The sequence below is a fragment of the Lepidochelys kempii genome, chromosome 11 (assembly GCF_965140265.1).
Source record: "Lepidochelys kempii isolate rLepKem1 chromosome 11, rLepKem1.hap2, whole genome shotgun sequence".
Classification (NCBI taxonomy): Eukaryota; Metazoa; Chordata; order Testudines; family Cheloniidae; genus Lepidochelys; species Lepidochelys kempii.
In genome coordinates this window covers 46,300,605-46,444,783 of record NC_133266.1, presented here as the reverse complement: position 1 = coordinate 46,444,783, position 144,179 = coordinate 46,300,605, and the positions used below count along the sequence as shown (strand labels likewise).

Below are 144,179 nucleotides of genomic sequence, written 5' to 3'. Positions count from 1 at the left end.
ATAAAAACTTCATTTTGTTTTTGCAAAGTTATAATGATACCAGATATCATATTAATTCAGAATAATTATTAAAATTCTTAGTGTGCAATAAAACCAACTGACAGTGCTTACCTTAATAGGGAGGATTTTAAAGTGACCAAGCCCTCATGGCAGGAAATGAGGAGCTTTTATGTTAATTAAACCTCAAACATCTGCATTAATCTAACATTAACGGTCTGTTTTATAGATCAAAAAGCAAGGAAATTCAGAGTTACAGCTAAAACTACTAGCTGTCACTCTGGCTGTATTTTAATCTGTTGAGCCGGTGTACTAGGAATGTGGTGGCTGCTGTACTAAAATAGACCAGACATAGGCCTGAGCCACAAAGTTTAGATACATATCTAAACTTTCCTGAAGTCTGGGGAATTTCAGAGTTTCACATCTGGTATTTTGGGTCAAGCCCATCTCTGGAAGCAACCAGTTGCCCCTCTAGCTACATGCTGCTCATGGTGGATTGCAAAATGCCTATCTAGCCCTCAGACCTGTAGGAAAAGGCTAAACTCACCCAAGGTTTCTTTGGTAGAATTTCACACTAAATATATAATCCAAATTATGGATTAAGTGCTGGCAAATTTTCACAAAAATCTTCCATTCATTTTTAATTATAATGACATTAAATGTACTTGAGAAATATGTTACTTCCAAAGAGCTGGCTCAACTGGATTATGATGAACATTCCTAAAATAAAACTAAAGAATATCAAAATTCTTTGCTGAGTATATTGAGGCCCAGAGCTATTTTTGCAGCCAGTCATTAAAAAAAAAAATCAATGAAATATAGATTTTATTATAGAATTATTGACAGGACACATAGCTATTAACATCTTCATAACTAAATGATATACTTCATGAAGCAGGCTCACTAATTGATGGTATGGTATGTGCTTTCAAAATATCACACGTCTAGTAGTTGCTAGGCCCTCTGAAGCGTTAACAACCAAGTCAAACACTGTTACGATAAAGAATGATGGATAATCACTGTCTAGCATAAATCTATTCATTGAAAAACATCTACATTTTGAATACCTTATTCCTCTCTTGAAAATATCCTTAAATGAAAACTTACCCGAGAGTCAGGCTTGATCCAAAATCTTGTTAATGATCAAAATCAGAGTTTACAAAAAAAAAAAAAAAATCAAAAACGACATCTAATTAGTCAGTGAGTCAGAAGGCAAATTAAACTAATTTTTCTCCATGAACAGAATATTAGTGTGTATGTGTACACACACACACACTGACATAAATCATATGTGGTGGTGGTATTCATGCCATAAATTGTGTGCCTGTGTGATAAACTATGGAATCACAGGGTACATTTTTTTTCATGCAACTTCAACCTTCTGACCTGCACTCTGCCCACAAAACTAGCTCCCCAGGATTATTTCTAGCATACCAAACCAGAGAGGAGCTTCAAATGGTTCCTGGTTTTTTTTAATGACCTTCCAGAGATCTGTTTTCCTTCTAATTGTGGAATTTCCCCCTAAAATGATCACCTGATCAAAGCCCAGGACAAGGAATATTCAGTGACACTGGAACAGGGATAGATTTAAGATCTGACATCTCACAGTCATGCAGGGCTAGCAATGTATAGCTTTATATCATTGGAAGAGAGATACTCCCAGCTTCCCAGTCAGATATCCCAGTCAAAGAAAATCCAGAGATACAGATCTTAAAATTATCACACTTTTATTAATGAAAAGCTTTTTTAGGTGTTTGATTTCTGTGCAGTTGGATTGATAGTAACTAAGGTTAGCCCTAAGGTGTTTTACAGGTGCACAAAAAATGTCCCAGTTAAAAATACATACAGCTCTTTAAATTATGTAAAACAATTTTCCTAAAACTTACGTGTCTATGCAGAATGCATAATTCTGTGGTCTGGCACAAAAGTTGTTACCTTTTATATCAGGGCTTATCAAACACTGGGGTGGTGGCTACAGAAGTATTATGTTGTGCTATTACTGGCATTCATTTGAAATAACCGACATAACTCATGCACTGTTTTGACACTCTGTGCCCATCTCAAGCTTATACTGCCAAAACTGTTACACTACATCACTTCATTTTATTTTAAAGACATAACTGATGCTATCACTATGTGCTCCAGCTATAACATATATATTTAATATAAAATTAGTACCGGGATAAGATTGATGCACATTTACATCTGCATCCTGTCTAATAGCAGTTGAAACATTTACTGTACCAAGCAAGATTTGATAAAGAGTATGTTTTCACTTTTACAATAGAATATTTGTAATGTTCTATATAAATCATGTAGTTATGTTAAATGAGACTTTGCAGTACACTGTACCTTAGCAATACTTTCCAAAATGATATGTCTTTATGATTCATACTACTTATCAGTGACTGCTTTTGGAGCAGAGTGTATGCCTCTTAAGGGCTAGGTGAGCCTCAAAATATTCAGAGGAATGGTTAGGAAAAGCATCTAAAAGTCTGGACACTTATCCAAACTAGCTGAACCTACTGGTACTGCAGTATCCTGCTAGAAGTCATTCTAAAGCAGATTCTAAGATGATATTTGTCAGGTAGTGCCAGGCCCAGGAAGCAGTGTTTGTTAGTTACACTGAAATAAAAAATAATGGAGGATGGGGAAAGAAATAAGCTGATTCAGATTCCAAAACCTGCTTGATTTAAAATTTTGGGGAAGGATCTGGGTTATACTTATTTTATCTAAATCAGTTTGCCCACCCCCACAGGACTCAGTCCCGAAGTGAAACTCTGACTTACATTCTCTGTCCGCCCATTTTTGCATGTTTCAGTTTCCATTGTTGCAGAACATACAGCACTTCATCTTTCAAACTGGAACACACAGGATATGAGAGAGAATTTTTCATAAAATACATAACAAAACTGTAATGAGTTGAGAAATTCTCATAGCCTAATGCTGTACATATCTCTCCACATTTTAGTGGTGTATGTCAGAGAATGAAAGGCACAGAGCTGTGTGACCTGGAGCAAATGGAAAAATGTGTATAAAGGTAGCCAAGACACAGAATATACTGACCTCCATTCATTGGAATCTGCTTTCCAGTTTCTGAAAGAGACTTGGCAACTAGTATTGAAAATGCTGTGGACTCAAAGGCCAGGAATGGCTGGAAATAACATCTGTGCATGTGCTTCAGGTACAAATCCAAATGCACTTTTAAACTATAGAGACACAATGTTGACATAGACCAGAGACAATGTAGAATGACTTGCAGCAGACTACAGAAAAGGTGTAACACAAAAGTATACAATGCTGTGAATGAGTACACAATTCATACTCTAAAGAAAAGGAATTGTAGTTGGGTTTCCACATAAATCGACTACCACGTTGGAGGAAAAACACACGTGCTTTGTATACCTAGCAATAAATGCTGTTAGAGTCATTCTGTGTCTGGATAGGAATAAACAAAACATTACAAATACAGAAGCAATAAAGCATAACAAGATGTGTATTAATTGCTGGGGGGAGAAGGGAGAGATTATGTAGATATGTACCTTGAGTGCATTTATGAGTTATGCAGTCTAAAAGCTGAGAGATTTCAGCCACCAAGGACCATAATAAATTTAGCTCCAGAAATGCACAATCTGGTATGTGTTAAAAAGCAGAAATGATATTTAACACAGGGAAAAAATGACCAACATGGTGCATTGAAAGGAGATAGTAGACATCAGAGGAGTAGAAATAATTTGACATCCTTGACAGCCAGTCAGGAGGATCTACCTGTGTCCAGGGTTCTAAAGATATCTTGTAATTTAAATTGCATACTGTTAGGAAGCAATACAAATAGGTAATATAACTTCTTATAAGGAAACTATTATTTGCTATTTATATTGCACCAACTGTATGCTAGATGCAGAGCAACATGACGTATGAAGACAAGGGCATAGATCCCTAGATTTCAATGGGAATTAGGGGCCTAAATATCTTTGAGGATCTGGGCCAAGGTTCTTGTCCCAAAGAACTTGCAGACCCCAAATGCAGGAAAGTACATAAGAATGTTCCTAAACTTTAGCGAGTATATAAGTGTTTACTTAAGAGGGATGCTTAACTTTACATGTGAGTAGTCCCATTGAATTGAGTACCTTTTTTTTTTAAGTACCACCTTTGAACTTATTGTAGCAGTTCAGGAAAACTAGTATATACTTTTTGACTGTTTGCACACACACTATTTGCACTTGTACTTCACACTACTTCTGGCTCTGTCAATCCGTTTGTCTCTGTCTGAGGGGTTGGAGCAAATGCGGTTGTATCTTAGAGCTTGGCTGTAGACAATGGATTGTGTGGAGTGGTCTGGATGAAAGCAGTAAGTACCTACCTACATGCCACCTACAAGATCTCTATCAAGCGTTCTTACAACTACAATACCCACCTGCTGAAGTGAAGAAACAGATTGACAGAGGCAGAAGAGTACCCAGAAGTCACCTATTACAGGACAGGCCCAACAAAGAAAGTGACAGAACGCCACTAGCCGTCACCTTCAGCCCCCAACTAGAACCTCTCCAGCGCATCATCAAGGATCTAGAACCTATCCTGAAGGATGATCCCTCACTCTCACAGATCTTGGGAGACAGGCCAGTCCTTGCTTAAAGACAGCCCCCCAACCTGAAGCAAATACTCACCAGCAACCACACACCACGCAACAAAAACACTAACCCAGGAACCTATCCTTGCAACAAAGCCCGTTGCCAACTCTGTCCACATATCTATTCAGGGGACACCATCATAGGACCTAATCACATCAGCCACACAATCAGAGGCTCGTTCACCTGCACATCTACCAATGTGATATATGCCATCATGTGCAATGCTCCTCTACCATGTACATTGGCCAAACCGGACAGTCTCTACATAAAAGAATAAATGAACACAAATCAGACATCAAGAATTATAACATTCAAAAACCAGTCGGAGAACACTTCAATCTCCCTGGTCACTCGATTACAGACCTAAAAGTCGCAATATTACAACAAAAAAACTTCAAAAACAGACTATAATGAGAGATTGCTGAATTGGAATTAATTTGCAAACTGGACACCATTAAATTAGGCTTGAATAAAGACTGTGAGTGGATGGGTCATTACACAAGGTAAAACTATTTCCCCATGTTTATTCCGCCCCCCTCCCCCGCTGTTCCTCACACGTTCTTGTCAACTGTTGGAAATGGGCCATTCTGATTATCACTACAAAAAGTTTTTTTCTCCTGCTGATAATAACTCACCTTAATTGATCACTCTCGTTATAGTATGTATGGCAACACCCATTTTTTCATGTTCTCTGTGTATATATATCTTCCTACTGTATTTTCAACTCCATGCATCCAATGAAGTGGGTTTTAGCTCACGAAAGCTTATGCTCAAATAAATGTGTTAGTCTCTAAGGTGCCACAAGTACTCCTCGTTCTTTTTGCTGATACTGACTAACACGGCTACCACTCTGAAACCTGTGTGGGAAAGGAAGCTTACACTCCGGCTTGTGCTGTGCTTGTTCTGAAGTGAGCAAGAGGAATTCAGTCTCTGGGGTGGTCAATCAGACAGCTGTCAGCAACACTAAGTTCAATTACATATTTTAAAGTGCTATGCATCAGTCTTTTTTAATGAGTGAATTTAGTGCTCGCTGAAAGAGCTATCAGACAGGCTAGACAATTGGAATCCTTGCTTTGTCCATAAAAATACCTACAGCATGAATGCTACAATGCAAGGTGTCCCACATTACCCCTGCCAAACACACTTCCACAGCTAGCCGTAGTTCACTCTCCATGTCCATTCGGCCCTCTACATCTCTACTCAAACTGCCTACTCAACAAGGCTCCTAGTTACTACAACTGTGATTATAATGATAATACTTTGCACTGTTATAAATATAGTAGTGAGTCAAAGTCTTCACATTCTGGCTGTTTGGTAACTGAAGCAAAATTAATTGGTGATATCAGTTCAGTTCTTAGGGGATGAGTTTCCATCCTTACTTCAAGACTGTTGTCTGTGCTTAGCAGTGCAGATGAGCAGGGCTGAGCATGGGGGAAATCCCTACCATTCAGTCTGGATTTTTAAAATCATGTGGCTGTGTACATCTGTCTTTTCTGTTTGGACATTGATTTTATGTTACATGTTTTAAATGAAATACATTATAGAAATGGGGGGCCCCAATTCTCCACTCTTTTACCCCAGCCTAGCACCACTGATTTCAATGGAGCTCTGCTGGTGTGACAGAGACAAAGTAGGCCCATAAAGCATAATAGAACTCCCTGGCAGAGAATAGCCTGGTAATTTGTTATGGACGTGGAGGGTGGAATCCTTTGTTTTCTTTTTCACTTGCTTCTTTTTTTTTGCAGAAAAGACAACATTTACCCAAAACATCACATGCATGTCTTTTCAAAGGAAGCATTTAGAAAATGTGTGGCAAGCAAAGCAATTGCCTACAAACGTTTTATTAACTCAGATTTGTCAATAGCAGATCTCTGCCCTTATCTCTGAAAGGTAAAGGGCCAAATTCTGTGGTGATCATGACTTAATCAGAACTCCCACTGAAGCTGATGGAAGTTTTGCTTGAGTGAAGGCTGGGGAATTTTACAAGCTAATAAAATCATGACATTATGAACAGAACAGCTACCTTTGCTAATTTATTAATGTTCTAAAATGTATTATTTTTCTATCTAAGTCTTGTACAATTAGATTCATAGTACTGAGGCTGCCTGGCTCTAAAGAATATGAAAGTGACAAATTTAAAAACACACTAACATTTTTCAAAAATAGTTTGTTCGTTTAAAAAAATACCCTGATGCTGTGGTTGTAAAGGGTTTATTTGCACTATTTAGGAACGAACAAAGTCACCAGAACTCAGGTGCCTTTATAGCGTACCACATTGCACCATACCACCATTTATTTATATTGAATATATCCATATGTCATCTCATTCTTTAAAACAGGTTTCTTCACTTTTCAAAAGCTATTGATCCATCTTAAATATTTTCAGGGCACCTATCCGCATATTAGCAATTAGTGCCCTCTATAGTAATAAGATTTGCTATGAAGATCTCCACTGTGCATTCATCAGTGGGATCTACTCTTTGCCTGTTTCAGACCTGTTTGACTAACTGTTGGTTTTGACTGTTATGATTCCCTGTCTTCTGTCATTGCAGGGAATCTTGCAATGTGCTCTGAAAATGATCAGACATCCACTTTAGTTTTATCCCTTCTGGTAAGTCATTGCACAGTCAAGTGCCCTTTCCTGGGCTTCACGCTGGGCATTGTCGGCAGCATTGCCCAGAGGAGCAGAGCTGTCACAGTGGGTCATGAATGAATAGCTGATCTCTGAAGTAATGTGGTCCCAAACCATGTAGGGCCTGAAAGATTAATACCAGAGCCATAACTTAGCACCCGGAATGAAATGGGAGCTAGTGAAGGGTAGCGAACCTGCATGATGTGTGTCGCTTTCTTTCCTGCTAATGAGGAAGGCTGCTGCATGCAGAACAAGCTGCAGTTTCCATTGTGTCCCACACCTTTATCTGAAGTTACATTAAGGCCTTATCTACACTATGAAATTAGGTCGAATTTATAGAAGTCGGTTTTGTAGAAAGCATTTTTATACAGTCGATTGTGTGTGTCCCCACACAAATACTCTAAGTGCATGTAGTCGGCGGAGTGTGTCCACAGTACCGAGGCAACAGTCGACTTCCGGAGCGTTGCACTGTGGGCAGCTATCCCACAGTTCCCACAGTCTCCGCCGACCATTTGAATTCTGGGTAGAAATCCCAATGCCTTATGGGGCTAAAACACTGTCGCGGGTGGTTCTGGGTACATATCATCAGGCTCCCCTTCCCTCCCTCCCTCCATGAAAGCAAGGGCAGACAATCGTTTCACGCCTTTTTTCTTGAGTTACCTGTGCAGACGCCATACCACGGCAAGCATGGAGCCCGCTCAGCTCACCATCACCATATGTCTCCTGGGTGCTGGCAGATGCGGTACTGCATTGCTACATAGCAGCAGTTTATTGCCTTTTGGCAGCAGACAGTGCAGTAGCTGTCGTCGATGTACTCCAGGGTGCTCTTTTAACCCACCTCAGTGAGGTCAGGGGTGCCTGGGCAAACATGGGAGTCACTCAGCCAGGTCATTTCCCTTTTAAGTTTTGTCTCATGGCAATTCAGTCCTACAGGCAGTGCACTGTCTTTTAATCAGCAGCCAGGAAAAGACGATGGCCAGCAGTCATACTGCACCATCTTCTGCCGAGCACCCAGGAGATGACGATGGCTAGTGGTCGTACTGCACAGTCTGCTGCCAGCAAGATAGATGAAGATAGATAGTATAAAGATAGATGAAGTGGATCAAAACAAGAAATAGACCAGATTTGTTTTGTATTCATTCTCTCCTCCCTCCCTCCGTGAAATCAATGGCCTGCTAAACCCAGTTTTGAGTTCTATCCCTGAGGTTTTGAGCTCTGTCCTTGAGGGAGCAATTCTGTTTCTCGCAAAGCCACCCCCTTTGTTGATTTGCCAACCCTGTAAGCCAACCCTGTAAGCTATATTGTCAGTCACCCCTCCCTCCATCAGAGCAACGGCAAACAATTGTTTCACATCCTTTTCCCTGGATTGCCCAAGCAGGCGCAGATGCCATAGCACAGCAAGCATGGAGCCTGTTCAGCTCACCGCAGCAGTTATTACCATTGTAAACACCTCGCGCATCATCGTGCAGTGTGTGCAGAACCAGCACCTGAAAAACCAGGTGCGAAGGCAATGGCAGCGCGGTGATGAGGACATGAACATACTTTTCTCTAAAACGCGTTCCCCTGCAATTTGGATATCATGATGTTAATGGGGCAGGTGTTGTACCAATAAAATAAAAACCAGCAGGATCTTATTAAAGGGAAAAAGGCAAAATACCACATTTATTGTGAATACAGAAAGAATCATAGTAAGCAGTTAGTTATAGTTATAACATTCCATTCAATCTCATATTTAGTCACACATTCATTCATACAAACACACACACAGGTTCTGCAAGGTTGTTATCATAGTTACCAGCCTTAGAGTTGCTCATGCCAAGCCACTGGCCAGGTGGCCTGGACATGAGGAGGGAGCAGGGCCTTGTCAGATGCTCATCTGATGCTCCTGGAAGTTGGTTTGCAGAATCAGACCCCAAAGTTCTCACTTTTTAGAGTCTATTTTTATAGGAATTTCTTCCTATGCCAGTCTATGGGAATTGCTTCATCATGCTGTTGCTGAATCAATCAGCAGATAGCACATTCCTGACGGCTCCAAGATGTTATCTTGTTCTTTGGTTCTCCCATTCTTGAGGCTGTTGGGTGGATTCCAGTCTGCCCTCCGGGTGGGGTCCTCTGGTTATTTCCACTTGACACCTTCTTCAGCCGATGGACACTGGATTCTTAGGCTGGCACCTCCCTGATCATTCAGTTATTATCCACACCAAGCATCCATCCACATACATCCTCTATCTCTATTTTAATCACAATGGTTAATACAACAAAAGGGTGGGGAGTCTCTGGGTGCTGTTTCTGTTGTTAGAGTATTGCTTTGAGTCTCTCTCTCTGTGAATTGCTTTGAGAACAGACTCTGTCTTAGAATGTACTAACACAGTTAGCAGCTTGCAAGTTTCACACATAGAGGGAGAGAAACAGTACCAAAAACCAAGAGACCTCTTAATTAGTAATACCCTGGAATTTAAACTCTGGGGAATCAAACTCATTTGTGATTTTAATACAGAACTTCTTTAATATGATCCAACACAGGCTCATGCCATGGAACACTGATTCTGGGCCCGGGAAACAAGCACAGAGTGGTGGGACAGCATAGTGTTGCAGGTCTGGGATGATTCCCAGTGGCTGCGAAACTTTCGCATGCATAAGGGCACTTTCATGGAACTTTGTGACTTGCTTTCCCCTGCCCTGAAGCACAAGAATACCAAGATGAGAGCAGCCCTCACAGTTCACAAGCAAGTGGCAATAGCCCTGTGGAAGCTTGCAACGCCAGACAGCTATCAGTCAGTCGGTAACCAATTTGGAGTGGGCAAATCTACTGTGGGGGTTGCTGTGATGCAAGTAGCCAACGCAATCATTGAGCTGCTGCTATCAAAGGTAGTGACTCTGGGAAACGTGCAGGTCATACTAGATGGTTTTGCTGCAATGGGATTCCCTAACTGTGGTGGGGCTTAGACGGAACGCATATCCCTATCTTGGGACCAGACCACCAGGACAGCCAGTACATAAACCGCAAGGGGTACTTTTCAGTGGTGCTGCAAGCACTGGTGGATCACAAGGGACGTTTCACCAACATCAATGTGGGATGGCCGGAAAAGGTTCATGATGCTCGCGTCTTCAGGAACTCTGGTCTGTTTAAACGGCTGCAGGAAGGGATTTACTTCCCAGACCAGAAAATAACTGTTGGGGATGTTGAAATTCCTATAGTTATCCTAGGGGACCCAGCCTACCCCTTAATGCCCTGGCTAATGAAGCCGTACACAGGCATCCTGGACAGTAGTCGGGAGCTGTTCAACTATAGGCTGAGCAAGTGCAGAATGGTGGCAGAGCATGCATTTGAACGTTTAAAGGGTCGCTGGCGCAGTTTACGGACTCGCTCAGACCTCAGCGAAACCAATATTCCCATTGTTATTGCTGCTTGGTGTGCGCTCCACAATCTATGTGAGAGTAAGGGGGAGACGTTTATGGCAGGGTGGGAGGTTTAGGCAAATTGCCTGGCCGCTGAATACGTGCAGCCAGACACCAGGGCGGTTAGAAGAGCACAGCAGGAAGCGGTGCGCATCAGAGAAGCTTTGAAAACCAGTTTCATGACTGGCCAGGGTACTGTGTGACACTTCTGTTTGTTTCTCCTTGATGCAAACCCGCACCCTTGGTTGCCTCTAAATTCCCTGTAAGTTGCCTGCCCTCCCCCCTTCGAGCACAGCTTGCTTGCAAAGGAAATAAAGTCACTATCATTTAAAAAACATGTATTCTTTATTAATTGATTATAAAAATAAGGAGATAACTCACAAGGTAGCCTGGGTGGAGTGTGGGAGGAGGGTAGGAGGGAAGGAAAAGGCCACTTCAAAACTTGTTGAATGACACCCTTTTGTTCCTTGGGCTGTCCACTGGGGTGGAGTGGTTGGGTGCCCGGAGCCTCCCCCCGCCACGTTCTTGGGTGTCTGGGTGAGGAGGCGATGGAACTTGGGGAGGAGGGAGGGCGGTTAAACAGGGGCTGCAATGGCAGTCTGTGATCCTGCTGCCATTCATGAACCTCCACCAGACGCTGGAGCATGTCCGTTTGATCCCACAGTAGCCCCAGCGTTTCCTCATGCCTCCTCTGATCTTCCTGCCGCCACCTCTCCTCACGTTCATCGGCCACCATCCTGTACTCTGCTATTGTGTCCCTCCACACAGCTCTGTCAGTGCCGGATGACTGCATGAGCTCAGAGAACAAGTCATCGCACGCGTGTTTTTTTCGCCGCCTTATCTGAGATGGCCTTTGGGACGGAGGAGGGAGGCTTGAAACATTTGCAGCTGCTGGAGGAAAAAAAGGGAGTGAAGTATTTAAAAATATACATTTACAGAACAATGGCTATACTCTTTCACGATGAACAACGCTATTCACATTACATAGCACATGTGATTTTGGTACAGGGTTGCATTTTGCATCTTATATTGAGTGCCTGCGGCTTTGATGCTAGAGATCAAACACGCAGTGCCGGGTAACAGAATTCAGCTTGCAGGCGGCCATGGTAAGCCATAGTCTTTCAGCTTCTGCAACCTTCATAACAGCAGCCCCCTCCTTTCCCATACCAAGCAAAGCCAGTTGAGTTGGCCATTTAGTGCTGCAGTTTTCCTGTTAACGTGCAGCAGCAGAAATCAAACTAACTCCCTTCCCCCCATCCAATTCTCTGGGATGATCGCTTTTCCCCTCCTCCCACTGCCTAGCTGGTATCAGGGAAGATCCCTGCTAGCCAAATGCGAACAGCTCAGCGCCAATGGCCCCCCCTCCCACCGTGTGGCAAACTGCGGGGAGGATTTCTTTTCAGCCACAGGCAAACAGCCCAGTAGGAATGGGCACCTCTGAAAGTCCCCTTAATCAAATTCCCCTATTTCAACCAGGTTACCATGAATGATATCACTCTCATGAGGATAACACAGAGAGATAAAGAACGGATGTTGCTTGAATGCCAGCAAACACCGGGACCATACGCTGCCAGGCTTTGTCATGCAATGATACCAGATTACTTGCTACTAGCATGGCATGGTGAAGTGTCCTACCATGGAGGATGGAATAAGGCTGCTCTACCCAGAAACCTTCTGCAAAGGCTTTTAGAGTACCTCCAGGAGAGCTTCATGGAGATGTCCCTGGAGGATTTCCGCTCCATCCCCAGACACGTTAACAGACTTTTCCAGTAGCAGTACTGGCCACGAATGCATCCCAAGTCCTCAGGGCTACTTAATCATTAAAAAACGCTTGCTTTTATAACATGTATTATCTTTAAAAAGGTACAATCACCAGAGGTCCCTTCTCTGGCTTCGTTGGGTTGGGAGGGTATCTCAGTCAGGGTTATAAAAAGATCCTGGCTGTCGGGGAGAACGGTGTGCTGTGTGCGCTCCCCACGCTCGTCCTCCTCCTCCTCATCTTCCCCATCCTCAAAATCCTCAGCCATGGCAGAGAGTACCCCATCATCGGAGTCCACGGACAGGGGTGAGGTAGTGGTGGCGGCCCCCCCTAGAATTGCATGCAGCTCAGCGTAGAAGAGGCATGTCTGGTGCTCTGTCCCGGAGCATCCATTTGATTCTTTGGTTTTCTGGTACGCTTGTCTGAGCTCCTTAAGTTTCACGCGGCACTGTGTTGTGTCCCTGCTGTAGCCTCTGTCCCTCATGGCCTCGGAGATTTTTTGAAATGGTTTGGCATTTCGTCTTTTGGAATGTAGTTCTGATAGCACGGATTCCTCTCCCCATACAGAGATCAGATCCAGTACCTCCTGTTCGGTCCATGCTGGAGCTCTTTTTCGATTCTGGGACTGCATGGTCATCTGTGCTGATGAGCTCGCCTGGCCAAACAGGAAATGAGATTCAAAAGTTCCCGGGGCTTTTCCTGTACACCTGGTCAGTGCATCTGAGTTCAGAGTGCTGTCCAGAGCAGTCACAATGGTGCACTGTGGGATAGCTCCCGGAGGCCAATACCTTCGAATTGTGTCCACACTAACCCTAATTCGAAACAGCGATGTCGATTTCAGCGCTAATCCCCTCATTGGGGAGGAGTACAGAAATCAGTTTTAAGAGCCCTTTATGTTGAAAAAATGGCTTTGTTGTGTGGATGGGTGCAGGGTTAATTTGGATTTAACGCTGCTAAATCCGACATAAACGCGTAGTGTAGACCAGGCCTGAGCTACAATAGTCCACCCAGGAGGGGATGAGTGAAGGGATTGGCGTGGCTCGGTTCTCAGCCAAGGGAAAGGAGCAGAGGTTCCTCGGAGGATGGAGGTGAAAGAAGGTATTTCCATTGTTGTTCAAAATTGGGTTCTGAGTCTAGTGAGTCCAAAAAGTGCAGTGGTAGAGAAAGATCAGCGTTTGCTAACTTATGTTATACACCTTCCCACCAGCAACGCTTTTGAGCCAGCTCTTAAGTCATCATGGTGTTAATCCCATTCAGGCACTGTGACATTTTTCTGACACTGCTGAGCACAACTGCAGGGCAGGAGATAGACAGCTGCGTGTCATCAGAGCTGTGTTGACAATAGAGCCTGATGTGTCTCAAACCTTTCACACTGAATTATAAGCAGAAGATGAGAATAAACACCTGAATAAAACATGCACTGAGGTTCATATAACACCATTGATCCACATACAGAATGCTCAATAGAATCAATATGAAAATATTTTGGCCAAAATTTCCAGACTTAGGTGCCAAAAGTTAAGCGTGTAAATATGCGGTCTCTTTTTCGAAAGGTTCTGAGCACCCACAGCGCCCATTACTGTTACCGTGCGGACTAAGGGCCACATTTTGCTCTCAGATACATTGACTGACAGCATGAGCTGAGGCACAGATGACCCGCGCTTGCCAATAGTGAGGGGCAGAGTGAGGGCGGCAGGCTTCAGCAGTGTTACTGGGCATGCTTAGTCCATGTAAGCATGCTCAGTAAAATCCAAGCTGTAAATTGGGGGCGGGGGGGCAGGGCACAACACTATGACCCTGCATGTCCCCCTCCCACATGTTGCCTCTGGCATGAAGATGGTGGAGGGAGAAGGGGGCCAGCAGGGGTGCACTGGGCTCCAGCTGATGCTTGCCAGTGTGATGCCCCCAACATAGGTGCTGACTCCATGAGTGCTCCAGGACTGGAGTAGGTGCTCAGCAACCAACGGCAGCCAGCTCCTCCCTCTCCCCCCCCAGCACCTCCTGCCTGCTGTGGATCAGTTGTTCAGTGGCATGCAGGAGGCGCTGGCAGGGAGGAGAGGAGTGGGGACAGGAAGAGGTGAGAGGAAGGGGCGTAGTGGGGGCAGGAAAGGGCGGGGGTGGAAGCTTGGGGAAGTGGTGGAGTGGGAGCGGGGCCTGGGACAGAGTGGGGGTTGAGAACCCCCCCGGGATCTGAGTAAGTCAGCGCCTATAACATAATGGTCCTTACCAACATTATGGCTCCATTCTAACTGCAGCGTAAGTTAGAGCCATCTTTGCTTCCCCCACCACTCAGGTGCCCTGAGCATTGGCACTAAGCTCACATCAGCTGAATATTGAGCTCAAACTTTCACATTAGTCAGTTTCTCATAAAAACAGGTGGGGAAATAGCTTCCTCTTTCAATCTCCTAGAAAAAGGAAGAGGTAGAAAAGCAAAGGCACTACAAGATGAGTAACTTTTATTTGTTGCTGTCTTCTGAGTCTGATCCATGCCAGCATTTAATACTTGTGCTAAAGACAGTTAAGTGTGCAGTACATGAAGTATCAAGGGTAGGTACTCTCATCTGATGTTTGCAGAGTGCTTGGCAGCTGTAGTAGTAACTTGAGCACTCTTTTGAGGCAGCAGCAGTTCCAATAGCTTGTGCCTCAACATGATCATAATAGTGTTGGAGAAGTATGGAAACTTCTGCTAGATTTAAGACACACAAACAAACAAAAAAGAGGCAAGGCCTTAACCTGTCTAGTGACATTTGACTCCTACCCACCTCCCCAATAATAAATAATAATAATAATAATTTATTAATAAAAAACCTCAAGAAATCCCAAGCGACAAATAAGGTCCTTACAGCCAAAGTTAGTGCCAGGGACAATAAGCGAGCTGCTAACAGAGCATTTGCTATGATGGGCCCTGAACTTCTGAATTCCCTCTTCTTCAAGGTCCAGAATACCCCCAGCCTTGTAAAACTCTGAAAAGGTCATCTCCTTCCCAGGGTAAAGAGGAACTTTTGTGCCAAGAACTGGGTCTTGGGGACTGCAGTGGTTTTGGTTTCCTTTTCTGGTTTTGAGGAAGTTTCTCAGTTTATTTTTCTTTGCATTATCATGTGGCAAAGGTTCCAAGGGCTGAGAGTAGGCATGTATTGAGTTGGTTAGATTATCCATTAATGTAATGGAGTTGTGTAAATCCAAATAAACAAATAGTGCTAACAAACCTAGCATGACCTCTGCACAATTTTGGTTTAACCCAGACTGTTATCATGATGTGCATCATTTAAAGGACAAAGAAAAAGTATCAGCAGTTCCTTCTCAGACTGTTATGCCAAACCTGACTACACAGAGGTAGGGGAGGGAGGAGAGGATGGGTATGCATGTTCTCAAGGCAATGGAATACCTTTTAAAGTCTTCCAGGATTGCCAAAAAAGTAAAGTATAATCCCATTTAACCATCACCCTGCAATGTTTGAAGGAGAGTGTTACTTTACTAGGATCCATACATTCAACAGTCACATCAAAAGGAGTTAAGATCAAGGAAGAAATTGAAGCCGAAAGAAACTAGCAACATAATCTCATAGCTGTACAACTGCATTACCAGGAGATGATCATTTTAAGCCTGCATTTAACATTGTGCTTTTTTTCAAAGTTGTGGAGTGCATATTCCCACTAAGTGTCAGGACACAACCAAGCCTGAGCCACAAGTGCCTGCTATATAATTCTGGCATTCAATAGCGCTAGACGTAGTATGCCCTGAGGCATGCTCTGATTTAAAATAATTCATCTCCAAATAGAAATAAGGAACCATGATCAAGTTGTAGATTACATGGCTCACTGCCCACTGGATTTCTCTTACAAATCCCTTGGTACGCTCTGTCTTGAGCAGGAGACTATATATGCCATAAACTAGAAAGTCCTGGATCCCTGCAGTGCAATTTGTGGGACTTGGCAGTGATTCTGTAGGGATTCCAGCATTTTTGTAGAGCTATGTTGGCTCTAGAGCGTAAATTTGAGCAATTTGCATGAATGTATCACCCTTTGCACTTTGACTCTGTAATTGGCTTCAATAAAGACCCTACCACAGGCAACACCTTAAGATGTCTGCAGTTTAATAGCTTCACTCCAGGTTCCTAATGTAAATTAATAGGGCAAATAAAGCCTATAAGTGTGCAGGTTTCAGAGTAACAGCCGTGTTAGTCTGTATTCGCAAAAAGAAAAGGAGTACTTGTGGCACCTTAGAGACTAACCAATTTATTTGAGCATGAGCTTTCGTGAGCTACAGCTCACTTCATCGGATGCATTCAGTGGAAACTGCAGCAGACATTATATCCACACAGAGATCATGAAATAATACCTCCTCCCACCCCACTGTCCTGCTTATCTAAAGTGATCATCAAGTTGGGCCATTTCCAGCACAAATCCAGGTTCTCTCACCCTCCACACCCCCCCCCCCACACAAACTCACTCTCCTGCTGGTAATAGCCCATCCAAAGTCTCACTTTGGATGGGCTATTACCAGCAGGATTTGTGCTGGAAATGGCCCAACTTGATGATCACTTTAGATAAGCTATTACCAGCAGGACAGTGGGGTGGGAGGAGGTATTGTTTCATGATCTCTGTGTGTATATAATGTCTGCTGCAGTTTCCACGGTATGCATCCGATGAAGTGAGCTGTAGTTCACGAAAGCTCATGCTCAAATAAATTGGTTAGTCTCTAAGGTGCCACAAGTACTCCTTTTCTTATAAGTGTGCAGTGGTGATTACATAAGCCTCACTTTGAAGACTGTCTAAATCTGATGGTGCAAGACTTCCTTTACAAAGTGTGTGATTTACACTGTAGGTTGAGGACTGAAAAATCAATGGCCACTTTAATCACTCAGTTAAAGCCTTTGCAAATCATTAGCAATTTGGTGTGTTTAAAATATTTAACCTTGCATCATAACTCAATTTATTGCACTCTGGAATGGCTACTGGAGAATAAGAGAATCATATTAGTCCCTGATAGCTAAATAAGCAAGTATATCATCAAAGTGGAAAGCCTTAGAAACCTACAAGTCACCTCTGTCAGCTTTACCTGATTTATAATGTTTAGCTGAGGTCACTCTTCTAGTAACAAAATATAAGTCAAGTGCCAAGAAAATTCCTGTTAAATTACACAGTAATAGTTCACCATGACTTTCACCGATTAGAATAAACTCTTCCAAGATTTGAGCATTGGAACAGAACATGGAGAGTAAAGCATAAGAACTCCAACGAAAGACAAATTGTTATTTAAAGCACCTTAACAGGGCTTGGCTAATTTCCAGATGGCAGATATACATGAATGTGTATTTAGAAGAAGAAAAAAAAGGGGGGGGGGTTCAATCCAGGCAGTCTAATAGTTAATCTAGTAAAGAATAAAGGACCGAACACTTTTTCACTTCATGTGGATGATAGCTATTTGTTGGGATTCCCTCCAAGACCTTTTCCACTCAGCTTATCCAGAACACCTTGTCCAGTTCTGGGAGAACAATTCATCCAGTTCTCTGGAATCCAAAACACTCAGTTTGACTCTGGATTTCATTAGGTTCCTTTATTTGCCATACAGCAAAGCTATGCTGAGTTGATCAGATTCACGCATAGGGCGTGGGTATCAAGCGTAGCACACATCCAAAATTACACAGACAACCTCTTCCTTTATATACATTTACACATTACATTGCATTTTCTATACATTAAAGTACACAGTTTTGGATTGGATTGGTTACTTTGCAGGAACCAATCCCTGTACAGCATGCTCTGTCCATGTACTGTTCATGTGGAACCTGATCTTTACATTCCAGGTTTAGCTTGTCCATAGGCCCCTAGCATCAGCATGTTGCTGCTTACTTTAGCTAGCATAGACATCCTGACTCCAGCTTACTGTTTATCAAGCAAGCCCCTATTTACAACTTTACCTTCCATTCACCTTCTCAATTATGCCCACTAAGAAATGAGGTCAGTAACTTATGTCAAGTCAGGCCTACGCTAGCCACCTGCAAAACTTTGAACTGAATAAGATGATCCAAATCCTTCTCTCCTACATTAAGGTTTCCCTTCTCTTCCACGCTTTGCCTTGGCTGTTGTTTCAAGGTGATTGTCTTTCAAACTAGACTATTTTTATTTGATATCATTGCATTTTTATTGGTACTGTAGCCAGTTATCAATATTCCTGTGATGGGGTATACCAGACACTCTGAGGCCCCCTGCTGGAGGCCTCCTGGCCCTGCCACACCCTTCCCCAGAAAAGATCAGTGGAGAGGATCCTCTAAACTGCCTAGAGTGGCTGTGCGGTACACAGCCAATTAGGGCTCAGCAGCCTAGTAAAAGAAGAGCTGCAGGGCCCTAGGGAGTTCAGTTCCTTGCTGGAGCTCTAGGAGCATGGATGGTGTATGGGAGACTGATGGAGATGCAGAACCTCAGACACGGCAGTGCTGCCAGAAGCTGGGGAGAGTGAGAAGGAGCCCTGGTTGCTGGAACTCCATTAGGGCCAGACCCTGAGGTAAGGGTGAAGACAATGCAGGGAAGTGGCCCAGTGAATTGGAGCAGTGGTGCGACATAGATGAAGAGACACAGTAGATGGCTGCTACCTACAGGGTCCCTGGGCTGGGATCCGGAGTAGTGGGCAGGCCTGTGTCCCTCCTCCCCACACCATTAGCCACTGGGGGGAAGTGACCTGGACATTGACGTACCCCAGAGCGGGAACTGAACTGTAGCGGCCCATCTGGAGAGCTGTGACTAGAAAGGCCCCCAACAGGCTGAAGACTTTGTCTGCAGGGAGGGAGCCCTCGGGCACCGCTCTATCCTGGAGCAGGGGCAAACTGAGAGAAAGGGCAGGCATATGCACTTGGCCAAGGGGGTGCGTGTGACAGGTGAGTGCAGCCCATTACAATTCCAAATATACCTTCTTTCTTTTCTGGGATATATATCCAAAGCAGATGGGTACAGTGTTAGGTGGGATGGTCATAGACTAGTACCCAAAATGTTTTATGTTTTTTCCACCCTCTTAGGTTCATAAGAATATGTTTACTATTGTAGATTTCAAACCTGTTTTATGAGAGTGGGTGAGAAATGAGTATTGTGCTGAACACCTCTATTTAACAAGGCTGTAGCAGGGTCCTCCCATTTTGAACAAATTAAAAAATACTTTTTAACTGAATTTAGTGCTTATGGAGGATGACAGAGTTGCAGCCGTGAAGAATAAAGCTTTCTGCTTACTATGAGGCCAGGTAATGCAAAGGCAACAGGAGTGCAAGGTTCATCATACCACCCCATCAATAGACCTCAACCCTGCTTTGGAGAGAATCCTCCAGGAGGCATTCAGTCTCCATGTCCATGCCTCCTTCTGCCTGTCTGCTGGCCCTGACAGGAATTGTGCTTTTATACATGCCCACTAGGAACTCCACGGAGCCTGGCTGTCACAGAGCCAACATATGGAAACAATTTCCAGACAGTGCTTACTAGGTATCATTGAACTGTGACCCAGAGGTGGACCTTGCACCATCCCATTACAAATTACCTGGATCCTCAGCCTTCTACAGGCAGCTTTTCCTTCCAAAGTTATATTTTATATCCTATTTACAAAAAGGCATTTGGAAGGAAAGGCATGTAAGCTCAAGTACCTTGGCTGCTATAAAGCTCATTTCCAGCAGAGCCAGAGTGTTACATAACTTCAGGTGCTGTCAAATATATGACTCTAAACTGTGTTACGCTGACATCTAGTGGAGATTTATTTAATCTAATATGATAAAACTGCCAATTATTCTAAAGGAAAAGCTCTTACAACGTGATTAATCCCAACAATGGGGAACCTCCAGGGAAAGCCTATTCTGAGCAGAGGCAAAACCTTCTAACCCTTTCCCCACCTCTGATAAATAACTAAGTAGCTAGATTTCAGAGTAGCAGCCATGTTAGTCTGTATTAGTCTCTAAGGTGCCACAAGTACTCCTTTTCTTTTTAAGTAGCCAGAGATCTCTATATTTCTTCCTGACTCCAGAAACCAAGAGCAAATGGGAGGATTATCCTCCTCTCCCTCCTCCCACCTCTACCCCATACTGTATGGGGAGTTTCTGGCTCTTCCCTTTCTCCCTTCATGTGCACTGGGGCTGCAGGGCCTTCCTTCTCAGCCCTGCACCGCTAGCATATTTGAGGGGGAGAAGTGGACTTGGCCATTCAAATATTCTCTCAAACTGGTGTAGCGCCCCTTCTCCACCCAGTTACCTTCTTTAACGCCAGTCTGCTTACAGGTTTTGATGGACAGGGCTGGGTTCTTCTGGATCCTGCCACCCACTCAGGGGGGTGTATCTTCTTTATTTTTTCCTATGAATTTATTTGGCAGTGCCTCCACCCCCCTCGCTCCTTCCTGGCCGGGTCACCAGAGCAGCTCGGGAGGAAAATTCTAACCACAGGGTAACCCCCACTTACTTGCCACATAGTAGGGATCCTCTTCATGCAGGAATCAGGCTGCCTAGGTCCCAGGATTTCCCCTCACCACAAAGAGGTGCAGGGCTCAAGGTGCAGATTACACAACTGTACTAAAATCCAAACTGTAGTCTCCTAGCCCAGCATCCAGACACATACACAGCAGGCAGCAGCCCTGAACTAGCAGACAGAGCAGAGCTGACCATGTGGTGACTGGTCTCCCCTAGGGAGCTGGAGGGCTAACTCAGCCTGGCTGGGGAAGTTTCCCAGCAAAACTCTACAAACTGGGAATCATCAGTGGAGAAGGAAAAGCCCAGCTAAGGGATCTTGCTTTCAGGACCCTAGAGGCCAGTTCTCAGGGGGAACCCTGCATGCAGGCCTGGGACTCACCAGCTCCCCACACAGCCAGTCCGGTCCTTGCCCTGGCTGGCTCCAGACAGACTCAAAAATGGCTTTTCCCCTTTCTTGAGCTCCCTGGGAGAGGCATCTCACTCCCTATTGGTTGCCGGGCACAGTCTGAGTTTGCCTTGGCTCCCCATCCCTACCAGGAACAGTGTGCCTCTCCCTGAGCTGCCAGCAGACAGAGCCCCAGGAATCTAGGTCATCTCTTTGGGGGTTATACTGGGAATGTGGTATCCCCCTCTCCCCCTTCCCACCTCTACCCCATATTGTATGGGGAGTGTCTGGCTCTTCCCTTTCTCCCTTCATGTGCAGTGGGGCTGCTGGGCCTTCCTTCTAAGCCCTGCACCCCTAGCATATTTGAGGGGGAGAAGTGGACTTCGCCATTCAAGTATTCCCTCAAACTGGGAATGTACAGACAGGTACTCTACCTGTGACTGAAACACCACTGTCTATGATGCCAGTACATGAAGCTCTCAGTGCCCTCATTAACTCAACCCCCCAGCTTCCAGCCCCCTCACTGATCAGGATGTACCTGACACGCCCCAGGGTGTAATGCTATTGTAACCCTCACCCACATGCTCAAAAACCTCCAACCTGGTCTTTTAAAACAAAATGCTGTGTTTCATTTTGGATGGTAATTTATTTTTTTACAATCCCTAGATCAATTCCTGGGTGGAAGCCAGGAGATGCTTTGAAAGCTGAGATCTACCTGGTAAAGCAGTGGACAAAGAGCTGATGGGACATTGCCAGAGTTCTTCACAATTTGTCCCTCAAGGAACCAGGTGAGGTGGGGGCAACAGAACTTCTCTTTTTCCCTTTCACAACCATGTGGAAATGAGGGGTGTTGGCAGGGGCAGGTGGCCATTTCTTAAGCACTTTACTAAAAGCAACAGGGGAAGAGCCTTCTCCTAAATGTGCCAGGAACAAAATTCTTTCCCAGGCAGTAACAACAATCCAGATCCTCTGAAGATGTTTAGGATACTCCCATCACAGCACCAAGGAAATAGGCCAGTCTACAATTGCTGAAGAAGTGTCCTAAGTCAGTTAGAAATCACTCTTTCAGCTGATTAAACAACTGTTGTTGAGGGGCTCTGATGAGAAGTCTCTTTCGGTCCTCATCACCTAGGCTGAAGCAATGAAATTGGACAAGGTTGGGTTACAAGAGAGGGCTTCTCAGGACTGTAGAGGGTCCTTGCCAGAAAATGAACTAAGCCTAGTGCCATTCAGAAAATCCAGCTTCAGGGCCAAAATGTTGAAATTGGGATGTGTAAAATTCAGAATGGATGGCCTTATTTATGCACATCTCCCAATTAAGTTAATTTTTATATCAAAGTTTCAAACCAATGAGGGAGAAATTTATAAAATATTTCATTTAGTTGTGCAACTTCCATGAAAGTTCAGGGGATTGACAGAACTATGAAGACCAATGTTTGGAACTAAGTGTTTGATTTGTCCTAGCTTTACTCTTTAATGCAAAAGTTCAGTATTTTTTATTATCATCATTTGCACATAATGGCCAGCTTCATATTTTTTTTTTACTCATGTCAGTGAAAATCCATAGCAAAGCTAACAACCTCTGGATTTTGCTAGCCAGTGAATTGGGCTGCCTCTGACACCTTTCACGTTCAGGACTGCAAAGCAAGTAGTCTCCATATCTAGGTCAATAATATAGCTCAAGAAATGTAGAAATCTGCCTAGTTTTGATCTCTCCAGGATTCACTTAATACTATTTCCCTTAAAACAACAACAGTCCATTTTCTGGCTTAATTTTCCTGAGCTATTTTAGAAATGCTTGGATCAAATATTATACTGCAGGCAATAAAAATTGTGGTCATGTTCGGTGAGGGTAAATTAGTTGCTTATGTTATATACCAAACTAGGTAACAAACATCCTTGTAAAAGGTAACAAAGAGCATAATCATCAAGGAAAACCACTATGTAATTTTGATTTGTGCTCTAACATAAGGGAAATAATTCAAGTCATATTCCATTAAAATATCTACTAAAACTATTTGTGCAACTTAAAAGGTAGATTATGTGAATGTGTTTCTTACTGCCATTAAATCCATAATTATAAAACAGTTTAACTGGAAATCACCAATGGTACACTGAACTATAATGAAAAATGTTGTTGCATATTTGTAACAAATAGTTCTGATAATGAACAGTTAGCATATTAGCTCTAGCAAAAAAACTGAAAAAAGAAACATAAAATAGCAAGTTGCATTGATCCACATTTTCATAAATATAAAGGACATCTAAAGTACTGGAATATATAAGCACAAAGACAGGATGCTGCAATCACTTATTGGAAGTAATCCCACCACACACAATTGTACTTCAGCAGTTTCATTTAGCTTTCATTTATTGTCCCTATATATCCTTTCCTACTGCTATTGAGTGGTTCCTCAGATAAATGTTAGATCGCTGATTTGTAACTCAACAGTTTGCTTCAGGGATATGTCCAGTTGGTGCATACCGGAAAATGGTCTCCCACAGGACAGAGGCTCACCCCTATTAGCTACCTATATAAATCCCAAAAATCTCATCTATGACAGCTCATTCAGTGGAGCCTGGAATTTTTGCCACCTGGAGCTCCTCTTGAAACCATGACCTGACATTTATTCTGTAGAGGGAGACAAAGCCCAGATTGATGACATGAGCTGGCTGTGCAGAAGCAGGTTGATAACTTGCCTTCAGGGACTCCTGTGCAATGAGACCTTCCCAGTGTACATTGCTATTACTTTGTAAAGAACATATTACCCCTACAAACAGCCAGTACCAGAGAAATACAAAATCTTCCTTCCGGGTTTACTGGTGTTCCTTGGAAAGCTAATGCCCCTTTGACAGACAATTGCCACTCAGTGGCGGATTAACCACTGTGCCAACGGGGCCCCAGCCAATTGGAATGCCCTGGTGCCCTGACCTGGTCTGTCTGCCCACCAACCCGGGGCTCTTGCACCCGCTCCCTGGCAGGAGTGCTGGGGGGGGGGGTGGCAGGAGGAAGGGGTGGGGAGGAGCCCCCACTTGCTCTGGCCCAGGGTCCCACAAAACTGTAATCCACCTCTGCTGCCATTCAATTTTGTAGCTGGAGTTAGGGATAATGACAAGAGGCACAATTGCAGGATGTGTTAGGGCCAACAGTGGTCCAGCTCCTTGTTTACTAAAATTGCTGCCCCTCAAGCACGAAAGTGCAGTACCACAAACATTCTAGCAATTATCACTCACCTCCCCAGCTGGTTGCGGTATTCTGAGACCTCCAGCAAATTTTTAATATCCCATCAGTGTGCTACCTGCTTTTCTACCAAATCACCTTAGAACCTCCTTAGCTTTCATAATAACTTCAGCAAGGCTAAATGGCCTGCCCAGTAGAACAGGAACATCAGTGCTTCCCCGCAATACGTGGGTTTCAGATCCCGTGTTGTCCTGGGATCCTACTGACCAATTTCCAGTGCAATCCTGGGTCATGTGGTAGATGTGGGGCTGATGAGAAAATGGTTGCTGTGGTTATGTTGCTGAACAGACAATGTGACTAGGAGAGGATTTCATAAGCACAAAGGTTGATAATGGTATTTTATACCTGCAATAGGCAACTCCAAAAGCAACTCCAGAGTTGCAATTTTTTATGATCTGATTGCCTATCTATGACCAAGGTTACATAAGTACTGTAGTATTTTTATGGATGAATAGAATCCCGTCTTTTTCATACTGCAATTACTGTCTTCTGAGCTGTTGTATTCTGTAGGCATGGAATCTACTTTTCCCATATCCATCCCCAGTAGTCAGGCTTTATTGAGGCCACCAGGAGGGTTGGAGATGTGAAATCCATCCTCCACCCACAGCCAAGGTGTGGAGATGGAAGACAATACTCTTAACTAGAGGCAGAAGTAGCTGCTTCTTCCCCACATATGTTGAGCCCAAGGGACTTCAGGGCCACAGGATTAATGTAAAGTGTAACTTCAGTTGCCAGCTCCTTGGCCCTCTCCCTTGCAGCTCTCTGTGGTGGCCCATGCAGGATCAGCAGGAAGCCCTTTGGAGGTGCAGAGATATACAGGTAAATATGTTTAGATAAATCATAAATCCCTTGAAGAACAAGTATGTCATTATGACTGTGAAGAGCAGGATTATGACTTGACCTGTAAGGTGGGTACAGAGCACAACATGGTGGGGAGAACCCCCTGGGGTTGCAGCTCCCCCGCCGGCAAAGGGCAGAGCCTTGACTCTACCCTGCACGATGCTCTCCCAATACAGGTGAGCCAGTGCAGAATGAGAATGAATCTGCACCTGCTAACAGGCTGGCACAGACATGTTCCTAGAGGGAGGAAGGAAGGGAGCAGATTGTGGCTCTGAGCTAATTCAGTCTCAGGCCTGCTTGAGGGGCAGTGCAACTCCGGGCCAATTACATTCTCACAATCTAGTCTCAAGTGATCCCCTCCTCTTCCGGTGATGTATTTCTGATAATCACAGGGCATTATGGCCTACACTGTGTTTGATCACATCCCTTTTAAAGCTAGCTGATGTTTTACAAGAATAGATACCATAGACCAGGAAACAGCTGTCTTATGAATAATTCAGGAGCTTCTGTAAATATACAAATAAGGTTATTTTAGAATATAAACTACCTTCTGTTCCTTTAAATCTATCATTTTTCATGGGAAACTGAATACTACAATATTTCTGAAAATGCCCTTGGCATAATTTAGAGCCGCTCCAAAGCTGCTCCAAGTTACGTTGCCTGCAGGCAGACGCAGTGGCTGTAGTGGACAAGAAGTTGGCAGACTGCAAACCTCCATTTGCCCTGGCATGCACCTTTCTTTTCCTCCCTGCCCTCCAACAAACTCATGCTGAAAGGGACGGCACAAAGCTGCCTGTACTAGTTCCCTGTGTGAGGATTTCCTGTGATGGGGAATCCTTGGCTGCCCTCTTAGGGCAGCTTTCCAAATGGTGCAAACGACCTGCAACCAGAGCGCGAGTTGAGCTCATTGTGTTTGACTTTCAAATCATGTAGATTCTGGAGAGGAAAAACGAAGGTCCAGAAAAGGAAGAGGGGGAATTTTGAAATGTTAAATATGTTTTTTGCCAAAATGTCATTTGTGTTGACATTTTCCAGCCAGCACTAGTAGTTGTGGATAGGAAATCACAGAACTGGATTTTTAATAAAATAAAAGCATGCATCCCTACACTGATTTGCCAGCAGAGATGATTAACACTAGGAGAGCTAAGAAAATGGATTGTTATACACTTCAACTTCTCTTTTGATTTAGCATTTCAAATTGGCTGTAGAAGATCTTGGATGCAGTCAGGACTGGAGGAGATTTCTCCCCAACCCCAGGGAAACAGACACACGTGCTCATTTAACAACTAATTGATTTATTTAACAATACAAATTTTCTTTCTATGCTTGGTTTAGCAGAGAGAAGTTGAGAAACAAAATTAGCTTATTTTTTTAAAGTTTAAATGTTTACACAAAAACAACCTTTACTTCAGTAAATATAAAATTTACACACACAAACTACATTAAAAAGAACAGAATCATGACAAACCAACAAAAGGATGGGAATTCAGAGTAAAGGACCAAATGTCTAGGAAGGATAGAATGGAGCAATGTTAAGAAGGCATCCCACCTGTACATCTAGATATTTGAAGTCTGATGTGTGATATGAAACCAAGTACATTAAAATAAGAATTACATCTCTTTTATAGCATATCTTTTGTGATTATAAATATCTGAATTCTGTAGGTCACATATTTAATATGTGAAATATATATTTTGCCCCTTCTTGGAAATTCATTGGAGTGTTGTGCATGCATTCTTCTGCATACAGTAATCAGCAAGGTCTTTGAAGTCTCTCCCCAGACTTTAGTTATCTTTTGTATGTAGCATAGTTCCTTGGTTCTTAGAAGCATGTTTCTTTGCCAATATGTATTATTTCTCACTATGTACAATTCTGTAGTGAGAAACTGAGGTTGCGTTCAGCAGTGGTTCCCAGTACTTTGTTCACTTGCACTAGTTTATTACCACACTAAGATCTCCACTGTATTGGCCAGTTCCCTAACTTATTCCCCGTTGCCCTTCACAGCCCAAGCTCCAAATCCACCTCACAGTTCCTAAATATATCTAATTAGAGATATATGGGATATATAGTCCTTTGAGCCACCCTGAGGAAACGGTACAAATATTTAGAATAGAGCAAATGACACATGCTAAAGACTACCTCACCCAAGAACAGGGATAATTAACTTTAGATAATCTTTAAATTCCTCCGCTGCTTTGATATTAAAACCTTGAAATTCTGCTTTCTACACATTTAATGTACAGAACATCTTAATAATGGAAGAGCTACATGTCCAAAAACACAAGGTCACATAGGAGAGATTTACTTTTAAAACAGGAGCCAATTATTTGTAAATTAATTAGTTTTAAAGGGATCAATGAACACTTTAGCTGTACTCTGCTATGACTCAAGTGTCATCACTACAGTGATCAACATCCTAAACAGAAAATTAGTGACTGTAGTTTTCAAACTGTATAGAATATACACTTGCATTTTTGTTGCACACAAGATTTCCTGGTGATGAGTCTAAAACTCTCTTCTAATTTTCAGTTTCACTTGCAATAATGCACTTCCCTACAAGTGTTTCCAATCTCTTTTATCATAATCCCTGTCTAAATCTCCTCTATTCCTTTCTTTCCCAGAGAGCTGACAAAGCATCCAATCGGACTTTGGAAGACTCTTTTCAATGGACAATTGCAGTTCTCTGGCTGGGCGAGCCACATTCTTGCCATTCAAATTAAGGAACAAAGCCTCAAGCTATCAAGAGCCTGGCCCTGCTCCAGCTGAACAAATGAATGGAAAACTCAGGTTGACTATTATGGGAGCAGAATTGGGCCCATTTAATTTATCCACAATAACTGCCATAGCAACCTCTTATTAACTGCTCTCATTTTAACTGAAAAAACCTTGTTAGTTAAAACAAAACAAAAACCAGAAGATATTTTCTGTTTAAAAAATAAAAATCCAGTGGAAAATTTTTACTTTTAAACAATCCACAGGTATACATTAAACATTTAATAGCAAGCCTTTGCTTGTGTATATTAATCCATAGAGACCTGCGATACAATAGCTTTGCATCACTGTTATATTTAAATTCACTCAAATACTAATTTAAATTAGGAAAACAAAGAAACTGCTCCTTGGGGAACATGTTTATTGTGTTTGAGATGATACACTGGGTGCTCTCTGAGCTACAAAGGGGAAAAGGAAATCCTTTCATTACAAACTGACAAAGGTAAAAGTTAAAACAGTTTTCACAACAGCATGTACCACATATTGGAAATAGATCTGGGTTTAATACAAATGACATAATTCCTAGTAATCTACAGCTACCTTTAATAACTTCATACAGATAATGTATTAGGCTAAAATGCACTATAATATTTGGTTGACTTCAGGAACAGTATCCTTAGTACATCACAAAATACATTTTGATATCCCAAAGAAGCAAGACTTGCAAGTAGGCTTTTTAAACATAACTAATCTACAGCTACAAAGTTCTACTCCTGATAGCATTTACCTTTTTTAGGGGGCAGAATCCCAGTCTTCAAAAGGATAAAAGCAGAGAGTAGAATCAGTATAACATATACACAGAAGTCCGTATTGTAAAGGCTATAAAGATTTGTTGCACACTGTCAAGTTGCCTCCTGCACCCTCACAGAGCACAAGTAGTTTATGTCATTTATGTTGCATATCTCTTGGTCCACTGTCTGGCTATCCTGTCATGTTCTGCTCTGTTGGTCAGGTACTGAGTGGCTATGCTTCCGACCAGAGGATCAGCTGTAACAGTTTGGGGTAAAAGAAGAGGAAGATAGGGAAGAAAAACAACATCAGAAATCGTTCTATTAAAAAAGGAAATATTTTAAAAATCACTTGCTTCCCAGTACACCCTCTTTGTGAGGCCAAAAAATGCTAGGCTTTGCAGCAGAGGGCTTGACACACAAGACATTTTCAAGAACAAACACTCAAAGCAGAATGAATAGGAAGGATTTTAATCTGTTTTGATTATCTGCAGGCTCCAACACTTAGTTTCTTTAAAAGACAGACAGACATCTGTGTTAAAATGTTATACCTTTTCATTTTAGCTGACTGTCTGAAAGACAGCTACAGGCTAGGAGTTATGTAAAACTAGAAACAGCCCAGGAGCCGTTTGTGTCTGGAACTGCTTGATATTATGCAAAATATATAATATTTTCACACTTTTAAAATGCTAAACTTAAAAAGAACTTCACATGCCACAGCAGGCCAAACGACTCCTGTGCAGATTAACACATCAGAGGTGTGTTAGAGGTGACAAAAGCATGATCTGAAAGATTTCCTCATGACACCCTTAAAAGAACAAATGGTTACTTCCAAGCTTATTAAATACCACATAGAGTCTGGTGCGACTGTATGAAAATTTAGATGACCATCACCTCACCTGGAAGCCCATTCTCTGTAAAGAACCTCCTGACTGGTCTCTCGTAGAGTACGTCTACACTGCAAAAAACCAAACGCATGCAGCGAGGCGCAGAGCCTGGGTCAGCTGACTCAGGCTCACACTATGGACCTAAAAATAGCAGAGTAGATGTTCTTGCTTGGCTTGGAGCCTGGGCTCTGAAACCTGGAACATCTACACTGCTATTTTTAGCCCCAAAGCATGAGCCTGAGTCAGATCACCCAGGTGCTGAGACACACTGCTGCAGGTTGGTTTTTTTTTTTTTTTTGCAGGGTAGACATACCCTTAGTTAACCTATGCTCCCCAGGTCTCCTGTGACCCAGGATCATCAGGATTAATTTTATAAATACAGTGGGGGCCCGCTTAAATCTTTCTGCTGCTGAGAAGTGTTACCAGATCTACTGGAACTCCTGCAAACATGGATAGGGAAACTCTTTTTGAAAACAGCAACATTTTTCAAAAACCTGTGCATCTATTAGCAAGTTTTATTATTTCAACTCTCCTCCCCCTTAAGTTTTCTCACTGTCTCTTTGTACACAGACGCTCCATTTCGATGATCATACTTGTATCTGAAAGCTAAACTTTCCCCACGAGTCCATGTCTTTCTGAAAATAAGGTTACTAATCCTGGACAATTTATTCCACTGTTTTTCAAACTGGGTGGTGTGGCATGCCCTCCCTAGAGGTGGGTGGGGGAACAACGAAGCTATACGGGGGTGGGGGAAGCAGGGAGTGGCGGGCTGTGGACCGTCAAGTATCCAGGCCCCAGCAGGGCAGCACTGGGGAAAGCGCTCTCCCAGTCTCATTCAGTTTGAGCTCTGGCTCCCTGCCCTGGCAACCCCTTCAACAACTTGAAATAAAAGAGTAAGAAAAGCAGGGGAGCTGAAATGTTGTTTGGTTACTGGGATAGGATACACCATCAACATTTCACCTTCTTTGCTTTACCCCTTCCTTTATTTGAAAACATCGGAGTGTAGCTTCAACTGAACAAACATGAAAACTAAGATATTTCATAAACCGTACGTGCTAATTTACAGGATTTTTATGAATTCGAAGCGTTGGATGCATAGTGTAGTGTATATTAACGAATTCAAGGCTCTTTCATGATAAAACCCTTGACCAAATCCTGCTCCCATTTAACCTAGTGTAAATCCAGAATAAATCCATTGATTTAAAAGGATTACCCCGTATTCCTTCCAGTTTCACAGTCTTGGAGCTGTTTGAAACAGTCACCTCTTAAACTGAAAATCTGTACTGTCTCTCCCCCCCCACCCCCCCGCCACAAAATATATTTAAGGAGGCTGAATAGGAAGCTGTTTTTATATAATGGTCAAGTGGTTAAGGCAATGGAGTGGGAGTCAGGAGATCTGGGTTCTGTTTCTGGATTGTCCACTAACCTGCCATGTACGCTTGGGCAAGTCATGTCAACTCTCTGTATCCCTGTTTCCTCCTTCTGTAAAATGGGATAATGCTATTTATCCTCCTTAAAGATGGATGAGTGAAAAGAGCCATATGAGAGCTAAGGACTGAAGTGTGAACTTGGCACTGGCTATGCGAAGGCTAGAAAATATATTGCAGGGAGCAATCTTGCCATGATACAAATTTAGATGGATTTAAATAAAACAAGGGGTTTTAATCTCTAATTTCAAACATCTATTTTAAGAGTGACAGCATTATTCTGTAGAGAATCCTCTATTGAATCATTTTTGCAGCAAATGAGCAAGAGTTCATGCTTGGTAAATTAGAATTTGCTTACCAGGATTGCAGTCTGTCAAGAGAGAACAAATAGACAGCAAAACCTTTGAAATAGTCAAAGCAGGGCTCCAGTTGTCTTTCAGAATATCCAGACAGATGACTCCCTGACTGTTGATGTTGCAGTGATAGATTCTGGTACGGAAAGTAACCTAAAGTTACAGACAAAAACCATTAAGTGCTATCTATGAATAGCCTATCCCTACCTTTTGGGTAGCAGAAGTTCTGAAGGATGCACTCTGCATGGAGCAGAACGTCTGCAGAGACCTTTCTCGTTCCCTGCATTTTAATGCACTTATCAAAAAAGTGCACATTTTGCTTCATTCATTGTAACTCCTCAGGAGCCTTGGCCTCATTTACTGTACATTTGGTAGGTAAATCACTTTTTTGCAGACTCTTTGGCATGCACCCCGAGTCATACAGAGTACTACAAATGCAGCGTGTATTCAGTATAAATATTATATTGTGTTTGAGTAACAGTTTGATCATGAGCAAGACTGTATTACAATTATTGCAATGCATATGTACAAATGGACCGGGTTTGGCTTGCATGTGCAATCTTAGCTTTATCTTTTTCTTACTTTTCAGTACCTAACTGTGCAACCTTAGTATCTATTTAAATATTGCTTTTTAGGGAATGTATTGCTATTGTCATCTTCAAAGCATTTTACATATTAAATCCTCATTGCATCCCCGTTAGGCAGGAATTACTATACTTATAAAGCATTTCTATTGCAGTAAGTGCCATCATACTTCTGTTTTAATTTATTTCAGATTAATATTCATATAGTATGAAAATGGTTTCTATGCATAAACAAAATGAGTAAGAAATATTTCAGTGCATTAGTTGCAGAAGGCACAGTTTATGGCAGAGATGAGTAAAACATCCATTTTCATTTTACTATACTTCGGAAGACAAATCTGAATGGCTGATGAAACTCACGCAATTCAACATAATAGTGTAATCTTGATATGGAATTAGAAACATTCTGCAAAAACTCTTCATCATTCCATGAAAACAAACTTACGTCAAAGAATATTATGGTTTGTGTTTTGTGCTTTTCGGGAAGTCTGAGAATGCATTATTCTTTATGTTGTAGTGCCCCAAGGAACCAAAATACATAAATAAATAAAAAAGACACGTCAATGTGCAGTGGCAGTCAAAAAGGCAGATCTAATCAGTTTCAGTTACACTGACATTTTATAATAATGGATCCAATCACAGGATTCTTAGCCAACTGGAAGGTACAATGTTACATTTTTTAGTTGAATCTATTCAGTTCTAATATCCTTTCTTTTTGTTGCTGATTGCTATGAAACTTATGTGTAAAAGAGAAGCCACCTTTTATTGGAATTAGTTTTTCACCTATTACTCCTGACCAATTACTTTAGAATTATCACTCAATTCACCACTAGGAAAGTTGGAAAAAAAAAACATATGGATTGTGAAGCAGACATATTTCTTGAAATTGTTTGCCAAGATTTTCAAAGGTGGTTTGGGGCATCTTTTAGGACATCTTAAAAGGGCCTAATTTTCAGAAAGTGCTGAGCACTCATCTGAAAAGCAAGGCCTTTCTCCAAAAAATCATGAGTCATTTTTAAAAATCTTGGTCACTATAAATAAAAACCTTACCCTTACCTTTGGTGGCTTGAATGGATAATCGGACGAAAATGTGATATCCAGGAAAAAAACACCTCCTTCATATACAGAACCTGGGGGTCCAAGTATAGTTGATCTCCATTCATAAATGTTATCTCCTTTCGGGCCAGCACTATTTAAAAAGAGAGAGAGAATCAACTTTACCTTTGTGAGTAACATCTGTAGTGATTACCATTTTACCAGTTATGTTTAATACCAATCATTTACATGACTTCAGCAGGTGCCAAGCTTCTCATTGACTTCCGTGCGGGATTATTGCTTAAAACTAGGCATTGTATGTAGGTACCTAGCTGAATCAGGACCTTAGTCCCTTTGAATGTTCTGAATAACCATTCCACGTTCTGGCAATGCAGTGGATTCATTGGACTATCACTGTATTAAACACAATTCCCATCTTTATGTTCTGGAATATTTAGCTGCAGTAAGCTTCTGTGTTCTGTCCTTCCAGTTACATGGGACATACATATGAAAAAGAAATTATATCTCGCACCCACTCACCACCGGCTCTGGGGCATTAGAAAATAAATGGTCACCATTTATATTAAGGGCACATTTATAAATAGTTTATAAAGGGTTAATATTATAAACGATTAATAGGTGTTTTGATAAGAGGTTAATTGATTTAGAGATCGTTAGGCTCCAACAGGTGAACAGACTGTTTGTAACCATGGCTTATAGCCATCTATAAACACCATCTACGGATGTGCTTATACCCAACTATAAGATATACCACTCCAGTCTGTAATATCTATTAACCATGTATACAATTAATTATAAAAGTACCTTAAAGTAAAGTGTGATTAACAAGTGTAATAGTGTTAAGCTGTTACATGTTTACTGTCACTTGTTTAGGATAATATAGAGTAAAATTTTGTACTCCCCACACTGGAAAGTTTAATGACAGAGTAGCAACCGTGTTATTCTGTATCCGCAAAAAGAACAGGAGAACTTGTGGCACCGTAGAGACTAACAAATTTATTAGAGCACAAGCTTTTGTGGTCTATAGCCCACTTCATCGGATGCATAGAATGGAACATATAGTAAGAAGATATATATAGATATAGATATACATACAGAGAAGGTGGAAGTTGCCATACAAACTGTAAGAGGCTAATTAATTAAGATGAGCTATTATCAGCAGGAGAAAAAAAACTTTTGTAGTGATAATCAAGATGGCCCATTTAGACAGTTGACAAGAAGGTGTGAGGATACTTAACTTTAGGGAAATAGATTCAATATGTGTAATGACCCAGCCACTCCCAAGTTTAAGGTTCTCTTATGGGGAAAAAAAATAAGGAATTTAATCTATTGTAACACAGCACCGCCAAATTAATAGGAACCTCCAGAACTATATATTTGTGTTACTACATGATGTATATTTTAAAAATGGTAATATTACAGACATTTTCCTCAGGAAGGAAAGAGCATGTTATACAAATTTTCTAGCAACTGAATTGATGTCAATATTACAAAACTGTTTATGAAATAATGAGCTAGCATTTTCCCAGCTGCTGGGATGTTAGAATTAATGATGTAAAAATATGAGTGTCTGTCTACATCCCTTCTCAAATATTCAAAACAAAACTATTTCTCCATAAAGCAGGCATTGATTTAAAAAATATAAGTAAGCCTCTACAAAAATGTAATTTAAGGTAATGTTTTGATTTTATGTTTGCAGATTCCTCTCTTCACGAGATCCCCGCTGATGGCTGTGCAGAGTAACATAGCTTGAGAAAATGGCAATACGAGCATTCGTGTCTTACTATAAACCAGTTTCTTTCCTGCTTTAATACTCAGAAGAGGAACTTTTTCATCATCATCATTATGCATCCACACATCCTGTGTCATAAACATGGAAGCATTTTTTAGCCTTAAGATGACATTCAAGAGACAGCCAAATGCTGATTTTAATTATGAATTCTCTTCCCGTTATAATTCTTAGCTTATTCATGTTTGTTAATCAGTGACTGTTTTATGCACTAAATAATTAGTCTGTTTGAGGCCTTTTCTTTATATGGCAAAAATAATCAGGAATTCTTGCTAGCATTTTTAAATACATTTTAAAAATAATCTCTGGTGGTATTGTAGCTATTGTCCCTTTACCAAAAATAAAAGTAGACAGCTTCCAGGTTATAATGATCTTAACTTTATTGAAAAGAAATACTACGGATAAAATTTGGGCCTGTAAACCTTGACCCACGTATTTTTGATTTGTATTCCACGGACAAAGGAGTTAACAAAAACTGCAGATCAATTTTAGAAGAAAAAGTGAAAACTATGTAGGAGGATGCCAAGCAATAGTTCTTAATGCAGTAAATTGTTTGAACCTCACATCGCTACTGTAGATTATTCCATTCATGCTTTCTAAAAAGCATTTAGCAATTAGCATAAGATCTAAAAATACTGGAGCAATAATGATAATATTTAAAACCCACATAGGCCACTGAAAAGTTTTAATTAATTCTTGATATTCATCAGGCTTATAGCTAATTAATATTATGCTTGGAAACTAAATTTCTATGAAGCAATTCAATTTCAGCATTAGTTGTCCTAATGGTTATTTTATAGTCTAATGCAGAGGTTAGTGTTCTTGCCTCACATGTCAGCTACCTTTTTCTCATACAATTCTAATGGCCGGATGGCACTCAATCAGATTAATGACATAGCTGAATTACAATAGCGACATATTTCAGCCAAATGAATCAGTCACAATTAAGGACTGTTGTGGTGTCTAGCTTTGAGCCAAAATATCTGGCAATCACTCATCATCTCGGAACAAGTCACCTATCAGTTAATAGCCCAGCATCTAAGTGCAATAACTCTCCATTTATTATTTTGTGTTATCTTCTATGCTACTATTAGTCCTGTATAAAGGGCAAGGTTACATGCGGGGAGGAGAATGCTATTCTGAAGGTTAGAACATTCCACCTTTATAAGAGGGGAAGAAAGTGCTCTATTGGTACAATATTCAACATCCCTCTCACAGCTGAAAAAACAGTGCCACCGCTTCAGAAATAAGATAAAGTTGTAACAGTAAATCCACACAAAGGAGAAAACTGTTACATCAAAAGGTTGGTCACTGTATTGCTTTTAACTGAGGTTTGGGAACTTTGTTACAACAGCTGGAACGGTGCGCCATGCTCCAATAGTGTGAGAGATACTTTAGCTTCACTAATGACTGCAAACTCCAGCAACTGCAAGGTTATTGATGTGTGGAGACCACGCTAAAGAGTGTAACATACAGCGAAGACAACACCTATTTCCAATCAGGTTTTTTCTACAGCGCACTCAACCACTAAGTACAGAACAGCCGCTGGCTAAATGTACCAAGCTACATTTTCTTTTCTTTACCTGTTGAACAAAGCAACATGCACTCCCTCACAGCGCGGATGGAGTATGACTGACACAGGGATCAGCAAACCAGAGAGACTAGAATTACTCACAATAGGATCAGGGCACCAAGGATCCAGTGATTAGGGAGATTGTGGAGAGCACTGGAACCTAAAGGCCTAATTCAGCAAAGTGTTTAATCATGTGTCTACATGAAAAAATGCAAGTAGCCCTGTGTCCCTGATTCTCCACTAGGTCAATATGCAGCTTAGAGAGAGCGGAGCATGGTGGCTGCAGAGAGCCAGATGCAGCTCGCTGACTACTCAGCCCTGGCAAAAGCTAAAGGGCAGCCCGCACCTAGGCCAGCGGAAGATTGGGAGGTAGTGGAGATTTCTCTGGCACACATATACATCTAAGTATTCTGGCTATGTAGCATATCTGTGCAGTTAATTGCTACTGTTTTGCTGTCCTACCACATTAGTTGCTGGCACATCCAAAATTCAGTTAGCACACTTTAATAATGCAGTGTGAACATGAGCAATATGTTGGGGGTTCTCTTTTTTTAATCTTTTTTTTTTTTTTTTTCAAATAGGCTAAAAAAAATCAAAGTAACAAAGCAATCACATTTTTTCAACGTGACAAGAGAAATCTATGCTTTAAAAATTACAGAAAATTTTACTTTATAGGTAAAAAAAATGGATTAGTGCAGTTAGAGATTTATTGCTAAAATAAAGTTAACCAAAACCAGCTGCTGCTTGAATACCTGCTGCTTCACTGATGGGAAGGACTGTGACACAAAGTATGTCTACACAGATGCTGGAAGGTGTAATTCCCAGCATGGGTACGCATACCTGTGCTAGCTCTGCTCAAGCTGCCTAAGGGCAGGTCTACACTACTGCTTAATTTGATCTAACTTACACTGCCCCGAAGTAGCACTGTAGGGTAGGCTTGCCCTGAGTACAATCTTGCCTGACCTCCAGGTACAAACAAAGGGTGGCCAGCCCGAGCCACCACAGCCACTCTGCTATTTTAAGGTGCTATCATGTGCACGTTTACCTGTGCTGGGAATTACACCTCCCTGTAGATGTATCCCAAGACAGGACAAAGGACATATACGTATCTGATCTGAATGACAAGCTGAAGCAATGTATGTAACAGAACCTCAAGATGAGTACACATGCAATCAGGGTACTGTGTAATCCTAGGACTGTAACCGTTGCTCTCCCATGCTCCTTTCCCTGGCCATCCTTTTCTTGCAGGGCATCTAAAATTAAGCCCTGTCTATACCAGTCTTTTTTCCCTAAAACTTCCTGTCATTGCTAAAACCAGTGCAGCTCTAGTGTAGAAAAAGTGTCAGCAGTTTTATTCTCAGGTCTTCTACATCTGCTCTGGATGAGTTAAGCGATGAACAAAACTGCAGGAGCCTGGAGACCTGTCTACACCAGCACTTCCATCAATGCTATGCTTGTGAAGTTGCCACATTGGGTGCAAAGGTGGAAAACTTGGAGAGAAAAATGTTAGATACATCCCTTGGCCTGATCCTGCAATGAGCTTTGTGTGGGTGCAGGGGACTGTCTGCCCAGAGATCAGGGTTTTAGTGCTTGGTCCTGCACCACTGATGTCAATGGAAGCAGGAACAGGCTATTAGCTTGTAAGTTCTTTGGGACAAGGACTTGGTCTTTTTATATGATTCTGTAAAGTGCCTAGGATACTCTGGGGCAATTTGAAAATAAACACAAATATAATTTCTAGTCTGAATTTGGTCTGAGATCTGTAGCACTACAAGACCAGTGAAACAAAAGCATCTCTCATCAGAATGCACCTGTCCTTATAAAGTGTGAGAGTTTGTACAAACACTTGTCCAGAAGGTGGAAGCCTGAGATTTCAACAAGGCTCTTCCCATGATTGTACCTGTTTTGGACAAAAAACTGAAAAACAAACAAGACTTGTAATTTCTTCCACTCTTTTTAGGATTCTTCCAGTACAAAAGACAAAATCCTAGGAAGCTTTCTGCCATCAAAGGCCCAATGTATTTAGACAAAGACTGGCCAAAGATTGTTCATCGGTACTGTGGTGCACTTCATTTTGTAGGAACCTTCAGCAGCATATTTTTACAGACACCACTATTCTGTCTTGGCTAGTCATGAGAATGACATATATTTTTTCATGAAATGCAGTTTGTATGTACTGGTCTTATATTAATTTGGTGCAAGAGCAGTGGGTCAAATCTGTGCAAATCACAGGAAATTATTTTTATTCATGTACTTTTTATTAAATGTTAGAATTACCACATGAATGTTCTAATGGGCTATACTCTTCCTCTCTAGTTTTTATTACCTCTCTGAGCCTAATGATCAGGATTCCTTGTTACAGTTCACTAAATGCATTCAAACCGCCCACGTGGAGCCAGTTGCAGGAGCCTGGCCTAGGACAATAATTTCTAACTTAACTGGTGCAAGTGACAGTAAAATACCATATATTATTAAGTATTCTTCCACTGACAATACTACTCATCTTAAATTAGACCTAAAATTGAAGCACAATTCATAATTTCATAATGGTGGTGTTGGTAAATAAAAAAAGGAGGGGGGGGAAGTAATTTACAACCACTTGCGGAAAGCCAACTCTATGCTGACCTTTATTATGGGAGCTAATAGGGGGCTGTAATATGCAAAGGTAATAATGAGATGTAATAAAGGGAAAAAAGATTGGCTGAATACCAGGAAAACGTCCAAACAATGGGATCTGTCAGACTGTGCAACAGCTTCCTAAGACAAGCTCTTACAACTACAATGGACACAAGGTGACTGAAGCGACCTTTCCAGTCTCTGATTGGAATTCCTTCCCAACCAGAGGACTGAAAACTTAAAAATATACATGTCATAAATATAAAGGGAAGGGTAAACACCTTTAAAATCCCTCCTGGCCAGAGAAAAAAACCCTTTCACCTGTAAAGGGTTAAGAAGCTAGGATAACCTTGTTGGCACCTGACCAAAATGACCAATGAGGAGACAAGAGACTTTCAAAGCTAGAGGGGGGGACGAAACAAAAGTTCTCTCTGTCTGTGTGATGTTTTTGCCAGGAACAGAAAAGGAATGGAGTCTTAGAACTTAGTAAGTAATCTAGCTAGATATGTGCTAGATTCTGTTTTGTGTAAATGGCTGATAAAATAAGCTGTGCTGAATGGAATGTATATTCCTGTTTTTATAACTTAAGGTTTTGCCTAGAGGGATTCTCTATGTTTTGAATCTGATTACCCTGTAAGGTATTTACCATCCTGATTTTACAGTGGTGATTCTTTTCCTTTTTTTCCCAATTAAAATTCTTCTTTTAAGAACCTGATTGCTTTTTCATTGTTCTTAAAATCCAAGGGTTTGGGTCCGTGTTCACCTAAGCAAATTGGTGAGGATCTTTACCAAGCCTTCCCCAGGAAAGGGGGTGTAGGATTTGGGGAGGATTTTGGGGGGAAAGACATTTCCAAGCGGGCTCCTTCCCTTTTATATATTTGTTAGATGCTTGGTGGTGGCAGCAATAAAGTCCAAGGGCAAAAGGTAAAATAGTTTGTACCTTGGGGAAGTTTTAACCTAAGCTGGTAAAAATAAGCTTAGGGGGTTTTCATGCAGGTCCCCGCATCTGTACCCTAGAGTTCAGAGTGGGGAAGGAACCTTGACAATACAATAAAACAAAAGAGAGTACTCCATAGCCCCACTATGGCTGCCAGAGTGGTGCAACAGCCATAATGCTGATGTAAGTGGAGGTTTCCCCCAGCACATGGGAATCACTGAGTGGCATAAAGCTACCATAACAATTCCTATGCTACTCACCTTTTCAGGCCTGATTCCTTTACACTCTGTATAAAGTGGCACGGTTGGAACAGCTCTAATTCGGGGATCCCCACATGTCATAATGGCCCCTTAGGATGCTGGGTAGAGGTTAGAGTGAATTTAAGACATTCTGATTTATGGTGGGGAGTGGCCTTGTCCCCAGTCAGCTTCAGGATTGAGAGGGGCAGGCAGGTGGGTGGATAAAGAACAGACAAGGCACAAGCTCCTGAGCTGCACAAAGCACAACTCAGAAACAGTCCAGAATCAGGGCCGGTGTTTCTAGGCTAATACAGTGTATGCTGCATTCATGTTGCACACTAGCACGAACGATATTAACTCTAGAACACTGCAACACACCTGATATATAGAGAACTAAAAATTAATAATCAAAATAGGAAAATAAGATTCTTATGGGGATTGTGGCTCTTGAGAAAGTGAAGTGGGGAGAACTGCAATTTAAAGTGCTCCCATCTCTCCGTTTAAATACCAGTTGCTTTAATTGGTACCATGTCAAAAGTTCAGGAGTTACAGTTCAAATGTCAACCTTTTCCGAGACTTTCCTTTTAAAGCCCCATCCTTTAGGACTGACACCTGAGCTTTGTTAGGTGCATCTTGAAAAGGAGCAGACAGACAACTGGGTTCTATGCAGTCAGTCACAGACATACAGGACAAAGCCTTCCTTCTGGGAAAATCTACCTTAAGGTAAGATTCTGTCTCTGAGAAACTGTTAAATATTTTCATAGACTGTTCAACCATGATGACTGTCACCACGGTTAATTATAACATATATTATAGCACCGTCAGTGCTTTACAGCAAGAGTAAGCTATGTTCCCTACCTTCCTTACTCCTGCTGAAGCAGAAAGAAAAGGAACAAGTACATGTCTGGGCTGAAGCATGATCTGCAATTATAAATTTAGCATATCCAACACACACACTTGTGAAAGCCAGCATGTAAATCCTTACGGCACTCAGCACACTACCAACTTGAAAAACCTTTATTTTGAGCTGTAATGTCCCGCTGGGTGTAGGATACTGGCTCTCAGGCAGTGTGATCACCCAGCATAAGTTTGTTCGTGCATGCTTGGCATTACACTTTTAAAAAGAATCCTTAGCAATATAACCACAGGGGGCTCTCCCTACCCAGGACCAGGTTCCCGCTTATCACCTCCCTTCTGTTAAGGGGCCCACAAGTAGCCTGCAATACACACAAAGGTAGCAACATTGAACTGCTGCTGGGCTGTGTGTTCATTTGGCAAAATCCCACTGCAGCCTCTGCTGTTGGGGCTCTTAAGAAATCCCTACTAGAATATATTAAAAACCCATGAAAACGCTGCTGCTCTGCCTATCTCTAGCTATAGACAAACTGTTCAATCACCTTAGTGAGTGAGTGTGGGGAATTCACCCTGTAGGGGCTGCGGAAAGAGTATCTTCCCACACCTATAGGTGAAAGTTACCATGTTCAGATACTAAGGCACTAAAGTAGAATCCCTCTGTGGGCAGTAGCCTGTTCTGAAAGAGGGGGGTGTAATTTGCATATGAATCCTTGATTCCAATAAGAAATGTTGTTTGGAAGCCACAAGAAAAGGAGGGATCTCTAGCCACGTAAGGCCTGTGTCCTGTTCTGTGTGGACCTCAGCCCAATTGCAGATTAAGCAAAGCACTATGCTGCAAATCAGGTATTTGTGAAGGAAGATATGCTAGTATCAGTCCTCTAAGGCAGCAAAAGTTGGTCACTCAAAAAGGCATGTAATTTTGGGATGTGTTGTCAGTTAGTAGCCTACTTCCAAATATGTTACAGAACCTGATCTTTAAGTAGAGTAACATAAGGATCCATCAGCCATGAGTTAAAATCCTAGCATGATATGCATCATTGGCCAGTGGTTATAATATTTTTATATGAATTGTGGATTAACTTTCATGCATATGTTTCATCTTAATATTTTGGGGGCCGTGGGATGGAGTGTATGCCTCACATAGGCCTTCAGAGAGTTGCAGTAGGCCAGGTGGACCCAATCAGACAATTAAGCTGAAAATAGGGTATATTTAGGTTGTGTGGAGGGTGCTAATGAGAAGGAAGCTCACCTGTGAGGGAACAGGCATGGCTTCTATAAAGCCAGGAGGCTAGCAACAGTGGCTCAGGGAGGAAGCCTACAGCCTTTCTCCCGGAGGTAAGGGAGAAGGAGGGGGGGAAATATAGGAACCCATGAGGTAGGGTTTAAGCTAGCAGGCTTGAGAGGGATGGAACTGACTAACAAGATTGATGAAGGACAAGCTTAAAGAAGCATGGTAGGGAATAGTTTAGGTAAAAGAGTGGTAGGGTTGATGAAGTCCTAGACCTTAACTGATTACTGTACGGCCCTGGACTGGGACCTGCAGTAGAGGGCAGGCCTAGGTTTTCTTGCTATCCAGTGCAGAGTGGTATTGCTTTGGGCAGTGAATGGGAAGACTGCCTGAGTCACTGTGGAAATGATGTAGTCAGGACAGCAGGCGTGAGGACTGAATGATGCTACTTGTGCAGAGAGACTTTGAAAGAGTCCCCTACAAGTGAGAACCAGGATGTGACCTGACTTGGCTGGAGGCTGAGTCATGAAGCAGCTGTACTGCGATTCCAAGAGTGACAGGAGAGCAGCAATGGTGGAAGGGGCACTGACCGGGGCGGAGCTAATATCCAGAATTGTCAGAAGTGGCCACCACTGAGCCATGAGTAGAGTACCCCTTTTCTGGCCACAAAACCCTTTCTGCAGCCTTTGCTATGTTCCATAAGTGATGACATTGAAATGCGTCAGAGTAAAACTTTTGTGAATTTCAACCCTGAGACACTTAACAGGGACCCAGCAGGAATGGAAGTGAAGTCACAGTGTGAAATGTTTCATTATTTACATTTACAGGGATTTCTAGAGTAGTTAGCACCACAGTATCTGAGTGCTTATGTCTAGAGCCCTGCATGAATATAAAACTTGTATCTGTATCCAATCTGCAAACATGGTCCATGGATATAAAGGGGATATCCGCAGATTTAAGGGGCTCTCCTTACGTCCTCCATACAAAGAATGCTATATGGCTTTTATTGGCAAGGCTCTCAGATACAATTTTAACTCTACAGCAGCCTAGTTTTGAAAGACTGATAGTTTTTTGCTGACAAAGGACACACTTCTAGAGAAGCAATATATGTACACAATAGAACCACAGAGTTACGAACTAACTGGTCAACCACACACCTCATTTGGAACCGAAGTACGCAGTCAGGCAGCAGCAGACAGAGGGCAAAAAGCAAGTACAGTACGTGCTGTGTTAAACGTAAAATACTTTTTTTTTTTAAAAAAAGCAAGATAAGAACAATTTGACAAAGTAAGGGAACGGTTTGTGTGCTTGTTTCATTTAAATTAAGATGGTTAAAAACAGCATTTCTGAGCCGCACAGTAAACTTTCAAAAGTTTACAACTGAACATTGACTTAATACAGCTTTGAAACAACAACCATAACGTTTTTGTTCAGAGGTATGAACACCTTGGGAGTGGAGGTTGTTCATAACTCTCAGGTTCTACGGCATAATGATGGATCTAATCAAAGTGCCTTTTTTTGATTTGAAGTATTATCATCAGTTTCTGGTTTATGTTCCGAAGTTCTAGTCCACTGTGCTCTTTATATAGCTGTAACTGTCATTATTTTATAGCTGCCATTTCAGTGGCAAATGCCTTTTTCCTAAACAAGAAAGACTGTTTACTGCTCTAAAACATCCATAAATTACATCCGTAATTGAAGATACATGGAGTTTAGTTTACTGCACAAACCCTTGCTTCTGTCACTCCTTAAGTATATCACGCCCTTAAGCCTAAAGCCTAGAAATTACGGCTGGAAAAGCCTATTTCTTTGTCTTATGGATGGATCCCCTGCTAATTCAGGCTTGATTGTGAAGTAGCATAGAACTTGTTCCTGAGTATTTTAGCACTGCATACAGAAAAACGACAGTGTGTGGTGTGTTTTGTTTATTTTTTTAAGACAATTAAAACTGCTAACCCTAAACTTTTCTTCAGTTAAAGAACACAGTATTGTAGTAAACACAGCTGGGTAATTTGTTAATCATTGGATACTGCTGTCAAAGCTACACTATGGAGCTACCAAGTAATGTATTTTGGAAGGCTCATAGTTTTTCTCTATGAAGACATGAGACAAAGAACCATTCAATTAATTTCTTGCTACTGTAGCTCAGCCTTATTTTCACATTTGTATTTGAGCTAGTTTTTAATCCCATTACTTGCTAATGTTAATTGTAACCAGGTGCAGTCTTTTTTCCCAAAACACATTGAAGAAATCCCTAAAGTTAGAGTTCTTGCCATTTTTCTGTTGGGCAACACAATCCTGAAAAATTTAATTTGGTACAATACAAAATATTGAGATTAAGCCAATCAACGCATTGCTTCATTGTCACTAACCAGGGATACGAAATTCATTTTCGTCTACCCGCCAACAATAGACTTGTAATTAAACTACTCTACCCAAACAGTATAATTCTGACAGCGCACTTATATTTTGAATGTGACAGAAGAGAAATCCAAATAGCGGGATCTGTGGTCATTAAAAGACCTACACCAAATCTGAACTTTGACTAGTTAAAAAATAACTTGAAATCAGTATAAACCTCCACGAATGCTACAAGCACATGTTTATAGTAAATGTCTTAAAGAATAATTTCCCCTCAAAAATTTAGTTTGAAAAGTAAAGGAAAATATTTCCTGCTATTTCAAAACATTTTTGTAATGGTTCAGAAGCTGACTTTGCTAAGAAGACAATAAAATGCCAGTTCTCGCGTCTCCATACGATCAACACTGAACTACTCTGAAATCTATCTTTGTCTGAGCCTGTGAAAGCCTTACTCTCAACTCAGTGGCATTTCTGCGTGTGCAAGAATTTTTGAATGCAGCATCTGATCAATTCCAAAGCATATTCTAGGCATCAATGGTTAGCACCCTATTGATTTGTGAGGAAACTGGGAAAATGGGGGACAAATATAGTCCCTGTCAGTTCTTTAGCATAGCCACAGCCTACGGATCAAACAGCTTGATGGCACCCATGCCTTCCAGCGTAATACCCCTACTTCACAATAGAGTTGATACCCTGAATGACTCACCTCTCAGAGAGAAAAATAATGGTTGGGGACAGGGGTATGCACAAATCCCCTGGCAAAGAGGGCGGGGAGCACACAAAGTGTGATGGTGGTGGTGGGGAGAGATGGGGGGGGGAACCTTGTATGGGGAAGGGCAGCATACAAAAATGTCCTGGCATAGGGAAGGTGGGAATGGGGGGCACACAGAACCCCTGCCATGGGGGGAAGATGCTGGTATTGGGGGGAGGGGAGAATGGGGGACCTTGGTATGGGAAGAGGGAGAAATGGGGACACAAAAAACCTCTGGCAGAGGGAAGACTTGGGGGAGTCCCTGAAAAAGAGAGATGGGAAGATGGAGATCAGAGAGCTTGTGTGTGGGGTAATGGAGGGATGCAAGGAGCCCCAGGTGTATGAAGTAAACTCAGCCTACACACGGTAGGAAGTGTGGGCTCCCCTATTCTAGTCAAATAGGACAGTCAGTTACTCTAGCAAGAAATAAAAATAAGAAAACAAGATGCTCAGGGTTTTGGGGTTTTTTTGGTGCCACTAAAATACTGACTGCTGCAAAGTAGTTGCATCAGTGTAGCATATTTTTCCTTCTTCAAATATGAACCCCATTTGCCCATAGTCCTGTAATTCACTTAATCACCCAGAGAAATTTTCTCTGGTGGTCAAAAGGAGGAGAATTTTTTTTTTTTTACTCTCCACACACCCCCTCACCATTATTTTCTGGGGTAACTACATCTACCAAACGTACAGAGTTCTATACTTCCCTCACTAAGTGTCTCAAAATCTTTAATGTATTTATCCTTAATACCCCTAGGAAGTAATGAAATATTATCCCCATTTTGCAGATGGGAAAGTGGGGCACTGAAAGACTAAATGACTTTCCCAATGTCCCACAAGAAGGCTGTGGTGCAGCAGGAAACTGAACCCAAGTCTCTGAAGTCCCAAGCTAGCACTGTAGACTGAGAGAACCCTGCTGGGATCTGAATCAACAACTGAACAGCATTCAAGTATTTCAGACACCTCCACTATTCAATGGGAAACATCCACCTTGAAAGTTTGTCAGAAAGCCCATTTGTAATTGCCTACCAGTATGTTATATGCCATCTTCATTATTATTTGTACTACCATAGCTTCCAGGAACCCTAGTCATAGACCAGACCCTCACTATGCTAGGCACTATTCAAACAGAACAAAGAAGCTGTTCCTGCCCCAAAGAGCTTACAGATGAAGTATAAGACAGAAGACAACAAATGGATCCACACAGACTGTTGGAATACGAAAAAACGGAGACAATATTGGTCGCTTGACAGGCAGCGGTCTCAGTATTCCTGCAACCTAACCATTGTCCAATTTCTGCTGGGCATCATGACATCTTTACATCAACAAAGAGAACATTCTCCCCACTTCCCCATACACACACACTCCAAGCCAGTATTCCTAGAGAAATAATCCAAATAATAAACATGTGATGGTTTGGAGCCCTTGGGAAGCCATATGATGTGCTGAGATATCACTGATTCTACCTGTTCTGCCAGCATAGGCCCCCCTGTAACCTGTCACACACGCCCCCCCACACACACTTAGCTGCAGATCCGCTCTGGACTCAGTTTAAGGGACTTGCTCTAGCAGGATGTCCTGAGTATTTCCTTGGAGTGCAGACCCAAAGATATATTATGAAATTTCCCCCCTCCCTCAATGTGGAGAGAGGTGTGCATGCTTCTTACCCCCACAGTTAGAAATTACAGAAACTGGGTTTAATAATAAACATAACAAATGTTATTAACTATAAAAGGCAGATTAAGCAGTAAAAGGGGTAACAAACAGAACAAAGCAGATTACTAAGCAAATAAAATCAAACATGCAAACAAAGCAAGTTTCACAAACAAAATTAGTTACAAATAGTATTTCTCACCCTAGATATTGTTGCAGGCAGTTTGCAAAGCTTCTGTCATTCACAGTTCCAGTTATATTCCTTTTTTCAAACTAGACTCCTGTCTCAGTCTGGACCCCCCCTTGCCTCCCCTTTCTTCTTGGGCAGACAGGCCATGGAGAGGAGGAGTCCTGTTTGCCTTTCTCCTCACCCTTAAATAGGATTTATATAAGGCGGGAATCCTTTGTTTCCCAAACCTGTCTCCCCGCCACACACCCCACCCCCTTCCCTTACAGTGGAAAGTTACCAGAAGTCCCAGCTAATGTTTTAGTGTCAGGTGACAAGACCATCTAACCCTGTAGTATCACAATGTCCATGAGTCAGTGGCAGTATGGAGCATCCACAGGAAGGCCAAGCTTTTCACAGCTCATTGCCCTCCCTGATGGGCCATCTGCCCTGTCTGGCTTTTCCATTGTTGTACCTGAAGCGTTAGCAGTGTGTGTCGCCCAAAGCAGCATAGTTGAAATAGATACATAGGCAATATTCCTCACTTCAGATTCAGAAACGATACAGGCATACAAACTGGATAATCACATTCAGTAAATCATAACCTTTCCAATGATATCTCACGTGAGCCATCTGGCATAAAGTAATCTCAGTTATGTCATTCATATCATAAGCATATTTTAATAAAGAATATGGAATGACATATCACAAAGCAGTCTCACTGAAAATGTCCTTTTAATAAAAAAACAGATTTAAACATTTAGTCGATTTACAAAGTTTGGTGTCTATAATCTATCGATCAAGGCGGTAACTTGCGTAGCCCAATTTTCAGGGGGACAAATCTCTGAAGTCACTGGAAGCTGTCAAAACAGGCCACTCATGCATGTGCCTAAATGTGGATTTAGATGCCTAACTTTTAGACGCCCAACACTGAAAAATTTTGGCCTAAATATTTAATAAAATATTCTACACATTCCCTTCTGCTGATCACATTAACAACTGTAATTTAAAAAAACACCACACACACATCAGAATATTTTAAACTCCCTTTTCCAGACAGCAATTCAAGACAAATCCACCAATGAACAGAGTGTTTTCAACACAAGACCCACACAGCTCATTACACAATCACCCAAGGTTATAGTTCAGGTCCAAAAGCTGATTCCAGGAATAAATAATTGAAAGCTGTTACTATTGTGGAAATACATCCCTGTATCCTGACAAGGAAAAAAAGTGCAATTCAGTGAACAGGATTTATTTTGGGACTTTGTGAGAAATCAAGAAAGAGACAGCCGCCATGAAGTCATTCTTACCGATATTTATCTGTATCCACCTGTCAGAAAATAAACACCCTAGATTCTTCGTAGTACTGGGAAAGGATTGTTCTACTTTGCTTTTGTTGCAATGTCATGTGGATACAATTACTTCGCTCTCTAAGAACCTTTATCTACAACGAAACATCTCTATTTTGACCTCAAACTGTTGGCCTAATCTAAGGGTTTGCCTACACTGCCCCACAGTTTAGACTATGGGAGTATGAATAGCAGCGGGCACCAAAGTGCTGCACTGTAACTCCCCCATGTGGACACTGGCCATGAACTATAGATTAATATAATCTTCGTCAAACAGGATTTTGTTAATGCAAACTAGGAACCTTTTAATTAGCACCTGAAATGTCCACATGGGGGAGTTACAGAGCAGCACTTTGGTGCACGCTGCTATTCACACCCCCGTAATCCAAACTGCAGGGCAGAGTAGACATAGCCTCAGTCAATTAGTGGTTTAGTCTTCTTAGTCATGTTGTAGGGCACACTTGCATTTAAGTTTAATTCTATTCTTTTGAAAATTCCTCCTCCCCCCATTTCCACATCCAAGACTAAGCATGGATAAAGTTAACAAAACAGAATAGGGAGAATCACAATAAGTCCCTTGAGGCTGTAACAATCTGACAAGCATCTCTCTGAATAGCAATAAAAGGCTGGTCTCTCAAAAATAAAATGGTCACTCCAAACAAAGAGGGCCAAATAGCCTTTTACTATTCATTCTAAGAGCTATTTTCCCCCACCTCCACCAGCCACCGATGCCTCAGTGAAGCAGCATTAATTCAATTTTTACAAGGGTTAACACAGGCTGGATAGAATAGCTTTTGCAAAATCATATTCTTGGTAGAGCATTCTTCCTTGTACAATAACCCTCAACCGATTAAAGTAGGCAATTGTGTGGGAATTCTGAAGTACAAATCTTCTACCCCTTTTGAATCCACTTAGTGCTCAACTATTTGAGGTGATAAGCAAGGAGATGTGAATTTCTTAACATGCTTGACCTTCTTCTGTCCTCTCCAGAAGCTTCCTGTTATAGTCCTTCTGCTTCTCCTGTTTACAAACCACATATTTTATTCCATGAACAGATATGTTGTTTAAGTCTTGCTAGTTACTGATTCAGTAATTATTCATCAACGTATACATTTTTTGAAGTAGGAACAAGTTAGTTTTCCTGCTCCAAATCCTAACCATCATACCCTATATCACTAATCACTCAAGAAAAATCGAATAAATATTAAATAGAATCTTGCCACTGCAGATACCACCTGCTGTCACAGGTGAATTTAGACAACCTTCACAGTTTGATCAAAGCCTGACAGAATAAGTGCAGCTATCTAATTAGTTAGGGGTTTGTGGATGGAGGAATTGAATATCAGCCTAATCCTTTGGGGATTAGGCTAGTAAGAAGGACATGTGGTAAAAGTGGCACAGCATAGCTGTATAGCTGATTCCCTCCATATTACCTCCTAGAACCTGTGATGGGGTGTCCACCCCACACAAGATTGGAAAGGGTTAAGATGGCCCAGGCAGGCCAATTAATTCTACAGGCTGCACCTCAAGGAGCAGCCAGAGAGCTGGTAGCTAACTGAAAGCAGGCTCAGCTGGGCAGGAAGAGGTGAGGCCTATAAAGCCAGGTAGCTGGCAACAGAATGGGGCTACTGCTGGGATAGGGCAGCCACTCTCTGGGAAGAGGGTTTGGAGCTGGTACACGCAGCGAGAGGAGGGGAACCCGAGTGGTAGGAAACAGTCCAGGGTAGGAGCAGTGAGGGTAGAGTGAAAAGCCCAGAACTGCTGGGTTAAGAGTCTCTGGACTGGCACCTCGAGAAGAGGGCGGACCCAGGTTCCCCTACCAGCCATCAAGAGCGTGGCATAGAGCAATGGGAGCAGTGAACTGGAAGACTACCTGAGTCACTGTGGGTCAAAGATTTCAGAGGACTGTACCCCAGAAGGGGGAACACTGAGTGATCCAGCTGGAGGGCTAAGTCATGAATAGGATACTGCGGTTCTTGGAGCGAGATGGGCTGCAGACCAGAGAGAAAGTTGGAACGACAGCATGCAAATCATGGAAGGGGGCATTTACCTTGAGAGCTAATCCACAGAGTGACCAGGATGATGTACCAGCCCAGTGGTGAGTGGAGCACCCCATGACAGGATCTCCCCCACTGCAGTCTTTACACTACACTATTCTTCCTTCAGCAGGAGAGCAGGATGGAACTCAGTCAGCACTGGTGGCAGATGATTGTTGCTGCTAACCCAAGGAGGTCATCCTCCTCCCTCCCCTCTTCTGAATGAGCTGCCACTACACTTGCAGCTTCTGCCATTCTGGAGAGCAAGACTAGACCAGAAAACTGGCGAGAGAACCCAGGCCTCTTACAAGTTTGTGCAGAGCATTAATCTTAAAGGAAAAAACAAACTGATTCTTAATGACCCAGCAAACCTGGAAGTCCAAATGAGTATGACTACTTTTCACCAAAAACTGAAATACACTTGAAATAAAATCTAATTACAATTAGTATATCTGAGCCAGTTGCCAGTGGTTACCAACGAGATGCAAAGGGAAATCCAGATGACAATGGAGATACTACAGTCACTTACAGAAAACTGGTGTAAGTATCCACTTAATTATTTTTATGATTAAAACAACTTGTTTAGACATTTATCAGATACAGTAGCTAGCTCCTAAGTTGAAGCACAGGGAAAGACCCTGGTGTCTCTGACACCATATGGCAAGAGCTGGAAAACGCTGACACTTTATTTTAATGAGACCCACTTTATCGAAACAGGGAGAGGTTTTGAAACAGCACATCTGACACAGGAGCTCTCAGACCCCCATGGCACAAATTGCAATTTTGAGCAAGTACATTACCATCACGAATACACATGGAGGTACCAATTTAAGTTAAAGATTCTATTTTCAATTTCATCCCGTAGTGCAGTGTACGCTGACAACCGCTTCTGCCCTTTTTGAACGTTCAGATTGTTGGACTTAGGAAATTGAGCAGAGATGTCCTTGAATAAGGGAAACACCCTCTGCCTTACAATGTGTGGCGAGAGCGTGAGGTGGCACATACGGATGCTCTGAAGCTCTCTTGATGCCTCAACGCAGTTCCTTGACTCCCAAAAGCTGCAGAGAAAGGGAATGCTTCAAAGCTGTCAAAACACCAGTCACTTTTTCTGAAGTGAATGTAATGTTTCAAGATTGACAGTACTTGAAAATGAAGCCTTCTTGCTCTACAGAAGGGTGCAGTATGGGCATAAGCTGTGAAAACTCTCCTCAGCAGTCAACATGCTTCAGCAGTGACCGTGAAGGGACCAAATTTTTATGTTCTTTAAAATAGAATGCTCACAAAATTGGGGGTTGGGGTGTGGGAGTGGGTGAGGGCTCCGGCTGAGGGTGCAGGCTTTGGGGTGGGGCCATTGATGAGAGGTTTGGGGTGCAGGAGGGTGCTCCAGACTGGGACGGAGGGGTTGGGGCGCGGGAGCAGGTCAGCAGTGCAGATTCCAGGCAGCACTTACCTAAAGCAGCTCCTGGAAGCAGCTTCATGAACCCCCACTGGCTCCTACACAAAGGCATGGCCAAGTGGCTCTGCACGCTGCTGTCTGCAGGTGCCGCCCCCACAGCTCCCGACCAATAGGAGCGGCGGAACTGGCGCTTGGGGCTGGAACAGTGCACGGAGCTCCCTGGCTGCCCCTATATGTAGGAGCCAGAAGGGGGACATGCTGCTGCTTCCAGGAGCTGTGCAGAGACATGGCACATGCAGAGCAAGGCAAGTCCCCGACCCTGCTCCCCGGTGGGAGATCAAGGGCTGGATTAAAAGTTCTGATGGGCCAGACATGGCCCGCGGGCTGTAGTTTGCCCATCCCTGATTTAGACTGTAAGATCTTTTGGGTAGGAACTGTCCCTTACTGTGCATTTGTACAGTACCTAGCACAATAGAGCCTCAGTTTTGGTTATGGCCTTTAGGCTGCTTCCATAATGCAAAATTAATTAATACTAATGAAAACTGAAAAATCCCCCATCTAAATTTAATTATCTCAATGTAATTACCTGATCTTAGTCCATGTACGACATTTGAGGACATGACCCCATTTTGTATACAACAAGGAATTCTGGGTACTTTATACACAGCAGACAACTTTAAGAACATAAGAATGGTCATACTGGGTCCATCTAGCCCAGTATCCTGTCTTCTGACAGTTGCCAATACCAGATGCCTCAGAGGGAATGAACAGAACAGAGCAATTACCAGTGATCCATCCCCTGTCAACCAGTCCCTAAGCCTCTGACTGCCAGGTGCTGGGACACCCATAGCATGGGGTTGCATCCCTGACCATCTTGACTAATAGATGGACCTCTCCTCCATGGACTTATCTAAGTCTTTTTTTTAATCCTGTTATAATTTTGGCCTTCACAACATGCCCTGGCAATGAGTTCCACAGGTTGTGCATTGTGTGAAGTACCTTCCTTTTGTTTATTGTAAACTTGTTTCCTATTATTTTCACTGGTGACCTCTAGTACTTGTGTTACATGAAGGGGTAAATAACACTTTTTATAGACTTCCATCATATCCCCCCATAGTCACCTCTTTTCCAAGATGAATAATCGGTCTTTTTTAATCTCTCCTCATAGGGAAGCTGTTTCAAACCCTTAATCATTTTTGTTTTCCAGAGAAAACATGCATGCAGTATTCAAGGTGTGGGCATACCATAGATTTATATAGTGGCATTATGATATTTACCGTCTTATTATCTATCCCTTTTCTAATGGTTCCTCACATTCTCTTAACTTTTTTTGACTGCAGTTGCACATTGAATGGATGTACAACTCACATCTATCAAAAATATAAAACCCTGATGAATATTAGTTATAATACTACAATATTACAATTCAGGTGATATGAGAAAATACACATAGTGTGTGTGTGTGTATATATATATACACACACACACACACACACACATATACAAATTAATTTTACACTACAACAATGTATTATGTTAAAGACACCTGGGAAATGGTTGAATTGTTCCATTGCAGATGGAACACTGTATTGTTCAGAAGAAATAGTTTAAGAAAAAGCAGACTGAAGAAAAGGTACCTTCCTCCAAATTCTTTGAGCTCTTTAACAGTGTTAATTTAATGAAATTGCTCTTTGAGATGATTGTTTTATGTTGGGGCAGCTGTTCAAGTGCACCACGCTGAATAGTTCATATTCCAGTTAGGCATGAAAGTAGGGCTTCAAATACACAGGACTTCACTGAACAGCTTGTCAGCCACAGCAGAGCATCAGGAGGCACTTTCAACAGCTAAGAAGTTAGTGACCCACAGAGAATGTGCGGTAGAGCTGTCATTGATGGCAAGGGACCAAATGCCCTACATATTCATGACGCCTTCCCTGCGTCACGAATTGCACTATATCGGTACAACTTCTGAATTATGATTGATGTTGTGAGGGTGCATCATGAAAAATGACTGTCAGAAGTGTGGGCCCATATTGCCAACAGGGCCTCCGGCAGGCACACACCAGACAGACACACGGGGAAATACTTAAGGTTAATGACTATATTTAGCCCTCACAAAGGTAACACTAAAAAAATGCATTCCAATTTTAGCTTCACCCTCCTGCCCAAAGTGGGAACTTAGCAGTAGACCACAAGAGACCAGGGGACCAGTAGCGGGGTTAAAATAAAGAAAGACCTAGGAACAGGGCAGGGTAAGACAGGAAAAGGAAGTGCAGGGCAGGAGAAAGCAAGGTCATAGTAGTTGGATAGGGAGCAGACTCTTTGGGGCAAACAAAGGGCTCTGCCCACTTTCTGGAGACCAGATGGCCCCAGGGACTCTGGACAGCCCAAAGAAAGCCCTGGAGTTGTCCATAAACTGGAGCAGCGCCACGGCAGTGATTTAATGCAGCTGTGTAGTCGCGGCTCCAGCGCTGGGGGAGAGTTCTCCCAGCGCTGTTGCGCTATGTACACTGCTGCTTTACAGCGCTGAAACTTACCCCCCCCCCCCGAGTGAAGAAAGTTTCAGCGCTGTAAGTGGCAGCGTAGACAAGGCCTTAGTCTCTGGGCAAAGTAAGTGCGTGTGTGTGTGTCTGTCCGTTGACTGCCCTTACAACTAGTGCATGCCCCTGAGACAGTTAAATTAAACCAGGAGCTTCAAACCTTCTGAGCGGAGTTCTGAGAGGGAGATGCGTCTGAGTAATTGGTAGCCTCTGGGTCAGTGCTGGTCCTGGGGCCTAGGGCAGGTGGGCTGACAAGAGGTAGCAGACAGAATCAGGAATGTGGCAAAGAGGCCAAGAGAGGAACCAGTGCTGCAGCCTGCTGAGACTCTAGAAACTTCACACCCCAGGGGATCATGAGCATGGACGCTTGGATTCCTCTCTTAGCTGTCTGAATGGGTGGCTGCCAAGGATCTGTGATAACCTTCACATCACACACTGCAGACTCATGAACCAAAAGCAACCATCCCTTTCCTCATACGCTGCTCATGCTGGCCAGTGGATCTGTTACAGAAGCAGAAGCCTCCTTCCTGAACACTCTGCAGTATGGCACAAGGACCACCGCCCTCAAAGCAATCCTCAGCAGAGCACATGGGGTCCAGAGAACCTTGCATGGTCTCACCATATCCATTTCCCTGCCCCAGTAGAAAATGGAACCACATAAGCTACACTTTGTTCAGGGCCTTCTACGTCTCTTATTTGGGTTACATAATTTGATTGTACATTTTAATGACAACAGGCTTAATCTGGGTAGAGTTTTGAAAGGGGACATTCAGCATGATTTATTCCTAGACAGGAGTAAGCTTAATGAATTACCACTGTTGTAAAATTCATCAAGTTATGTACAAATTAGATATGATTATTCATTCAACATGTCTTAATGTTGTATACTGATGTATAGTTCTGTTTTCATAATATTTTTCAGTCACATAATTTAATACTCTTGCTAATTTAGGCAAACATTTAGTTGTTAATCCAGAGAAACTAGTGTCCATTTCGGCAAGCAGTCAAACTAAAGAGGGGGATGTGTGTGTGTGTGTGTGTGTGTATAATTTGCTGCTATTCTGTTAAAACTTGGGCAGTATTACAAAGAAATGGCATTTAAGAAAAAGCTTTGTGCAGCTCTCCTTCGACACGCTCGTTGTACTTCACAGAAACAGAGCTGTTGAGATCAAACGGCACTACTAGTTAAACCATCAAGATCTCCTCCCAATAGTTACATGATTATATAAAGCCAAAACTTTATTATAGAAAAAGGCTAATGCCACCTCAGTGAAATCTGGGACTGTTTAGCGAACTCTAGGAAATCCCTCTAGAATCTTAGTGTTACAACTTCTGTAATTTATTGTGTACTACTACAGTATTCATCACCTACCATTCGAGAAACTACACACACGCACAGATTTCCTACAGAAGTACCAGAGAAGGATGGTCCTAACGGACATTTAATTAGCAACACAGAATTGAAAAAGGAAAACTTTATTTCTTGTTTTAATCTTCATTTTAGGAAATGAACAAGTAGTGCCTGAAAAATACAACAAACCAAATTCTCTTCCCTGACTCAGTTACCCTTTGTGCCACTCAGGGAGCAGAAAGTCCCCATGTCTCCTCAGCTAATGATACTTACCAGCTTTAGAGCTGGTGTAGCTGCCTCCAACACTAGTCCTAAGCATAGAAGGCATTTTGAAGTGGAAAAGGAGTGCGACCACAGTGCACTCCAGTTATTCCTAGTTGATATATGGTCTCTTTGGGATGGTAACAGACTGGTATAAATTAGAGCAACTGATCGTCTCACTGAATGGGAAAGTCAGAAGCAGTTCCCTAAGTGGATCTCTGCTCAGGAGAAAAGCTACAACAAATTTTGGAAAGTAGGAAAAGGTTGGGGAATTACTTAAACTTTTTGAAGAAAGGCAGTTTTCAAAAAAAATTCATTTTCAATTTCCCACTGATTATTTGTGAACACAAGACTCCTGCTCTCCAGTGCTAGGTTTCAACTTTTTTTTTCTGTTCACGAACCAGCAGTAGCTGTTGTGGACTGAGGCTCCATTTGAGTTGGAAGTTAATTACCAGATGTCTTGGAAATCTCTCCAATCTGCACAACTTAATCCAGTTTGCAATGCTTAACGTCAATGCTTTGGAACCTATTCATTTTTATTTGTGTGCAACAAGTTTTTAATAAACCAGGGCTTCTGTGTTCTCCCCAAATGTTAAACATCTCAACATGAAACTAGTGAATTAAATTTAGTTTTCTGTACTTTTTGCTCAAATCTCAAGGAGTTCCTGGTTTATGTGAAAATATATTAATACTTGAAAAAAATCCTAGGATAGTTTCTTTAAATAACTTTAACCTAAATGGAACTGTAAAAATGAATGCCAACAATGCTTGTAAATTATATACATGCCTTGCCAAACTTATGGTCACTAATATATATATATATATATATATATATATATATATATATATTGAAGGCAACTTAAATGGAACATCTTGAAAGGGTTTAAAAGGAGAATGGAGTAGAGTTAGAGGTCTACTTTAATGAGGTTCTGCTTGATTAAAGTGTTGTCTACAATGTTTTATTCAAAAGATCTAACTAATTACTGAATGTGATCCAAGAGATGATCAATCGACTCTTCACTGGGACATTCCAACTCTTTCCACAAAGTCTAAAGTTTTTACCCAATGGAAGCCCAGAATCATAGAAGATTAGGGTTGGAGGAGACCTCAGGAGGTCATCTAGTCCAGCCCCCTGCTCAAACCAGGACTAACCCCAACTAAATCATCCCAGCCAGGGCTTTGTCAAGCCTCACCTTAAAAACCTCTAAGGATGGAGATTCTACTGCCTCCCTAGGTAACCCTTTCCAGTGCTTCACCACCCTCCCAGTTGGTACCTTAAAATAAAAAGTGTAATGAGTACCTACAAAAAAGAAGGTTTCTGTTTTTATCAAGGCTATTTTCCTCTACATGCCAATGAAAGATTTCAGTGTCTCTTTTTAGAAATAAGCATTATTTAGAGCAGCTTTTTATCCCAGGCAAATGATCTAGCCCACTGTATTTTATACACTGTGTAGATATGTCATCCCAAGCAGCTTTGGAAGAAAAACCTTACTTTTTACTTTGTATAACTTCTGTGCTATGGATGCTGTTGCATAGAAATACGTGCCCCAAGTATTCAGAAACTATACTGGATTTAGATACATTGGTTTCTGAACTGACTCTTCCTGAATTTCCTATTGTAGCACATAATAATCTGACATGAGAGGTCTTTTCCAAGGTAGTACTAGCCTAAGTGCTTAAAATACTGTTATCAGCAGATTACACTCCAAAGAACATTCAGAACAAATCAAACATATAGGCCCTGCCATATTAGGATGAATGGTTATCCCAAAAAATAGCATTTAGATTACAATCTTGATTTGAGCTGCCATTGCTAATAGAAGGTAAACTGAAAGAATAAAGCAATATTAAGCACAAGCCTTCTACTGCTGAAGGAGTATCATGTTCTATGAAAATACCATTACAGAAGGAAAAATGTCCCATTGGAAAACTGACTATTTATGAGCTGGCCCCCTGAAGAGTGGCACAAATTTGATAATAAAAAAGCATTTAAATATTCTAAATTCTTCTAAGTGCTCACTTTGGTTTAAAAAACCCCAACAAAACAGTGTAACCACATATTTCTTCAATCAATAAAGTATGCAAGGAAATGGAAGGATAAGCCGAACAGAGGTCTAGTATTCTCTCTGAGGAGAGATTTTTTTGCTGTTTTGCATCTTCAAAATAAAAGGTCAAAATCCAAGCTGGTGAAAAATTTTATTTAACAATTTTTCTTAAAAAGGAATGAAAGTATTTTTCATTTCTTTTTCTTGATAAATTCAATTTTTTAAATTTTTTGTAAGAGCTTGTTTTCACTTTTTTCCTCATGATTCCCCCCCCCCCTTTTTTTCCCCCACTGGAAAACAAGGGACAATATTTTTTTTAAAGTGTTTGAAAGAAAGTGTGGGAATAAGCTTTCACTTTAATACTATTTCCCCTGCTGGTTTTTACATGGTAAAAAAAAAGGGGGGGGGGGAGGGAGAGAATTTTTTTTCTTTTATTAAAAAGAGAATGAAGTTTCCCCCCAACATTTGAAAAAATCTTGCTTCAAAAAATGTATGGGGGGAGGGGAAGAGGGGAGAGAGAAGGGGGAAATCTGAAGAAAATGAAGTCTTTCAAAATTTCCATTTAATCACAAAAGCCAATTCTGTCCAGTAACTGCCACAGAACGGGAAAATTGCAGCCTGTTTACAGCTCAAGTCACTTTTGTTACAACCAGTTTAGATGACTGCATCACCTTTCTGTGTATCCCACCTCTGAAATACTCCATGATTAAGGCTAGGTGAATTTCTAGTTCTCTGTACTTGCATGAATAGAAAATTTGTTTTCCCCTAGACACTAACATAACCTGAACATTTTCTTCAGATTCCACTGTTCCATGACTTAGTTATTTTGGAGTTTCAGTATCACTTCAGTTCAAAATGTCTAAGTCTAAACTTTTTGTGACTTCGTACCCCAGGTATCTTTCTCGCACAGCTCAGTTGGTACCTTAAAATAAAAAGTGTAATGAGTACCTACAAAAAAGAAGGTTTCTGTTTTTATCAAGGCTATTTTCCTCTACATGCCAATGAAAGATTTCAGTGTCTCTTTTTAGAAATAAGCATGGTTGTGTGACAGAAGGTACAGCTATACATTTTATGTATATTGCAATGTCACTAATTAGTTTCTAAAGCCTCTCAATGACATTTATTTCATCTCTGGAGAAAGTGATCCAATATTGCTAAGTGTAACCTGTATTATTTGCCTTTTGACCAATTAGCTTAACTGCTTTAATTTAACCTTGCCAGGTAAAGGCAACTCTATTTAGAAATATCACTCCTCTTTCATAAAATATTTTCCATGGTAATTCCAAATGTCTCAATAGAATACCACACCAATGTAAACCAGTTCTCTGAAATCAGAAGTTAACACAGTCCACATCAAACTTCTTATGATGTCCATTATACAGCATCCACAACTCTTTATTCTTTAAGCTTGTAATCCAAAATATCACTGAACTGATCTACTATGGCTGATACATGGAGTAGCAATACAGATGTTATGAATGGTCAATAAACTATCATCCTTATAAAGTGTTCATTAATGATCCTATACTGTATTTCAGTCTCCAACTATGTTAGGTTCAATACTATAACATGGTAGTTGCTCAAAAAACAACAGAAGTGAGAGAACGTTAATTGAGGCCTGGTCTACATTTAAAAATTAGACTGACCTAGCTACATCCCTCAGGGCTGTGAAAAAGTTTTTGCCATGAATGTTATGTCGACCCAGCTAGATCAACAGAAGAATTCTTCTGTCAAACTAACTACTGCCTGTTGGAAAGATGGATTAACTACACTGATGGAAAAACCCCTTGAACACTCTGTGGTACCATTGACGTAGGAAGCGTCTGCAGTACAGAAGCCCGATCTCCCATGAACATACCTGCATCTACATTGGGGATTATGTCAGCCTAGCTGTGTTGGCTAGGGGTCTAGCTTTTCCCCATCCCTGACCACCATAGCTATAACTTTGGGCCATTATGAAAGAGCTTTTTAACATGGTTAACTACGGAAACTTATGTGACCCGCTATATATAGTATGGGCCTTATCCAAAATTCACTGAAATAAATGGGTATTTCTCCATTAACTTCGGTAGGCTTTAAATCAGGCTCTACTGGTAAAACCTGCAAAATCACCTGAGTCCCACTGACTTCCAATTGGACTTAAGCTTCTAAATGACTCGGGTATTTTTCAAGATGGGACTTAGGCTCCTAAGTGTCTTAGATGCTCTGGCTCAATTTTTCAAATCTGCTTACAGGTAATTTGTGTCACCACTGTAAATCACAAAGGTATAAGTTAGGAATCAGGTCTTTCAAAGAGCAAAGTTCAGTAAGAGAAGATGGGCTACCTCTGCCTTGTACATTCTATTCCTCATGCCTTCAGAAGTAGAGCGAAAGGTCACGTCTGCTATCGCAGCATAAAGAACAGTGTAGAACATTTACCCTTTTTCATAGAAAAAACTTACAGTATGTGAAAGAAAGGGCCCTTCCAGCACTATAAAAATGTGAACTTGTTGCTTATGTAGGAACGTCATATGAGCCAAAAAAGTAATTCTCAGAGAGCAGCAGAGTTTTTTCCCAAGCAGAAGAAAACACTATGCTGTTTATATTTTCAGAAGAGGGACACTGCTCAATCTGGTGTCCTTCCTTAAGTCAGAACCAATGTTGAGGCGATGACACTGTTTCCATTTCACTCTTTTGCTCTCCACGGTCAATGAGAATGTGACTTGTCATTTCTGAAGAGCCCTGTGGCAGCTGGGCCACTCTGTAGTGTCCCCTTATAAGGCCAATCGTGGTACTAAAGGCGTTCCCTCCATCCATCCACCAGTTGTGGCCATAAGCTTGGTATCAACCTATACCCAGCTCAATAATAGTAAAAACAAAAACCCCTCAACCTTTGGCAGCCTGCACCTTTAAATAAATAAATAAATAAAATAAAACAAACACCACACCAGAATTCCAAGGCAAATGCCTGTTTTCTTTTTGAGGGCAGGACCCCAGCCTGCCCCTGGGGTTCTGGGCTAGCAGCGAGAAGCTCCTCCTCTGTCCCAGCCTCACCCTGTACTGTTCTGAGAAGAAGCAGGCAAGCCACCTTAACTGGCCTATTGGCCCTTGAGTGGTCAGTATTTCCTCCTAGCTCTTCTAGCCCTCTGGATGACTGTCTTGTTGGTAACCCCATGGAGTGGATTTTCCCCAAACAGGGACTTTCAGGGCACTGACACCTCCCACAGGGCACTGAGAAAGCCTGATGGCCCATGTCACAGGCCCATCCCCACAGTCTGTAGGCAGGCTAAAAACAAAATTAAGAATTCCATTGTTTGTCTGCACTGGACTCTGTTCTCAGCCCTTCCTAGAACCTGCCAAGTGCCTCTTTGGGGGTGGGCAGGTGTTAAACCACTACAGGGTCGGGTTTTGCACTGTTCAGCCACTGTTACTGGTGGCAGGCTTTGGGTAAGATAAGTATGGCAACGTACTCTAAAAATGGTCAAGCTTGGACTCATTCACCTGAAAGTAAAGAGCAGCAGAGCAGAGAACCTCCCACCCAGAAGGCCCAGCCCTAGCTCTTGAAATCCTTAGCAAGGGATCCCTCCTCAGTCCTTTGTTCTTGTTCCTAGGCAAACACAGTCACCCGGCCATCTTTCTTAGTCCTTTGTTCTCCATCTGGTCATAACCAGCTGGCTTGGTGCCCCCCCAGTCATTAGCTGCTAGGTACCAGATGTCCAGGCAATTATCTGGGCCCAGGCCCCAGAGAGCTAGGGCATCAGCTATACCTGGATCGCTGGGTCTCTGCAGAGAGTAAACAACCTTTTCCTCCCACCTAGTTAACCATGCAGTTCATAGGGGAAACTGAGGTAAACAGTCAGCCAAAATATTATCAAAAATTCCCAGTCCGTCACAACCTATTTATATTGCATATTTTAAAAATTAATCCTACTCAAAACACCCATCCCAAACTCTAGGCACCCCTTCCACTATTTAGCTCTTAATAATCAATAACTGCATTGGTCACTTAAAATCAACTGCTATTCTTCCTATCTAATCATAATTTAATCCCACTTCAGATCAATTATATTGTATTTAGAAGTAACCCTGCCTGCTCACCAAGGAGGAATAGGAAGAATTTTGCAGTAAATTTGGGAGGCTCTGGCAAACCAAGGGAAGGGGCGCCTTCCTGGAGAATGCTATATATTAAGGAAACCAGAGTAATCTCCACTAACTGCTGCTGCAGTATTATCAAACAAGGAGAGAGGCAGTCTCTCCGGTAACCACATCCGAAAACCTTTAAGACTTTAAAGGTCAAACATACCACACTGAAATCCAGAGGCAGTTTGTGGAGCACCAGAGTTATGAAAAGTTCAGTTTAACAGCCACATGCTGGATTTCAGCTTCTGAATGGCCTCCAGGCATAGTTCTGAGAAAAGTGTATAACAGAATCTAATCTTAAAGTGACTAAGGTATAGATAAGTGTAGCAGGGTCCTCAAAACATAAGGTCCCCATCCAAAATAAAAAGGTTGCACTCACTGCAGCAAGAGCAAATGAATATGGTTCTTCAACACCGCTGTCACTTGCTCAGCTCTAGAAGACCCTGAAATAGATAACCTGATTTACACATAATGGTTCCTCAAAACCAGTCACTAGCTGCAGCTTATCTAGTTTTGATATACTCCTCCAGGCTAGCTCCTTAGCATCACGGCACAATCACACCCCTCCTCCTGCTTCCTGGCAGTCTGGCCCAGCTTCTGGAGCTCTGCTCCCATGCTCTCCCAAACATCGACTCCATTTGTTGCAAGTGGATATCTTTTTTTAAAACCTCAGGCTTGCTCTGCCTCCCAGATATCGTAGTTCTCCCACAGCTCCTCAGACATTGCTCTGCCTCTCTTGCATTCCCTGTCCCGGTTCAGTGGTCTTTACTATAACCCTCTACTCAGCTTCAGGTGTCCTCTTCCTTTTCACTGGAACATGTGCCCCTGAAATGCTTCCAAGTAGCTCCTGTTCTTTCAACAGGTGTCCTGAGCTGCCTGTGAAAACAATCTAACGTAGAGATGACCTAGGTGTCAGCTAATATCTTCACAACCATTAAAAACAGTAATTAGACAGGCTGGAGTATTTGATCTGTTGCTATCATTTATTCCATCAAAGAACAAGTTACCTCTTGTTGGCAATTTAATCTTTTCATATTCGTACTGGCAAGATTTGGTATAATGAGCCCTTTCTTTAAAACACAAAGTATACCATATGTATGTGACACTTCTCGGGATATCCAGGGCTGTGAGGCACCTCACCACCTGACCTCAGCATGAGGAAGTCTTGTTTGTGTCTGCTGTGCGTCAGCACCCTGATTACACCAGCCTCTGGCAACACAAACATGCTCCTCCAGCCCTTCACAGGCCTCACTCTGTCCAGACTAGAGATAGGCATGCCCCAATCTCTGAGTCCTCTGAGCATTCCCTGTAGTGTTCAGGCCCTTATTTGCTGGACACTCAGAATTACCAGGCCTGCTTTTCCCAAAGAAAAAGTACACTGCAGCGTATTACTTATACCTTAGCACTCAGCTTCACTGAACACACTGTACTTAGAAATATTTATAGTGAAAACAAGAATAAGTTTATTTCTGTTGAAAAAGAATACTGGAAACAGACAGTTACATTGAAACAAATCATAACACGCTTTCTAGGGACTGAATTTAACAACAAGTTCCCCTCCTATCTAAAGAAGTTTCTCACCCTAAGTTTTCTTTAGTGTTTTCAACCAAGCCTGGCTGAGATTCCTGTTTTTATGAAACAAACTGCTGTCAGTTTACTTCCTCGGTGAAGGCTACGAGGGTGTCTCTTTGAACCCCTAAGTATACCAGCACAGACCTCTGATGTGCACCTTGAGCTAGGGTCCTACCTTTCCTCCCCCACACATCCATTGTTTACCTCTTCCTGTTACATTTCTCTCTCTGATGATTTCATAATCCTTAACATTCTGTTCAGATTTGTGACTGGATGCTCACCATGAACCATACAATATTGAATTGACATGTAAATAGGCAGATGGTTAAACATTTCTTGCCTGAAAGAAAACTGTTTTTCACCTTTGCTGGTGACCAGTCCCTAGACACAATGCTAAGAACGTAATTTTCGGTGTCTATACATAATTCCTTACATAAAATCTGTACAAGCGTTTTGCAATGATATTGATGCCCAATGTGACACAGGCTTAGATAGAGGAGCTAGAATGTAAATACTGGAGGGCTATAACCCTTATACCCAATGCCAGTTAGTATCAAGAGGTCCTTAGGTTACACCAAAGTTAAATAGGTTAATTTAAATAATTAAAACTAAAAGTATTCCTATTCACGTATTCCTGCTCAAGAACAAAAGGAGGCCTTTCTTTGTCCTTGGTAAGGTACTTCTCTGTGAGTGTTAAGCAGTTTACAATATAATATAGTCATAATCTGTAACGTTTTCACTATCAAATAAGTTTTAAAAGGATCAAGCACTGCCTGTGACAGTTTTTATGTTGTTAACCTCAAGAGGCTATGTTTATGTAAATCTGATTTGGTTACCTGAAATAGTTTGTTCTGTTACAGTACTTGCATTTTCACTGACAAAATTTATTTCCTCTTAAAGTCCTTCCTTTTGATACAGAAATACTTCAATTCCAGAGCTGGGGAGGGCATGACGGAGGACTGCTAAGGGAACATTAAGATGTCATGGGGTTTACAAACCCCACATAAAGCACAGGCAGAAGGGAGAGGAGAGTGTCCCCTGCTTACAGGTGACTAGGCTGACCACACCCCAGCACACCTGTCAAATCTGCTAATCCCAGAGGTATGTGCCAGCAGCAGGGACCAATAAGGAAAACAAGTCCAGCTATAAAGGAAGGAGAACAGTGAGAGATGGGGAGGCAGAAAGGCCTGGCATAGTGGAGGGGTAACAGCCTCGTGCTAGGCTGCCTCAAAGAAACAAACAAGGAGATAAACTCCAGGGCTTGCAGTCTTCCTTTAGGGGCTGATAAACTCGTTTTAGGTTAAGTTGATGGACTGGGCTAATGGGAGATGCATAGAAGGAGATCAGTTAGGACAAAACTAGGACCTCTAGAGAGAGTTCCCCAAGAGTAGCTGACATAATGTTATATGATTAAGTCTTCAGAAACCAGAAAATGATAAAACTGCATATGCAACCGTACTTCTAATTCTTCCTGTATATGCATTATAATTGTCTTTAATTATATTATCACATATTGTCTAGCCAACATTTTTCCAGGTTTTGATATAAAATCGTGTCATACCATCTTCTACCGTTTAGTCCAGAATCCATGACAGCTATTTATATGAAGACCATGCAGTAAATAGTTTTTATACAACTTCCTACAGATTAAGTGCACCCAAGTAATAATGAAAATCTGATGGCTTGTACAGATGACTTAAATTTGCAGTTAAATTAGTAACCTAGTTACCTGGCTATTCTGAGAAATGTGCATTAGGAAGACTGGGCTGTTATTGAAACAAATTATATAATCCTAACACTCAACAAAATATACCTTGGAGAAGAACACAGAGGGGGAAAAAGCCCTCTAAATCAAGGATACACTTATGACATGAAAATAGTGTAAGCATACAAGAAGGAAAATATTACAAAGATGTTACATCTGTATGTCATGTTGGGGAAAAACCGTAGGATCTGTTTGAGAAATAATATGTAATGACAGGTACTGTAGTGCATATGTATCCAACATACTAAGGTTGTACATGAGACCTTGTTTTAATCATTTCCTTAATATTCTCTTAAATTTACTACAGAACACATGTCTTTATCCCCTAGGACTATGAATCTTTAGTTTGTCACATATAACATAACAGAGATCTTAATGCACAGCAGTTTTTAAAAAAAATTAATAACTTATGTCATTTTTGGTTCAGATGATTCACATGAATAGACCATTACATGGACTGTTTGGAAAAGCTAGAGTATTTATTTGGAACTGAAACACTTTTTGAGTTATATTTGTGCAGAAAAGAATCATGTAGACTTGTACTATAACTAAAAATGGCTAACCTGTTTCAGTGTTTGCCTAAAACACAGTTTTACATCAGTATTAGCAACAGAGAATAGGTTTTTTAAATGGAAATGCTACAACAATTTTAAAACATTGCTGGAAATGAGTTTATTATAGTGCTAACCCTGAATGTATACATTCACATGAATATTAATCATTTTAAACTCATTTGTTACACGACCCACCAAGGTTCAACTTTTTTCTAAATATAAATCCATCCACTCCATTGCAGTAAAACTGAACGGTGCCACACCATTTAAAGTCTGGTTTCCACCACAGTTCACACTGAATTCACAGCCAAATAACATGCACAATACTGCCTTGCTCTTATTCCCCTGGTCATTACATATTATATAGCTGATAAGAGTAAGAAATTCTTCCTTCCTTTCAGCATGACACAGAGCCAAATTCTGCTCTGGCCCTTGGTGTGGTTTAAAAAAAGGTTTAAAAAAGATTTAAAGACGAATGAAGCCAGGGAGCTGGTATGAGACATAAAGCGGTGGCAAGACTTTGTTCAGCCCTATCGGCGCGGCTGAGCTGACAGATGGGACTCAAGGAAGAAGACTACTTGGTATGGCTACTCTGGTGTGATCAGTAGCGGAATTTAGTGTTTGTTAAAACAACTGAAATCAATGATTATCAACACCAAAATAAATTATTGCAATGAAAACAGTTGATCTAGTAAATTTAGCCTGAAGAGATGCAAGTCTGAGGCTGATCGCTGATTCTGTAAATAACTAGTCTCACCTTCCCTCTAATTCAAAAGGGAAAATTGCGTATCCAATCTTCAAAATCCTTTTCAAAATTTTCCCTATTTATTATCTTCAGGAACAAATGGTAATGGTATTACCTGATCATTGCTCTCCTACATCATTCCACCAGGCAAAAAATGGAGAATGGAGAAAAATGAGCACTGACAATCATAGAATAGTAGGACTGGAAGGGACCTTCAGAGGTCTTCTAGTCCAGTCCCTTGCACTCAAGGCAGGACTCAACTAAGTATTATCTAGACCAGGGGTTCTCAAACTTCATTGCACCGCAACCCCCTTTGGACAACAAAAATTACTTCATGACTCCAGGAGGGGGGACTGAAGCTTGAGCCCGCCCAAGCCCCACCACTGCAGGGAGGGGAAGGGGGAGCCAAAGCCTAAGGGCTTCAGCCCCGCTGCCGGGGGGGGGCTCGGGCTTCGGCCCTGGGCCCTAGCAAGTCTAACACCAGCCCTGGAGACCTCATTGAAATGGGGTCGCAACCCACTTTGGGGTCCCGACCCACAGTTAGAGAACCACTGATCTAGACCATCCCTGACAGGTATTTGTCTCACCTACTCTTAAAAAATCTCCAATGACTGAGATCCCAGCCGCAATTTATTCCAGTGCTTAACTACTCTGACAGTTAGGAAGTTTTTCCTGAAGTCCAGCCTAAATCGCCCTTGATGCAATTTTAAGCCCACTGCTTCTTGTCCTATCCTCAGAGGTTAATGAGAACCATTTTTCTCCCTCCTCCTTGTAACAACCTTTTATGTACTTGAAAACTGTTATGTCCCCCCACCCCTCAGTCTTCTCTTCTCCAGACGACGCAAACCCAATTTTTTCAATCTTCCCTCAGAGGTGATGTTTTCTAGACCTTTAATCATTTTTGTTGCTCTTCTCTGGACTTTTATCACTTATTTTGTCTCTTACAACTTATAATTTGCTGTTATCACTATACAGGGAGCAGAGCAGTGGTAGTGAAGCAGGGAGGGAGAGCAGGGAGCAGAGCAAGTGGTAGTGAACTCTTAAAACCTTGGGCCACACCCTTACAAAACTACTGTAACCAAGAGCCAAATTTTGCCTTCACATGCATGTAACAGAGAAGAACTTGGACTTTAGCTTCGTATCACACTTCGCTTTGGAATGGAGAAAATAAACCCTACTGGGTATGTGAAGGGAGTAATTTGTCTATAGGCAAAAGTTATGTCAGACTGTGTTGGTAGACCTTTGATGCTGAAGGGCATCAAATGAGATAGGATGTTTACAGAGCAGTTTCAAAAATTAGGCTGCAAAAAGGGGAGCTGAAACCATGCAGTGAAATCTGTCCTTTTCTTTCTGAGTCTTCATTTTAACACTTCCAGTGATAGCTTAAGGGGTGGCCTGAGAAGTTTCTGGTAACATGGTCTTCTAACTTCAGCAGAGCAGTATTGCCTGCAGATATTCTCCCCATGGAGTTCATATCAGAAAAGATCCCCCTCTTCAATCTGGATGCATACCTTTGTCCAGTAGTCTGGACAAAAAAAGATGTGCATCCAGATATAAATTCTGTTTCTGAGATAGGAGGACTGGATAGGAGGCATTAAGTTTTTGCACTTTCTGTTTGCAATTATTCCAATTCCAAAAGTTTTAGCAAAGAATTACAGGCAAATCCAGTAGTGTTAGCTGAATACAGTTCATTCCATCTCTTACTTAGGTCCAGCTTCCAGAGATGTGAGTCATCGCCGTTGACAGCTTCCTTCTTGTCCCACTCCCAAGAGCCTCTGCCCATCATGCCCTGACAGTGTAACTGTCCCCTAAATATTGATGTATGGCATTTACAAGCATATGTGATTTGGATATTTGTTTAGTTTCTGCAATACTGGGTTCCATAGAGCCGCTACATCTGTACAGTTAATCTAATGGGTTTAAAAAAAAATCAGTAAACAAGTATTTTATCATGGGGGAGGAGCAGAGGGCGTTGCCCTGCCCAAACTGCAAGCCTCGGGCAGGAGCAGAATTCCCCCACCAACACCGCGCATGGCCCCATTGGCCTGACTGGAGCTGCCCGCCCCAAATATAGAAGTCAAACTGCGCCTATGATTTTTATGCATTTTCATCTATTGCCTCCCTATCACAAATTCATCAAATTTAAGATACAGTTTCCATTTTCCAGAATCTATTACACTTTTGTTTTAACACAGACATCTCTACCACTTTTGGATACAAATGGAGCCATGATGACAAACTCATGACATACTGAGATGAGCATAAAGTCAGACATTCAGAGTCTGAAACAGAAGCTCCAAGATAGCAGTGAACTTCTGTTTACCTCAATGGGGTAGGAACTTTGAAGTCCAATTATGATCAATTACATTTCAATAAAACTGCTTCACTGTTGAACAAAGTGTCAAAAACACATCTAGAAAATAGGTTTGCTCAATGCAGCCAAGTATACACTTGGCATTGCTGGACGTTCTGTTCATTTGAATGGTTCCAGAACTAACACACATTCAGAAACATTTAAGTAATCTGGAACAGCTGGCTCCAATCTTGGTTTTGACTTAGAAGAGCAAATGTTAAGAACACCAGCCAAAAAAACAAAAACCACATATTAGGGCCCTACTTACACTTGGAAATTCATCCATTCCTGATTAAGTTGGAACCAAAGGGTTCCAAATGGGTAGCAAATGGTTTAACTCCTATTGCAGACAGCCACTTTCAGCAGAGTTACAGAAAGTGAGATTGAGGCTTGGTTCTAGTGTAGATGGGGGGGGGGGGCATGAAGTTATTAGTACCAGCTCAGTGGACTAAACATAATCAGCGATAGCTTTTGACAGCTATTGAGGTGAAGTACTTAAACAGATGTACATTTTAGCCAACATAAAAATGTCTATAAAGCTATTTGAAAAGTTTTCTACCCCTCTTCTTCCTGAATATTTACACTGTCTGTACTTAATGGTGCCATGTAAACAGGACCAAAGTTCTAAAACCTTAGCTATGCTTGGAATTTCATAAAGAATTTCCATTGCTGCTGATGCAATGAAAGTCACAACATACTCAAGATTCCCAGGGATGGTTTAACTTTTCAGTACGTTTAGTTAACTTTGTGGTACTAAAACATTCAAAATCACTAGAGTGGTCTGTGCTGCAGTTCTGACTGGTTATAGTCCTGGTCAAGCTAAACAGTGGAAACTTTTCTGTGAAATTCAATACTGTAGCCATAGCCTTGCATATAGTGACAAATCCTTTTCTGTGCTATCAGGAATGTTGTAGTCAGAAGTTACATAAAAACATTTCAACATATACCATGATATGAAACGACAATTAAATTAGATGGTCACTTAGTCATTTAAAGTGCGACAAATTCGAATACGAAAAGTTAGTCAATATGCACAGGAATTTTAAAAGAAATGTAGGGTTTGATTCTGCAGATGTAGAAGGTACTTGCCTGGGTAAGCTGGCTGCTTTTCATCGGTGAGTGGATTTTTCAAAGTATATAGCCATTCTGGCTGTAAAGATAACCTGTCAAATGGAGTGGGTTAAGCCAAAGCAGTGTGGTCTTACTGTATCTGCACACAACCAGTCTCCTATGCTTTCACTGCTGTTATTCAGAGCATCTTAAACAGCAGCAAAATTGACAAATTTGATCCATTTTGCTCCAAAGCTCATTGGGAAAGCTGTGAGCAACATAATGGAGGAGGCAAGCAACAGGATATTCATTGGGGAGAGTGACTCAATAGAGGCTGCAGGAAAGGGAGAGAAACAGAAACGTGAACTTTGCAGCAGCCAGAAAGCTGCGGGAAGGCTCCAGTAATGGAAATGCCACTCTCAATACTGCAGCAGACAGGAGGGTTTGGGCTGAATGGGGAGGGGTTGAGAGGTGGGCTTCACATTTATTAGATGTCTAGTAGTTGAATGTTGACATGAAAGATGGAGCCCACAAGTAGGGCCCAGGGAAAGCATCTGGTAGGAATCCCAGCAGGGAGAGTTGGCCTCTCACCTGATCATTCTTGCCTGGGCAGTGGTATTCCTTCATCTTTTAAATCAATCTTTGACTAGTGGGTTTATTTCTCTGGTTATTCATTCTCTGAGAAAGTTTCCAAGCCAGAGGAGGGTGAGGCAAAGGGAGTAACTGATGGCTTAAAAAGGCAAAAAAGTAAAGCTCAGAGAGATTTTATATATAGATTTTTTTGCGAAAGAAGAAAAGAGATAATATAATGGAGGAAAAGAATATAGGTATTTAAAAATGACAGCATAAAGTAAAATAGTAGACAGTTGTTTCATTCAATTAAATTGCACGGAGTGTGCCTTATAGTAATTTTTTGCCCTGGTTAGTACATTTACCAGGGCTAAGAGGTATTAGAAACATTTTTCTAGCTCTGAATATGCAAAGAATTATTAATTCTGCTTTCATCTACACTGGTGTGAATCCTGAGTAATAGCACTACATTAATGAAGTTTCTCTGGATTCACACAAGTGTAATAAAATATTCCCCCACCCCCCACACACACCCACACACTCTTGCCAACACTTAAGTTAGACAGTTCAAAATAATCCAATACAGCATTCTCTACAACAGACGTGCTTTATCTTATAGCTAGTAAACTAACTGGCAATGTAAAAAGGAGATGACAAAAAAAATTAAAATTAAAATAAACAGTAAAACCTGATAATATGGTCTAATAGCCCTTTAGGTTTAATATTAGTTTTAAAGTGCAATGTAGTTTTAAATCTCTTAGAATAAGATGATATAAAATACGATCAGGTTAATTTGCTGTTCTTTTGAGCAAAAGCAAAACTGCAATCTTATCATTTGGGTTTTTCAGTCAACAGATTACATCCACAGATGCAGCTACTGTGTTATATATACATTTCATACAATTGCAGGCATATTGCTCTAGCAGAGATCACGCACACATTTCTGCATGAGTTAAATAATCTTTCCTGAAATAAACATATCTTTTCAGCTATTGCAAGCTATAAAACTGTTCAAGAGCCCTGCAATAATCTTTTCATTAGTCTGCGATGCTTAAGCATTCAAATATTGAAACATTCCATATAAGCCTTATGAGATGGGAAGCGTATAAATCCTACTCCCCCATTTCCTTAATGAGATCGCCTAATAAAATTTTAAACCAATTCTCTCAGCTGCCAATACAATATGGCACTGAATGAGCTCTTCCTTTTTACATTCACATATTTATTTAACTTTAAAGCTATCTCTGTTGAAACCTTTTTTTTAAAAAAAATTTCTTTGCATACTTTCCTTTTTATTTTAAACCGGACTATCACCCTGCCTTGTTAGCAAACCAGTCACTTGACTGTGTTGGTATTCTAAGGCTATATCTATACTATAGTGCCATAGTGTAGATGTTTTCTACAGCAATGGAAAGAGCTTTTCTGTTGCTGTAGTTAATCCATCTCTCAGAATTCTTCCATTGACCTACCCGTGTCTACACTGGGGTTCAGGCTGACTTAGTGATATCTTATTCACACCTCCTAAGCAAGTTTAAGGGGACCGTTGCCCCCTTACTAACATACAGTGGGGGTGTTTTGGTTGGCTAGCTCCCAGTACTAAAAAGGGGGAAGGGTTGATGGGGAATCAGGACCCTGAGACTGCCAGTCCCCAGGAACAATGGGGAGAGGCCAATGCTCCAGGTCAGCCTGAATGACAGGGAGGGCAAGCTAATCAAGGAGTCAGGAGACTAGGGAGGGACCTAGTGGGGACCCTGGGCAGCGGGCCCAGCACAGGGAGTCACTTCAGCCAAGATGCTCTGCAGGCCAGGCTTGGATCGTAACCCCGACAGGGCGGGGGCGACACTGGGAAGAAGGGTCCTACCACTTAGAGCCTGAGAGCATGTGGTCACCACCAGAGCAAGTGTCCAACCCACAGCATCCCTGCAGCACAGCCAGGGCCTGAGAAGGAGGCCTGGGACTTACAAGGAACAGACTGTGAACTGCCCTGACATTCCAGAGACAGTTTTTGTGATGTTCCCTGCCACAGAGCGGGGTGATGTGTTTCCTTTAACCTTTCCCATTTTTCCTTATTCTTTTTAAAATTAATTGTTGATTAAATAACTTGCATTTGCTTTAACTTGTATGTAATGGTCAGTGGGTCAGAGAAGTGCCCAGTGCAGAGAGTATACCCCGGAGTGGGGACACCCCAGCCCCTGTCCTAGGTGACCACAGCAGGGTTGGGGGTCGAGCCCCCCAGGAATCCTGGGCCCAGCCTTGTTGGGGTTACGAGGACTCTGCCAGACAGGAGAGTGGAAGGGGAGCCCTCAAGGGCCGGGAGGCCACTTGGTAAAGGAAGTGGGAGCGAGGACTCAGATCCTTTCACTAGCCCACTTCACCGGGGTAGTGCAGAAGCCAGGAAAGTTCCCCACAACAGCGGGACTATTCCCCCACTTACACAAGATAGCTAAATTGATCTAAATTTTAAGTGTAGATGTGGCTTAATAGTCCCACAATAGTTCATCTTGCATCCAGTTTGCATTTACAAAGCGGAGTTTTCGCCTGCCTCAGAACTGGGGGGGAGCAAGGGGGGAGCGGCGAATCCAATAATACCAAACTTGACAGAGCAGCAGATTCCCATAAAGGAGTCTTTCCTTTTTAAGGCTGACACTTAAGCAGTTGTGAGTGCCCCCATCTGGATAAGTTAAGGAGCAGGTGTCAGCCTTCCTCTGTGGGTTTGCAAAACAGAAATTGAAAATCTTAGCAAACGGCCTGGATCATGTGTGTTTTGTAGGCTACTACTGGTTAATTATTTACTTCGCACCCTCCCCCTTACAAATGTTTCTAATTTCAGTCCCTGCTCTAAACAGTTGATGCCAAGGAGAAAGAAGAAATGAACCAAATGTGTTCAGGGCATGTAATATAAGCAGTCCTAATGGCATGATACGTTCCAGTCTCTAAGGGAAAATACCAGCTTGCTAGCTACTTCTAAAAGCTGCTAATGGCTGATCTGTGCAAAGTGTAAAAAGAGACACTCCAGGCTACCCCTGTAGCGAGACATAAGCAGCAGAACCGTCTCACATAAACTTTATATAAGACAGCAGCATTTTAGCTCCCACCTTCCTCTACCCACAACAATCATGATTATGTTTTTACATATGTTAGTTTTATTATTTATGGGAAAGGTGTTTTAATATACCATTTCTGTTTGGCAGTGGGTTTTTTGAGGGTGGGGTGGGGGAAGCAGATGGTGGTTAGCTCTGGATGTGTTCATATGTAACTGTGCAATTGTAAGGGAAAATCCAGGAAAGCGTCATTTCTTGCTTGTGAAGTATGCTTTTGACAACTGCTGTGGACACCGCAGCAAAACGAGGACAGACACATGCATGGATTTAAGCAGCAGGCTGCAACTTTTATTAAACTTTAAACGCCGGAGGGGCACTACCCACCCATCACCCATACTCTCCTATACCCGGCATTTAATGGCTCCAATGCCAGGCTCACACGGCTCCTTACCATATAAACACTGTGTAGGCTCTCCTCATTCCCCCTGCCCCCCTGCCTCAGTTCTTCCTGAGTCCTAGCACCCTCCTCCTTCAAGGGCACAGAGCGTGCAGCAGGGTGGGGACCTTGGCCTGCGAAGACCACAAGGTCTAACCATATCACCTGAGCCCAAGGCCCATCAACAAATCCCAGGTCTTTTACCTCTGGGAACTGTTCATTGTATTCTTTTAACCACGTTGGAAACCAGCCACAAGTTGCAACGGATAAAAATCTCTACCCCAGAACCTCAGTTAGGTACTAAGCACATTCCTACTCAACCCATTGTGGCTTGAAGGTGCTATGAAGAAGGCAGAAAACTCCCTGGTCCTCTGCCAATTAGCCCATGGGAGAAGAAAATCCCTTCCTGACCCCCGAAACAGGGATCGGCTAGATCCAGGGAATCTGTCCAGCTGGGTTCCCATTCCTAGTTCGGGTGGGTAGCATGGGCTGCTGGAACAGAGCCAAAAGGGGCTTCACATGGCCCCTGCGTGGGTGGGTGGGGGTGGCCAATCAGAGCTAGACACTCCCTGGGGGAGGAGCTACCTATTGTTCCCTAGTAAGCGTCTCCCTCTCTTGCTACTGGGACTGTCCCCCTTTCACTGCTGGCCCCATCAAGTTCCCCCACCCTTTGAAGCCAGTGGGTGGCATTTCTTCCTATGCCAGCCCTGTTAAGTTAGTTTTGTCCCTGCTAGAAAGGAAGGAAGAGGATGGGTGAGACAGTTGTCAAAATGCCACTTCCAGGCTTGCTGGCTGTCTTGCCTCATTTGTCTGTGGTCTCCAGCATGCAAGTGTGACTCCTCTTTTACACTCCACTGATATTTCTGTAAGTGAGTCAGCAGCCTTCAGAGTAAAGTTAGGTCATCTGGTTAATTTTTACCTTATTCACTCTGCTGTAAAGTCTTCTACCCTTTGACAGTTCCTGCAGCATGTTCAATCAGCATGTTCAATCAGCATTAGTAGCTTGCCTGCAAACTGACTGCTCCTCCTAGATCACCGCATGTGGCCACCTGGGGGTTCCTGGGCAGTGGTGGGGGAAGCATCAGCCCTTCCCCTTCTTCCTGGTGCTCCTCCATGCACCGCCTCTCTGGAGACATGGGTGGGACACACAACGCTTAAGGAGCAAGGTGAGGAGGCAAAGGGGGGTGCAGAGGTAAGCGGCAAGGCAAGCGTTGGGGTGAGGAGGCGAGCGGTAGGTGGGGAAGAAGGTGAGCAGTGAGGTGAGTGGGCAGTCGGGGGAGGTGGTGAGTGGCGAGCCACCAGCGAGCGGGGTTCTTGCAGAGGGCACATGGGTGTCTGGAGGAGGCGAGCGGTGGGTGTGGGGAGTAAGAGGAGGTGAACGGTAGGTTGGGGACTGAGGAGGGACGCAGGAGGCGAGCAGTGGGCGCATGGGCAGCGGGTTGATCACCCCTTTGGAGTGACTCCACCCCTTCTGCCTGGAGCCCTGAGACCCCCTGCCCCTCCCCCAGGCTGGAGCCACAAGCCCCTCACCTGGAGAAGCCCCGAGTGCTCCCCCATCAGCTGGAGGAGCCCCGGGCTGGCCGAAGCCCCGAGACATCCTCCCCCGCCCTCAGCCAGAGGCTCTCCGGGCTGGCCGAAGCCCAGAGCCAGCCGCAGCTGTGCCTCTCCTCCCCAGACCCAAGCCACCCAGAGATGTTTTTAATTATTATTTGGACTTCTATTATGTCAAAGCATTTTTAAAGTTACTTCAGAATTGTTGTATAGACAACCACTTTACCAAAAAAGCAAAAGAAACAATAATAAAAAAGACAAGAACGTGCAAAGCACCTTATTTGTGTTTCTACTCTGTTAGGTCCAGTAAAGAATAGAGATAACTGAGCATTATTTTTATTATTGAGTCTGCAAAAAACCCCCAAAACCTTACATAAATAAATTATGATTTAGATGTATATATGTGTGTATTACTTTATTAACTATAGGAAAAATAAACAATTTTAGGAAAAAATGTCAGTGCAGCCACCAGCAAGAGTTGGTGGCCGCACTCTGAGGCCACCAAAAAATTTGTTGCGAGAACCCCTGTCCTAGATCCTCTTCACAACACAATATGGTGAGCACTAAAGCAGCTCAGCCACACGTCACTTACTCTTAGACCTGCCTTAGTCTGGTGTTTTATCGTCATTGCTGGTAATCATATTCCAATTTCAACCAGCGAGTAACTCAAAGAGGAAGGAAGCAGATCCCAACAGCAGCCACGTGGCGTACGTACACATGATTTTTCTCCTTCCACAAGCAGAACAGATCAAATACACCTGCATTTAGGCTCTTCTATTCTATAAACTACAATTAAGTGGTACTGATTCAATGGCAATTTCAGAAAAGTAGTTTCTGGTAGTAGGGACAAGCTGAAGTTTAGCTCTTGATGGAGGTCCAAGCAGAGATAGTCACATGCCTGGCATCAAGATTTGAAATTAGTAACGTTTTATATGCTATCCTGACAGCCCAACACTTTCCAGTGTAGTTGAATTACATGTGGAGGAACAGGACTCTTGTACTGACTTAAACTGCTTGTAAAAAGAGCTTTGACCTTTAGCTTAGGTCTCCACATACCCACAAAAATCTGACTGCCACCATCTGATACCTTCCCTACCTACACAGAAATATTCAGTTAAATTAACCTCCAAGTCTGGTCTCAAAGCTGTGATTTTTTTAAAATGAAAAACTGCTCCTGCTTTCATTGATCCTATAACATCTGGAGAAGATGCATCAGTCCAGCGCCCAGGGAACAGAGACTGGTAGAGTCTCAGCAGTCAGGCCAGACTGAGAAGACACAGGGAAAAACTGGTGACAGGCTGGGCAGAGTTTTATGGATGGCAGTAGAGACTAAACCTGGGAACTAGGCAGTTAAAGTCTGGGGTTTAGGGACTCTTAAATAACTCTGTGGGTTCCACCCTTAATCATTAGTACAAATTTGCAAAGCTCCATAATTTAAGAAATATTATTTTGCATATACAAGTGTTACACTTACAGCAGTGCATTTGGTCTATACCTAATTTGTGGATTGTTTTGCCAGAAGTTAATCAATTGACATTAACCAGCACTAAGGTTTAAGTTAAGAAACAAAACAAATCAAATCACACCATCCCCCACCCCCACATTCTAGAATATGTAACAGGATTAAAGGGATATTGACAACTTCAATTGTTTGAGATTTCTAGTTTTGAATTGAGTACCCTTTAAATAAAGAACAAATTTTTAAAGAATTTCTTTAAAAAATTAAGGGATTTTTTTTGCATCTCTGACGATGTTTAGAAGTACAGAGGGCCAGACAGACAGCAACACCATCCAACATGCTTGGGTCCCTGGCCCTTTACTTTCCCCTCTGTACACACACATCTGCCTGATGTCTCTTCGGAGGACCCACTTGTGATGTTGCATGCCATATGCTTTATGAAAATACGCTTATGAATGTGAATATGATGAAACTGGAATATGCTTTATGCAAAAGGTCTCTTCGGTTTCAGCTTTTACTGCTGAAGTTACTGGCAAGCACCCTGCTGCAGCATCTGGAGAAGGAAACACTAGTGAGCATGTTTCTGGCACGAGCGCGATGTTGATATGCCAGTGCATGAGACAGGAAGTGCAATTATCCATCAACAAAACAATGAAACTGACCATACACAGAGTGCTGCCTAACACCCACGGTAAACAACTGGAAAAAATACTGTCACTAAACTCACATTGTCTGTAACTGTAGGAAATTTTTTTTATACAAATGTGATTTCCAAGTTTATAGTGTCCCTTTAAGGAACATAAATAAATTTTTAAAAATCTAGTATCCTTTGTATAACCGTTTCTCTAGTATTTAGCGCTAGGATTAAAAGAAACTACAATTATTTGCATAAAAAGATCAAAGCATGAAATGATAATATAGGCTTAGTTTTCTCAAAGATACTACAGTAATGTTTTGTACAAATTGCTTCTGGAATCTGAACAGGCACTCTGAGTTCATATATGTTTGTTTAGGAACACTTCCTCCCATAAGGGCTTGACTACACTGGCAATTTACAGCACTGCAACTTTCTCGCTTGGGGTTGTGAACAAACACCCCCCTAAGCGCGGCAAGTTTCAGCGCTGTAAAGTGCCAGTGTAGACAGTGCCCCAGTGCGGGGAGCTACGTCCCTCATGGAGGTGGTTTTTTTTTTTTTACAGAGCTGGGAGACTTGTCTCCCAGTGCTGCGCTGTGACCACACAAGCCACGGTAAAATGCTGCCACGGCAGCGCTTTAACGTGGTCAGGGTAGACTAACCCTAAGAAGTTCAGTCTTGAGTGAAGTGATAATTTTATGAAGGTGTTACAGAAAGCAAAGGAGGAAACATGATACACAAAAGTCAGTCAGTCAATCTGGAAATCAAACCAGTCTGCTTCCCTAGGAATCTGTACTAGCCGAGATGCTCAATTAAAGGAGATGGTCTCTCTGTCTAGAGAGACAGGGAAGGTATTAGGTTGTTTAGTAGGAAAAAAAAACAAACCCCACAAATTAAGGTTTCAAATTTTTGAAAATGTTTTATTGGTTTCAATTCCATTAGGAAAATAGTTAATAATACAATTGTTACACTAATATACAATGCCACCTAGTGAACAGAGTACAAAAATTCACACCTCAGGCTTTATTAAAAGATCAGTTCTTGTAGGAAATCTAGTGTTAGTGGAGCTGCTGTTACATGTAGTATAAAATCCAGGCCTATAAACATTTTAAAAGTAAAAATCCACATCTTCATTTGATCAAAAGAATGGAGCCATTTCAGGTTTAAGGTAAACTAATTTAAGAAATTTACAATATAGAGGGACTAGGGATGTAAAATGTTAACCCCCGCATCCAGCGGCCTCGTACCAGCCGGAGCAGTCCCAGCTGGAGCAGCCCCAGCCCCTGACCCGCCGACTGCAGTCGGCCCTTTAATCAGTTAACTGTTTAAATGAAATATTTTAAATAGTTTGAACGGTTTACTTTTTAAACGATATTTACATCCCTAAGAGGGGCAGATATGGTTATTCATACCAGCGTTTGAATGCACATAAAAGGAGACACAAGGCAAAACTCACCAAATCCCCTTTTCAAAGAAAGAACAGCTGCAAAAAAGTCTATTTTACATAGCAAAAGAATTTACATGCTTTTTGAAGTATTTTTTGAGAAAACACATATTATTTGGAGAATTTATGCAGCTTTATCTAGACCTAATGTTGCACATAATTAAAAAAAAAAGGCACTGGAAGTTCAACTCGTTGCTTGCTCTGAAAGGTGAGATAAACACCAGTGCCACCAGCTAGCTGTAATTAGCTGCTAATGGAAATTACCAACCGACACAACTAGAAGTTTAAATCAATTGGTTCTGCTTCCTTCTTATGAGAAAATTGGAGTTTCAGGCCTGCATTCCACAATGGGGAATCTAAGAGCCAATTTGACAAGTCGGGAAAGTGTCCTTTTCTGTGGTCTATTTTAACTATGAATGTGCTCAATATACTTTTATACACTGTTCAGGTTCTCTTTCCCATTAAACCACAAGGCAAATAACTGGAACAAATAATTAAAAGATGGGAATAGCTTTCTGTCCTAGTTATTTTCTTTTCACAGGCATGGAGATGGGAGGATTGATAGCACAGGTTGCAAGGTGAGGAGATGTGAATAAGGATAATAAGGGTCACAGGACTTGCATCAGGAAAAGGAATCTCAACAGAAGGGAGAAAAACAAAACCCCAAACTACGTATATCTCATTTGTTTCAGGCTTCACCCAAAATTCCCCAGATTCTGTGAACCTTTGCATTTTGGCTACAGTCCTGCCCCTCTCAAGTAAAATTTCAGCAATTGCTGTATAAACATCCAGTTGTCCCCTGCTCCGCTTTATGGTTTGGAAATATATTCAACTAGACATTGTGTTTGATCAGCGTTTGATTATCTTGATATTCAGGATTACACTACCCTGTATTGTCATACAGGCTGTGCATCCTTGGTCTCTTCTGACCGTGTCCTCCTTCACCCAAGCTGTATCAAGCAGACACTAGTTTTTGAGCTGTGAAAAATAAGGGACACGACACCTTGGCCAATGCTGGTTTGTGTGCAATAAACAAACTCTGGACTCATTAGTCCTGCTCTAATTGAACTTTGTCTCTAGCACCTAGGGATACCTGCAGATCTGGCATGGTCAATGTGTTTCCATTACACTTTAGTTTCCCAAGACTGTCCTTAAGTTGCCGTGAAAATATTTTGCATGCTATCAACCTCCTTTTATATGACCATATACATAACTTAGTCGTCTATTTACCTTTTTGAAATGGAAATTCCTCTACAAGTGATTTAAATATAAATCAGGGGCCTGCATAAACTCTCTCCAGTTCAACAGCGTACACCAGCCTATCAAACAAGCCAATATGGATATAAACAGAAACAAGTTTCTGTTCAGCTACCCTTCAGCATCAGCACCATCTGTCTATTATGAAACTTAGTCAATGATAACTTCAGGCTTACCCAAGAACTAACTGATTTGCGGGATGTAACACACAACACTAAGGACAATGTTTACATGAAAGCTTACTGGAAGAGGGCAGAGTTTAGTCAAGCAGAAACACAGGTATGGGAAAGTAACCTTTTCTGACATTAGATGGACTGGTCACATTGTAAAACTCATGGAATTTATGTAGATCCTTCTACAATCAAGTGTTGCTGGCTACTATTTTGCTGCATTTCCTGACCAGCAGCACAGTGACAGCACAGCAGATCTGCCATAATCGCTCTCACTCCAGATGTCCCATTTACCCACAGCTCCCCTCTCCCAAATGCTCTTTTAGCACCCACTTCCTTTTCTTGCTAATGTTGTTAATTTTTGAAAAGACATTAGGGAGAGAGGGGGAATTGTTTCAGAATTCTTCCAGTTCCAAGGGGAAAAAAATAGACCATTTGAAACAAATATTAAGATATTTTCCCAAAAAAACTCTTGTAAAGGCCATTTTGCCGTGATTTTTTTCTTTGAAGGAGCCATCTTAATATCTGAATCAGTATGGGATGTTGGCTTTTTAGAAGGGGTATGATTCCTCCACCCCCCACGTTACAGGAACAGAAAAAAGTCTGTCAAGATAATTCTGGCTATTTACTATCTTCTATTTTTTAAGACACCACTTAATTCTTAAAACTATTAATATGGAGATTTGTACAAAAATGGGATCTTCATTTAAGATATCATTTGTTCCTGTTGCTTTCTTGGCACCTGAAATTTTAATGCTGTGTTTCATTTCTCTCTTTGTAATATAATCATCACTCTTACTAAACAGACAATAAGCCAAAACATGCTCTTTCATTTAAAAAAAGTGGAAGAGAAAAGACTCTGCAGCAAACTACATGGACCAGATCCTTAGTTGATGTGCACTACCACAGATCCCCGAGCTAAGCTGATTTACACCAGCTGAGATCTTGCCCATGAACTGAGATCCTTCCAGACAAATGCTCCTTTTGGAGAGATTAGAAGCCACACGAAGGAGAGCAGGGAAAATGGCATCAGATATTTGCTTAGTCCAAAGAGCCATAGGAAATTTAAGTCACATGTTGTGTGCATTCATTTGGGGTGCCTGGTCCTCTGACATATCCTGGCCTGACCCTGTCTGCGCTCAGTATCATGGCTGGCTTTGGAGGGCTATGAGCCACAAATCAGAAGTGAGCCCAAGGACTTTCCCAAAGAAAAATACATAAGTTGCCAAGTACGTACAGTATACTGCCTAGAGAGATTATGCCATGGCTTTGCCTTCTTAAGGCTCACTGCATTCAAAATGCCATTGAACCCCCAATGTGCAGCTTTCTCCCACTGGATCTGTCAGGGATGAATATCCCTCACAGGCTTTGCTGTTCTCCTTTCTGACTTCTCAGTTTATGTGTGTTTGCTGCCTTCTAAAGGGCAGATCAAAAGGAAATATTTGGCCAGTAGTTTGAAATTCATTCTTCAAATGAGAAATTACATGGAAAGTGTATAGCTTTAAAGAATTCAGCCCAGGAGGAAAAAAGGTGTCAGAATCACAATTTAGTATTTTATCTTGAAAATATATGTCATGACGACTGAGGTCTGCTTGTCCACTTTTACAAGAGAAAACTAAAATAACTACCAACGCTTCCAACTCAACAGATCATGTCAAAGGAGAACATAAATTTTTACTCATGGCACTAGTTTACATTTGAAACATTTTCAAAATATTGTTTTAGCTGGGTATAATAGACCACCAGAAGATTTGACACACAGCAAACAAAGGGCTTCAATTAAACAGCTGGCAAAAGGCCAGAAAGAGATAAGGGCCCAGGCTGTCACTTGCTAGACAATATATATGGTTATTTTGGCAACCAAAACAGAATGTGATAATTGAGCCATGACACATTTAAAAAAGCACATAATTTTAAAAGGAAAAGGTTCCTGAGCACTAAAAAAAAAAGAAAGAAAACATTTGTAGTGTGCCTATACCACACCAAGATGCAGAACTAACGATGGGATCCGATTGATTGCATATCAGTGGTTCATAAAGTCACAGATTCCAAGGCCAGAAGGGACCGTTGTGATTATCTAGTCTGCCTTCCTGTATAACACAGGCCATAGAAATCCCCCAAAATAATTCCTAGAGCAGATCTTCAAGAAAAACATCCAGTCTTGATTTAAAATGGTCAGTGATAGAGACTCCACTACGATCCTTGGTAAATGGTTCCAATGGTTAATTACACTCACTGTCAAATATTTATGCCTTATTTCCAGTCTGAAATGGTCTAGTTTCAATTTTCAGCCACTGGATCACATTATGCCTTTCTTGCTAGACTGAAGAGCCCTATGAGGGAGTTAAGGAGAAACTATGGTCCCAGCCAGCCCCACCCAGCTGAATCTGCAGAGCATGCTCCAGCTGGAGGTGGAGCTTAAAAGGGAGCCAGACAGCTCAGAAAGGGCCTGACAGTGTAGGGGAAGAGACCTACCCTGAGGGCTTCTGGAGATGGGTGCTGCAGAAACCTCCTTTGGGAGAGAAAGCAGCTGTTTGCTGAGCCCAGAGGGGCTGACAGCTCAATTGTTATCTTTTCTTTTACTACCTTAGGGCAAACTATAAGACTTTGGGAAGAGAGAGGGTGGTAGGAAGTAGCCCAGGAAGGCAGCCTTAAGGCACTCCTGGGTGCTGGACATTGGTACCTCTTACAGGGCCCTTGGCTGGAGCTTGTTAAGGGCCCAAAAAGCTCATTTCTAGACCTCCTTTAGGGCAAGAAGGAAAGGGTAAAGACTGGCTGGGACTGGACATTCATGGGGGTCAACAGATGGACCCCGTATCTTCCCTGAAACCCTGCCACACTGCGGAGAGAGAAGATTGATTGATGACCTGACTGGAGGGTAGGGTCAATCCCCATCAAAAGGCAGACGGCCACAGGGCATTATGATGACCCAGGGGAAAGATCAGAGTTTCGACCTCTGTGGTAAGCAGAGGTCTAAACCCGTAGCCCCTAGGTGATGCCACCAGCAAACACTACCCATCACAAGCCCATTATTAAATATTTGTTTCCCAAATAGATACCAATAGACTATAATCAAATCACTCCTTAACCTTCTCTTTGTTAAATGGTTTGAACTCTTTGAGTCCGTTGCTGTAAGGCAGGTTTTCTAATCCTTTAATCATCCTCTTGGCTCTTCTCTGAAACCTCTCCAATTTATCAACATCCTTCTTGAATTTTGGGCACCAGAAGTGGACACAGCTTTCCAGTAGCGATTCCACCACTGCCAAATGCAGAGGTAAAATAACCTCTAACTCCTACTCGAGCTTCCCCTGTTCATGCATCCCAGGATCGCATTAACTCTTTTGTCTACAGCATCATACTGAGATCTCATGTTCAGCTGATTATCCACCCCGACTCCCAGATTTTTTTCCAGAGTTACTGCTTCCCAGGATAGAATCCTCCATCCTGTAAGTAGGGCCTACATTCTTTGTTCCTAGATTTATATATTTACATTTAGCTGTATTAAAACACATATTGTTTGCTTGCATCCCGTTTACCAAAAGGTCCAGTGATGACTGCAAACTTTACTCAATGATGACTATGTTTTCTTCCAGGTAATATATTAAAATGTTAAGTAGTGTAGGGTCAAGAACCAATCCTGGCAGTCCTCCCTTCCCCCCCAAACACACCTACTTGAAACAATTCTCTATTTAGAGTTCCATTTTGAGACCTATCTGTTAGTCAATGTTTAATCCATTTAATGTGTGCTATGTTAATTTAACATCATTCTAGTTTTATAATCAAAATGTCTTGTTGTGTTTTAATCATCTACATATAATCAAACAAAAAATGTAGGTATAAAAGTCCATGGAGAATAAGTATCAATGCTTTACCTTAAAAACAAGATAAATCTACAAAACTGTGTTGTATGGTTTTTTATTATAATGCACATTAACTTGATTTCAAACTTAAACAAAAAAACCCCACAATCTTCCTATATACTTTGAGTACTAAAATATATTAAAAAAAATTATGAACAGAATACATATCTCCTAAATCAACTTTCTGCTACAAGGAAAAATGACTGCTGTGTTTAAAACATAAAGTACATTATGATGTACAATAGCTGTTTGAAAAACAAAGCCCACAAGCTTTATATTTTGTATGCAACATTCAGAAATTGCACTGTCTCACTGTATGCGTGGTTTTATTAAATAATTCAAGGACATAATAATGAACAAATGTACTGAATAAAGACATCATTTTACGTTAACCCCGAACACTCATGTAAAGCCTCCCTATAACGGAGCTGAAGCTTACATGCTGAGACTGCTCCATTTCTTTCTGGAATAAAGTACTCAAAAATCTTACCCATCCTCAACCCCACTCCAAAAAAAACCCCTCAGAATTTAAGGTAGTCCATGAGCTACAACTATAAACATATGACTCGACAGCTAAATTAAGCTACAAAGAGCTTACTTCCTAATCTTACTCTAAACTTAATACTGAACTAAAAATGTATTTAAATGAACAATCAAAATTCATCATGTGCATTCTGTAACAGTAGGGCATTGTCTACACTAGAGAACTTTAACACACACAGCACCACCCCCGCCCCCCCCCACACCATATCTATTTTTTCAGTTTCAGTCCCACCAGTGTTAGCAACAGTGGGGCTACAGGTACAGAGAGACTCTGAAGTCTCCCCAAAATGCTAACACCAATGGGGCTGAACTGCTGCAGGTAATGGTGAGAAACTTTCAAAAAAATCCCCTAGCACAGATTACAACAAGCACTAAAAAAAAAAAAAAAAAAAAAAAAAAAATCAAGGAAATCATCAGTTAAGACACTGACATTCAGACCAACTTCATTTCTCATGTCCCACCTCTCAATTGTCATTATGCCTAAAGCTGTGCAGACTTGCTCCAGAACAAACTCCCTTCCAGTTCCAAACATTCAACCATCAGTAACATATCTCATCTCTAACAACCAGAGAAGGCTAAAACTGCACATTTATAGTGAGGCCAAAGTAAAGACTCCAGACTGATAGCTGACTTTACACGACTTAAAGCCTAAGCACAGCACAAAATTATAAAAATTCTATAATCTACTTTTTACAGTATGATAAGAAGTATCTTTAATGACAGTGATACTAACAACAAAGGAAGTGGAAAAGATCAGGCACGAAATCAGGATATATATTTCTGGCTGTTGCTCTAGGAGATGCATCAGACAAATTTTATTCTTGAAGTAGAACAGCAGACTTTTGAGAGTTTCCAATGCATAGCAACAAAAAGTAAAAAATAATGTTAGTCCTAAGATTTTTTCCCCAAAGAACTTCCTTTTAAGAACACCAACCTGAAATATCACATTTCCTGTAAAATATTTTGGATACACCAGCGTAGATAAAAATTGATTAAAAAAAATTTAAATCAGATTTTATCGATGTTGTTAATTATAAGTTTTTCTTTTTAAAAATAAACCTGCTTACAGTGAAATCTGAATTTAATACAACACATGTTAAGGCCTAAATTTATTATAAATGTCTTAAAACATTTAGTAAAAAATAAATATGTAGTATCCATGAGACTATCAAAAACTGAATTAAAGGCTTCTTTTCTATGTTAAAAAAAAAGGAATAAGGGAAAAAAATCTAACCTTTGAGATCAAGATTTATAAATATGGCACAATAGGTCAGCCCAAGTAACTTAGGAGACTGTCTAATTTTCAAGAGACTTAGGTGAGTAGTAGGGTTGTCAGGTGTCCGGTTTTTAACTGAACACCTGGTCAAAAAGGGACCCTCCCCAGAGCTCTCCATCCCAGTGAAAATGAGCGAGTGAGGGTTGGGGAGAGTGAGTGACAGAGGGGGGGGGGGGAAGATGGAGTGAGTGGTGTGGGGCCTCAGAGAAGGGGCGGAGCAAGGGTGTTCCATTTTGTTTGGTCAGAAAGTTGTCAACCCTAGCAAGAAGGAACTTAAGCTCCACTTTCACTTAGGTATAGTTGAAAATTTTCCAAGGCTGACCTAAAATAATCAGTTTAATTCAGGGACTACAGTTAATCCATCTGTTCCTTTAATATACCATTTTGTTGTAAATGTGAAACATGTTTTGATAAGAGCAGGTATGTATCCAAAACATTCAATGTTGTTACTAAAAATAAATTTATATGCTGTTGTGTTTAATTAAATTCCAGTTATCATCCTATTGCAGCTTGACACAGATCATGTGCAAAAATTATCTAGTAAATAAGTACTGTATCATTCATTTTCTAACATACTAAAATGTACAATTAATAAAAATCTGAAAGTATTAAGCTACATAATTGCTTAAATAAATGTTTCTAGGTACAGTGTACCCTCCTAGGTAGCAAAAAGATTGACCAAATCTGGTGAAAAGGCTCCATTTATCTGTAAATCAACATGTTTTAATGGTTGTGTCACCCAATGAGACTGCACCTTTCTTAAGAAAATAACTGCAGTACAAATGGAAAAGCTGATTAAAATCAAGACTTTGCACTGGGTGATTTAAACCACCTTGATTTATATCAGTCCACCCTGGTATCCATTATTGTTTCCAATAACACCTAATGTTATTATCACAAAGATTAGAGAAACATATTTTGTTTGTTTACTAGTTGACACCTCTTTATACATAATCAATTTCACAACTTTGAGGATGGCCCCTTGCACATCTTGTCGCGTGTATTGCTAAGTAAAGCTGTCTACCGTCAGCTGAAACAAGACCTGATTCAGGAAAGCACTGAAGCACATGCTTAATATTTATTTACATGTTTAAGTGCTTTCCTCAATATGGATGGGCGAAAGACATCCCTCAGGACATTCCTGAAGCAGTGACACAAACAGGAGAAAAAGAAAAGGAGTACTTGTGGCACCTTAGAGACTAACCAATTTATTTGAGCATGAGCTTTCGTGAGCTACAGCTCACTTCATCGGATGCATCTAACTAACACGGCTGTTACTCTGAAACAAACTGGAGAAGTAACAGGTAGGTGTATGAATGGAAACGCAGAGGAGGGTAGAAGAGGAATGAGCCAGAGCTAGATAGTGTTGCTCATAGGCCTGCCCAAACAATCCTCCTAAATCTCACCAAGGAAGGAGAAAAGCCTTTCCCCGCCCCAAGAATTTAAAAAAAAAAAAAAATTGGCTGCTCTATTTGAAAATTAATACATTTTACAAAAAACTTAATCATTTTAAAAAATCGTGTTGACAGTGACCTTTTAACACCAGGAACCCGCAATCATGATTACATCACAGGGGAAGTGGCAGACAGTAACTAAAATAGACAGGTGTTTGTGATACTACAAAAGATGAATATCACATTGAATTCACTAAATTCACACAGCTTTCAACTACAAGTGCAGAGCACAGTCATCCAGAAACCATGGAGCAGCAATTTACTGTGTTGGCGCACACGCGCAAGCCAGCCAGTGAAACAGACCAACCAACACACAAAGCTCTACACCAGCAATTCTCAAACTTTATTGCACCACGACCCTTTTCTGACCACAAAAATTACTGCATGACCCCACGAGGGTGGACCAAAGCCTGAGCCTGGCCGAGCCTCAGGCAGAGGGTCCAAAGCTGAAGTCCAAACCCTGCCACCCAGGCAGTGGGGCCAAAGCTGAAGCCCAAGGGCTTCAGCTCCAGGTGGGAGGAGGGAAGGCAAAGCCAAAGCCCAAGGGCTTCAGTCCCGGGGGTTCGGGGGGAGCCTGTAACCTGAATCCCACCATCCAGGGCTGCAGCTGAAGCCTGAGCTCTGCAGCCCTTGGGCTTCAGCCCCAGGCGGTGGGGCTCAGCTTCAGCCCTGGGCCCCAGCAAGTCTAATGCCAACCCTAGCAACTCCATTAAAACGGAGTCGCGACCCTCTTTGGGGTCCCGACCCACAGTTTGAGAACCACTGCTCTACACTGTCAGAGAGAGCAAACAGTTAAACTATTGAATTGACACAAATAAATTTAATCTGTACATTCCTGGCCTCCCTAAGGAAGAGGAGATATCTGATCTGCTATTTTAAGCAATGGTTAGGAAAAAATCTAAATCAAGATATGGAAAACGAGTCAGTGTCCACAGAATTAATGGGAAAGGCCCTTTACTAAGAAGGAAGATGCAAAAACTGAGATTATTAAAGAATTTTAGCAGCTGACAAGAAATACAAGCGTTTGAAGTGCAAAGATTTTGTCCTTCCTAGATTTTGGACTCTACTCTTACTAAGAAGAGAGACTATCTAGCTGTGAAGAGTACCTTCATGGAATTAAATGTGATGATTCACTTTTGTAGTTAAGAAGTCTTTAGAGAAAGCACAAAGGAAAACAGTTTCAGGACATGAAGGGAAAAAAACCACACCAGCCTTACTGAGCAAGACAGTACAGGAGGAATGTGGATAAAGCTGTGCTGGAAACAGTCAAAGGAATAATTGATATATAATGTAACTGAAGAAGAACGTGAATTTTAAAAATGTTAATTTATTAACATCTATCTAGGGAATCAAAGAGCTGTTTCTTGTTGTGGCCACGTTAATTCAATATTGCATTTGAGCTTTTGCTCTTGGCTGTAATTGCTGTACAGACTTGGTCTCAAAAATACAAGGAACTATAGCGTGCAATAAAGCGAAGCACTTTTACCTGCTCAGTGTTGTGTTCAACAGCGTTTGTAAAACATATGTACCGGCATCCTTCCCTCCCCACAAACTGGGATACACTATAGGAGATTACAACACATTCAGCAGTGTAAATCCTCTAGTCAGTATTCACATTCTGGCTGAGTTTCCTGGTGTTTTAAATTTATCTAACAGGACACCAATAATAATAATAATAATAATAAAAACTTTAGACTTCTTTTATTTCTTTATATTTCACATTTTAAAAAGAAGACCCATGCAAAAAGCTTGGAGCACCGTGACAATAATTACATTTATAATCCACCTAGCAGCATTAAATTTATTTGTATTGTTGAATTAACTCTGCAAACCAGAAGCATTAAATAATTAGTGGTAACAATTTATAGCAGATAGTAAAAATGAAAATAGAAAATCTCTCGTAAAGCTTCTCTCTACCAATCATGCCCAGGAACAATCATACCAAGGAACATCCTTCTTCCAAAACCCTGTTTTAAAGCATTCATCTTAATTACCACAGCACCATGTTCACTGTATTAAAACTTCTACAGGAAATTGGAGCATCTGTTGTTATCACACTTTCACTTCTCAGCCCTTCCAAGTTCAGATCCTGGGTGCAATGTAGTGCAGCCACTTTGCATTACCTCACTGGCAGAATCTGGCCATACAGCTAGCATATCTGGGTCACAAGGATCACCTCTCAGTGAGATACAGGTTCATAACAGACCCTTTTCTGTGCTGCCAGTGTTAGAACATGGTTATGGGACCCCTAGAAAGCACTAGTCCCTGACTGAGGTTTTGGACCCTGAGGATAATTAACAGCTGGTGTAATTTAGACCAGCCTCTCTAGCTGCTGTAACTTTACACTAGTGGCCCCACAATCAGAGTGCAAACGTGAGCTTCTCTGCCCTTTTCTGACCTGCTCTTGATTGCAGTTTGACTAGCCCTCAGGGTCTGGTCTTTCAGATGACTCAAACAACATTTCCATCGTGCCATAATGACTGATACTGTTTTACACTTTTCTAGCATTCTACACAACTACCAATCCCTGGTGCACAGATTTTACATATTGAAGGTATGAGTGGGTACGATACAAGACATATAAACACAGCTTGTCAAATCATTCATTGCAAATAACATCTGTTGCAAATCTAGCCCTATTTGACTTATTCTTTCTCTGAATGGCGAACACTTAGAAAAAAACAAACACAAACAGTTTACACAAACAATGGTCTATGGACTGTTCACTACTTTATTTATTAAATGTGCTGTATGATTGCGTTTGCTTTACAATTGGATGACCAAAGGTTTCTAAATTAAGAAACTTCTAAAACACATTTTTGGATGAATATTGGTTTGTGCTAAGATTTGCGGAAACTTGTTATTCACAAATATGTCCATAAATACCTGGAAGACTCCAAACAGTAACATTCATGGGCCTAGCAAATTACAGAAAACCAGTCTCAGCACTTATATTTTTGAATCAGTTTTAAAAAAAAGTTACCACCTCAAGTTCTAAATCTAGTGCTATGTAGGTAATCGCAGAAGTGGGTGGGTGACCATTGTAGCTGGAAGGTTTCCCAGATTAGTTGGCTTTTCAGGAGGATTTTAAATGGGAGCTAGCCAGCTTATTTCATGTATAGAAGTAGGAAAACTTGTATTGTCACCCTTCCTTCACCCATACCAAAACAAGTGAAGGCAGAGCCCAACTCTGAAGCCTCAGACCATGGATTCTATTATTTGGTACCTGAATCAGAAAATGCTTAGTCTTCCATGTTCAAAAATCTAAAAATGCCTGTTGTAGCAGTAAAGTTGAAGACAAAATTAACTATTGCAAATACTGATATAAGGCTACTAATGCAGATGCACGTTTGGAATCTATTTTGGCTAAAAGTAGTGTAACAGCTAAAGAAACAAAGCAGAGCGTTACCCTGACCCCGCTTTACAATTCTGCCCAGTAAGTGGTAGTCCTTTAAAACTTCGATTAAAAAATTTTATTAAAGCAAATGTTAAAAAAATTATAGACTACACAGGTTGGGAAAAGAGTGTCTGAAGATCTGGGTACAGTGCTTAGGTTATCCACAAATTCAAAGTTAGTTTTTTAAAGTCATATGATACACAGAGTATATAATCAGCAATAACCCAAATTTAGGTGAATAGATTTAACAATACAGTTTAGATATTAGAATCCAAATACTTGGATACATCACTCATGAAAAGTTGTACAGAAACTTGGCTGTGAAAAGAAAAGTAAATCAATGAGTGAAGATTGTCCCTCAGTAATTGAGAATTAAGTTGGTTGTCCCTTTAGCAAATACAATCCATGAGGAAAGTATTTGTTACTTTCCTGACTGCGCTTCTCATTGGCACTCCAGTTCGATTCCTCCCTTAACAACATAGAAAATATACAAAAAAGTAACCCAGGATAGACATGGATAGAAGAGCCTTGTTCATGCTATAAGGGATATCTGATGGTGTGGGAGGGAGTCAAACTCCTCCATTGATTGAAACACCCCTAATTTAAAACAATTTCTGAAGTATGGATAATCTCCTATACAATAACTGATTTACCAGTGTAGAGATGTATCCTGTTGTCCTTTTTTATTCTCCAGCCTCAATGTATTTCAGTGGTGAGTTCTGCACATAGGTGTTCAATGACAGGGTATCACCACCTTCCCAAGAATTCAGCAGCCAAAAAATCTGGCACAACATCCACACTCTGCCTCAGAACTGTGTTCCAGATTGAAAGATTTAATTTGTGTTTGTAGGCTTCTAGCCCAGATATTTGTGAAGACAGCCTAAAAAACGTGAGCTAAGTACAAACTGATGCAATGGTGTCTACATGAGTCTGCAGAAAGTCTGAAAAAAATCTCAGATGTGAATTGCTAACACCTTCACTTCAATGTGTTAAATTGGAAACCACAAAGCGGCAGTTTAAATGTCAATTTCACCTGCTTACCATTTAGTTGAAACAGCCAGGTAAGATGCCTGTCCTGCCCCCACTTCCCCATCCCCAACTGCTTGCCATGCCTCCCCATGTACCAAAATCTAAACTGTCCAAGAGCTTCTGCTTCCCCAAATAACTTTTCAATGAAGTAATGATGGTTTGTCAGTACAAAATCTCCTGCACAATGTGGGAATGGCATAGAGTAAATCGAATCTAATACCAAGACATATAAAGTGTACAGATTGCATTTATCATTTACATATTGAAGTAATACATTTTAAAAACATTTAAATGAAACTCCAGCAGATCTTCCTATCAGCCTCCTTGCAGTGCTACTGTAACCCACACACCTTCTGGGTGTGGTGTTCTGTCCCATCTAGTAGCACTGAGACCACTTAGAGAGAGAGATAAAATGAACCTGCACTACGGCCTTAGCTAATAGGCAGGTGGCTTTTAGCCCATGCGGTAGAGGCTCATGCACTAAGCTCCAGAGGTCCCAGGTTCAACGGGGTCTGTTGGCATTACACTATAACATGCAGGGACATAGCTGCAGAATTCAGGTCCAACTTATTGCAGAGTACCTGGGACCCACAGACATCACAGGGGGGCTCCCCAAATCCAGAGAGTGAAATTAAATATACAAATATACTTCTCATGAGGGCCTGTACCCAGACATTTAGCAGCAGACCTTTGTATGCATCACACAGTATGCCACGGCAACTTTTATCCACAGGAAGACACACCACAGGATAAAGGAAACCATTGGTAGGGGATTTTGAAAATATTAGGCTTCTAAAATAAAAGCTAGTTTATATGGGAGCTACATAACATTCCCCAAAGATTAAAGAACTGACAGAAATGCTGATCCCTCTGTGATGCTCCTGCATGGAGTTTCTTTATCGCAACATACATGCAGCAGAAGGAGAAGACTAAAATGTATTTAAAATGTTTTAATTGAAACTGCTACAAAAAGAAAGGGCAAGATAGATGTATTTTGTATGTTAAAGAGAGTCAGAAAAAGTAAATTCTAGTGGTTTATATGCCTTAATACATTTAAAGAACTCTTAATATTGGGAACGGTCTTCTATTTGGTAGACAAAAAGTAAGTACCGCCCCAATCCTGTAAACTTATACATAGGGTTTAATCCTTGCACCCTCCAGGAGGTTCACACTTTGTGCAGACATTCACCCATACATATAGGCTTGCAGGATCAAGGTCTAGTTGTACATGTTCCCAGACACAGAAGGTACAACATGAAAAGAACCACCCCCACAAAGTTTATGTCCCAGATTTAATCTACTTTACAACAGTTAGAATCTACTGGGGAATGAATGACCTATTTAAAAAAAACACCATTTTTATTCTTTTGCAAACTTAGAAGCAATAATTCACTGGGAGCCCAATTTAACTAAGAAATATTGTGATGCATTGTTAATATAAACAGCCTATTGCCATATTACATTGCCATCAAAGAAAAATATTTTGCAATACAACAAGTCTACCACACATCAGAATACCCTCTTTTTTTTTTTTTTTTCTTTTTTTTAATTACTTGACTCCTACCACAGCAGGTTTGCACTCGTATAGGGATGTTTTCCCAGCATGCTTTGCGGGAGGCTGGCCCTTTACATTTGGCAGAACCAGCTAGCTGCAGGCCGAAAGTGGCTATTTACAGGTAGCAACTCCACCTTCCTCTCTGGGGCAGGTAAGACCTTAATTCTTATTACATTTCTCTTTTATTGCTAAGGAGGCAGTGTGTTTCTCAAATGCTAAAACTGATAATTATGCTAATCTGGAAAAAGTACAAACAATGAAGCATAAACAAACAATTAAAACATTTTAAAGAGAACAACTTCCTTAAAGAATTTTATTCTAAAATTTACTTTTTCCAGCGACTACTTGCTTTATTTGAATTTTGATGTATTTTGTGTTAGCAGTAATACTTTATATGACATTTCTGCTTTTGTATTTCTCACATGTGTAAATGAATCAGTGCTATTTTTCTGCTTTACTCCCTTTCAGCAATCTGCCTCTTAGATACAAAATTCAATTACCACATTTGGGGCCAAATTAACAGCTGGTGTTGTTGGATGCAATTCCACTGAGAAACTCTTATGCCAGCAGTGACTTTGGACTCTGGCTTTAAATATTAACCAAATCAGACAGACTATTAACTAGCGCTTTCTGCAGCTGAAATTTACTTGAAAAAAAATCAGTCATATTACTATTTTATACCCTCAAAATACTACAAATGCCACATTAAAGACTGGGAGACGAGGGAGGAGGGTGGCATTGGATGCTACAATAACAACCATATATTTCTATGTACACAGTTGAAAGAAAACCACTTTTCTGGCAAAGAGAATTGTTTGTAGTCATATACTATGCCTGTACTTTAATATTAAGCTTTCCCTGTAACGTTTACTGCCCAAGAGCTGTTGCCTGCATAGTCTCATATACTATAGTATTTTTCCTTTCATGTGAGAAATTGTGTGCCCCCTCAGAAACTGTATTTGGCATAAAGCAGGATGCATTCACCTAAATTCAGTTTCATGGGACTATAGCATTGATTACTTTTCTCCCTGTAGATGGATTCTATTCTAGTAACAAAGACCTCATCTTCACTTTTCCCTTAGATGGAAAATAAAGCTGGAAATCATTCAAGCGAGCCCTCTGTGCACAGAGCTCCAACCACAGAAATCAAAGTGGGTTTTGTGTACTGAGGGTTTGTTGGATTGTATAATTTAGTATACATATCTTAGCCTCCTACTGTATACTGCAACCTGTATGAAAGTCTGCATGGAGATGAAGAGAAGAACACTAGATGATCACCCTTTGCTTAAACAGAAGCTATGGTAATAGCTGCTTCCCAATGAGAAATGTCAGCAGACAGAAATGTAGCTATGTCTCTTTTCATAGTGCTACTGATGATAATATACTTATTCAGATTCATTTTTTTCTCAAAGCATTTAAAATCCAAATTCTGTTTAAAATGCAAACAAAAGTAAACATTTCCCATTGATTATTGTAGATTATAGAGATGAAAATATCAAACCTGTGCTATAGGTCACCACACAGGAAAGCAGAAAACAAATGAGAAAACTGTTGTATACACACAGTGGCGGATTTAAAAAATATATATATACATACACACACACACACACCAGCCACAACTTAATCTATTTTAACGATTCTCACCTGGTGGGGAATCTTCTCTGAATTCTACTGCTTCCCTCCTGTGGGATGATTCTCCTCACTGAAATTGGAGCTACATTCTCCCCCTAAGGGATAATTCAGAAACCTGAATAAGGCCCCCATCCTCCAATCTGATCTGGATGGGTGGCCCTTGTGTCCATGCAGAGTCTCACTGATGTCTCAGGGCTTGTCATCTTCACTGCAGGGTGAGCTTGAGATACACCTGGAGTGTTGCCTCTAACTCAGCTCCTGTCCCAAATCTTTAGCTCAAGTTTAGTGGCACTGTAAACTCGAGGTGGCTGGCCCATCAGGAGGTTTGGGTTTGAAGCTCAAGTGCTGCTGGCACTCAAGATAGCTATGCAGTGGAGACGTATTTACTCTATCATGCTAATCCAATCAATGTTGTGTGTACAAGGAATGTAGGACTGGGCCCAGTCCCTCCCCAGCACCAAAAGAAAAAAAGCGGGGGGGGGCCAAAAAGGAACAAAGGTCAAAATTCCCCAGAAGCAACCCATTTGGTTGCTTAAGCTCTTAATGGGGAATGCAGGAATTATTCAGGGGAAGTTCTTTGGCCTGTATTATACAGGAGGTCAGACTAGAGGATCACAGTGGTTTCTTCTGGCCTTGGAATCTATACAAAGAGATTTGCTGCATGCTGTTCCATTGTGTGATGTAAGGACTGGAAGCATGTATTTGAATAATTTGAGGTCACTTTTAAATTACAGGACTTAGTATTGTTGCTGAATGATTATGCTACAGATGTGTTAATAAATGTTGTTGTTATAGGAAGGTTCAGAAAGTAACACTTTGTTCCTTTGATGTATTCATTTAAATCCTAAACACAATGAAAATATTCTTCACTATCTCTAGTGAAGCACTGGAATAGGTTACCTAGGGAGGTGATGGAATCTCCTTCCTTAGAGGTTTTCAAGGTCAGGCTTGATAAAGCCCTGGCTGGGATGATTTAGTTATGGGGATTGGTCCTGCTTTGAGCAAGGGGTTGGACTAGATGACCTCCTGAGGTCCCTTCCAACCCTGATATTCTATTATTCTATTTAGAAGATCCTTAAAGAAGATTTGGTCAGTCTCTTATGTACTACAAGACATAGTATATAATCAAAGAATGGTTCCAGCTCAGGCCTGAATCAGAAAATAAACTGGGGGCTTGTCTACATGGGGTTACTCAAGCAAATTAATCCAAATTAACTAAGTGTGAATTTAAAGTAGTTTAGTTAAACTGCATTAAACACCTGTGTGGAGGCTTTCATTCACAACTGAAGTGGCCTTAAAATAAATGGAATTAAGGCCACTTTAATTCTGAATGGGAGTATCTACACAGGGGTTCAATGAAGTTTAACTAAGGCACTTCAAGTTCACACCTTCAGTTAATTCAGATTAATTATCCTAAATGTTCCCATGTACAGAAAGCCTTAAGTGACAGGAAGAGGCAACTCCAACTCTCTGAACTGAGATGCACAGACAAAACAATCTGATGGAGATGCATTCAGTGTGCTCAGACCTTACCATACATACTGTTCATTAAGCAATATGTGTGAAAGACTGCTGATGCTGATTAATATGCAACTTGGGTGTAAAATATACACAAGGACGACATTAATCAGCATTATCATGGTGTCTGAAGGGCCTTTATGTAAACTCTTAAATGAGTACTTGAAAAGCTGATATTTTTAATGCTGAGAACACATTTATTTAAATTTTACAAATCTTATCAAACAAACTATCTAATCTTATTTTAAACAGATTTTTTTTATTGGGGACTTTTTTTAGGGTTTCTAAACAGACAGACAGGAGGTCAGTCTTCTTCAACCAGTCCTTGGGGAAGAAGTGTGTGAAATGATTTACGCAGCTCCAGAGTAGATACAAGTTTATCATAAAGAGGATTTTTTTTTCATTTCTTCAGTTTAGATGCTAATACCTATGAAGACTGGTACCAGCTTTATGAAGCCTTTGACTAAATTATAGCTATATTTCAGAGCATATATAAAAGGGAAATTGTGGATGCTGCTTACATAGTAAGGGTCCAATCCTGCAAACATGTATGTATCTATTTAGCTTAACAAAGAGAAAGAGAGTATCTTGATTACTGTTAATAAGAACCTATGTGAAGAACAAATATTTAATGAGTGGTAATCAAGCAGAAAATTATACAAAATGATCCAATGGCTGAAAGTTGAAGGTAGTCAAATTCAGACTGGAAATAAGGTGTAAATTTTTAACTGAGAGTAACTAACCATTGGCACAATTTACCAGTGGTCATGGTGGATTCTCTATCACTGACAACTTTTAAATCAAGAATGGATGTTCTTCTAAAAGATCTGCTGTAGGAATTATTTTGGGGAACGTCTATGGCCTGTGTTATACAGGAGGTCAGATTGGATCACAATGGTCCCTTCCAGTCTTGGAATCTATAAATTATGAAGCTTTACTTCCATAACTAGTTCTGATGGCTTTTATATTTCTTCAGTCTAGTTTAATTAGGACTACTCATATGACTGGAGTTAATCATGTACACAACTCTTTGCAGGATCTTGTTCTATACCTTGCAAGGTGCTAAACTAAACACAAAAGTACAGGAAAAAGAATAAACTGCTCAAAAAAGGATTCTGGAAAATAGTTGTTACCAAACCTCTGCACGGAAGAAAGTGTAAGTGGAAAAAGACTAGCATGTTTTTATACTGAATACATACATTCAAGAGAATAATGAATAATTCCTTAACAACAAACTGTATTGCTGAGAACATGATGTGGGTGGTTCTTACTGATATATTTTGGAGCCATCTTTCACTCTCCAGTTTATCAAAAATCCATTAAGTAATAACACACTTTTGCTATAGATCACATATTTACTGGTACTCCTTCCTTAGATCCTGATTGTGTTTTACACCTTACTGCTTAAGTACTCCCATTGACTACTCACAAAGTAAGCTAACAGCTGCTCTGCATGAGAAAAGGTAACCGAATCAAGCAGTTAGTACAAATGGGCAAACATATCTGATTTGTGATTGCTGCACTAAATTATGTCACTCTTCACTGGTTTAGTCTAATCCTCCAAAATTGAGTCCTTGTTATAAGAAAAAAGAACTAAACACAAATTTCTTGATAGAAGTAGCTATCAGAGCTAAATTAAGGTTATCGTTAGATAAATATATCTTTAAATGGTTGCAACCCATTGATTTACCCTCTGAAGAGATTAATGATGAAGAAAGAATCTCAGATAGAACTGATAGTCTATCATTAGAGCTGGACCAATGCTACAAGTATTTAAACATTTGTTTGAATAAGAACTCAGTATGTTTTGTGGAATTTGTGACCCCTCTCCTTAAACTCAGGTTTCAGAGTAGCAGCTGTGTTAACCTGTATTCGCAAAAAGAAAAGGCGTACTTGTGACACCCTAGAGACTAACTAATTTATTTGAGCATAAGCTTTCGCTACATCCGATGAAGAGAGCTGTAGCTCACGAAAGCTTATGCTCAAATAAATTGGTTAGTCTCTAAGGTGCCATTTATGCTCAAATAAATTGGTTAGTCTCTAAAGTGCCACAAGTACTCCTTTTCTTTCTCCTTAAACTGTCACACTTACAGCAGCAAAATGTTTTTGGTAAGAATGTATCCAGAAATATAGTGTTGGAAATAATGGGCAAATATATATTCACAGAGCCATACTGAAAGCTCTGCTTCGTATCTTTGTTTTTCTGGCGCCCAATTGGTATAGCAATTTCACAAAGGGTGTCTGGGTGTTTTTTGTTTTGTTTTGTTTACAGTTGTAAGGAAGTCTTCCTTGTGGATGCAAGGCATTGTATACCTGATATTGTGTTCATTTTTGGCTGCTATTCCTTTGCTTTTGTTCCCCCACCACAGAGGATCCCTAACCCCAGCACAGGCATTTTTGTGGATCTTCCCATGACACATTCTTACATGGCCTAATCAACTCCTCTCTCTACTGGGAGCTGTTTAATGTTACAGTGCAGATTTCCAGTGTCAAGTGGTATCGAACAAAATGTAATCCATACAAACGTGAAGGCTTTTGCCAATCAGAGGAAATAAACAACATAAAGGCAAAATGTAAAGGACAGCTACTGTATCTAGAAAGCAGCAGTCTGAAAAGGATGGTGAAGGATAATGGGTAATAACTAAATTAGCTTGTAGTGTGAAACCACACACCCCCCCCCCCCCAAAAGCCAGTGCTATTCTATGGTATAACTCCCTTCTATATTCGTACACTTGTAAACGGAGGGAAGTGCTCGTGCTGCTTTCCAGAGTCTTGGTATGCCCGCACCGAGAATGCTCACTCTGCTCTCAGTGGTAAACTAAAGAAAAAACAAAGGAGAAAAACAAAAATGATACTGAAGGATAAGACATAGGAGGAGAGATGAAGGGAATTAGATTTATTGAGAAACAAGATGACTTGGGGGGATCAGATCAGTCGATAAACAGCTTCAAGATAAGACACATGGAGGAAAGGTTTTATTCATAGCCTGTGAAGACGGCAGGACAAGCAGGTGAAGTTTAAGATAAATATCAAGAGCATTTTTAGCATTAAGAACCCTACTTGTTTTAGTCAAGGCACCATGACTACTGGTATTTAAGGCTGGTACAGAAGATATTACTGAAAATTATATAGGGCCAGATCCTGACCTGAGGTTGAGCAGAAAAGTGGCTTGTAGCCACCTTTGCCCACACACCCAGTCTTAGGAGACTACGAACAGCTCTAAAGGACCACTACAGCTGCCAGCCATCAATGGGGGTAAGGGGACCCTGGCAGTGTCTCCCTAAGCCAAAAGTCAGAAGGAGGGCTGGTGGTGGTGGCATTGTGCTAACAGATCAGGAGTGGATTCTGTTGAAAAATGCACTGAGGGGATCAAACCCCAACGGTGTACTGCCCTACCGTGGGTGGATCTTACCTTTCACAGATACCTTTTGTACTTTAACACTTGTATAACCTGTCATACCAGTAAGGTCCCATTGAACTGAGTGGCCCAGAGCCACAATGGCACACAAGAAGCATTCCTCTGTAAAGTTCCATGAGAATTCCTGGTAGATCTCACTCCCTCCCAGAGTTGAGCCCTCTGATAAGGGCAGAACAGAATAATCCTGGGGCCAACATTCCACTCCCTTCTGATCACACAATTCTGGCTGGGATGCACTCATTGGCTCACCAAATGGACGCAGTAGTCGTAAACTGGCAAGTTTTAAAGCCCTAACAGAGGGACAAAGGGTGCCTGAGAGGCTATGGTACTGAAATATTGAAAGTCACCTACTAGCCAGAGGCTGAAATCCTTGGAAATGCCAGAGTCCTGCTGCACTGTACTGCAATGCATGCTATGGTGCTACCATTAGACAAGGTAATATAACAAAACCCAAGTCTCTTGGGTTACTAATTGTATAGTATGGGCCAAAGGCAGTCTTTGGCATGCAACTCCCTTGTTTATAGACACATGATAAACTGTAAACTGAGTAGGCTGCTGCTGTTTTATTGTAGACTCACCGATGTTCACAGGTACAAATTACATATCACTCAAATCAACCAGATGAAGGCAGAGACCATATGTAAATTCCCTTTGCAAAAATCCTTCATGTTTTAAAATATGAGGTTTATAAACTAATTTAAAGCTAATTATACAAGCAACATAACTGAAAATCTGCGTGGAAGAGCTTATTTCAAGGGACTTATGAGTAATGATGTAATCATAAAGGAAAAGCTTTATTTAAAAACAAAAGCTTGGGAAAACCTCAAAGCATTTCTGTACAGTGATAATTTAAAAGGAACGGCTCACAAATAATGAATGTTGTTGCAAGTTTAACCAGGGTTAAGGGCAGCTTTTGTTGCAGTCTATCACCGTTCTTGTATCAAGAAACTGTTACTGGAACAAACAAATCTTAATATATTGGGCTTGAAAAATCTATTTGTATCTGTGATGAGTCGGAATTCTCTCTGTGAGTGTCCAACACCTTTTACAAACTCAGACCTTTCATTTAAATTTCCGGACCTACTGTTGCAAAGAAAATCCTCCAAATCTGACGTGTGTTAACCATTGCTGTGCTGTCTTCCCAAGCTTGCAGAAAGACAGCTCCAGTGCGGCTGCTGTTACTTAGAGCTTTCCCAAGTAAAGCTGAGTGAAAACTGTTGGCACTCAGAAAAATGCGGACATCAGTGAAACAGAGAAATTTTATTCTACTATTGCTTGGGAAGCTATGACATGGGCACCAGAGCTATTCAATGAGGTGGAAAATCAAGGTTGCACAGGATAGCAGACCCACTATCCAACTTCCTCAGCCAACACATCTAGGGAAAGGTACAGGAGCAGAGCTCCGCCCACCTCATGCCCACTTCTGCAGTAGCAAAAGCAACCGCACTGTGAGAACAGATGCAGAAGGAAAATGTTCTTACTCCTGTCCAGCAGCCTGAGAGATGAGGTTTCAAATTTAATCTGTTGTCTAATAGCCAGAGGCTGATACAAAAGATGGAGCCTTCAGCAGATTACAGGGACAGCATCTTGGTGAGAATTTCCCAACACCTGGGAAGGGAGGAGTTGACCGTCTTATTTGGGCATTGTCCTTGGACTCTTCCATTTGCAGACTTTGCCTGGTACGTTTAGGCATCTAGCTATCAGGTATCTGGTAAAATTTGTAAGCATTGCGTGAGAGGACTATGTTAGAAAAGCAGTGCAGAGTTCTGAGACTACAGCTTGGTCTACGTGTTTAAATTCACCTGTTTAAATTCAATCTGTTTTTAAACCCATTTAGTTACACTAGGGCAAGCCCTTGTGGTGGGCACTCTTGTTTTCTGTTGCCAGTCAACTGAAGCTAAACCAAAAAAAACCCACCACTGTTAAACTGAAATAAATGTGGTAACATAGGCCTTGTGTAACGCCAACAGACCCCAATCGCTGGTGGGCAGGATTGAACCTGGGACCATGAGCCTCTTCTGCTAGCTCATGCTGTAGCAGACTCAGTCTCTAGCTGGGCTAGGTGCCACTAGACGTGGGACAGAGTGCCACACCAACCATGCATGGGTTACACTTTCACCGGTATAACTAAATCTGTTTAAATTAAGATGTTAGGTTAAACTGGTGCAACTTTCTTTCATAGACAAGCCCTGGTTAATTTTGGAATGGAAAGCAGGAGAAGAAAAGAAACAGGAAAATGTGCACTCCAGCTATTCTGGAGCAGCAGAGCAGCTCATCAGCAATCCTGGGAAGTTGCTGAAATTTACAGCATCCTAGGAACTGCTCTAAGTTGTGCCAAGAAATAGCAAGAATCCAGAAAATGCAACAGTGAAACAAAGCCACCCTTCCCCCATTCCCTTTCAGCTGCAGCTTCTGAGTGGCACATCTCAGAATTGCAGGCTCAGGTGCAGCCTTAACTAAGGAGTAGTGACTTCCATTCTAGAATAGCTTTGTGCTATGCACTAAAAAGTTATTCCAGACATGTGTCAAACCTATAAGAAAATCTCAGCAGCATGGATTTACAATGCATTATGTGAAAAAGAACCTTGTAATACTATTCTGAAAATGTATAAAGGTGAGATTTGGCACACTTCTATACCTTGAAGCATGTTTGAGCATTTGACCATGGTTTGAAAAAGAGCTGCCTAGATGCAATGGAGTAAGAAGGACCTTTTAAAGCCCTGCTTTATAGTGTGAAATGCAGAAAAGACATTAAATACAACACACTGTATCAAACAGTAAGGTACTGAGTAAAGCCAACAAAAGCAAGAAAATTTGGCATTAAGGTTCTCTGTCTTCAATCTACCTCTGTGTCCTAGTATTACAGTATATCTTGGAATCACTCATCCAAGACTCCTGTCTTTAGACACAAGAGAGGTCTTAAGGATAAAGTGGCACTTAATTTCCTTGCTTTTGTTATTTAAATCTGAATCTTAAGTTTCTTTTAACATAGATTTCTGGGGCCCTATCATACCATCATTGCACTTGGGGAAATCCTACTCAAGTCAGAGAAATTCACAGTGTGACATGATTTAGCAGAGTACAGCCTTTACCAAGTACCTTGAATAGAAACCAAAGGGCAACCCTGAGCACTCAAGCAATGTGAATCTCACTTAGGACTTTAGCATGTTTACAAAACAGATGCTGTAGATGTGGCTGTGGGAAGGTTTAAACAGCCAGGGGAAATCCACACTTTTCTTGTTCGTGAATTGAGGTCTACCCACCAGTCAGACATGAGTCTAGCTACAAAGGGCTAGTTTTCTTAAGCTTTTTTTTAATTTGTAATTTTAGTGCATTTCATATTTTGTACTTAAGTAACTTTTTTTACCCACTGCTACAAATGGAACAAAAGCATATTCCGGTTTGTGTAAAATCAGACAGACCTATGCAGCTCAATGGCTGATGTGCTAATACCTAAAGCCATCACCCTGTCTGTAGCCCTGTACTCCTGACAGAGCTGTAACAAATGGATACATTTAGGCCAGGTAAATGCAGACCAGATTTACTTACTGAGACCCTCAAGTGTCTGCTGAACATTGAATATTCATCAGCTAAAACAATTACACTTAGCATGAGCTACATGTTTTAAATGGCATGGAAAGCAGTTTGTACAGTACCATGCTTATAGTTATTGAGCAGCAACTAAACATTATTCTATGATGTATTATCCCCAACAGTTTTTACGAAAATTGTTAATACATTACACAAAACACATTACACAATGGATAAATACCATTCAACCCTTGTATTGCATCCTGTTAAACAGTAATACTTTGTCTTTCATGTAGTACTATCACCTTATTAGCACTAAGGAATTTTACACATCTAATTTATTTTTACCATTTATGCATTTCTGCTTGTACAATGAGTCATTTTTGTTACCATTCAATTTTGCATTATGTGCTGCCGTGATCCTGCAACATTATGGTTGCAAATAAGACAGGCACATTTATGGTCAAATTGAAAAAAACACTCTTCATTACCATTAAGAAACTTCTTCTGGACATTTTTAATGAATAGCAAACCTTTCTAATTTTTTAAACACACTTTTAACCTATATTATGAGCCCAAATCTAACTGACATTGTTTTTTTACCATCTCTGAGAAATTACATTTCCCTCAAATACATAAGAGGCGAAATAGAATTTTGTCACTTATTGCACGCAGAGCAATTGAGGTATAGCATGCATCTGCTGTGTCAGTTTCTGCTGCCAAATCTGTGCTATAAGAAGGTATATGATATTTTCCGCTTCACTATTCTACATGCAACAAAATGCTGCATTCATTTCCTATTAAAAGCTTTCTGTAAAATAAATAAATAAATAAAACCCTCTGTTTTGAGTTCCAATCTATGGTGCTCCTGGAGTCCATGGAATTCTCTGCCCATATTGTTCATCTCAAAAATCTGACTCGTCTAAAGAGGGATGCACCAAGGTCTTTTTCACATATATTGCTGATCTTACACAAGGTGGAAGGTACGTGCCAAAAAGTTGCACTGAGGAAAATGCTGCAATTTCTCTTTAAATATAATACGTATGAGGCACACAGGAATAGAATTATAGATTTCTTCAATGGCCAAAAATATTTTTTCCACGCACTCTCACAGAAATCAAATAATTTTAGACTTTTTTGTTTGTTTTTTTCCTAGTTCTTAACAATGGTCCCTGTGCTGTGGTTGGTCATGTCTACCCTGAAGACTTTATCTATGTAGATATACTTAAGCTGATACCAGAGGAGCAAATTTTCCCAGAGGTTAAATATGCTTGTATCAGATGTTACAGCAGAGGGTAAATATCTCCTTCTGAAAGTCATTTGTAATGTAATGTGCCCAAAATGGGTAACGAGCAAGACACGCTTTGAAAGTAAAAAGTGAAGCACCTCTGGCTTATTTCCTTGGAATACCCTTTCTCCCATACCATGCCACCTTTTGGTCTCTGATAGCTCTAAAATGAAGGGGATGTAAAACTAGAGAGCCATACTGCTTTGATCAGGGAAGACAGTGACCATACACACATATACATAAAACTATTACAGGGCATCCATGGCATGAACCTCTCCAGATAAGATACCCTTCTCGTAAAAGTCAAATAAAACAACAAAGTTGTGATAAATCCCAGGCATCCAGATACAAATATGAAAAAATACATCTTTACTGAGTTGTAAAAACTCCTTTTACCAAAGTCTTCCAACTACTCAATATACCAAAAAAGCCAAATAAAACTCCAGAATATTTGCAGTATTCTCACATATGAACAATGCCGGCATTGTACAATATCCGTTAAACTAAGTACCCTTTATGCACAGACAGCCTGCTGAAATATGTATAATAGAAAGGTATCTTATTTAAACCTAAAAAGATTTATTACAGATTTCAACATTGGAAGCTTACAGTCAACATGAAATCTTTTCTTAAAATAAATATGCACCGCAGTTGATAATTTTTCAGCAAGTTTTAAAGATAAAAAGTTGGTTTAGTCAATTATGTTACTGTTTAAGTTTCTTATGGACTCTTCACCACACTAGTCTTAATTTTCTTTAAGACTGCATAAATCACTAATCTCTTATACACTCTAATTTCACTTTCTAAAACTACCAATAGTCTCTCACTCCACTAGGGAATTTCCTTAAAATACCATGTATCAAGACAATACAATCTCTGGCCAATAGACAGAAACTTTAAATGTAATACTTCAGCTTTACTCTAAACCACTTCACTGTAATAAGATGAAAAATGTAAAAAATAAATCTCACACAGTTATTTATCTAAATTTTAGAGCATCGTCACTTTCCTATATCTCAGCACTCAAAAGGTAAGTTAAAATTGTGTACAAGCAGAAACTTCAAAGCTTTAGTACATTTGGAAGTTTATATAACACTGACTTTAAAATACGCAATGAACCTCTGCAGAAAAATCTACTGAACCAACTCTACCATTCATATCCATCTCAATGAGACAACTACTACATGTACTTGAAAATCCAAACTTTGTGATACGTTATCAAATGTTCCCTGACAATTGTTCAATTTACCTTACACAACGTTTATATTATAGTTGTCCACTTACAAACATTAAATAACTGCTTGTCTGTTCTGCTGAGCAAACATCTCTACCTGTTTTAATTTCCGATCACTGTCCACAATTTAAAAAGTTGTTACATACCTGCAGTTAGGAGGAGGATCAAGGGTTATTTCAGCTAGCTCCTTCTGAATTCTGTGGGTGAAATGAGAACAGACACAAAGCATTTGAGATAGTCTATAGAATAAATCAGGAATTACACTGCCCTCTACCACCATGCAGTTAAATGCAAGATTGGCTGTGCCTTCAGTAATGCTAACATGGCTGCTTCCTCTTTGTTCTCAGAGGCATAACCCAAATCCCATAACAGAGAAACTTTGCAGCTTTTTTCTTACTTGATACAGTAAATAGGTAGAACATTTACACCTGAGATAGGTAGAAATATCCCACAAGTACTCATAAAAGTAACTATTATCCATATCTAAATGCTTTTTACCAGAGAGATTTTCTTTTCAAGCTTATATGCAAATGAGGGAAGGGGGGGGACTATACAGGCATATTTGACAATGACTTTAAACCAGTGCAACAGAGCTGTAACTGAGGCTGAATTAATAAGCTATATTGTGACTAAGTGGATGTTTTTGACAATATTTTACCTGCTGCTTCATACTGTATTTAAATAGTAAATCTATAAATTTCCCAAGCTGCTTTTATTACTGGAATAATTCTTGGAGAACCAACTTTGCTTCTGTACACACACTCCTCTCCCAAGATAAGACAGTATTTTTGCTGTTTTTATATAATATTAGTAAAATAAATTATCTTAATCAGAAATAATCCATGATCGTTTCACTGTCTCCTTTGACAGCAGTTACCAAGTGCTAATAATATCCAGAATATTTTCTAAACTTTTTGTCAATTAAACAAGTTATCCAGAAAAATATGCTTAGTGTAAAAGGTGTGTATTAAACTACTTCTAAGGACTAAAGAAATTTTGTTTCTTGCTGCTAATTATCTGTAAGCCAAGAGATACTAACTTTTTAGAAAAGTAGGCCCATAAAAATAAGACTGAACAACTGTCAATATGCTATTGATTCCAATTTAAATGAGATAAACAAAACCTGATCCTGAAAGACCTTTCAGGAATAGTCCTATTAAGTTCAATTAGATGACTCAGTACTACTCAAGATATGTGGAATCAGACCCCATCATGATTGAGGAAAAGAAAGTCACACTGAAAAATTCAGTGGACAGATTTTCTGTACAATACATCTCAAGCTTTTCAAAAGGGCTGACAAAAGCATTATCTTAAACATATTATACTACAAGTTATACAAATAATCAAATACTTTAGCTTCTTTACTGAGGGTATGTCCACCTGACAAATGGTATAGCTGTAGTGTGTCAAGCAACATTGCTGTACTGTACACACTTACTACAGCAACAAAAGGGGGTTTTCTGTCACTTATAGTAAATCCACCCCCTCAAGAGGAGATAGCTGGGTCGATGGAGTTCTCCCACTTACCTAGCTGCATCTACAACGAGGGTTAGGTCAACCTAATTATGTCATATAGTATGAAATGTTTCACAGCCTGGCCCCTGAACAATGTAGCTAGGTTGACCTAAGTTTCAAGTGTAGACCAGGCCTGATTTAAAGTATCTACCTTAGATATTCCTATTTTAGACCTCTATTTCTTTACAAGTACAAAAATCAGTGAAAAATACAGATAGTATTTTACTTATGGCTAACACTTTAACATTTCAAGGAGTATTTACTGAACTGGAATATAAAACTCCTGAGGTCTTTATGAAAGTTTGAGCTACAGTGTCCATGCTGAATAAGCAAAGCACAAAGTTGTTCAATAGAGAACTGACTCTAAAATTAAAAAATCATTTTTTCACTGTTACTCTTCAGATCTATTTGCTATTGGCCATAATGTAATATGTATTCTGAAGGAAAAGTGAATTTAAGGGAAAGGTTTAGTAAATTGTGTCTTATCTCAAAAGACCACAGCAGATCAAGGGATTTAAAATCTGCCTGTTTCACATGGCTGAAGTTAAAGAAAATACTTACTGAAAGCCAGTCTGACAGAAATTTTATATGTAAATACAGATATTTATCAAATCGACTACAAGAGGTTTGTGAAGTTTGACACTTAAAAGTAGAGGCTATATATTAATCTCCAGAGTCTGATTCTGCAGGCCCTATTAAGGCAAATGTCCTATTGAAGTTGGTAGTTTTTCCCAAGTAAGAACTAGAGAATAACACATTATATTGCATCCAATGAAGTGAGCTGTAGCTCACGAAAGCTTATGCTCAAATAAATTGGTTAGTCTCTAAGGTGCCACTAGTACTCCTTTTCTTTTTGCGAATATAGACTAACACGGCTGCTACTCTGAAACCTGACATTATATTAGGTTACTGTATATAAAGGATATACTGAATGTTGGCATGAAAAGAAAGTTATAAGTACAATCCCAAACCCATCTATTTTTGCACCAGTTAAGTTTTTGTAAATATTTTTATATTCAATAGCACTGATTGTCAACAGTACACACAGTCTATTGAAATCCACCAGAAGGATGGTACTCTACACAAATAAAGAAGAAAGGCTAAGCCTTTGAACTCAGATGGAAAAAATGTTTACAGTTCTCATACTACTTGCAAGGATAAAATTCATGTTGGTGAATAAAAGCTTTTAGTAGCCAATATTTTAATTTTTAAAGTTATAAAGTTCTTAAGTGTCTCTTCCAAAGAAATGTGACAAGTTTATTTAATGGTTAGCTTACTAACAGTCTCATTATTGAAGCTATTGATTGACAGCCTCCTAACTCAAAAAAGTTTGTAATTCAGTAAATGACTCCCTAACACAGCTTTGCAAGAATCCATCTGTCTTAAAAATGCAGTGCAAATATTACAGTTAAAAAAAATACAGCGATAGAATGTTTTACAATCACTTCTTATAGTTATTACCTTTTAGCACTAGTGGATAGCTTAGCAGTAGTTTTGCTGGATAGTTTGGTATTTTTCTTCTGCTGGGTTGCAGAAGGTTTTCTTTCTTCTTGCTCTTCAGGTTCTGGTGCTGGCGGGTCCCTCTGATCTGCATCTGAACTACCACTGCTGGTACTTGGACTTTCATCATCTGACCTTTGCCTGTCACTGGACATGGTGGTGAACTTTTGGGGGAGGAAAAGAGAGGGGAGGGGGAAAAAGCAGAGTTTACTGTAGGTTGCAGTTTGACAGTTACAAAGTAATATTTACACTTTTTTCTTTTTAAATATAGAGCTCTCCAGGTTTTTTTAAAGCCCATTCACACTTTTCCCCATACCTTAGACAACATATCAATTGTCTGCTTTATGCGAAGCCAGGAGACAGGGACTTTAGCAGGGTCCTTCAGGCAATGAAGCATTAATAACTTATGACACATTGTCAGTAACAGACCTCGCTGAAAATGTTTTTTAAAAAGTCACTAATACCCTGTAAATATTTACACTGGAGCAGAGTATTGTATAGGGTCCAAGCAGCCAGACCACCCCCTCTCTCTGAGACAATATATGGCCAATAACACTCCGGCTGATTTCAGATTGAAATTTACACTCACTCTGTCTCTTTGTATTTAAAGGGCCGTGAGGAGGAGGAGTGATTTTTTTTTTTTTAAAACACCGTACATTTAAAACAACTCAGAAAGCAGAAGCCTCGGTTATTTACATGGCCAGGAGCAAGAATTGCATTTGGCCACCACAAAGCTCCTGGAGGGGGAAGAAGCATAATTAAAGCTGCACCTTCTGCAAAGCTTTCAACGCCACCGATTCTTGATCAGTTTGTACAAAACAGACCGACATTTTTAGGGGGAAAAATTATATAGATACACGCGGGAGGCACCCAAATGGGGGTGGGGGGGTGTGCTGAAAAAGAAAATGAAGCTCCTAGTAGGAAATTGCAGCAGGGTTGAAATGCAGCTTTGCACACACACACTCGCCCCCTTCCTCCCGCCCCCGTTGGCTTTGTGGGGAGAGAGCGAGCTTCCAGCGAGGAGGGTACGGAGGGGTTGTTATGGTAGGAGGCTCTCCAGGATCAGCATGGTGTGTGTGCACCAAGTGAGGCGTGAACTCAGTCCCGGCTCCTCTCTCTCCCGGCCACCGACAGGCAGCAAGCGCTGAAAACAAGAACAAAGCTCCCTCTACCAACCTTCCCCCCCCCGCCCCCGCGCCTCCTCCTTCTCCTCCTCCCCCCACCAAGCTCGCCCAGGCTCCTGCTGCAGCCACCTAACCCGCTTCTCCTTTACCTTCGCAGCCGTCCTGTCCCGGTGTTAGGTCGGAGGGGAGGGATGGAGGGGGGGAGGGAAGGGGATACAGTATCGGTGGAGGGGCTGGAGGAAGCCGGGGGGATATAAAGCAGCAGAGGAGGCTCTGTGGCCGGGCAGTGTGGAACATTGAGAGTCGGAGCAGGGGGGAGAGACGGGGGGAGGGTGCAGTGCGGCTCGGTGGCCGGAGGGTGGCGCTGGCGTGCCCCCTTTTTGCAAAGCGGGCTCCCGCGGCGGGGCAGGGGGTAAGAGGGGAGAGAGAGAACGCGATCTTCCACTCGGGGGAAGGAGGCCGGATGGAACGGGGAAGAGCCGAGCGTTCTATCGCCTCCGCCCCCTTGTGTCGCTACGTTCGGATTGAGAATATTGCAATCAGCAAAGTTCCAAACGACATGGGGGCGGGGGAATGGGCGCTCGCTCCCTGGCTGGTAGAGCGCGCCCCCCTCTGGGCTGCGGCGCGCGCACGCTCTCTCGCTCCTCTACCTTTGAAGGGTGCGTGCGTTCTCCGGGCCTGGCCAAGGACAAAGAGTTGGTCCTTGTGCAGCCCCCAAGTTGGCATTGGCAGCCTGGACCTTGCTTGTGTGCCTTACTAGTGGCTGGTCCCGTCCCCCCTTCGCCCATACAGATACCTTTCTCGCAAGCTTGCAACTCCCGAGCAGCCACTACGGGAGGAAGAGCCTGAGATCCTGAAATTACTTCAGTGCCATGCACAAGTGTGCAAAATCTTGCTGGGGCCTCGCCAAAGCAGCGAAACTGACTTGCTCTGTTTTTCCCGGCGTCCCCTCTCTTACTCACTGCTGTTTATAGGGTTGGTCACTGAACCTGCGGTGGAAAGAGGCAGGTCACTCAGGAGTAAATGTATTTATTTGGGCACTGGAATTGGTTGGGTGTGAATAATATAGTGCCTTAACAGACGGCATGTCAAGTCTGAGTGAAAGCTAAATTCTGCCAGGTTTTGTCCCCAGCACCAAATCCCACTGCCTCAACTGGTAACATGTTCAGTCTTTCTTGCTGCAAAATCTGGGCCCTAGTGTGCCCCAGCACAGGAGTGCTGCAAAAATCCAGGTCCTTCTGGACCCAGCCCATTTTTGGGACCCCAGCCCTTAAATTAAAAATGTATAAATAGAGAAGATGTTTCACTGCTCTTACTGCCCCTTAAAATTCCAGACCTAGTAGCCCAGTCCCACAAAAACTCTGATCCAGCAAACAAGGGCCACAAACCCAGAAACTGTGCCATCAAAACAGGCAAGAAGTGCTGCGACCTTTCTACACACCCAAAAAAAAAAAAAAAAAATCAAATCTATACACCCCAGTACAAGAAAGTTGTAAAAACTCTTATTTGGCACCTGTGTCCTGCTGCATCCAGCCAACTTTTATATCTTTCTTTATATCTAAATTACACAGCTTCTCTTCGTGCACTAGAATAATCCAGGCCTTAAGGTATTGTGGTGCAACAGTGCTGCAAAAAGAGGTGGAGATATGCATTTCACAACTATATAAAACAAGCAGCAACAAAGTTAGCCATATGTATTCAAAATCATATTTCTTCTAAAGTACTGTCAACAGCACGCTGATCTGCCATACTCCATAAATGACCAGCCATACAAGCTGTAAAATCTATTTTTTAGGGGGGAGAGGTGTCAAGCATAATGATCACGATATATGCCAACTGGAGGATCATTTTACAGAGAAGCTGGTTTAGGATGGAGAGTCATTTCCTTCCCCTGTCTAGTCATGCAGAGAGTAATTTCTGGTGGTTACTATTCCACTATATGATGTAAATAACTAAACGCAATCAACAGCTGGAGTATTTGTATGTGGCAAAAGTGGGGACAGTATGAATCTAGCACAAGAAGGATGAAAAACTGAATATTCCAACGTTGTCCAAGAGATGATCATATTGAAAATTAAATCACCTTGTATTGGAAAATTGATCATAGCCCAACAATATTTGTAAAGAGTAGATAGTAGTTGATGTGGATGGGTGAGAATGGGATGGGAAAGGACTGTTTAAAATAATGTATTACTTGAAATGTTTGTGCAAAGACCAAATACAGCGATTAAGAAGAAATCTCCTTTGAAAAGTGTTGCCCACAAAACAGTTCACACCTTTAGCCAAATGACTTAAAACTACTGTATTTTCTTAGGATTAATGGGATCCAGGAGCCAGAGTGTGTATTCTGTGATCTAAAAGGAATAAACAATTGGATGTGTCTGAGTTGACAGTCCTCTGGGTAACTGAAGTTAGTACAAATGAAATGTATGCTAAAGGTTTGGTGGAAGTGTGTAGTGATGTGATGTGGAGAAATAGTGGAGGTTTGTTTGTTAAAGTACGCTATGGAGAATTCCCCACTCACCACTACAGGCAATTTGCCCCTGAGGTATGCTGTAGAAAATTCCTAGCATAAACAGTATCTAATATGATGAGCAATCTGGGCATAATTAGTAAAAGAGAGACATGGCAATATCAAAATCTAACAGTCAGCACTACAAGGCTTTTGTTAATATGTGGATGATGCTACAATATGGTGCTTATTAGATTCAGAGAACTTTGAAAGTCAGGATTAAGTATTTTAAATAATATTTTATTATAGGTGAAAATTAACAATACAGCCCAGCTATCCAAAGAAGGATAATTATGAAATGATAATGCAGTGTGAGTGTAATTAAACTGGTCAAAGGTTGCTCACCGTATCAGCCACTACATACTTGTTCCTGTGTGACTTTTAGGACGTAAAATGAAAATAAAAAGAGAGCCCATTTAACAAGGATTAACTGAAAAGACAGACTAGATGTGATTTTCAGCTGTTTGTACCTTCATCTTCAAACAGATTTATTACAGCAACTTGCTGATGTAACAGATGTTTATTTGAATGAATATTCATTCCTTTGACATCAAGACCCAAGGGATGACACTTTCCTCTCAGGAGCTGTGTTTTCCTCTTGTATGTTGGTTATTATTTCTATGTTGTCAGCTGCCTTTTAAAAAGGGATGACATTAAAAAAATATATAAAGTAGGTTATTGAAGTGGTATGATACAGTCAGAGCCAAAGGAGAAAATGCAAATTTTGTTAATAGTAATACAAAAACAACATACTGTGAACTTAGTGACTAATCTTATTCTTCATAATTTGACATCAGCTGGATCACTACTGATGTACCTATTACGTATGTTCTTTTCCATCAACTCATTACAACTATGAGAAAAGAGCTAGCATTGTGAGGTACAATGAGTGTAAAGCTCAACTAAGGACAGTTCAGATTGATCTGAAAAATTCAGGACACTTGCCCGTGAGGGATGCCTGCATTTCCTTTCCACAAACATTGAATATGTGCATTGGGTGCTGTTTCTTTTGATCCTACCATCAAAAGCACTGTGTCTGGGCAAAATAGAGAGGCATCAGGTATGCTCTCATCAACTCCCGTGGATATCCTTTTTAGAAGGTCAGCTTTCTGGACACAGCTCAATGGCTATTGTGACAGAGCACAGATGTGTAGTTGTTATTGGTGCATATGCTGGGCTACATAGATCTAGGTATCCCTTGTAGGATTAGGAACTCATGACTCAGTCCCCCATCCCCTCAATCTGGCAGATGATGCAGTAGTGGGAAGTAACTAATTGCCTGACTCTTTTGTCCCATTCTGACAGCAGAACCAGCAGGGAAAGCAGGTTCCCCTTCTAGCAGCAGAACTGGGAAGAGAAGGACAACTCATTGCTTGACACCCCCCTCCCCCGCACCCCACACACATCCCTAATAGCATAAGGCCCCACCTATGATAACAGAATGCCAGGGTTGTGTCAGTTCACCTTTAGGAACAGCTTAACTGACATGGTCAGTTGTCTGCTCCATTTTCATCAAATGTTCTCATTCCTGGCGGTAAATGACTCTCTGAATAGCAATAAGTATTTCTGCTCTATCTATGCTTCCATACCGCACTCTTGGAATCTGAATACCTGTTGGAATTCTACCGCAGTGCCAGAGCTACAAACGATTACAAAGTTAAAGAAATGAATAAAGTATTTTTAGGACAGCGGTTACTATGAGTTAAAAACGGATTGCACTTATATTATTTGATATTTGTATTATGGTAGCAACTGAGGCACCAGTCAAGAAGCGGTTGAGTACACAATAATTATAGGATAAGGCCCATAAAATATTTGTATTTAGTGTCAGGTCCTCTGCACTGGTGGAAAGGTCAGCATGGCCTACTCACCCAGCCTACAGAGGAGAAGTAGTATCTGCCTCAAAGAATCGTGATCAGCTTACTTAGCTGAGAAGCACAGGAGGCCTGCAAAAGTTTGAGGAAGCTATAAGAAATGGATTTGAGAGTTAAATTAACCAAAATTAGTCAAAAGTTTGGGAGCAGTGAAATGGTGCTGTAGATGGCAACATGGGCCATCATTAATATTAAGCACATTCTTTGTCACACCACCTGTGTGATGTGAGAATGTAGCTGTCTTTAAATAACTGGTTTAGTACCACTTCTCAGCTTTCTGAGAAAGACTTCATTCAAAAGTGGTTATGATCTGAGAGTGAGGTAGCTCTTCCTACGTATCCTGTATTTTCAAAGGGAAATTTCCATTTGCCTTTGTCTTTCAGATCATGATATAATGAAGTTCTCTATTTCACACTTATTTTGGCCACCATACTCTTTCCAGGCAAGGCATGAACAGGTCTTCCTTTGGAGTCTTTCACGGCACTGTTTAACGGGCTGGATAATTGTCTGAGAGACATGAGGCCAATCCAACCTGTTCAGTGTGGTGTCACCCCAGCACTCTCCGCTAAGTAAATGAGAGAAAACAAATAGAGATCAAACACAAGTCTCCCAAATGACAGTGCTAAATACTATGATCTGCAGCTAAACTTGTCTCTGTGTCCCTGTAATGGAGTGTGTACCCCACATAGGCCCAGAATGGGCTAATGTGGGCTTGAGAGGCCAATTAACTACCAGGCTGCAGCTGGAGGGGGAGCCAGGCTTAATTGACATGAAACCCACTTGAGCAAGAACAGGCTGGTTACAATAAAGAGAGGAAGTTTATAGTACAACAGGCTCATAGGGAGAGAGTCTGCAGTCACTTTCTGGGAATAGAGAGGAAGTGAAAAGGAAGCCCTTTGGGTCAGGGAAGGGGCTTGTACCCTGACAGTGACTGAAGGGAGAGGGCAGCTGGGGAGAAGAGAAGCTCCAGAGAAGGAGCCCTGAGGGTCATTGGCTTGGGAGGAGCCAGGTCTCTGAGGAGAGTGAGGAGGAACTCTTCAGAGCCCAGGAGTGGGGCAAAGAGTGTGCAGAGGATTGAGTGTGGAAAGAGAGAAGGGTTTTGTTCCTTTCAGTTGGGACATTATTACCCTGGAATGGGAGTGATTTATGTGACTTGGGCGAGGTGCTGAGCCATGGAAGACCTAGTGAGAGGCAGACAGCCTGCAGGAGGTGCTGGAGCCGAGGATCCTGGTGACAATATGTATGGATGCAAGCCAAGGGGGTGCTTCAAGAGTGAGCGTGCCCCATCTTAGTCCCAAAGGATTCTAATCTGTCTCGTCTATTGTTTTATTCACTTTTATGTTTGCAACTAAAATGTGATGAGTTTTTCAATAAAGTTGAAAGGCTGCTGCTGGGGCCCCCAGTAAATGGGATGTGGCACTGCAATGTGCGCATCTGCTTATAATACTTAATAAATATGTAACTCAACCTGCTGTATCTTTTCAGGCAGGAGAGTTTTGTGACTCTGCTTCCCTATCACCACCCATCATGAGTATGTTATAGTCCTCTTGAGGTTAAAGTTGCAACTATAACAGAAAAATTAATGTAGTGAGTGTCTGTCAAATGCTCAAGTACAACTTTAAAATGCTTCCCGTATATGCATCCTGAGTTAGCTGAATAGATGTTCTCATATCTTTTAAACAGCAGTGGTTCAGAACAGTAGACAAAAACAAACTTAACTGAAGCCATCCTTATTTGCTTGTTTCTTTGCCTAATTCTGCCTCGTCAAATTTGAATTTTGGATGGTTGCCTTTTACTTCCTTGTTTCTTGTAGTATTTCTGCTAATGCCTATAGTGAATATTATGCAGTGTTGTGTTTTTTTTTTTTAAAAAAAAGGATTCGTTGGTTAAATAAAAATAAAGAGCACTATTTTAGATTAGAATAAATAAGAACATGATGCTACCTTCAAAATAGTGTGGAAAATATGCTGATGAAGCTGCTTCCGTACATCTGCCATCAAAAGATTATTTCACTTTGTACTATATCCCTGATTTTGAAAGCTATAAATAACTTCTCTTGTGGTTATTCTTATCCCTAAATTACTTTAGGTTGTTTTAATTATTTTTTTTAATGGATATCATCATTCCTGAGTTCTGCTTATATTTATTTCCATTTGATCTCTGGGTGAGACTGGTCTCTTGGCCTTTGATGATAGCATGAACAGGACTTTGAGTAGTTATTTCCCTGTGACTAGTTCGTATTGATCCTAGTGCAAAAAGAAAATCATTAGCTGAGCAATTTCGTGGACAATGGAGTTGCTTCCGTGTGACTGGGGATTGAACTGGAACAATATGTGGAGGCCAAGATTTTTAAAAATAGTGACTAAAGTTAGGTTCCTAAATTCACTTGTGTGCCTAAGCAGATGGCCTGATTTTCAAAAGTGCCAAGCACCTAGCAGCTCCCACTGAAGTCAGTGTTTTGTACACAGTATCTCCATCTCAGCATCAGCCCAAGGATAAAATAATTTTGGAACCTATGAGAAGTCAATTGAAATGGTCAAATCATGTTCACTTTGATGAAAATTTTAATAGGTTATTCAATGTATGATTTTTCTACTTTTTGCCTAGTCTTTTCTCAAACATACTCTGAAGTGGTGTAATATCTAGATAGGACATAGCTCTAGCAAAAATGCTTGTGTGATCTTATTTTTATAAAGAAAAATTTGCAAATCTTTCATGGAGATACACATGGCCAAATTCATAGTGATCAGCCTAGAGAGATGTGGCAAAGTATAGTTCCCATTGGTGAAAACTGTCAAGTGTCTCAGAATGTGAGAAATTCTGCAAAAACAAACAAAACAACTCAGGAATAGATCTCCACTAGCTGTGTCCTTTACTACAATGTGGTACATGAGACCATGCAAATTCTACAGAGGTAGAGCAATTATTTCATTCCCTCAAAAGCTCTTACATGAAGTAATTGGGCTGTTTGTATGTTTGTTCAGTGCTTACACTAACAGAGCTCAAACTCATGTTGCTTCATGCCTGATCAAAAAAACTGTTTAGCTTCTGACCCTCACAGCTGGTTGAGAAATCCCCTCTGGCTTGCATTATTAAAATCAGGTTAGATGACACCACAGTTCCAGGCTAACCAAAGTCATCCCAAGTTGCCACACACAATACCACCAGGATGCTCAAAACCAAGGATATAGTAGCTCTGCTATGCCATCCAGTCATGCAAAAGAGGCAAGGAAAAAGAATCATTTGAGTACATTCATGTCATCTGAAAATTGATAAATAAAAAACGGTCTAGGAATCCTGCTAATCTGTAGATCTCCCCACAGGAAAGGGTTCCCAGGAGGGATGTTGACAAATGTGGTGTTGGGGTCTCTCGGGCTCATCTTTCTAGGAGATTTCAGCATCCAGACAGACTATGCCCAAATCTGCTGTCCATCATGGATCTCATAAAGGTGATCTCCAGCGCGTACTTTTGTCACATTCTTAAATCAGCTCATTGGTTTATAAGTGGTCTTGGGGAATATAGTAAGTACACCTCTGCCTTGGTCGGACTACTCTAGCTCCTTTGAGCAGACACCAACGCTCATATTTATAAACAAGAAGGTTCAGCCATCAGCGGAGAAGCCGAGGAACTGGGAGACACACGGCTACAGAGTGGTCACTAACGCTGACACTCTTGCATCCTTATCCCCGCCGGCCAGGTCTGCAGGTTGCCTTCAGTCTCTAATGGTCTTCATGAGCTGAAGTAGGAAGAAAGGAAACTGGAGCATGGTTTGCAGAAACACAATCAGTACAGATAAATCTCCTGCAAAAGTTTCCTAAATTCTACATTGCAGCCAAGGTAAAAATTAAGAGAGCCTTTCCCCTCCTCTATCAAAGCAACTGAATCCTGCTCCGTAAACCTTTTCTTTGCTCTGGCAACCTAGACTGAATCCATTGCACTCCAGAAGCTAGCTCAGTACAATGTAAGGAACTGACCATACACTTTTCAGAGAAGATCAACTGCATATGGCAAGTCTTCTCCAGATGGCAGTAATCATACACCAACCCCGCGACAGAATACACCTCTCTTCCCGTCACACAGATTTCAGGATGTTCCTGGGGTAAGGCAGTGCTGAAAGAAATCAGTTGCCACCTGTGATTTGGAGTCATGGCCATTTTGACTGGTAAAAGATGTTCAGAAGCACCTGTCAACACCAGCTGTGAAGAGGGAAACCTACCATCCACCCTAAACTATGCTATCGTTCAGCTAGTTGTCCCAAAACCATTTTGAGATCCAGCAGACCATGCAAATTCCATCCTAGTGTCAAACCTCACATTTTTGAGTAAGATAACACAGAAACTAATGAAGAGCTACCTCCAAGCACGCTTATCCACTAACAATATTTTAATTACCTTGCTGAATAGGGGCCTAAGAGCACTTCTAGCCAGTGTTCTACCTACTATGCTGGCTCCCTCATAGGATTCTGGGTCAGTTTCAGAGTATCATTGTTAATTTTCAGAGTTCTCAATGGAATGTTCCCCATGCCACTTGCTGGAGTGCCTCTCATTCTCAGGCCGTGTTCTTGTCTGCCATCCACTTTCTTCAGGAACAATGAAGCTCTTAGCTTTATGGGGAAAGCTCATGAGAGTAGAAGTCAGATTTCTCGGCAACAGGGTTAAAGCTTGCAAATGCCTTACTGGAGCAGATAAGAATGACTGCACAACTCACTGTCTGCAGAGCAAAGAGTAACAATGACCTTTTTAGATTTATTATGCTCCCTCATGGCTTGAAGCAGCACTGAAGAGAAGAGGAATGAGGCAGCACTGTAAGTAGGGTTGGCAGAATTTGACTTTTTTTCTAATTTTGATGGATAATATGTGTTCATGAGCTGTTTTTCCATTTAAACTCTCAGTTGTGGGAAATTATGGGGGATCAGATACTGGTAGGGGGAATTAGGACAATAATTATTTAATGACAATAGACACTGAGATTTCAAAAGGTAAAGCTTTACAACTTGTCAACATCACATGTTAAAATATACAAAAACAAATATCCTTAAATCAAACTCTAATAAGTTCTCAAGCAGCAATTTTCTTACTTCGCTTATCTGTAAATTTTGATTACTATAGATGGAAATGTTTTCTCATCAGTTTGTGTATGTACAGTGAAATCGACGTGTGTCGATTAAAGAAAAGAATCCTTCTAAGGCCTAGTTACAAGAATCTAGACAGATAGCCAATAGCTAGCATTGCCACATTTTAACCTAGGGGAAGTCACTGAACTGGTCTGTGCTTGAGTTTCCACACCTGTAGAATGAGGAGGATAATCGGTCCCTGCGTCACAAAGGTGCTGTGAGGCTAAAATAATTGCTTTTTGTGCTTTGTGTTCCCCAGCTGAAAGGTGCTACAGAAGTGCAGAGTATACTCTGACACCTTAACTATCTATAACACCTGAAGGCGCGGTTGACCAAATTCTAACCAAACTCATTGAAGGGCCATGTGTAAAATGTAAGAGTGTGCAAATGAAATTATTGCTGTCTCATCAAATAAGAACAGTCAAAATAAAAAGGGGAAGGTTTGTTATAAAATAATTTGTATAATTTTAAAATAGGAAAAGACTTGAGTTAACACTTTCCTAGCAGTTTGTTTGCAGTGATGGCTGCTCACCCATCACATCACATTAAGCACCAGGGGGCATCAGAGACTACTAAGGGTCTTTGTCAGAACAATCTCTGGAAACAGAACTGAAATATTATTTTAAAGACAAGGTTGGTTGCTTTCCCATTAGAGTAAAAAACTAACTGCTGGTCTCTCCGAGTCACCACAGCACACACTTTACCTGCTGCAGGACAAGAGAACTACTTGGCAGCTGCTGCTGTCACAGTTAAGGTAAGATTGCAGTAGTGCCTGGGACAGGTGCAGGCAGGATGCAATGCATTTTCCTCGCTTGCAGCTCTGAGATGGGCCAGCCGTAATTGTAGCCGGTATGTTATCCCTGTAAGTGTTTGTAGGGAGGCGGTTGTACTCATGGCCCCATCCCTCTGCACAGTCTAGTGGAGCTAGGCAGTTATGAAGGGGGAAATGCATGCTGCACCCTCCTAAGGAGTGGTACAGCAGCTGTGTTCAGCAGGAGCTACGGAGAGGCACCATGCCTTCTGAAACTCTGCTATGACACATCACCCCCTACTTAATGGCACAATCTGGTCCTTAGTTAATGTTCAAACAGCACTTTGACCATGCAAAGTGTTACACAAGTTGCTAAATATTATTTTATCATTGACTAGTACATAACCTGAAGAGCTAAGGAATTATGCTTGTAATTGAGAAAACAACCAAGCACACACAAGGGGATGTGCCATTACAGATTCTGTTAATATACAGGAAACAAAATATAAGACTAAATGGTCAATTTTCAACATGATAAAAAGGTAATAGCGGGGTGCCTGAAACAATAGGACCAATGTTGTTTAATAGATTTATCAGTGATTTGGCAAAGAGGGTGAATGGAGAGGTTGCTGGTGACTTTGCTGGTGACATAAGTATTACAGGGTGGTTGGCCCCTGTAAGTGAAGTGGGTCCAGCTCCCCTGTGCCTGCCTGGGTGTGGTCTAGGTCAGTGGTTCTCAAACTAGGGGCGCCGCTTGCTCAGGGAAAGCCCCTGGCAGGCCGGGCCGGTTTGTTTACCTGCCGCGTCCACAGGTTCAGCCAATCGCGGCTCCCACTGGCCGCAGTTCACCGCTCCGGGCCAATGGGGGCTGCGGGAAGGGCAGCTAGCACATCCCTCGGCCCGCGCTGCTTCCTGCAGCCCCCATTGGCCTGGGGGGAGGGATAGCTCAGTGGTTTGAGCATTGGCCTGCTAAACCCAGGGTTGCGAGTTCAATCCTTGAGGGGGCCATTTAGGGATCTGGGGCAAAAATTGGGGATTGGTCCTGCTTTGAGCAGGGGGTTGGACTAGATGACCTCCTGAGGTCCATTCCAACCTTGATATTCTATGATTCTATGATTCTATGAATGGCAAACCACAGCCAGTGGGAGCTACAATTGGCCAAACCTGCCAATGTAAACAAACCAGTCTGGCCCTCCAGGGGCTTTCCCTGAACAAGCGGCGCCCCTAGTTTGAGAACCACTGGTCAGGTTGACTTGATTAAGAAGGTGGGCTAGCATCTGGGACTAATAAATGAGAGGAAGACAGTTATGACTGGGGAATAGGTCAGTGTTCACGTTGAACTTCCCATAGGTACCCAGCCCAGGCTGGGGAAGCTAATGATCCAAACAGCAGACCAAATCGGTGATGAATCCTGGTCTTGTGCCACCTGAGGCATGTTGCACACATGCTAAGATGAAGTAGGTTCCTGGAGGGAGTTGCTGGAATTCACTGTGGAAAGCTGAGGGCAGGAAACCATCAGAGGGACAAGCCTGCCGACAGTATTCAGTTAGACAGTTAGGCCTGGGAGGCTGAAGAGGCCTGAGGGCTAGAAGACCAGCAGAGTGGCTAGCTTGCTTACCTTTCCCAGGCAGAAGCGTGCAAGGTGGCTGTTCTGATGAAAGAACCCAGGGTGGCTGTTCCAGTAAAAGAGTAGGTAGGACTTAATGGAAAGCCCAGATACAGGAGAAGATTCTGGAACTGGGGTTAGGAGATATGTTGCTCGACTTGGTTTATGAGCACTGTACATGGAATAAATGGAGTGTGTTTTGGAACTTGTAAGGACTATTTGCACTCAGTGGAATAATAAATTAGCCCCTGGTAGGTATAATATTGGGTCCAAAAGAACTTGTGCAGTCTTGAAGGAGCTTGAGAGTGGAAACTGAGGTGGTAACCCTGGTATTATTGCATCCAGCTGCAAGGTGGCACTTGGAGGTGAGGGGGATTATGACAATAAGTTATTTACTGGTAATGAAAACTGGTATGGTAAATGAAAGTTATAACTTCACAAGGACCTAGTAATGGTAGGGGGAATGAGAGGCACGATAGCAAATGAAATTGTTTTGACAAATACAAACTGATGCATCAAGAGGAGAGATAGTGATGCATGTTGGGAGATGTAATGCAGGACTGGAACTTTTTAGTTTTGAATGGAGACAAGATAGCGAAATAAATAATGAATGGTGTGAGGGAGCTATATTTGGCGTTCCTATACAAGAATGAGATATTGAAAGGCAACACATTTAAACCTAATTAAAGGAAACAGTTTTTAACAGTGAATAAATATGCTGTGGAACTCACTGCCACACAATGCAAGAGCTTAGTAGGATTCAAAAAAAGATTTGACATTTATATGGATAAGGGGAACATCCACAGTTGCATTAGGGAGGATTAATTTTTATGATGGGATATAAACCCTTGTGCTTTATGGTATAAATCAGCCACAAACCGATAAGGATCAGGAAGAAACTTTGCCTATGAACAGTTTATTCCATAATTGTCCACTATGGGGTTCCTTGCATTTGCTCTGAAGTATATGACACTATGATATGGTACCGTACTATATGGACCTTTGGTCTAAACTGGAAAGGCTATCCTATGTCATCTTCTCTTAATTAGGACAAATATTGATTCTAAAATGTTAGTTTAGCCACAGACAAATGCCCATGTCTCCAGAATCTATGGTGCATTGCTGGCTCCCCAGCTGTGTTAAATTATTGTTCAATTTGCAGCTATCATAGCGGTATGGACCTGTGACCAATGAATTGCCCACCCTTTCAACCAGTACTAATTCATCACTTTTTCAGCAATACATGTTTATTTTCCAGTCAAGTACATCGCCCCATTGTAAAGTTAGACATAGCGTTTTATGACAACTTTGCCATATATTGTAGGGAGGGGGGCTCACCATTAGGCAAGCTACACATGAGTAACTGTACAATGTTATATATCGGCAGCGGCTGCTGTCACAGCTAAGGTGAGGTGTAGCAGCATATATGTGTATGTATGTGTGTGTGTATATATATATATATCAGCTCTTTAGCATTGCTCAAAGGACACATCCAACTGTACATTAATTGAGCTTCCTTTTTCATGGTTGACCTCTGAATAAGATCTATATTTCAACTAGAGCTAATTCAAAATGAGCAATTTTTTCACATATGAAAAATGTCAAGATTTTTCTACCAGCTCTAATTTCAATAGCTACTCCAATGTACCCATTTTTCAGCATGCTGAATAGCTTCATTGCCACAGACCCACACTATTGTCACATTATAACTGGGTCTCAAAGCAGTCTTTGAGCATGAGCTTTCTTTTGCTAAAGTTAATTTCCAGGTATCTCTGTAATATCCAGTGCTGAACATGTCTCAGCTCTTAAATGTTCCACGTGGTACCTTCCATGTTCCCTTCTCCTTCTCCACTCCCTCTGCAATGCTGGCTCCAAGAATCATAGAATATCAGGGTTGGAAGCGACCTCAGAAGATCACCTAGTCTAACCCCCTGCTCAAAGCAGGACCAATCCCCAATTTTTGCCCTGATCCCTAAATAGCCCCCTCAAGGATTGAACTCACAACCCTGGGTTTAGCAGGCCAATGTTCAAACCACTGAGCTATCCCTCCCCACAAAAAGATCACTGATCTCCACAGCCTCTGCAGTTCTTACTCCCACCATCCCTTGGTACTCACTGAGACCTGTATTCAACCCATCACTGACACTTCCTCTGCAGCTGCCATCTTTTACATCCACCTCTTCTCTTACACACCTTGCCCCTTAATATTCCCCAGAAGAGCAAGTTGGGGGTGTAAGGCTTGTCTCTCAATCAAGCCATTACCAATCCTCCCTCCTCCCCATTCAAGTTCCTTCTCCTCTCCCCCTCAATCATCGACTCCCCTACTTTCCCAACCACCTGATTTTTTGACTCTCTCTCCTCACAGTCACTCACTCCTCGTTAGCAACTTCCACAATGAAATCTCATCTGACCCTTGGATTCTGGCCCCCCTGGTCCTCACTATCTTGTCTGACCTCCAATTGGGTCAACTCTCTCGCTCATCATAATGGCTGCTGCTTGTTACCAGTCAGCCCAGGTAAACACATGGTCCTCGTTACGGTTTCCCTCATCCTGAATTTTCTGATTATTTCTTATTTTCATTTTCTTTGCATTGTCTCTTTAGATTGGAAGCTCTTTAGGGATAGCGACTATCTCCTGCCTGTTTTTGCCCTCTAGATTCTACTGCTATACAAATAATAAGTAGTAATAATAATAATATTGGTTGAACTGATATTTTTTTCAGACAGTTGTGTACACTTTATTTTGTTTTTCCTCAGATAAATGAAAATGTAATCATCTCTTGTTTTCCTGTTATGATATTTTAGCTACAGTGTTTTCATACAATTGTAAATGAAAGTCTAATTTCACCATGTTTTCCAGTATATTAATGCTAACTTGGCTCCACAGAATTCTTAATACATTCTCTCCCTAGAAAGAGGACATTTGAGTGTAGAACATACAATAAAAAATAACGGGGCATATAGAAGTAATAGCATCCTAGTGTAATTGGTGCAGAAAATACTAAATCAGTGAAAAGGAGATAAATTACATTAAAGCGAAGCATGTATTGACAAGGACTGACAGTATACTCAAAGGGAATGGCAGTCACCTAGTTCTATATGACCACAGGTCTAAAGGGATGGCAGAGAATGATACTCATGGCCAGAAGCATGTGAACAGAAAACAACGGGGTCTTTTCTGAATGTTTATTTTCTTCAGATATTACCTGTCCACAACGAAATGACAGTGTCCTTCTGAAGAACAACAGCCCCTTCCGCTATTATGTTTATCCTGACTTTTATAGGCAAACTTTGATGCAATCCAGGCATCAATCTTTTGGGAAGTGAAGGTATTCACATAAAAGAAATGAACATATTAAAAATGCTTAAACTATATCAAACAGTTGGATTAGAGAAGGTTAAAAACCAAATCTGTGTAAGAACGGAACATTCTTGCACCTGATTCACTTTGCTGTGCACTTTGTGCTGTTTACGCCAATGCAAAATGCTACGTTTCTGATTTGATAGCATTTTGCGCTGGTGAAAATAATTACACAAGGTGCAGGGCAATGGTAAATCAGGTCCTTCTAATTTTTTTAATCAAAGATATCTCCTATCTGCTTGAATATGTTGGACACACAATTCAGAGACTTGAGTTTATGGCAAGTACAAATGTGCTAGGTAGCAGATATTTTACCTCAAGATGCAAATAAAAGGTCATAGCAAATGTTTTAATCCAAGCACACAACTTCTATGCATTTCTGTCCCCTATCTGATGTATCATCCAGTGACTGAGTAGGATTAATAAATGTATTTTTATATTTTAATAATAATTTTTAATAAGAAGTCATCTGTTAGCAAATGTAACTGCTAACTATGCTTTGTCAGGTCTGATTTTGTATCTAAAACCACAGAATCACAAGGCACCTAGATTACTGCAGCACTTTAGTTGTTAAGCAGCTTTAGTTTAATATAGTCGATAGAAATGCAGTCAGCATGGAATATACTATCACCACAGATTTCAGCATCCTTGATTTTCAGAATTTCATTTCTGTGGGATAGAGCTTTGTGAAATGGTCCATGTGGGAAACTAAACCAGAACACGTTTCCTCTTTTGGGAGCTTCTCCATGGATTTTAGGGGGAGTTGGGTTTGGCCCTTTTTCAGTTTAACCAGAAAGCAAAAAGTAATGGTGCACCTGTCACCAGTTCAGCACCTTTGTAAATAAAACCAAAATGCATAGGTCACATCAGACAGGAACTGGTAAGAGTCCTAGATGTAAGTAGGGTGATGCAACTTTACTGATTTCCATGGAGTTGCAGTTACATTGCCCCAGGTCCTGATCTGGCCCAAATACCGTTAACAAAACAAACAAACTTGGTGTTAAGCAGTGAAAGCTGGCAGCTTGAGTGTCGCCATTCTTTCTGGAATTGAGAGGAATCGTTCATTTGGCAGGAGAACTGGATGAAGAGATTTTGATGGGTTGCATACAAGACTTGGAAAGAAAACAAAAACGAAAGGAAATATAAACAACGAGGTGAGGGAAAAGGAGGAAGAGGAAACCAAGCCAGGGAAAAGTTTTGTACAATTTTTAAACCAGCATCAGTAAAGTCCCTCAAAATATTTGATTTTAAAAAAGAGGTAGAGCTAAAAGCAGAGGTGGATGCTGCTATCATTCATGATTTTGGTAAAGCAGCAGTAATGGTCTGCGTCACATTCTGTAACTGCACTACAAGCCATAGCAGAAGAGAGGAGAAAACGCAGCCGTGGTACAAGACAGGCAAGACCAGCAGCAGTAGTAGAAGCAGAAGTTGTGGTAGTGAGAGATTGTATAGATTTTATTGTTTAGACTAAACTACCTTGTCCATGAATTTTAGGCTCTGTGTTAGATGCTGAGATTTCTGGCACTGCCCATTAAATACAATTCTTTGCCAGAAGATTTGGTATTTCCTTCAGGATTTTCTGAAGCACTATACGTCTTCCTGCTTTGTCAGCTTTTAAAGCTTCTAAACTGCCAAATAGCCTCCAACTAGAAATGTGTCTCAGTCTTTGGGATGTGCTAGCTGCTTTATTTTTCTTAACTGTATTAATAACATTGCATGCTGTTTCTGTCTCTTTTGACTCCTGGGACAAAGAATGAAGTTAAACCTTCAGCAACAGCAACTTCAATCCCTTTATCAAATAAGATTGTGATCACTGCTTTCCATGTTTTTCCTACATTTATGCCCTTGATCACATCTTCTGTTACTTCCAACTGAATCTAGTATTGCTTCTTTTCTAAATAACTGATGTGCATATTGAGTTAAAAGGCCACTGTTAGTGATCCAATAACTAACTGCAGCCTTATTTCCTCCCCAGCCCTTCATTTAACATTCTCTATAGTCCATGCCTGAGCAGTTAGGTCTTCCATTACTACCACAGAGGCATGTGTGTATATTTCTATGCATTCTCTTGTTCATTGTTCATCATGCTTAATCAGTACTTGATGGTACAAAATGCAGCCATGAAAAAGGAAAGCATTTGTCCCATTAAATAGTCAGCTGTTCCTACAATAAAACAACCATTTAACACAGATGAACACTAACCTTTCAGTCAAAGAAGAATATATTTTCCATAAGTATTTTCTTCTCTGATTACACTGGAAACAACTGTGGATCTTTTACACTAGGGAAGGTCAAATTTCTTCTTTCCTAAAAGTAAGCCATCATGTTCTGCCAATCCAGGCTAAAGAGATGTCATCGCCTTGAGGTGTGTTCTGCATGGATCTGGGTAATTTTTGCATGTTTTTTTTTTCCAATCAAACAATCTTTCACATTTTCAGGGATCTTTCTTTTCTTTTGCTCCTGTTAGTACATGTTTGTGACTGCAATTTCCATTGGAAGATTCTATTAACTTCTTCTGTAGCTCAGTCAGTTCCTGACCAAGAGGTGACTTATTGCTGACAACACAGAATTACCTTTTGTGATACTTCCTTCTCTTTAGAGATGCAATTTATTGTAGATGACTGTTTTGTGCAAGCAGACATATTTCATGAAGAAAACGCCTGTGAGCCACATTGTGCCCAGAGTCAAGCTGAAAAAATAACTGATGAAAATGTTTTGTCTGAAAATATAGTTTCATCAAAATTGAAACATTTCACAGGAATGTGTTGATTTCAACCAAATTTCCGGGGGAAAGGGAGAGGCTGAACAAATCGTTTTTATTTTTTTATTTCATTTCAATAATGTCAGTGTTTCGTTTTGATTTTGATCATTTAGATAAATTTCATTTTGACTTTTATATTTAGAATTTAATATTATATATATATGTGTGTGTGTGTGTATATATATATATATATATAATGATTAATAGTTTATATTGGTTTCAACATTATCAAAACCATTTGATGGTTCTGATTTGATAGAATTTTGTGTTCATGAGAAATTTTGATATTTTTGGCTTTTTGTTCCAATTTGGAACAACAAATTTCACAATGTCAGAATTTCCTGCAGAATTGACACCATGTTTTTCCTACCAGCTGTAGGCCTGAGGGATATTTCCTTTCCACACATGGATCTCCCCTTCTGTATGGTAGCATCAGATTGTCTCTACAGCAGCATTTCTCCCTGCTCCTGAGTCTCTTAGAACTCTCAGTAGTTCTGTGGATTTCCAAGTTGGGGGAGTGACCTAGAAGTGACAGAGATGGGCAGGGATGTACTTTGTCCCCTCTGCACCCAGCACATGGGGCCCAATCCAAAGCCCACTGGAGTCAGAGGATCTCTTCATTGGCTTCAGTGGCTTTTGCAATAACTCTTTATAGAGGAGAAAAGCCAGAAGCTTTGTTAAAGGACTCCATAACAGCAGAGTCCGTTTTATGCTGGGGAACAAAAGCAAGCACCAGCTAGGCAGTCCCCAGCAATCTAGTTCTGATAGACCAGGGAGTAAGGCCAGACATGCACGTTGGCCAGAGCAGCAGAGGCACAGGGCATGTTAATGGCTCCATGAGCTGAGCAGATCCCCATCAATCTTCACTCTTGCATTTATGGACTGAAACCGTGGTTACTTTTGAGTGGGAGCAAACCCTTGCTACCTCACAGAAGAATTTGGAGGAAACTCCACAAGGTCAATCTCCTAGAGCTTCTTGGCTTCTACTTGAGGCAGACTCTGATCTTCTGTTAACATGTTTTATAGACATAAGTCAAGAAATTCTGTTTCTCAAAGTAACCGTAACTTGATTCTCTTCTGCTTTCATAATGTTTTGTATTACTGTGTGTGCCGTTACTTTAATGACTCAATGTGTACTGCTTAATGTGTTTCCCTATTTGCACTGGGATGGTGCTAAAGGTGCAGTGGGAACCATAATTCTAAATTTTCTGATTTCGTTATGCATCAGTTCAGTTTTCTGCAGTTAGTTTCTTTTACACCAAAAGTATTTGCCATTACGCTGACAACAAGCCTGAAACACTTTAAATCAGGCAGTGTGTGTTTTTTGAAATTTAAAGTGATATATTTTCAGAAGTTACAAGCACCTGAAAAAAAGTTTGTCTTCTGAACCATAATGATCATGATGTCATAGCAATACTATAATAGTGCCTTATTCTACAAAGATACCTAAATATGCAAGAATTAGTTGTGCAATAATTTAATATGATGTAGTGTCTGGTGTTAAGGTTAAGAGCTGAAAACCTGAGAAAAATTAATCAGTTTTATGAGCAATCTTTTAACTAGTCACCTTGTCTTGGTGTGCTTTAGTATACTGTGAAATGAATTAATATAATGGTGACAGTTTTTCTAGGTTCTAGAAAAGGACAGTTTTCTCTGCAGCTCATCAGGACTGCTACCTGTATTTATATTCCTTTTTTGCACACATTTTCTTCTGATTCATGCCCAAATAGTTTAATTACTTTGACTGTTGCTTGGATACATCTGCCTATTAGAATGTCAATTACAAGGCAATTTCTGTTATCTTTATCTCTTGTTCTGCCTCTTCTCTTAAACCATGGAGGGCCAAATTCTTCTCCTAGTGCAGTGGTTTTCAACCTTGTTTCATTTGTGGACCCCTAAAAAAATTTTGAAGGGAGGCACAGATTTCCCTTTGGAAATCTTAGACATAGTCTGTGGACTCCAGGTTGAAAACCATTGTCCTAGTGCATTGGAGCCAACCCCACTGAAGTCTTCAACCCACTGATTGTATATGCTGGCATTCCACTGACATATTTGTTTCTCCCTTATGTTTCCTGTTCACATCAGAGAATGTAAGCATACATGGTGTATCTGTTGATATGTTATTGTAGGAGCTGCTGGTACATTTTTTCCTACTTACCACTGAAACACTGTGAATATCCATTATTGCTATGAAGTCACCTTCCTTAAGGGGGGAAAAACAGCTGCCGTCATCAGAACACCATCTAGCCCTTAGCTTTCTCACAAGTGTTTTTATCCATGGTACTCAAGGTTTTCAGTGTCTTGGAGCCATTGGTCTTATTTTGCAATTATATAACTTAATAATTGAGTGTCCAGAGCTTGGTGACCAAAAACATTTTTTTTTTCTGGATTCTTACTGTCACCACTCAGACACACACACAAGGCAATGATTTGTCTGAGATCAAGCTTTATTAAAGCAAAAGTATAAGAATAAAGGGAGAATAATTCATCCAATCATGACTCATTCATTTATTCAAAGCACAAAGCTTACTGTTACTGGCAAATACCAGTTTCTCTTTCTGTGCTGAAGGCAGGCAGAGTAAGAACGCAGGCTCATGATAGACTCGTTGCATCCATGCAATATAAACACAAGATAAGAACGGCCGAATAAGCCAGATGTGTGTTTAAATCTGGTCTGCAAGATTATTCACACTAAGCAGAAGATTTTAAGATGCATTCTTTGGCACAGATCACTTTTTCAAGAACATATCCTTTTAGCTGATTACATTTCTTTAACAAAATGTTCCTTTAATTTTAAGAATCCCCTTCAGCCTTTGTTTAATGCTTTCATCAAAGTGAGGCTCGTATTCTTTTCCCCGTCTGATGAGGAATTGTTCAGTCTATATTTCTTAGGGTTCCTAAGGTTGATCACAGATATCACAGGGAAAAGTAGTTTCAGTATTTAGAAACATTGCTTTCATTAGCAGGGCTTTCCCTTTTAATTCTACTCTTGCTACATGAAGATTTAGCAAATAGGTTGAGTACCACTGTGATGGAAGATAGAGGTGAAGAGCGAGCAAGTTTTGTTCTGACACACATTAAACATCTTTGATGGGAACTTTCATCCCTTTTTCAGGTTTGTATTTAACATTTTCCCCCAATTAAATGCTCCTGGACGATCAGTTGATTCCAGTTGATTCCAGAAAAGATTCCTATGGCCCAAGGAATTGCTTTTGCATTCTCTCAGGTAATTGTCCATCTGTTTCTCTTCATACTTCTTCTATAATCTCTCTACCAGCAGTGTCGGAGATGATGCCCTTTTTCAGTCAGCTTTCCCATAACGACAGAAAAATTGATTGTAATTCAGACCTAAACCTTCATAATCTACTTCCACTTTAACTGAATGACTGTTCCAGCCAACAGTGTCCCATATGTTCTTTTCTCATGGGACATATAATTCCCATCTTTAATATAATTAATTCCTAATTCATTCTTGAATCCAGTGACGTGAACATCTTCTGCTTACTCATTTACAGCCCTTTGCACTATACCAGGGACAACAGAGCAGCGTGGAACCTTAAGTCTGCCTGCCATTGATGTGACAAGCATAGCCATGCTCCATATAAGAGACGTAGCGGATGTATTGCTCGGAAATGTCATTGTGGCCATAGGATCCACATAAATATTGTCGGTCAGAACATCACAGTGTTCTGCGGTAGGCTACTGTTTTGTTCCCTGTGCTACAGTGCATTGGGACATTTTGGGTCTTTCCCTCAACGCAGCTGTGCTGTAGTTCATTTTCGTGTGGACTAAGCCCTTGCTCACTTTTTCAGGGTGGGTTTAATAATAAAGAAAAAACCAGGAAGCTGACAAGTACAGACCACCTGTCAGAGTATCTAACCTGCAACGCAGCATTTTGCTTAGCTTGGCAATTGACTCTCTTAAAAATGCATGCAAAGAGATGTCTGCAGTTGGTAGGCTGAACTGCCGGGAGCTAGTGCTACATCAGAGAAATTGCATTGTTTTTTAACAGTCCCCAAATAATATTATGCACTGGAAAATAACTGAATTTATTATGCCAGGCAGTCTTAAGAAACAGTATATGTGTATGTATATTAGTTACTATATTCAATTTACATACTCATGTTTGTTCATTGTAAAGAAAGTACAATGTAGCAATTACTGTTTCTTTTCTTTTTTTCTTTTTAGAGTTAGAGCAATTTACCTAGGTGAACAAAAATCCTTTAAAAGTGCAAACATTTGGCTGAATCTTATTTTATACAAGACACTAGTGAGTTGCTGGCTACAACAATATTCCCTTATGTGGGATAATACTACTAACATGATTTATTTGCCAATAGTTAGCTTTTTCAAGATTTCTGAAATCACACTTGACAAAAACAGTTGGCAAGGGCATTTCTGACTTTCAGATCTTTAAATATTGGCAAACAGATAACATTTACAGTTGTCTTGGAGTGTTCATAAAATGTTGTACTTAAACAAAGCAGCTGTCATATACTGGAATGCCAGTGTTTCTGCCTAGCACCCATGATGATCAAGTGGTCTGAAGCATTATACTTATTCTGTGTGCACAATGTACCAGATTTTTTATTCTAATTGAAGACAGTAAAATAAATATAGAAAGATCAGGGGGAAGGGACAGACTCCTGAGCACTGACTCTTATTCTCTGCTCTGTGTTTTGGGTGTCTTGTAGGGAGTGGTGTGGAGAGGATAGGGAGATCCTCTTTTACTCCTCATGCAAGCGTTTGACGAGAACCCTCTATAGAACTTAAAAGTGCTCAGAGCAACGTCGAGCTCCTGCATCAGCCTGGGTAGGGACTGCTATCCAAAAGGGAGCATGGTCTGACAGCTGAGATGATCCTGCAGCTGCCTACCACATACACGGTCGTGTGTGCACGTGCTACACCAGTTTCCCTTCACCTTGGCCATGCAGAATTTTATCACTAGTTGGATCTGAGGAACAAAGGGCAGTTAAGCTAGCCATAGGCGCCAACTCCATGGGTGTTCTGGGGCTGGAACACCCACAGAAAAACCCACCAGCAGCCCCCTAATCAGCTCCTCCCCATTCCCCCCAGCGCCCCCTACCTGCTGTGGGTGAGCTGTTCAGCGGCATGCACTAGGCATTTGGGGGGAGAGGGAGGAGAAAGGGCATGGTGCGCTTGGAGGAGGGGGCAGGGTGGGGGCGGGAACAAGCAGGGTGGAATGGGGACTTGGGGGAAGGGGTGGAGTGGGGGCAGGGCCTGGGGCAGAGCACGGGTTGAGTAACCCTGGGCAACTCATAAAGATGGAGCCTATGAAGCTAGCAGTGCTATTCCCTCTAAAAGGGACTGGCCACTATGGGAATTCTAGAAACAGAGCTATATGAGGAATCATGAGGGTGCTGTATCCCTAGTATTAGGGCATGATTTGGGTCTGTCTTTACAGAATCCAGCCCAGAATATACAATAAGGCTAAATTAAGAATATGGCCTAACATCACCTGCTGAAGAGAGACTGCGCACAGTAGGTCTCAAACATACTTATCAATATCCAACTCAAAATGCAGAGGAATATTACAGATTAAAAATGACAATAATCAATATCCCTGTATCTTTTAATGTATTACTATTTCTTAAATTCTGGAAGAGAACAGCCCTTGATATAATCAGCTGAAGGTATATCAGGATAATTTAATACACTGTTAGTAAGAGGGCAATTGAGACTCCAAAAATTCTTTGGCTTGATTATAGATCTGTAAAATATTTATTTCCGGCTACACTAATTGGTAATGTATCAGAAAAAATTATAGTAAATTAAACTCTAATCAGTGACTAATCATCCTTTGCTAGAATTAATTCCTGTCTTTTAATTTCAGTATAAAGTGACAGATTGGGAAATATATGTACATTTTTAAATGCTTTGGGTTAATCCTGGCCCCCAGCTGCAGCTGCTTTACACTAGTCAAGCTGTGCAAAGAGGCCATAGATGCAGTTGTTCGAAGATTTCCCCAACAGGGGAATCCACAGATGGCACAGGATTGGCACAATAGCTCCAGCATGGCCTTCCATCCTGTGCCCTGGAGTGAGAGAGGGAGGACGGGCCAGTGGAGCTTGGAAGACCTGTGTTCAATTCCTTGTTCTGCCATATGATTCCTGATTGACGAGAACAAGTCATCAAAGGCCTGGTTCATAAAGATATTTATGCACTTAAAGGTGCAGGTAGGCTCCTCACGGGACTTACAAAGTGCCTAAGCATGCTAGGTGTCTAAGGGTTTAGACCACGGCACGGGCTAGGGGTGGGTGAGTTGCAGTGTTGCATTGTAACTTCCCTCTGTAGATCCTACTAGCGCAAACTATGGTACCTAATTCACATTAACATACTCCTGTTTGAGATAGACCTTCCGATAGCTGTGAGGAATATGTTTCACTGTTGCTTGGGTAATGTCAAGGTTCCTCCCCCACTCTGAACTCTAGGGTACAGATGTGGGGACTTGCATGAAAACCTCCTAAGCTTACTTTTACCAGCTTAGGTTAAAACTTCCCCAAGGTACAAATTAATTTTATCCTTTGTCCTTGGAATAACCACTGCCACCACCAAACTCTAACTGGGTTTACTGGGAAACGTAGTTTGGACACGTCTTTCCCCCCCAAATCCTCCCAACCCTTGCACCCCACTTCCTGGGAAAGGTTTGGTAAAAATCCTCACCAATTTGCATAGGTGACCACAGACCCAAACCCTTGGATCTGAGAACAATGAAAAAGCATTCAGTTTTCTTACAAGAAGACTTTTAATAGAAATAGAAGTAGATAGAAGTAAAGGAATCACCCCTGTAAAATCAGGATGGTAGATACCTTACAGGGTAGTTAGATTCAAAACATAGAGAATCCCTCTAGGCAAAACCTTAAGTTACAAAAAAGACACACAGACAGAAATAGTCATTCTATTCAGCACAATTCTTTTCTCAGCCATTTAAAGAAATCATAATCTAACGCATACCTAGCTAGATTACTTACTAAAGTTCTAAGACTCCATTCCTGGTCTATCCCCAGCAAAAGCAGCATATAGACAGACACACAGACCCTTTGTTTCTCTCCCTCCTCCCAGCTTTTGAAAGTATCTTGTCTCCTCATTGGTCATTTTGGTCAGGTGCCAGCGAGGTTACCTTTAGCTTCTTAACCCTTTACAGGTGAGAGGATTTTTCCTCTGGTCAGGAGGGATTTTAAAGGGGTTTACCCTTCCCTTTATATTTATGACAGGTAAGAAGGTGAACAAAGCAGGCATTCTCTGGGATTGACTGGATGTAACGTATCCCATCTTCAGTTTCGGAGGTATATGCAATCCAGTTAATTTTGTGGAAATTCCAGCACTATTTCAGCATTGATTCAATCAGCAGAACTCCAAAGCTGACATGCAGAATAGTGGGATGATATTGCTGTAGGAAAGTGTCCAAGCACTATTTGTGAAGCTTGCAGAGGAGCACCACTACAGTCTTTCATCAGAAAGTAAAGGTCCAGGTTCAGGGTTCCATCTGGCCGAGCAAAAAGTCCCTTGTTGTTTAAGTTCAAAAAGAAGGTGGACATTTGCGAACAAGGCCCAGTCTGTGAGTTGCTCACCAGCTGCATCATTTCTGCTATGTCCCAGTGGGAATGGTGGCTATGAAAGACACCTACGTATATGGCTGCGTGGATAAAAGATGGTAATGTGGGCTTTGGCCATTTGAGATTTGAAGGTTTGAAGATGTTTGTTATGGGCAGTTGTACAAAGTTTACCACAACAATAGAGATTCCCATAGTCTTGGATTCCTCCAGGACTGAGACATCTTTAAGTCTGCACCTGATGTACATGGCAAGGTCATACTTCGTGTTTGTCATGGAGGCAATTAGTTCATACCTATGAATTTTGTGTCTTGTAACTTGCTCAGAGTCTGCAGCATGAATTTCTTGAGAGCAGCAACATTAGTGTTGTTCACCTTGACGTTAGTAGCATGTGACAGATCTCCCTTATTGATTTGGTACACACAAATTGCTGGTCTGGTGGTTCTTCGGTGATGTCCCAGACAAAGACTCTAAACAAATTTCATGTTGCTAATCTTACTGAGAGATTGACAAATCGATGTCCATTAGCCTGTTGAGGACATTAATTACAGGAGCACCACACAAAGATTGTCATCTTATCTCACAATCTAAGATTTAGACAAAATATAACAGATGAATAAACAGACAAACAAAAAGGGGGAAGGAAAGACAAAGTTGTAGAAGAGGCAAAAATTGTGTAGGCCAAAATTAATCATAACACTGTTCTCAGTAGCCACAAGTGGTTGTCAGGCTATACAAATAATGTAAAAATAACCAACTTCTCACTGACTCAAATTAGAAAGCAGTATGGGTAAATATTTTATGAGCAGTTAAAATATCACTCACTGGCTTTTAGTTTTCACCAGTAGTGTTAGGGTGTTTTTTTAATGGCTGGTAACCTTTCACAGCAGTGTTGTAAGGCTGGCATTGGGGTATATTGAAGTATGCTTGGTGGACAATTGAAGATACACACAGTTGGTGAAATTCACTTGTAGTAAGGTGACCTTCTCCACCATTAAGCCCCACATAAAGAACTGAGCAGAGGGTCCCATGGAAAGGTTGGGCTGGAATCAGAAGGGATATTGTATCCGACCTGGACATACAGTTCCCATGTTTGAAGAGCAGAAAGAACAACCAATTTTATATTCATCCGTTTATTTTGTTTTAATTTTCCTATCCCTGCTTAGTCCAAGTCAACTCTGTGTTTTACACATAAATTCATAATGGCTCTCTAATCTCTGAATTCCCCCTAGTAGTTAAGGCTATGTCTGTTTTGGTATTTGAAACTCACCTTCCTCATTTGAAGCACTTGCGTATAGATTTTCTTCAGTTATCCATATTGCTTAAAATGGCATGTAACAAATTTGGTTACCTGGATTTTATGGTGTTTGGGTGCACAGTTGGAATAACCAAAATAAGTTTTTAGCAGTGGGTAATAATGGTAAGGAAACGTCTTAGCAGTACACACTAAACACACAGCCACTGGAGTGTCAAAATCATAAGCACAGGCATTCAGATGTTATGTCACAAGCTTGTTGAATAGAATTAGGTAAATAACTTTTTCTATCTCTAATTTTCTATGAACAGCTTTAATATGTTCATTATCTGAAATATTTGACTAATTTCTGCAAATAGTACAAACTTGATCTGTATGTTCAATGTTCAAAATTGAGATTGTGTTGATTAGTTCTTATTAGAATCATATAGGAGACATGGTATGATTCTGATCCCTGAGTAGATGAGCGTACCTTTCAGAATAAAGTTATCGGTGTAAATACAACTTCACTCGCTCTGCGAATATTCTCCAATATTCATTGTTCGTCAGTTCATAGAGTATTTGCAGGAAGCAGGCACACGAGTCGTGAGCAGTTAGAATATTTACTTTAAAACTTTAAATGACTATTCACAAAAAAAGTTTGAAGTGCTTATATTAGTCTACTATATAGAGCTACAGCAGGAAAACACCTCTGTACTACAGTGATTGGCACTAAATAAGTACCTCACTGTAAAAGAGAGTTGAAAGAGACAGAAAGAAGTTCCCAACAGCAACAAAGACTTTAACAAAAACACACGTACCATGGCAGTGGAAAACACATTGCCAGCTATTGTAAATCCTACTGTTTTCTCAATGTGTCTAAATACGGTACTACCAGGACTCCCACTGACATTACCAGTGTGGAAATAGAATATTATTGTGAACATATTTTCAAAATACTACAGAAGCCAGTGGAGTCAAAGTAATTTTCCATGGCATATGTAACATAAACCTAGGAAGCGTTCACCATACTTTTGATGTCGAAAGGTATAGTTTTACTTAACCTCTGAAGTCTGTGTATAGTGCCTAGCATAACGTGGGCCTGATTCTTGACTGGGGCTTCTACGTGCTGCCACAATACCGATGAATAAATAATAAAAAGTAAGTATGACTAATACATTCTCGGCTTTAGCTAGCATTTTTATAGTCCCCATGCTGAGTTTCATTTGGCGCACACAGGCAGCTACAGTTTTGACATGTCTTAATTTCTTCTTTATGATGAGATTTTTACATAAGGCATGCTGTGAGGAGATGTGACAAGTCACAATTGATCATCATGTCATGCTTTTCATACCTCACAAATGAAGGGTTGCAGATAACTGTAAGCCAGTTATCTGGGATTCAAATCAGGCAGTCCTTGGCAAGGCAATCAATGCAAGCAATTCTTGTCAGGAAGGCCCGTAGAGAGAGAGGGTTGTGCCCAAATTAAGAGTGTTTATTAAAATACTTTACTTTTTTTAAGTAAAGATACTGTGTTACGTATATTCACTATCACTCAGAGGTGAGGTCCTCATGTATTTCACTCTTTTGCTCTGTAGTTACGCTGCAGAAGGTTTGGTAATAATGTATAAGAGATCTGATATAGGCAAGAGGTAGCTTTTTGCTATTTATAGTTGCTGTGAGAAATTCACCTTCACCATTATTCCAGTGCTTCACTTTCAGCTCTAGCACTCCATGGAAAACAGTCTCTCGACAGTACACCAAACATAACATCTCCAACTTTCACATTTCTTCAGGTTGTTTAAGTTCCACATTGAGCTTAATTTGTAAATGGACTAGATTTTTAAACCATCAGAAGCTGCTCACAAAAATGCACACACAATCTTTTCGGGAAATGGCTGCAGTTCATATGCAGTTTGAGTATTTACACATGTAATCGATCAGTAAGCTGTGTAAGTGGTAACTTACACTACCTTTCAAGTAGAATTATAGTACATGCATATGAAGATTGGAGGTAAAATCCTGGACCTACTGAAGATGATAGGAGTTCTGTAAGGCCAAGATTTCATCCTAGTTGTGTAGTGTGCATATATTTTTTTTTCCCCATGCAGCCTTATACTTCTGAGGTTTAATACAATCTGATTTCCTCTGGATAATACAAATTCCATCACATACCTCACATCATGAAACATTTTCATGATGTGAAATGCTCGCGCTAGTTTCACATTGGCACAATGCAAAATTTCTCAATGTATATCTCAAATTTCACAACACGCATATATAATTTCTACAGTGTTTAATGCAGCTCCACCGACACACTTGAGTAAAATGCAGATTTTGAGATACGTATGCCCCATAAATAACAGAGCACTGAATGCAAACTTCATAGCATACAAGAGTTAACCCCCCCCACAAAGTGCAATGTTTTTTACCTGTGACACACAGCCCCTTCCATATGGAACACAAATTTTGCAGTGTAAATTCCATGCTGCATGCAAGATGAATTACAGACTATACAAATGATTCAACTGTTAAACACATTTCAAGTTTTCTAATGTTATTGTGACTACAATGAACATGGGTGAAACATAAATTCCATATCACGTGTTACATATTTCACAATGTACAGATTATGTAGCCTCCAGAAAACTGGCATAGAAAATGAGTATCAGAGCATGTAATATAAATTTCTAGCTTCAATGTGAATTTCGGAGTAAGCAAGACAAAATGGACCATACATTTGTATGTGGGACGTAAATTGCACAATACAGATTCTGAAACACACAGTGCACCTTTTGAATAAAATTTTTACAAGATACGTTTTTTAATTTATAACAAGTCAACAAAAATTCCACAGAGTAACTATTAGGCCGATAAACAATGAATCAGTTCACAGATGATTCTCAAATGTTGCTTGGAATATTGAGTAGAAAACCAACACCTTACATTTTAAAGACAGCTAATGTATCAAGCAAATTTCAGCAGGTTGGTAATATTGGGAACAAACAATGCAAATTAAACAGCACACATGATGAATAATTCAAAGCATATACTCAATGCAAGTTTTCCTACACAATTTTCCAGCGTATTATAACACATTGTATAGCACATTTAACTCAAATTCAAAATGCAAATATCACACATTGTTTTGAAGTTTTTCATATGTATGTATGTACAAAATACTTTCCAAAATGTACGTAAGGACTGCCCAAACATGGGTCATGAATAGAGCTGGGTGAAATTTTTCGAACAAACCTTTTCACTGAAGAATGCAGATTTGGATTGACTGAAACATTTTGCAAACCTGTGTCAAATTCATCAGATTGTTTTTGTCTGAAGGAAAAATGCAAAACACCCCAAGCATTTTGTCTCAATGGTTTCAAAATGAAACATTTTGATTTGAAACAACATCACTTTTTGTTTTACATCAATTTTATTTTTACCAAAAAAAAAAAAAAAAGTTAATCTCTAAAACAAAACATTTTATTCTGGGTCAAACAAAACATTATGTTCAACCCAAAATGAATTTTTTTCAACTTGGTTGTTGAAAAATTCAAACAAATTTATTTTTAGGTTGATTTGGAAAAAATATATATATTTTTTTAAATTCAGCCAGTAAAGCAAAAAATCAGTTTGCATGCACAGCTCTGGTCATCAGCAGAACCTGAATCTTGGATTTTCAGCCCCAAAGCACAGACCCTCTATTACTTGGGCTAAAAGTAATCTGTTACCCGGTAGTGGTTACATACCACACACCCATTGGCTAATTTGTTATATGGACGCATTTCTCTGCTTACAGCGCTAATCCTACGGCACTAGTGTCGTGTAAATTTCAAACAACACTCGATGAAATGTGCATTGCAAATATACTGTGCAATCTGTGTTGTGCACAATTCTTTACAACTTAATGTTGATGCCCTCACAAGAAACATTGTGGGCTAGGGCTGGTTGAAAAAGAGAATTCCATTTTCACAAAAAACAAAAATGGTTTGTCTTTGAATATTTTCTAGGTACTTTTTTTGTTTTTCAATGAAAAATATGGGGAAAAATGAAAATTTTAGTTTTGGTTTTAAAATTTGAAACTTCAGGTTTTTCAGGTTTTTTTAAAAAATCGTTGTTGATTTTGGGGAGACTTTCCCCCCCCCATTTAACTTTTTTAAATTCCTTCCACCCTCGCTTCTCCTGTGGGGGCAGGAGGCATCAAAAGAAATGGGAAGAACCTTACCCAACAGACCAAATACCTTAAAAGAATTAAATTAAGAAAATTAATTTTCTTGAAACAACAAATTTTGTTTAGAAATTATTTTGCTGAAAAAAGTGAAATTGTGACCAAAACAAAAAAAATGGAAATATTAATAAGTTCATTGATGTTTCGGCCGGAGGGGACCTTTATGATCATCTAGTCTGATTCGATTTACCAGATAGTCTTACAAAAGACTAGGTATTTGAAATATACCTTGGAGCTATGACTAGACAGCTCTTCCATTTCATGTGGTTCCACTCAGAATCCTTTACTTTTCTTACAGCTGTACCCAAATATCCAAGGGCAGGATTTGACCTACTATATTTTGGACAGGAATCGGTTTTCCTGCTAGTTACAGCCTTCACCCTTGCACCCTTACCTAGGAGTTTGTTCCATGTAAATTCTAATATTTTTAGGATTAAAGGATCATTGAGACTGACTAGAATACTTTTTCTTCCTATCAACACTTTATAATATCTAAGCTGAATCAGGTATTCACTAACCAACATCAACTAACTATACATTTTTGGTTACAATTTGGATTTGATAATGACAAAAGCAACTCACAATGGGTGTGACAATCATGAGCTAATCAGCTTTAGAGGATTAGAGGACCCCAGGAGTGTGATTAGCTCAGGTTAGCCAAACCCTCCGGAGATGAGCATTTGCATTCCAACAACATAACTTACTGGATCAGTTTGAAGACTATGAAATGTTTCACTTTACTTATGAAAGACAATGCACATTTCGAAAGACAATTAGCAGCTTTGCTAATGAAATGTGAGATAATTAAGCATGATTTGTATGGTTTACTGAAGGAGATCACTGACAGAAGTAAGGGAACATGCTAATTGTTGGTTTTAGAATTATATTTTTCCTCACTTTTGTCAAATGTTTGACATGGTATTTTCAAGTCATTTGATTCTATACTTGACAATCTGATAACTTTTGCTTTGGTAATTAGCAATTGACGATTGTACAAGAATACTGAAACATGATCAATCTTGCATAATAAATAAGAGGCAGAAGTGAGAATAGCAACTTCTGATTAACTGAAAATATAGCTGTTGAATGCTGGCACAATTGACACACAAGCTATCCGATAGGAATTTGAAATAGAGTTACATAAGTATGCACTGGTGGAATAAACTGGACATTTGATAGTTATAGGTTTCAGAGTAGCAGCCGTGTTAGTCTGTATTCGCAAAAAGAATACAGCTCACTTCATTGGATGTTGTAGCTCACGAAAGCTTATGCTCAAATAAGTTTGTTAGCCTCTAAGGTGCCACAAGTACTCCTTTTCTTTTTGATAGTTATAGTGTATCCAATCTGGTGCATTTTTCTTAAAATGAGAAATTACAATATTGTGTAGACTTAGCCTAGCAGATGTTAAAAATAACCCAGGACAATGTAAGACCAAGCCATGCAGTGATAATTTAAATCTGTGTCTACAGAATAAAGGAAACCAATGCTCTATAATGATGATGTAAACAACTAAATGTATATAATTTGTTTTTGCTGGAAGATAGATAGATCATAATACATACGTAGGCATTATGGACAGGAGAGACAAAAATAACCTCTTGGGGTATCCACCCCTTTTGCACAATTACTCCTTCCTTCATGCCCATTAATATCTCTTACACAACATGTTTTTGAATATCTCTCGTGCCTTGAGCACCTTGATTGTAATCTATCTCATCATTTTTAATTTGTGCCTCAGTCTCCCTGTCTGTAAAATGGGGGTGATAATATTTACCCATCTGGAGCTGCTATCAACACTGATTTCACCTGCCACGGTGAAGGTACTCTGAGAAAGTGTCAAGACTGGCAAAATTTGGACCTATAATTTTCCACTGGTAGGAGCTATGTTGAAAACTGTAGGGTTGATAATACACAGGGGTTTTTACCACCATTTTCTAAGCCGTCTACTGCTTTCACAATTGCTCCTGTATGTGGAGCTACACTGATGCTGGATTATTAGTCTGATTTCTCCTGACATACATGGGACTAAGAAGAGATGAGTCAGAAGTGCAGCTGCATTGCATAGCCAGTGCTTGAGCTGAAAAATCAGGCAGACATATCCAGTGCTGCCTGAATTTTGGAGAAGAGGCAGCAGCATGGGGAGGAATAGGGATAGGAGTGGCCTGTTTTCTGAAGGTTTGGTTGAACCGTGACACATAATGATCCAGTGTCACAAAGTTACATATTTTGTTTATGTAATTTGCATCTGTAGGATTGTTTTACATGGCAGATAGAGATTTTAATTTCCCTCATTATTAAC

General features: G+C 40.9%; 1 protein-coding gene across 4 annotated transcripts; it reads right to left on the bottom strand.

Annotated features, from left to right (window-relative positions):
* Positions 1-28,435: 28,435 nt before the first annotated feature.
* UBE2E3 (ubiquitin conjugating enzyme E2 E3) lies at positions 28,436-111,754 on the bottom strand. Of its 4 annotated transcripts, none has more exons than XM_073306058.1 (6): positions 111,663-111,754; positions 109,704-109,906; positions 106,874-106,924; positions 33,127-33,259; positions 31,492-31,639; positions 28,436-29,078 (listed from the first exon to the last, which is right to left on the bottom strand). In XM_073306058.1, the coding sequence occupies exons 2-6, from the start codon at positions 109,895-109,897 to the stop codon at positions 28,981-28,983; spliced, it is 624 nt and encodes a 207-aa protein (XP_073162159.1). In that variant the 5' UTR covers positions 109,898-109,906; positions 111,663-111,754; the 3' UTR covers positions 28,436-28,980. The 4 variants fall into 4 exon arrangements, with proteins under 4 accessions (XP_073162159.1, XP_073162158.1, XP_073162157.1 ...); XM_073306057.1 differs by lacking the exon at positions 111,663-111,754 and adding an exon at positions 111,016-111,326; XM_073306056.1 differs by lacking the exon at positions 111,663-111,754 and adding an exon at positions 110,513-110,885.
* Positions 111,755-144,179: the final 32,425 nt, after the last annotated feature.

What these genes read in the sequence shown, in the direction of transcription:
- UBE2E3 (XM_073306055.1), bottom strand. Translation starts at nt 110,157, where the DNA reads ATGTGTCATAAGTTATTAATGCTTCATTGCCTGAAGGACCCTGCTAAA. An exon ending in CTATCCACTAGTGCTAAAAG is followed by an intron (nt 106,925 to 109,703) that starts GTAATAACTATA and finishes TTTCACCCACAG; the next exon opens with AATTCAGAAGGAGCTAGCTG. An exon ending in CTTGACAGACTGCAATCCTG is followed by an intron (nt 29,079 to 31,491) that starts GTAAGCAAATTC and finishes AAACTGTTACAG; the next exon opens with CTGATCCTCTGGTCGGAAGC.